Below are 144,179 nucleotides of genomic sequence, written 5' to 3' on the forward strand. Positions count from 1 at the left end.
ACAAATCAGAATGAGGGTTGAGTAAGGAGAAAGCACATAGTCCTCCTATTACCTCCATATGTAATTTCCCTTCATTTTAGGTGTTTAAAATTAGTTTAATGGTGCGACACAAGCGCTTGAGATATATATTTTTGGAAAGCTGAGGTCACATCCGGTGTTTGTTGGTTTTAGGATAAATAATATTCTGTATGATAACTTAATAATTTTCCAGGTAGTATAGCTGAATGAATATGTTTTTCTCAAGCATTTTCCTCGCGCCAAATTGCTACTTTGTTGTTTTACGCGTAATTAATCATCCCCGTAGAATGTTCATATATCATTTGGAGGTGGAAAAGTGGAAAATACAGGATGAAAATTCTCCATGGCATGCAGGGGTGTGGGAGGGCAGGAGAATGAAGAATTGAAGTGAGACTGATGGTGACACGCGTATCAGTGGCAGACACCGCTTAAGTAATTTTGAAGTCAGCTCTTTTAGATTTTCTCCCGTGCCATGGAGATATAAAACAGCGCACAAGCTCTCTTCCGATTTAATTAATGATTAAATTCCACTTTTTTTTTTCAACGCATTTCACATAAACCAAAATGCGATTTCACCATGAATGGATTTCTCCGCATGCTTAACATTTGAACTATTTGCAAATTGTATTTTCGATAAAATCCACATCAATTACGAGGAAAAAGTTTGTATATCTTGTCAGCTTTCTGTTCGGTGCTTTTTCGCAGACACTTGATAGTAACTTTTTTTGGTTATATATACTTAATTTCGATATAGCGCACCGGGGAGAATTACATTTCATGTGCCATCAAGTGTCACGAAGGGGAATCGACACAGAAATCTGGGGTAAATATCGAAGAAGAGAACTTTTCTTTATCACATAAAGTTTAACGAAATTCAGCTTTGATCAACTTTCTCATACCATCATCACTCCACCCCTCATGAACAGATGCTTCTCACCCCAAATACCAATTTAATTTTTCATCTTTCAATCGTCTGCCCCTCTATTTTGTAAAGATGGGTCGAAATTTACTTAGAATATCAAATTCTTTTGCAAGTAAATTATTTCTTTACGGCTTATGACTTAGAAGAAGCTTCGATACCCAAACACCCTATGTGTGGCGTACTAAAGAGGAAAGTAGACAGAGCAAATAAAAGTTGGTGCCCGTCTTGAAGACAAGTCTTCTACACTTTTTGTGCTTCATTTTCTGACGCGCGGGATCTGCACAGAAAATTTATTGCAAATAAGGAGTGTCTTGCAGTGGAGAAGAAAAAAAGAAGAAATATTTGCAGACAAGCTGGACATCTTCCAAGATAAAACGACAATCACGCGAGATGAAGAAGTAGAAAGAAATTAAGTTAATTAATACGTTGGACATTTAGACAAAATAAATGGATATGAGTTAAATATTTTCCGGACAATATTTGTTGATGATAAATGATGGAAGCCGCTAAACAATTAGCCCAACTCAGCAAAAAGCTCAAGGAAAAATCTTGGAGGAAAGTGATAAAAAAATTAAGGAGATAAATCATGGGCACAATTATCATTCTATTTAGACAGACTATATATTTATCTATCATATCTCATATTATAATCGAATTTTCCCCCCACACCAGCATGAGGACTAAACTTCTACAAAGACGGTGGGATGATCCCAAAATCTTGCTATCGCCATTAAACTTTTATGAGAAATCATCACATTCAGTGTGAACAATTTTGCCTGAAAATTATCCACAAAGGTTCGGGGTATTTGCATCTCATCAATCAAACCGAGCATCATAATTTTCATGTTTTTTGGGAATATTCCATATACAGAACATGGTGATATACAACGTAATTTAATTTGCATAAATCATTTAAAATATTCCCATCGAACAATGGATTTTGTCGTGTGCGTGGCCATTAATGATGTACCTTTAGTAGAAGTAACGTACAAGACCGATGATAAATTTTCTAACGTAATGAAGCATTTTAGATATTTTAATAGGATTCCCTTGGTTTATTGACCTTATTTTACGGGATTGTAAAGAAGTCTCTTTTTTATCGTTTTGTCAACCGTTAAATCACCAAATAAAATTTTATGCGCCACCGATAGTAAATGCTACAAAGACGTGGGAGTACTTAAGAAATGTCATTTAAAGAAAAGATGCGTTTTTTTTATGGGCCGTACCGATACTTCCGGGGTTAGTAGCTGAAAGCTGAGAATGTATATTGTGGTTTGACTTTTAATTTAAACATCTCATTTTGAGCGGAATTTCTCTTTTGATTTTTATTTAAGAGAAAAATTTCCTTTTATTATTATTAGATTTATTTTATTCAGGTACTTTTTTTACAATTTCGCACCGTATAATTTCAACAAAAAAACTAATTTACATTAAATTTCATTGATAATTTTAATTTCTGACAAAAATTCAAGAATTTTTCTAGACCCGACCTCAGAGAAGTCAAGTAGCTCAAGAGCTGATTTCTTTCCAAAAATTTTATTTCTTATATTATTTAGAACTTTACAATGTAGAATAATATGCTCAATGGTAAGAAATTCATTTTTCATATTGCAAAAGGTACAAATGGGACGAGGTGATTTAGTCATTTTATAGGATTGAGTGAGTCTAGAGTGACCTATACGTATGCGGGATATGATGGTACACTCTTTTCGGGAAAGAGAACTAGGAATTTTAGGTCGGGAAAGTGATGAACTAATTTTATTCATCAGACCAGGTACCTCAGTCTTAAACCAATTCAAATTTTTTGTTTTAAATTTATTTTTAATTATATTAAGAGTACTTTTGAGTGTGAGATCATTACAGGTAGGCATAGGTAATTCAAGAGCTTTCTTAGCTTCAAAATCTGCTTTTGTATTTCCAGGAATCCCTTTGTGTCCTGGGACCCAAAGAAGACATGCCGTACCTTTCAATTTAATCAAAATAGATCTTATGTTATTAATAATAGGAGAATCATTTTTAATATTTTTAACACCTTCGATAGTACTCAGACTATCAGAAGCTACAATCCATTTAATTAATTCAGAACTATTATTTCTTCTTGTATCTTGAATGAACTCAAGGGATTTTTTAATTGCCATTGCTTCAAGCTCAAAAACAGTAGTTTGGGAATGACATCTACAACTGAAAATAAGATTATCTTCAGTGGTTATAGCGAAACTTTTTAAATCGTCTTTGCCTGATCCATCACAATAGATCACACATGAATCAGTGTGAATGCTATTAACAATATTATCAAATATATTAATTATTTCAGGAGTTGTTCTTTCTTTATAATTAACTGTGGTCATATAAGTATTAATATAATCATCATTAAACAACCAAGAAGGTTGTAATGATGGAGAGCGTATTTCAATATTAATTTCTGAAATCATATTTTGAATTAGGTTGCCACTAAAGGAGTAGAAACTAGTTACATCTTTCCTATTTTCCCAACATCGCAAATTTTCAAAACCGGGGGCAGACGAGTTTGAAAGGAGTCGAACTGCAGACTTAGCACATTGAAATTCTATTGCTAGTTTCATGGAAGGAACTCCAGATTCAGCAAGAAGGCACTCAACACGGGATGTCCGGAAAGCCCCAGAGCTAAGCCGGTACCCTGCATTGTAAACACTGCTCAAAGTGTCTAACAAAGATTTATTAGCAGCTGGAAAATAAATTTCACTACAATAAAATAGTTTTGAAAGTACAAGAGCATGATGAATGGTTCTAAGTGAGTCTCTATGCGATCCCCAACTTAGACCAGATAGGCATTTAATAATATTTATTCTTTTGTTACAAGCAATTTTAAGATTCTTAATATGAGTGTTAAATTTTAGTTTAAAGTCAAGATGTACTCCCAAAAATTTATATTCTTTAACGTTTTCCAGTACTGTGCCATTAAGAGTGAATGTAAGTGGGGTACATCTTACATTTTTCCTACAAAAGTGAAGAGCTTTAGTTTTTTTTGAAGAAAATCGAAAACCATTAACAGCTGCCCATTTACTCAATTCATTAATGCAAGTCTGCAGTTCAATACATCTGACATCATCTTTAGGATTACTATTGTAAACTACAATATCATCTGCGTAAACAAGAATTTTATTAGGACCATCAACTGGAAATAGGGAAAAAATTTTATTTATTGATATAAGAAACAAAGTAACTGATAGGACACCCCCTTGGGGGACTCCATTTTCAAAAGTATTTTCATCTGATAGTTCATTATTAACCCGTACTCTTGATTTCCTGGGTTTTAAATAGAATTTGATAAATTCTAGAATATACCCAGTTAGACCCCACTCAATTAGTTGATTAATGATTACTGTGTAAATACGCACCTGGTGGAATATTCCAGAGACAATTAATAGATTGATCTCAAAGGAAGAAAGTATAAAAGCTGATCACACACCTGGTGGAATATCCAGAGTTAATTAATTAATAGATCTTCAACAGAATAAAAGGAAGTTGTGGCACACTGATCACACACCTGTGGATGGCAATAGCATTAATTTAAGAGCCTTGCGAGCCTTCCGGCTAGATCGGCCAAAAAATTTTCCTTTCTCGGTGGGTGTTGCACGTGGTGGTGATGAAGTTCCTCTTCTGTGTGATTTCTCCTTCAGGTGATGCTCCTTTTCCTTCGATAGCACACACAATTCAATTCCACACACTGATTTATATCAAAAATGCCCTTTAATGCACAAATTACTTTATTTTATTAATAAAAATTGAAGAGAAAAATTGGCATGACTAATGACTTTTTAATTGCCCGATTACAAGTGGATTTACGGGACTTTCTTCGCCCATTGCTTAATTGTTTAAGTGATAGGAAATATACAAAAATGTTTCAAGAATACACTGATAGAAACAGTGTGCGGAGTTCACTCCAAAATTTCATTGATTACATAAATTGCATAACTTTCAATTTAATGCTATTTTCTGAACAATTACTTCACTCCATACTCTGTCATAGGCCTTTTCAATATCAAAGAAAATCGCGGAGGTATGAGATCTCTTTTGGAAGGACTCAAAGACGTCCCCAGTAAGTTTAGCAACTGACATATAAGTAGACCTTCCTTTACGAAAACCTATTTGATTATTTGAAAGAAGATTGTTATAATCCAGAAACCAGACAAGTCGAGCATTAACCATTCGCTCGAAAATCTTAAGATCACAATTTGTAAGAGTTATGGGTCTATAATCTTGTGGTCCATTAGGGGTGTTTTTAGGAATAGGTACAATGATTGAATCTTTCCAATCTTCAGGAAAAATAGATTTTTCCCACATATCATTAAACAATTTTATCAAAAATAAATGGACTTCTTGAGGTAAATTTTTTAGCATAGAATAAGTAATTAAATTAGGGCCATATGACTTTCCTTTACTTTTTGAAAGAGAAACTTTAAGTTCTTGAAAAGAGAAAAAGTTATTAATTTCAGCAGAAAATGGCAGAGATATTGTAGTTTCAGGGCAATCATTCAGAAGTTTATTCTTAAAATCAACTTCACTATTACTTAGAGAGATATTAGAAGAAGGGAATGCAAATTTTTTACCCAAAATATTAGCAATTTCTTTTGAATCAGTAGAACTTCCTTGATCACAATTGACATATCTAATTTTTGGACTTGAAATTCCTCTAATTGCGTTAATTTTTCTCCACATTTCACTTGGTGGAGTGTTTGAATCAATGGTATTGGTAAAACTATTCCATGAATTAGTTTTTGCTTCATTAATTTTATCCCGAGTCCTTTGAACAATAGAAAGATATGCTTCCTTGTTCTCAGCTGTTGGATATTTTTTAAATTTTTTAAGACTTCTTTTTCTCTCTCTAATTAATAATTTTATCTCAGGTGTCCACCATGGAACTCTTCTGAATTGCTTGCCACCTTTAGTTTTTGGAATTGATGAATTAGCAGTAGAAATTATACTCTCCTTTACCTCATTGTACGAGATCAAAGGAAAATTACAATTATAAGCAAAACATCTTGGCATTAATTCTGAAAATTTATCCCAATCTGCCCCCGATTCAATCCACCTGCACTGAGATGAGACCTCTTTATATGAAAAAGAGATATCAGTGAGATAAATAGGAAAGTGATCACTACCTCTTAAATCATTATCAACAGTCCAAACAAACCGAGACGCGGTTTGAGGATCAGCTATTGTAAGATCAATAGCATTAAAAGTTCCGTGGGCAACAGACAAATTAGTGTTAGATCCATTATTCAGAATTATTAAATTTTCAGAATTAACAATTTTTTCAATTATTTTTCCACGACGATCAAGCTTGTTACTACCCCAATACGGATTGCTAGCATTGATATCTCCCATGATAATAAAAGGAGTAGGCAACTGTCTAATCAAATTAACTATTTCTAATTCTTCAACAGGAATTCCGGGATTAATATAAATAGAAACAATTGTAATGGGGAAGTGCCATTGCAGTCTAATAGCAATGGCTTCTAAATTTGTGTTCAAATCAATAGGATCAAAAGACCACCCATTTTGTATAAAAATTGAAACTCCGCCACTCATTGTGGGATTATCTGAAAGATTTTGATGAACAGCATTATACCCACTAATAGTTGGGCCATTAATATTTTTGTGATTAAATTTAATATGAGTTTCTTGAAGACAAAGAGCAACTGGTTGCTTTTCATTAATTAACAGTTCAATGTCTGGTTTTCTGGGCCAGAAGCCATGGCAATTCCACTGTACAAAAGAAGGATTTGTACATAAAAGATTATTATTTACATTATTTTGAAATTGAGGTGAAATAAAATTATCGTCAAAAGAATTTAAATCAATTTCATTGAGATTTTCTGAATTATAATTGTTAGACGTCATTATCGTCACTTAACATTTGGTCATCTTCATCAGAGAATCTTGAATTTTTGGGACGATCAGAACCTCCAGTGGAGGAACAAGGAGAGGGGGAATAGGAATGGAAGGATAGGGGAGGAGAGGGAGGAGGATCAGGGGGAGGGAAGGGAACAGGTTGATCTTCATCAACCTCAACAGACATAGCCTGCGATGAATCTTGGGTGAATTGGATTTTATTCTGACTAATTTCAGGAGAATTTTGACTAATTTCTTTGCATTGAGCATTGGTGGAATTTGGTGTGCGAATTTTTGAATAATTTGGGGAAGCAAGTACTGTGTATGAGACATTGGTGTCATCATGAACAGTATTATTAATTTGAGCAGCATTAATTGCCCTTCGGTATGATTTGTTTGTAACTTTAGATGCTTTAGGAGCTTTTAATAGTGAATTTGCAGCTCGTGACTGTACCTGAGATCGGTTTACATGAGGTGTTTTAGTTGCAGAATAAACTACTTTACTTACTTTACTTAATGAATCGGTGCTAACGGTGCTTGTACCTTCAGATTTTGATACTGTTTGAGCATAAGAGATGGATTTAGAAGGAACGGAATTGGGATAGGAATTTAGGATGGGGTTGGGAACTCCCTTCCTCCTCTTCAACTCCTCTCTCGCCAAATTGTATGGGATCCTTAGGGTGACGCGGATTGCATTCACTTCTCTCTCCTCGATGTATTTTGGGCAGGCTTTGCTGTGACTTGGGTGGGCACCAAGACAATTCACACATTTGGGCAGGTTGCATGGGTAGATGAAATCCGGCTCATGTGACTCTTGAGCACAAATTCCACACTTCGGACGATTCTTCTTTGAGTTGCATCTCTTCTTGGTGTGCCCCAGCTTCTGGCATATGACGCATCTGAATGGTGATGGAATGTAGATCTCGGTCTTCACAGTCAAATATCCAACATTTACTTCAGCAGGGCATGTTGGAGTGCTGAAGGTCAAAATGTGTGTTGCAGTGTTGATCCATTGTCCATTATCTTTCCGTTTAATCTTCTGTACTCCAATCACATTTTGCTCTCCCATCTGTGCAATAATTCTCTCCTCTTTAACACGCGTCAACTCTTTGCATCTGATGATTGCCTGGGACTGGTTCAATACACCGTTCTCCGATATAGAAACCGGTTTCTTCTCCTTTCCAAAAATTTTGGTGGCCTTGAGTGCGTTGATTTGGTGTATATCTTTCGTCTGTACTAGGATATCCCCACTTTGGAGTCGCATGGCTGTCTTAAATTTATCCTTTGAAATATCCTGTAGTCCTTGTTGGATATCAAAAATATCCATCTCCTTGAGACTTTCCCCACTGATAATGAAGTATTTTTCACTATCCGATGGATGAGTAAAGAATGCATTGCGAAGGGCCTTGTAATTGCGTTTTGTAGATTCTTCAAGTGTGGGCATCTGCCCACGATGCAAGGTGTTGTACAAATTAAAAGTTTCTGCAGGAGGGCCAGGCCCCCCTGAATGGGCACTCATCACTTCAACTCACTTATAAGAAATTCAATCAATAAGAAATTGGCGCAAAAAAAAATCAATACTCTCAATAAACTCTGAGAGAAAAAAAAACTGCTCTCGACAAAATGGAGCTCTATGCGCTATTCGTGTCTATTCACCAAGAGTGTCTAAACCGAACTGAATTTCCTTTTAAAATGTGTGAAAATCGTTGAAAGAAATTTTTATTGGGGAATGGTGAGAGAAAATTAGTCACATATAGACAAAAGGTTGAGATCAGTAATAGCAATAATCTTTATCTTATAAGAGAGAAGGGATGGAAATTTATAAGGAAAGAACGGACCATTATTGCTCCTTATACGAATGGATGATTAATAAAAGTATAAAGAATCAAAGGGGGTCTATCATATCAATATTAGAAGGTTCCGTGATTGTGAAAAATATAGCCAGGAAGGCACATTCAATAAACAGAGAAGCTGACAGAAAATACTACTCATAATTGTTCTTATAGGGACATGACAAGAATACATAATAGAAGGCTGTATGGAGAGGTAGGATAGCGCCTATATAAGTAGCCCAAAGGAAACGACTTGCAAACATTTCGTCACAAGTGAAGGATTACATATACGGAAAATCCAAAGTACAAGCTCAACTCGCATTACAAAGAACGCTACTCTACAGAAACGACAGAATACTGAGCTGATGGGCTATATTGTCTCGTTATTCCCAGCTAACACATAATAACTTTGACTTTACTTACTATTTATTAACGTTATAATAACGTTAGATTATCGTAAAAAATGGTCAGAATTTCGTCATTAGCTTACTAAATTCTAACGTCAGAATAACGTTATTATTTGGTAAGTAAAGTCAGTAAAAATTGAGGCATTTTTAGTCATTTTGCAGAAATCAAAGTTTTAGTCATTAAAACATTACAAATCTATTTGTAGATGATCAAAAAGCTATTAAAAGACGTTTTTGCTTTATTTACTTCATTTTTTTCGCATAAATTCAATTTTTTGTGTAAACGTTGGAATATCGTCAGAAATAAGTCATTAAAGGTCAGTAAGATGAAAAATCAATCATTTTTTCTATCATCAAAAACTAAATAAAATGGCATATAAATGCATTAAAATGATTGTTTAAAAGAGAGCAAATAGTTTTAGAAGCTATTTTGAGCAGAAGAATCTCATTTATTATATAAAAATATACTTTCAATTTCTTCCTTAACAACGTCAGTATACCGTAAGAAAGCACAAAATTTCTGACCCTCCATCAACTTTGGCTAAAATTCCTGCCGAAATCTCAACGTCAGAATACCGTAAGTATACTTACCCTCCACCAACCTTTGGTGTTGAGGGAGAGACAGAAAGAGAAAGACTGCGTGGGATATTTCTTTTTTGTATTTCTGCACTCTTCTTTTGACCTTTGACAGGCGTTTGTTTTGGTTTAGGTTTTTCACGATTTTCTCGAATAAATCAATAAAAATGAGCAAAATGATCAATGAAATCGTTAAAGGAGATCATAATGAGGGTGCGCCAGGTCTTGTTCATTAAGAAATACGTCATTTATTGCCACAATTTTAGTATTTCGCGCATGTCATATAACAATAGGGAAGAATGCTTATACGGATGACCAAAATTGTGCGTAGGTGTCTTGGAAGACCTTCTCTGAAATTCACTAAGGGAAAAAGAGCGTTCAAAAAGGGACATCCGAACGTAAGGAAATCCGCATAGAATTTCTTAAGATTCACATGTAAACCTATCGCGAGCACAAAATTAAGATTAATTAATCAGTCTTTTTTTCAATAAAAAAGATCAAAATAGATCATTTAATTGAAATGATTTTTATCAATTTCTTGCAATATTTTCCTACAGTTTATTTCAAGTTTTTTCCAGAATAAGAGAAAAAAATACATTAACGTACATATAATATGTATTGCATAAACTTTTATTGCCAAATATCACATTTTTCTTTTCAAAATAAATATTTAAGGTCCTTAAAAACCCTAAGTTATTCCCAGGTAGGCAATTTAATTGCCCTTGCTTTGCAGTTTACAAGGGTTGCTCTCCTTATCTCTTAAATGTTTATTGCAGGCTTGCAGGTCATAATCCGTATAAGACAAAATGTATTAGACTTAGTTTTCAATTTGGGTACATACTTTTAAAGAAATACTTCTGAGAAAAAGGGTTTAGGTAAATATTTGTTTTCCTTGAAGATTAAATAATATTTAATTTGATCGCACTTAATATGTTTTCGTTTTACATAAAATAATTTACTGATGCACACACTTTGATTTTTGATTTGATTCGATAATATACGAAATCTATTCAAAAATATAATAAAGTTTATTAAAAAAAAGCTCTTTTTCCTCTACATTATATATCATTTATCTGTTCATTTTAACGTTTCGGCCAAATACAATATATGTGACAAAAATTTTTAAGCTACGAGATATGGCGTAGATTTAAGTGTCCGGGAGTATCAATAATTTTTATAGCGAAATTCAGGATATTTAATTGCCTTTGAATCAAGCCGGGTCAGCATTTTAAGCAATAGGAAGGATGTCTAAGACATTTTAAATGAGTAGTAAAGACAGAGTCTATTTTACATCATCAGAAATATTCCAAAACTTTTTATAAAAAATAATTAATTTTTAATAATAAGTCCATTTTAGGTTCTTTTTGATTTATTTGTGACGGTAAAGTATTTCGGCATATAAATTTGAGATATAGAAAATTTCGAAAAAAAAATTATAAATATTCCTTGTAAAATACCATAAATATGGTATATTGGTAGGGAAATAGAGAAGACACCATTATCCTATGCTACCATGTATGCTAGAGAGAGAAATATGTTTGGGAAATTTTTTTTGGGATGCCATGTCAAAAATTTCCCCTTTTGGTCTCAAATTTTAAAGGTCAGTAGAACGTAAGAAAAAGGTCAGAAATTTCTTCCAATAACGTTATTCTGACGGTGTACTGACTTTCAACGTGGGTCTTTTTTATTCCCCATTATCACGTAAAATGACTTATTTTTGATGAATTATCAACGTTATTCTAACGATCATTTTCGGCACATTAGACTTTATAATGACCTTTTGTGCCAACTGGGTTATTAAGACAACATGAGAGAATTATCATAGATTATGTACAGAAAGGGTTTTCATAGGGGTCAACATTGATGAAATAATTTCTGCAGATTCTTTGCTCTTGGAAAGCGTTATATGACTTTCCTAGAACTAGAACTTTTTCTCTGTTTTAATCGACTGAGACCACTAAAATCTCTCCTTTGAGCTTTCCTCTTAATTATGTTTTAGTTAATTGAAAAAAAAGGAATCGTCAAATGAAATAACTTTCAAATACCTGTACAAAGTCTTCAATTTTCATTAAAAATTTATAAAATAAACAGAAAACGAATCATTGGAAACAACAATTTCAAGTGGCCAAGTACGTGATTTTCCCTGACTAACCACAACATCCAATTCTTTACGTCATCAAGGTTTTGTTATCGTGAATCAACAGAGAGTAAATCCGCACCATAGTGGAGATTAAATACAAGAACAAGCGATTGTAGCATTAATTTTCAATATATATTTCCTATATAAACTCTGGGTACTTTAGGTGCATTATTGCAATTGTTAAAGGACGAGGAGATTTAATGGTAAATGAAACTCTGACAAGTGGATTTAATTAAGTATGAATACATTAGTCACGTAAGATGAAGGTAAAATTAGTTTCATATTCACGGACGTAACGTTTTCTGGGTGAAAATTCTTAATGAGCACAGTTTGTTATCAAGTATAAAATATTTGCAAGCAAACGCACGCACGTGTGTTGAGCATAAGCGAGGAAATTGTAATTAATAATAACACCTCTAATATTGGGTGTGGGTAAGAGCTTTTAGTATTATTAGTTTCTATATTTATTTGCTAATACATACCTTTAATTTGCCTTCGCAACATACCTGTGTGACGTGCAAAATTCGTGGAAATGCTGCTAAAGCTGAAAAATCAACAGAGGATGGACAGGACAGTTGTTGGGGGACAATCTCATGCAATTTTTCACAATGACAATGGACAATAAAAAACATATTAAATTCTCAAATGGTTGTATGAAGATATGGCATGGGATGGAGCGAGAAATCACATGAATTGATGATTCTTTTGTTGTTCCCTGCTAACCGTTGTAACCCCAATCCTGGAGACAGCATGAATGGAGACCAATGCTATTCAGGGGCTCACAAAGTCATAAGTTATTACAATTCTCAATGCTTGTTTTCAAAATGGTACGACCAAAGGGGTTGCTTGGCGAAGGGTTTTTGCGATGCGCCATGAATTTTCAGGACAATTTATATTATTTGTCCCAGTTGCTCTTTCATTTACTCCCTCGCTCTTTTAGAACTTTATTTTCCATACCAAATGTACATATATATTGTATGCTATATACCATAACACGGCAATGTCCTATATTTGCACACACAAATTGACCTTCTTCAATTTCCCCTTTTTCAAACCCATCACACCCAAGATTTAATCAAACCCACAGAGCACATAAATTGAATGACTTTCCTATAATTTAATTGCAAGTGAATCAGACAATATAATATTTATTGTCTTCGCCACACTCATTTCGCAAACGAAAACATTTTCTTCCTTCGGTCTTTCCTTCATCATAAAAACTCCGTATATGATTTAACAATTCTCTGAGGGAGCATTTTGGCATAACTTTGTGGTGTACAAATTTCCCACAATATATAATTCACGCAGCTTTTTGGACAGACAAATTTCCCGTATTTTCGTAAATTCAATTTCCTCGAATATTTGGGTAAATTCCGAGTAAAGTACCGCCCTCATGGCATCTGCGGTGTATTTTTCATTGTTCCCCAATGTCGGATAAATTTTATCACTTAACGAGAAATCTTCCCTCGTACACCATCACGCAGCTTTTATTGTACACAGAGATGAAATTAATTTCTAAAGGAATTATGAGCTGGGATAACTGGGAATCTTTTGTCGCTGCAATTCTTTCCGCCATGGAAATATTATACATCGTAGCTATAAGTCGTAAAGATTTGTAATTCAATACCGGGAAGTTCCTCTAAAAACATTAAAGTTACTTTAAGGACTTCAGCTGATTCTGATATCTGTGGCATTTGTGTTTTAAAATAATATGTAAGAACTTTAAAGAAGATTTCAAAAAAAAATTATAAATATTAAAATTTTGACTCTTAGCAGTGATTCTTTTGAAGAAAATAATAGCAGAGATGTTTTAAAATACCTGTACCTATACAAAAAATGTAAAAAATATTGGTTTTGCATATAATAATCAATTCAGAGAATCCAAAGATCTAAGTTAGGCTAGGTTGGGATTAATAAACAAAAAACTCAGGAAACAGAAATAAGTTTATTCTTTCTGAGGCTCTTAAACAAAAAATAAAATACTAAAGGGAAAGATTACTGAAAAATAATTTTAAAATATTATGTACAAAATTTTCCAAATCAACTGTCACATTTGTTTTAACTGAATTGAAAAGTGTGGTCACAACTACTGCAACAAGTATTTCTAGAATAATTCTCGCCATTGTCACACGATCCGCGTTCTTTCAATTAAAACTCAATAATATGCTTAATGTTGATTTTCTTTGTTGTTTTATATTACAGGCTAACTTACCTGAAACCTAGAGGAAGTCATAATTTTTAGTCAGGCAGTTCATGAAAAAACACGTGGAGAACAATGATAAAAAAACCTTTTGGATATTTAGAACACAGGAATACATTATTTTCTCACTTTACATGATTACGAAGATTTATCATGCGGGTTTGTCAAAAAAAAAAATTCAAGGGACGTTTGCTTTGTTAAACTTTTAATTTTTTGTGTACATGATGAAAAGGAAATAAAGCTATCGAAACGTTGTGTGTGAAATTATTTTAAGACACTGCTGAGAATATACTCGACTACTACCGAGTACAAAAAAAGTTAGTTATAAAGGAGTCTGAGTAGATTTGAACGTGATATGACTACAAGGAAACGCTTTAGATGTGAAAATAAAAAAGCTGACCAAGCTTACGGGAGCTGTGTTTCTTTCAGTGTACCAATTTTGTGAGAGCAAACTAGAACGCGAATTAATTTAAATACGCGCAAAGTCGGGAAAAGTTGAAAAGTCATACCCTAAGAAATGTTTGGAAGGCCATATCTCGAGAACGGATCCATAGATTTTCATAAATTTTTTTTTGTTTGAAAGGTCTTGAAGTCAGCTATAACATATCGAAAAATGAAAAAAATTTATGTCGCCATTTTCGAAAAATTCGAGTTCGAAATTTTCGAAAACTTTGTTTTCGATTTTAGCGCCTCTTGCGGTCATTTCTCGAAGTTGCAATGTTCTAGACATTTGTAGGGTTTCACGAAACCTTTCATTTGCGCTTGAGTTGATCAAGATCGGACTTGCAGAACCCGAGATATGATATGCTTACTTTGGAAGGCTATATCTCGAGAACGGATCCATAGATTTTCTTCATTTTTGGCATGAAGCTAGATAATATGGTCAGCTACAACATATCAAAAAATGAAAAAAATTTATGTCGTCGTTTTCGAGATATTCATCGAAAACTCATCGAAAATTTTGTTTTTGATTTTTGGCCCCCTAGCGGTCACTTTTGAAACTTCGGATGTTCTAGAGAGTTGTAGGGTTTGTTAAGATCTTTCATTTGACCCCGGGTTGATCAAAATCGGTCAAGCCGTTTTCGAGTTATGGTCGATTTTCGATGAAAAATTGTGGCGGCCATATTGACTAAACGGCTTGACCGATTTTCGAAAATGAGGTATCGTTGGAAAGCTCTTGATGGGCCCTACAACATATCAAAATTTCAGACCTCTAGCTATAATAGCGGCTCAGATATAGCGAAAACAAAATTTTGAGGTTATTCAAAATGGCGGACGCGGTGGTGGGGGGGTGGATATGACCTCATAATCGGATGTCTTCCGGTCGATATTTAAACTTTGCCGTTTACCGCAAGTCTCTATCTATCACCGTTCTCTCGCAATTAGGCGATAGGTTCCGGTCGGACGGCCGGACGGACGGCCGGCCGGAAAAAAAAATTTTTTGGCGCATACGTTTTTTGGAATGTGGGGACCCTAATTCGTGCTCATCCCAAGTTTGAGCCCGATCTGACGACTTTCGATTTTGCTCGGTACACAAAAGCTGTGTCTGAAAGAAACACAGCTAACTGAAACTGACAATTCAGATAATTTATTGTCTGTAGTTTTGAAGTTTCGTTATGATAGTTTTTACATTTTGTAGCTATTAGCTTTCATCGTTTCTTCTATCCATGGGATGTAGAGAGCTACGTCTGTGTAGCCTCCAGGTAATGTGTTACATCCTAAAGCGCTTGAATATGAAACCAGACCAATTTGGATTCTTTTGCCAGTTTCGCCATTTTTCTCAAGGAAAACTGCACTACCGGAATCCCCTTCACAAGTAGAACTGTTTCCAAGGCCTTTGGCACAAAAAGATGTATCAGCTATTCCACCGTCTTCTTCGTTATGTGCTTGAGCTTGATCAGCGTACAAAGTTTTGCACAATTCAAAATCAATAACTTCAAGCTGTGTGTAGTACAATTCAGGTGATGAATGTTGATCATCAGGATGAGTGTATCCAAAACCGGAAGCAGTAACAATTTTGCCCACATAAGATGCTTTATCAGTGTTAGCAGCCACCAAGGCAATTGGTTGTACTAAAGGAGTATCAAAATTGAAGCCAATGTCTACTTTTAAGAGGCCGATGTCATTCTCTAAGGTATCTGGATTGTAGTCTGGATGGGGAAAAGCATTAGCTACAAGAACAACTTTTCGCTGCTGAGGTTGGTCTGCTATAACTGATCCAGCTTGAATTTCAAAGGCAAAAATTGTATCTAATAAGTCTGGAAATACGCAATGACCTGCTGTAAGAATCCAATTCTTTGCAATAATGCTTCCACCGCAAAGCTTCCTATTAGCAGCACAATCAAGAGTTCCATAGAATACAATCCTAACTTGATGTGGGAATTGACCATCAACGGCTAACTGTCCATTAACAATTCTCGAAACAATGTCAATGGAGTCATTTTGTTTCATTGCAGCATAAGCTTGATGAATACTTAAAACAGGCTGAGCTGGCTACAAAGAAAATATATATGTAGTTTAGAATTTATAATAAATCCTATATTCCTTACTAAAACTCACATTTGGTTCAACTGTACTGAAAAACGTGGTTACAAAAAATATTGTAACAAGTATTTCCAGAATGATTTTCATCATTGACACACGATCCGCACTCTACCAATTAAAACTCGATAATATGCTAAATATTGCTTTTCTTTGTGGTTTTATATTTTCAGACTGACTTTCCCGAAATCATGAGGAAGTCATAATTTTCAGTCAGGCAGTCAAAATTCAATGTTCACGGAAAAGTACTTTGACAGCAAGACAAAGCGTATGAAAATTTAGGGCACAGGAAGGCATTATTTTCCCGCTTTACATGACTATGAAGGTTTATTATGCGGGTTGAGATAAAAATATAGGGAATGCTAAACCTTTGTTTTCTAAATGAAATGTGAAGTTAAGGGAATAAGAGGTTTTATTGGCTGATAAGTTTAGGCAAAGTATTTATATTCGGTAATGCTTTTACTTATAGATCGGGATCTTGGTACAAGTTTAAATTTGAAGAAAAAGTATAGATTTAAATTTATAAATTTATTGTGAAATGTGGTGCCATATCCCAGAGGACACCACGGGAGTTGTAGACAACTCCCCCAGTAACCTCTGATCCTCATTCTCACGAGGTCGAGAGCGCATTTACCTGCCCTTGACAAAGGCTAAGTTAAGACTGATTTTTACTCAACTCTCACTACCGTTCTTGGCTACACTGTTGTATGTTCTCTTCGACTCTCTTTTATTCACTTTATGAGCAGGGTTACATTCGCTTGAGAGTGAGTCGGGTGCTATTTCCTATTCCCTATTCCCCATTTTCTTGAAACCTCAAAGCAATAAGTCACGTTTTTTAGTGCTCCAATTTCTCTGACATTTTTCTTATCATACTTTGGTCGTCAAAAGGTGTTTTTCACCAATATATCTGGTCTCATGTTGAAAGTTTCTACTTCATGTAAAATTATGACTTCCTGACGGGCTCATGAAAAACGAAGCCATATAAATGAATGAGAACGTGCAACTTGTGAGTTAGTTTGAATATCGCGTGGCTTTAGTTTGTGGTGCACAATGAAGGAATTTATCCAGGAGAAATCTGTGTTAGCTGTTGTAGTTCTTGTGGCTTTGATGATCAATTCTGTAGCATCAAAGGTCAGTCTCTTTGCTCAAAGTCTTATTTTAAAGAAAGAATTTTAAATTTTTTTCACGATTTAAAAAAAGCCTTCGGAAAATCTGGATTAAAAATCTCTTTTTAGAAAAGTAAACTATAAAAAGTATTTCATCCACAGTACTATACCCTGCCGAGTAACGCAATTGGTAAAAATGGAAAGATTCTTCTAGGAGATTATGCCAAAGACGGTCAATTTCCATACCAAGTTAGCTTACTAATCCAGGGAGCGAACAATTGTTCCCTTGTTGAGAGATCATGCGGTGGGAGTATTATTGCAACGAATTGGGTTCTAACATCGGCATTCTGTGTCACGCCAGGACCCCTATTTGACACAGTTTACTTTGTCTATCTCGGAGCTGGGTCTGTGTATTACAAAAAATCTCCCCAGAGGGATATTTTCAATACAACTGCAATCTATCCACATCCAGACTTCAATGGTGATACTCTGGAGAATGATATTGCCATGCTAAAGACGTGGGGTTTTGACTTTAGTACAAAATTAGTGCAGCCTATCCCTCTGGTAACATCAGGCACGGACATGGCTTCGTATTTGGGAAAGTATATCACAGTGTCTGGATTTGGGAAATTCTCCATCGATGGAATAGCATCAAAGAAATTGCTCTACACCCAACTCAAAGTGGTGGAATGTGGCGATGGGACTCCTGACACATCATTCTGTGCTGTGGATGAGGTAGGACCTGTATCGGCCATTTGTGATGGTGACGCAGGTGGTCCAGCTGTGTGCATTCTAGATGGCCAAGCAACTCTTATTGGTGTGATATCGTATTCAGACCAAAAGGGATGCGATGCAGGACCTCAAGGCTTTACAAACGTTGCCCAATACATTGATTGGATACAGGAAACAATGAGCAGCAACTAAAAGTATATTCTTAAAAAAATTAAAATGGCTTCCTGTACTGCAAAACTAATCCCAATAAATTAAATTGCGGAGTGAGGATTTTTATTTTATTCCTTTAAGGTCTTTAGACTTAGACTATGTAGCATAGCTGTTCCAGATTTAAGGTTTAAAGTACCGATTTAAGTCTCAAGATCTGAATAAGCCAAAATTATATCATATCTGATGCCACGTCTCTTCCTCATCGTTCCATTTTTTTTATCAAAATTGCTGAGGGCGTTGGGTTAAGATTGAGAGCAAGCTTTACGCTAATTTGCGTTACTATTGCTTTAGAAATTTCCATATTCTTGAATATGAATAGATATACAAATAAATATTTAACGCATTGACGGTTGATGAGGCTGAAATGCAGCCACATATCGTGTAATAATTTTTTATAGATCATAATAATGTGTATTTATAGTTGAAAATGAGCACAAATATCCTTATATAATGTTGTTTCTATATCCTTGAACATTGTAAAATAGAATATGCTTGAGACAGACAGACCAAGTTTTCAAACTGAAAATGCTCTCCATTAAGCATCACGTAAATTGCCCAACATGTCTTATTTGCTCTCTGTGTGCAAAAGTTATTGCATCTCTTCTGTCAAAATCGAATTCGCTCCAAGAACAATTTCGCTTTTATGAAAATTGCGGGATAATTTTTAATTTTGGCTCTTAAGGTTACAAATATTCATTTAAAAAAAAATCTTTAGGATTTGTAGTTAAGCTTTTAATCCATCTTTGCTACTTTCAACGACAAATATTTTTCTATTTTGTAATGATATCAAGAATTTATTGCCCACAAATTGCAATTTGCTTTTCACTAAGGAATGCTTATGTGGTTGCATTTACTGCAGGCAATGAATGAAGTTTGTGCAGTTTCTGTATCATCCTTAAGGGCTTTCTATCTTATACTGTCAACATACATAATCTGCTCATTGTTTTGCACCAATAATCTTGATTTCAGGAAGTATATATGTATGTTTGAGAATGGGACATTTTGGTTTTGGGCAAGAGTAGCGTAAATTGAAATGTTGTCCCATACAGAATATATATGCACACGAGGTAAATTGTCGCTTCGCTCCAATTTACCTCGCCCCGCTTCGCGGGGATTTGTTGCGCTTCGCGCAAATTTTAGAGGAAAAAAAATTGTGATGGTTTGATTGAGGCCACTTATAAATCCCGAAAAAAAAATTTGCAATGAGGAGAAATCATTTTCATACAACACTTTAGGCGCCAAATTCAAAAATTTGCAAAAACTGCATGAAATCTCTATGGGGGCTACCTGAAGGGGGGCTTTGGGGGGAAAATGAATACGGCCATCTGAAACCGCCTGTTATAAGGAGCATCTGTACCAAATTTCATCGCGATCGGACAAACGGTGTAGATTTGTATAGAAAAGTCGGAACGACGATTACCAACAAACAGGCCTTTCTTTATTAAATAGATGGGAAGCTCTCATCGAACGAAAAAGAAAAAATTTGCAAAGAGAAGAAATCAATTTTATACAATACTTTAGGCGCCAAATTCAAAAATTTGCAAAAACTGCATGAAATCTCTATGGGGGCTACCTGAAGGGGGGCTTTGGGGGGAAAATGAATACGGCAATCTGAAACCGCCTGTTATAAGGAGCTTCTGTACCAAATTTCATCGCGATCGGATAAACGGTGTGGATTTGTATAGAAAAGTCGGAACGACGATTACCAACAAACAGGCCTTTCTTTATTACATATATATAGATGGGAAGCTCTCATCGAACGAAAAAGAAAAAAATTGCAAAGAGAGAAATCAATTTCATACAACACTTTAGGCGCCAAATTCAAAAATTTGCAAAAACTGCATGAAATCTCTATGGGGGCTACCTGAAGGGGGGCTTTGGGGGGAAAATGAATACGGCCATCTGAAACCGCCTGTTATAAGGAGCCTCTGTACCAAATTTCATCGCGATCGGACAAACGGTGTGGATTTGTATAGAAAAGTCGGAACGACGTTCACCAACAAACAGGCCTTTCTTTATTATATAGATGGGAAGCTCATATCGAACGAAAAAGAAAAAAATTTGCAAAGAGAAGAAATCATTTTCATACAACACTTTAGGCGCCAAATTCAAAAATTTGCAAAAACTGCATGAAATCTCTATGGGGGCTACCTGAAGGGGGGCTTTGGGGGGAAAATGAATACGGCCATCTGAAACCGCCTGTTATAAGGAGCCTCTGTACCAAATTTCATCGCGATCGGTCAAACGGTGTGGATTTGTATAAAAAAGTCGGAACGACGATTACCAACAAACAGGCTGTTCACGGTGATCGTGAAGATGTTTATTTTCTCAATGAATTCCCGTTTAATTTACTCTCTTTTTCCCCTTTAATTTACTGTATTGAAAAATTCATGAAATATTGAACCCTAAATTTAAACTCAACGGACCGTTGGTTTGAATCGCGGCAAATCCGCAACGTCGCACACAATCACCGTGCAGTGTTTTTGGAGAGCTCTTAATGCTACTTCCGTGCTGATTGTGTGGTGCGCAAAAATCATTTTGTTAAAAATAAAAATTGAATTTAATTAAAATAAAAGTCATTAGTTGTGAAATAAATATTTTGAGTTAAGAAGAAAAAGTGGCGGTTTTTTCTGGTGCATTGTGGGTGGACGCAGAGAAATCCTGAGCAGGATTTCAGAGGATTGTCTTCAATTCACGTGGAACAACGTGACACATTCATTGGAATTGGGCACCACCTGAGAACATCTGGGACAATAGAAAAATTTTTAGTCCATTTCTCACCGAATATTAACACGCATAATTTGCACAGGTGACGATCATACCTATACTTGAAGCTATAGTTGAGGGAATTTATTCTAATCATAATCTACCTGCAATTCAAGGTGAGCGGAGTGATCTATGAGGGATAAAGGGCAGGAGTTCCATACAGTCTACTAACTTATTGCTCTACCACAATCTTTCAAGGTAAATCCACTACACAGGCCTTTCTTTATTATATATATGCACATAATAGAATTTGTGATTTATGGAGATGGATGGTGTGAGGGTATTTTCTTTATTAAGTTAGAGAGCAAAGGAGAAATAATAACTATGGAGCTTAACTGGAAAAAGCAATGAGATGAAGATGGAAAAGTCATTTAAGCTCATCTACATGATGACGACCAACCCGACCAACACTCTGTTTCAACGGAGAAAATCAATAAACAACTTATATACATCTTTGTCTCGTGTGCAAGTCATACCACAGAAGATCTAGGTATACCCTAGGATGACCTAAGAAAAATGTTGTTGTGATAGTTTAAAAAAGATTTGAGTTTCAACTACAGGAAAGATTTTCCGTGAAAACTCAAGTGCTTAAATTGGATCTTTCGTGTAAAGTAAATTTGGAAGATTTTCCTCTATCTCATGAAAAACATTACCAGGATGATTAAGAAAATGGTAAAGGGGTATAAGGAGAAGGTTATTATTTTATGAGATAAGAGAAACTGGAATTAAGTGGGTCACGCAAGACTCGTGAAAGCTATTAAGAGCGTGTTGTTCGCCGAAATAATGAAAAGTTGTTGTGAAAGAAGTTTTAGGGTAGAATTTTCATAGAAAAGTGTTCCTTTTATTATAAATAGTGACTAAAAAATTCTAAGCGAAGACTCACATCACCCCATTCTCCTCTAAACATAATAAATTTTCACACTTATCGGGATAAATTCACAACCATACGGGTTGATATTGATTGGAAATTAAACCTTTATTTGCCATGAGTAATTCAAAAGATGTAACCAAAGCCCTAAGGGCAAATGAATTTCTTTGATTGCTCGGAAGATGTGGTGGATAATCCATTAGAGTGGCAAAATGAAACATCCGGGTGTTTGAGGGTGGTTGGTGGTCAAATAATACATTTTCCATTGATTAGTGTATATTTTGAAATCCATTATATAAACATTTAGTTTAGATTTAGGATGTAACCATTGCAGATGTGCTCGTAGACTCATTTCTATAATGATGGCAGAATAAAGTGAGTTTGGAGTTATTATGGGTGGTGTAGGGGAGGTATGAAAAGGGAATCGTGTCCCAAAATAATTCTTTGAAGGAGCATTAATATTAAATTTATGAAAATGTATTTATAATCTCTTATCTAGCTGTTAGGTAGAAAATTTGGTCTTTTAGTTGAGTTTCTGTATGGAAAGTTTTCAACTTAAATCTTGCCTTCTGAAAGTAAGAACATTAAAATTTAACTTATTTCTCGATGTAAGAGGTTTTATTGTTGAGCAGCCTAATATACTTTTTTAAATCAGTTTCACCTCAATTCATGGAACAAAATTACACCGTAAAGGCTTCATAAAATATTACCCCCTTAAACAGAGGGATGACCTACCCTCTAATGCTCATAAATCAAGAAAGTATTGAATGAGTTGCAATATCTAGTTTTTCGTTCATCTTTCCATAAATATTCGTTGTTAGGAGTAGACGTCAGAGGGAATTTCTCATCCACCTACACGGACTGAAATAAGATATCCTCTTATGGTAATATTCTCCATACCCTGTTCAATGTGACAATATTATTGTGTACGGATTGTGATGCTGCCATGAGCTTGTATTACATACAAAATTCCCTCTGCAACACTATAAAACGATTTTATACCACCCCATTTCTCCATTTCCACACAAGTACTTATAGAGCATGAAGAAAATCCTCCAGCAAACCACAAGGGGTTCTATACATGCAATGTCAGGTCAATGATTTTTTATTCAATAAACGAGATGAAGAATGATGCGAAAATCCCCAAAGATAGAACGAGAACCGCAAATTGATAAATATTAAATGTGGAAAAATTGGACTTAATTGAAAGAAATGAAGATTTTTTTTCTTCACCCAAAAGCATCCTCAAATCGTGATGAATGTTCGAGACACAAAAAAAACACAAAAATATTATACTAAATGGAGTCATGAAAGAGCCAATGTCTTTTGAAAGGCATTCACAGTGAATTCATGAATACTAAAGAGGCACCCAGGAGCATAAAGTATTTTATTGGATAAATATGAGCCTAAAAGATGGAAACAATTTGCACCGAATGGTATTTTCACTCTATATAGGGGAGATTTGGGTGAAATTGTTAAAAAAAAGTATGAGAAAGAAATGAGTAATTTTGTTAACGTTGAATGTCGTAAATTGAGATGTAATATGAAATTCTTAGGTAGAGAACATCAATTTGATTAGTATTTTTGTGGAAAATCCTTTAGGTAGGTGCGATTATCCTGTGCTAGTGGGTAGTGCAATACACATGTGCTTAATTGAGACTGAAGACCAGAGAGTTCAAAATGTTGTGTGGATTTTACCTATTCAGTTTTCACCTCATAAAGAAACTTAATTACTTCACTCAAAGTTTTAGTTCTCCGTTTATAAATTTGAAACTTTAGCCATTTCTGACACTCCTCCTGACACCCTTGATACCACATGTAAACTGTTAGGGAGCCGGATGTAAGCATGCAGTACATTTACATACATACGTATACAGTGCAGTGGTGAGGATGTGAATAGAAGCAAAAGATTCTTTTACGAGAATACTTCATATTTCGCCTTAATTGTTTTTAATTAATCCGATTTTAGTCAGGATTCTATTAAAGTTTTTTTTGGAATGAGACATAAAAATTGACAGATTCCTTAAACAATTCCTTATTAATTCAAGTATAATAAAAAAAATCCGTTTGGTATGCAATCTAGATTAGACAGTAAGACCTGTCCAACAAAAAGCTCAGTTCTGTTTCTTAACTTTAAGCTTTTGAAAAGTTTTTGCTACTTACATGTCTATTTAGCCCCACACTTCTCTATAAAATTGCACTCTGAGTATTCTCCAAAGAGAAACTTCTCAATTTTCATTTGTTTTGTATGTACATAGGTACTTTCAGTAAGTATTTTGAGATATTTAATCCTCATTAAGGAAGAGTGAGAAAATTTTGATTTTCAAAGGAACAAAACTCTGCACAGTACATGTTTCCTGGAAATTTTAATGAAAAACGATACAGTATCTTGTAAAATTCCTGACTCACTAGGTTGCAATATCTAGATTGCATCTGAAAATCCTTTAAAGAACCCTTCATGTTGTACATATAGAAATATGTTTGAGAGGAATTCCTTCCGCATAAATTCTTTTGACATATTTGTTCCTCAAAAAAGATTGAATGTCTGTATGAGCGAATTGCTACCTATGTCATGACATCTATCCTATATAGCACTTCAATGTTGACGGAGTTGACCCATTTTAGCTTACAAGAAGTGTTATAAATTATATGTCCTCATTGGCATTAAATGGAGCGATCCTGACACATTAATCTTCTTATTTGCATTCATGTCTCATATAAAATGCAAGGAAGATTGGTTTGATTGGTTGGTGATTATCACTGAATCATTAAATTAATTAAACCCCCATTTGTGTGACAATTTTTTCGTGAATGAATTATTATACCCAAGAGAATGTCGAGGAAGCGTCTGATAATGTGAAAATATTTTCCGCATTGTAAGATTGGAGCGCAATATTGGGGAAAGTTGTAATGCCAAAAATTAGTTGGTGTTCCACTTCGTGGCCAACACCAAGTATTGTAATCGTCGGAAAAATCGACCACCTCAGATCGGGCTCAAACTTGGTATGAGCACGTTTTAGACATCCCACATTACGAAAATGGTGGTGGAAAATTTTTGATCCGGCCGGCCTGCCGGCCTGCCGGCCTGCCGGTGGTCCAAACTTTGCCTTATAGCTCGAGAACGGTAACAGATAGAGACTTCTGGTTTGAAGTTTTCTATAGAAATGTGGGTGTAAAATTTCATTTTTTCGCATTTTCAAAATTCAAGATGGCCGCCATCCGCCATTTTGAAATACTGTCAACCACTTCCCTTACAGCTAGAGGTCTGAAATTTTAGTATGTTGTAGAGCTCAGTGAGACGTTTTCATCGACAATTCATACTTGAAAATCGGTCAAGCGGTTTAGCAAATATGGCGGCCTAAAGCAAAAAGTGTTTTTTCAATATAACTCGAGAACGGCTTGACCGATTTTGATCATCTTGGTATCAAATGAAAGGTATTGAGAAGCCCTACAACTGTCTAGAACATTCCAAGTTCCAAAAACGTCCACAAGAGGCGCTAAAAACAAAAACAAAAATTGCCTAACTTTAAGGGGCAATATCTCCGAATCCCCATTAGGCAAATCTTTTAAATTTTGATATGTTGTAGCCTGACTCAATATCTTTCACCAGTCCGAAAATGAAGAAAATCTATGTCGCCGTTTAGAAGATATGGCCATTTGAAAAATTCTTGAATTTGAAAAGTTCTAAGAGCCATATCTCCTGAACTGCTTGTCCGATTTTGCTCAACTTGGTATCAAATTAAAGGTTTTGCAAAACTCTACAACTTTCTAGAACATCAGAAACCTCTAGAACTATTCCTTCATGATAAAAAATGCGAAAAACTGTTTTGGTAAAACAAAAAGCCGTCATTTTGTGTTCTGGAGGTGACCTTGAAAATCATTGAGATATATATCAAATTATAGCTTGTTTCAAGACCTTTCCAAAAATAGTCAACAAATTTCTGTAGATCTTATAGAACCAGAGATATGACCATTTTTATCCATCAAATTACTGAATTTCACAAAAAAATCACCTTTGCCTACTAATACTGCTCACAAATTAAATTACAACGCATTAACAAACTTCTACACGTTGTGGGACACCAACTCTTATAACTGGACGCGTTATGATTGACTTTAAATTCCCCCCAAAGCAAAAATGAGGAGAAAAATGTTTGGCACGTTTATTCTCTTTGAAATGGATATACAAGGCAGAGAGAGAGAAAAAAATCTCTTCTACCTTTCAGAGCACGTAGGTATTTGCAAAGATAAAAACACTTGAGGGCATTTGGTGATTTATGGTATTTTTATGTAATTTGACTTGGAGACATCACACCCTCATTCTACCATGTCTTCACGATGTGTTTTTGTGAAGCAAGTAGCCTGCAAGTTGCAAATTAATTAAGTAAATTGGGTTCCCTGCTGAATTTTTATTGATGTAATTTGAGGACTCTGGTGAGACCTATCCACTAATTGATGGGGCCGCCTGGTGATAATTTAGCCAAATTGAATCACAATCAATGGCACAATTTCAGTAAATGACCTTTCACTCCCGCACACATATCAAACATTGCCCGTATTTAATTGAGCATGGTATATGGGAGTTTTCCGGAGGCGGTGTTCAGGGGCTGAATTTTCCTTCTCATGAAAAATACAAGTCATAAGGGAACAACCCTGGTGATATGTTAATGACTTTTCCATCAACGGCATGACTCTCTTGTGCAAAATATATCGCATATTCACTTCAATTTCAGCCACTAAACGAAAAACTCTATGCTATATACTTTCAGTTTATACTACGAAGAAAAAAGTGGAAAAGTGTGGTTCTTCCTTATCCTGTGGTGAGGTGCGTTCCTTATAGAATTTTCATCTTTGGGCAGCGGGATAGAGTGCAATGAAACGCAATGTGGACGTATATGATGGCAGCGGCTCGTGGAGACCGAGCAATTTCCATGATCAACAACCGCCGAACCAATGAGAGCAACGATTACGATTTCAATTCCAGATACAGCTACAGGTAAGTCAACACAGCACATCATTGTCAGATTTGTCTCAGAGTTGAAAAGCACGCAGGACTTGTGGACACGAAGGTTGGAATGAAATATTGCTACCTAATTCCCAGAGGGTTGCACTTAATCAATTTAGGGTTCAAGGGAGCCCCTTCAGACTGTCCCTCTGTGGAATATCAAACCATTCCAATTTTATTTGACTGTTTCCCTCCCCCTAATACATGTAGCCAGAAGTTTCCTATCGTTATTTTTGAAGGTAAAACTTTAAATTAAATTAATGTCTTCTCACCATCCAAAAGATGGTTTGGATGACATGGTATTAAGTAAATGACGCAAGTTAAGTTCAAGAGAAGTTCATTTGGAAAATTGTAGCCTTGAGTTGGGGAAATTTAATACTAAACTCATACGAAAAAGTACAAGAGTTTAAGGCGATACGATATTTGAGATTTTATATCCCAGAAAGGTAGAAAAAAAATAAGGAAATTACCTGAGAAGCGTAAGGAATTTGATGGTTTAACGGCTTTGAATATCGCCTTTTCCATGTAAAAGTATGGTAATAGCATAGAAATTACATAGACGTTACCATATTTCTAGTCTGCTCCATTGATTTTCACCTAAATATATCCAAAGAGAAATATGATAAAACACCTAATTTAAATTCCTGATTTTTCCATGAAATAAGAGCTTTCGATTTTGCTTTCTATAATGTAAAATGTAATATTTGTATCAAGTTCTAATTTTGAGTAAAATTTATTAAAGTAGAGGGTGCAAGAAAAAATTGAAAGAAAATTACAAAAGATCCAATTATTATGGAGAAATGATGAGATATATGGAATAAAATCAAGGGATGTTTCATGCTATATACCAATTGAGTTTCAAGAATAAAATGAGATTACATTTTCATTTTGTCCCCATAGATTCTAACGATGAAAGGTTCCATAAATTCCACACCAAACAACATCGTGACACTCATTAAAAATATAACATGTCAGAAGCTATGATAAAATTTCAATTCTGTAAATTTTACGATGAGGCCTGAGAGGTGGTTCGTGATATATGAAATTAACAACCTGTTGCAATAACATTGCAGATACCCGAGTACGTTGTATCAGAATCCCCATAGACTACGTGCAAATGGACCTCTGTACAACACCACGTCATTTGCAGACATCCAGAGTAATTTTCACGGTGCCACAACAATATCCGCTGTTACCCCATCCCAATTCACAAATGCCACGCTCACAAGCTGCCCTAGGCGTTTTGAGTTGGCTGATGTTGTTGGACCAGAAGCCACACTCTCCATGCAGGACATCCGGGCTGGACTGGAGCTACCCAGTGAGGATGAGGTGCGAAGCAAGGTAAATCACATGACCAGGGTCGTGGGGGGCACGCGAATAGCAAAATACCCGCACCACGTGGATAATATTGATGCGTCAAATATTTACCCGCCAAGGGCTAGTACAAGTTGAAGGTTAAGTTCATTCCAATTTCGTGTGAGAGATCAAATTTATTGTCCAACTACTCAGCAGAAGTGAATGGCAATTAAGGGGTGGGCGTTGGGGGAAATCAATAAATATTCACGCAAGCAGACAAAGCTTCCCTTGCAAAACATCGGGGTATTCATTGAGAAAGGAGCTTTTATAATCTCCTTCATAAAAATATCACAAAGAGTTTTTTTTCAATTTTTTTAAGTCTTCCTTTTTTTTAAGAAGCTGTGAATTCGGTTTATAATTTTGTAATACATATTTTTTTTGTCTAAAGCACAAAAATGCACAAAAACAGGTCTTTTGATTTAAACTTCTGAGCTTTAAAAATTAATTATTTCTCAATCGTTTATGCAACATTGTTGTACCTACACGTGATGAAATAACTTCCGCATGGGAAAATAATTAGAGCATAGGTATTAGGTAGGTACTATTGTACATAATTTACGGTTAATTAACCATAATTAGTTTCCACGGTTTCCGCAAAGCCTCTAATAGCTTTGTATTAGTTTACTGTTGTTAAATATTCAAACTACAATACAAAATTATGTATGTATATCGCAAGTATAGGTAAAATTGATTACAGGTGGAAGATATTGTTCTATGTAAATACAATTTTCGCAGAAACTCCTGTTTTTTTTTCACCTCCTATGAGCGTTATAAATTCAATTTTCCAAATACACCATTTATTGGCAGAAGCGACGTATTAAACCAACACTTAGCTGAAACGTTGAGCGAGTATAGCGTTGAGTAATGTTGGTTGTGCAGGTTCAACAGCAATTGAGTGTGAGTAAAAACACTGGGCCATTGATTGTTGGTGCTTCTATATAATATTTGTTATTTACCATTCACGAGTCTCATCTGGTTCTATGTGAGGGGTTTGTTCCCACCTAACACCTGTTCGAGTCGCATGTGAAAACATCCCTCACGCCACCCTCGCATTTTGCGGCACGCACGAACGAATTTCACTTCCGCATTAACCCAGAGCTTGTGTATCGTCAACGCTTGACTTGTGCAGGGCGGAAATCGGCTGTGTTTCAACTCCAAAAGTCATCCTGGTGGAAAATGTCTGGGAAATTTTTGGTGGATCCGGGGGTGTGTGAGAATGGGAGGTGATGATGATGTGATGACATACAAAAAATTAAAACCACTGAGGGGTGAAAAGTCCCTGAAATTTCAATGATCAAATTACGCGCGCGGTTTTCCAGTGAAAATTATTTAATTACCTACTATGAATGAAAACAAGTTTAATTTTCATTCTGTATGAATTTATCATTATTTGGTTGAATAGTAATATTATATTTTGATTGATTCCTATAACCTGACTCTTAAATCGACACCAGAACATTAAATATAAATATACAACCACTCTCCTGCCAATCATACTAAAAATGAGCGAGGGTCATACTTCTCGAGGGTGGAAATTCAGTGTGAATTTTTCTCATTATTATTATTGAAACATTGTGCACGTGACCTCATCAATGGCACTTTGGATTAATTAATTAATCCTCACATTCTATCAGTTGAATTTTACAAATTAACTTTACACCCACAGCCACACATACCACATTGTTATAGTAAATTCTCATGGTTTATTAATCTACATAAACATAATTAATAATGTATATGTTGTATGTATTTATTTGTCTTTTAGTGGTTTGACAAATGGGGATAGTGACACAATTGCCACGGGCGATAATTAAAATTTTGCCAAAAACCATCAGATAAATCTTTTGTGTTGACATTTTGTTTAATCATCTCTTTCGCCTTTCAAATAATTTGTAGATATATACTGCAAATATTATAAATGACGTTATTATATTGTGGTTGATTGAGATAATACAATTATATGGAGCAGAGTTTGGTAGAAAAATTAATTTTTCCAAAAAATCTATAATTAAAAAATATCCTCTTCAGAAATAATTCAAAAGCTCATGAAAAAAATTTCAGGAATACTTATTTTATTGTTTTTCCATTCCACCCTGAAAGCCATATTTATTCTCTCTGAAAAGGAGTTTATCCGATTTTGTGTGGAAAATTCTCTCATTCGAAAAAATAATCAGAACACATATAATTTCAAAATTCTCATCAAGCTAAGGAAAACCGACAAAAATTGGCTCAAAATTTAAAAAATGACGTCATATAATTTTGATTTTTGTCTATTAAAACTATGAAAGCTAGACATACCTATTCTTATTAAGTTTAAAAGTTTGAGCTTTCTGCAAAAGCTTGGGTCATCGTGTGATTTGATATTACGAGAGAAAAAAGCAACGCAAAAGTCATAAATTAAATTAAACATTGGGAAGAAATTACAATTTATGTGACAAATAAAATTAAGCAATTTTCTACTGAATTGGAGCTAGATCTTTTGAAAGGAGTTTTCGTATAAATATAATTATGGAAAAAAGCTTATTAAACATAATTTTATGATGTTTATTCTGATTATTTTTGCTTATTCTCCTATTCTTTTCTCAAAAGTGCAAGTCATGCAAGTGAAAGACATTTTTTTTAATAAAATAATTTTTCTTTTACCAATCATATTTCAGTTTTTATTTCTTCATAAACGTACAAGAGCTTTTAAATTAAAATTCAATTCTTCAACAAAATGCAATTCAACGATAAATTTTAAATTCTCTCCATAAGTAGAGGTACCAAATGGGGGTAACATAAAATTGAAAAGAGCTTTGCGGGTAGAATAAATTTTCAACTCTCTTTAACACATTCACTACCAATGAAGAGATAACTTGTCACCACACAGCATTTTCTCACTCAGAGACTGACTTGCTTTTATCATGGCCGCAGAAGAAGTCTTCTGACTTTTTTCCCCGAGCATAAAGCTCTAGAATTGAATGTGTGGTCCTTTGGGGGAAAAAACTCTTGTGAACACTTCAGGTTCTTGCAGAACTTGCCAAATACATACATAGTTAGTGAGTAGGATGAGAAAGTTAGCTGATGTTTCACCAAATGTTATAGTATCTTTTTTTTGCAAGAATATAAACATTTTGTGGTAACTTTTGGTGAGATTGCGAAAGAAGAAAAAGAAATTATATTGTTATGAGAAGTTCGTGGTGCAGCTTTTTCTCTTTTTGAATTATTTCAGCAACAAATGATATATGCGCCACTTTACTTTTTTCCCCTTAATTGTTAGGGAGGAAATTGAAAGCATACACAAGTAGGTAGCTTGTGCAGTTTGCGAAGACTGAGAAAAAGTTCAATTTGTCGTGCTTTCGTGGAAAGGAATGAAATGACTCGACTGTCTGTAAAAAAGTTGCCTTAGTATTGATGCTTTTTGAGGCTTTATGTTCGATTGTGGGTGGATTGAGCGTGAGGTGGGGTTGCGCGGTGGGGGAGGGTTGACTGTTTGAGAAGAATGCCTCAATACATAGCGATTCGCTGTTAAACACAAAAGGTGAAACGCGGGAATGGGATTAGATATCAATTGTCGTGTCTTGAGCACTTCAGTCGTCTCCGTTTAGTTATCCGCTTAACATCAGCTTAACTCGCTGCATTAGTTTTCGTTTTCCTTTTTACCATTTCCACCGTGTTATTCCGGTAAATGCTGTGAATACATCCTCTTTCCCTTCACAATTAATCTTTTCGCAGAAAGCTCCAAGTGCGTGCGTTTATTTATTTAAAAGAAAATCATTTGAGGAATTTTTGTCTGTTCTCCCAACTTTATTTCTGTTGTGAATGATAAAAAAGTTCTCTACGGAAGATTTATGTTATTATTATCAAAAGTGAAATTTGATGCTTATATTCTATAGCAAAGTCTATTAACTTAGTTAATCTCATTGTGCATAATGCTATCACAAAGTTTTAGTTGAATCCCACAAAATTATAACTCTGTGAAACATGAAACTGAACATTTGATATTGTTGAGATATTGGAAACTTGTGCAATTTGCCAAAGTTATTTTCTCACGAGAGAGGATACCTATAGTGCAAGGGGGTTAATTATTTTTAACTTTCCGCACAGCCTGTGTGTTGCAATTTTCATGTGTTATTTGTATAAGAGGGAAGGCTATTAAAGAACTATTAAGACAATTTTCTATGACGATCTTGCTTTTATGTCGTAAGTCCGGGTGCTAAAATGTTTGGCATAAATGTAAGAAGAAAGTTAATTCAAACTTTTTGAATAAGAGTTTGTACAACAATTAGAAGTTTCTTGAGAAGATTATATCCAAAAAAAAATTATCTATTAAATTCTGAAATTATCTTTGATTTAAAATTATTAATATCATGTAAATTTTTCAAGATTATTTAATTTTACATTTTAATAACTTCATAGAATATTAAACAATTAATATTCATTTGTCTTGAAAACTTAAAATTCATATAATGTGCACTTCATTTCCACCCGTATATGTGGCCTCAAAATCACACAAAAGATGAGAAAAGGCTTGAAAAAAATCCATTGGATATTCATGGTGAAATAATATAGACTGATTTAATTGTCACAGTATTTTAGTAAAGGAGTCACGTACGCTACATACTTTTATTTGTTTGAATTTAACATTGTCATCGTATTAATGATTAATTAATTGAAATTTCATGAACAAGATGAACTTCAAAGTGCGTCACCCTCAATATCAAATCGTCAAACAAAACAAACGTGAAATTAATGCAGAAATAAAATGACAGTGAAAGGCTAAAGGGGAAACATATTTCATAATTATTCAGATTGTTTTTCCGCTCAATAAAAATATATTTTTTTAAGAACAAATAATAGGCAATATATAGATTTTTTAATAGTTGCCTTCCGCTGATTTTTTCACAATTTTATCGAAAAATAATACTTCCAATTAATCCTCTCAAACATGGCTATCAGTCAAAATTTTCAACATCACTTTGAATAATCCAGCTTTATCGCATTTGAATCTGCCGCGGAGTTTAATTACGTTCAATTTTGTTCATTGATTTGAAATAATTTTTCTTTTTTTTTTTTTCAAAAGAGTGTATCAATTTGCATAGACTCCATATTATGTACATTAAGCGGTGCAAAAATTCGAGCAAATGCTCTGAAGTGATTTGAAAGAGCATATAAAATGCAATTTCATTTGAATGTTGCTCTGCGAGTAATAAAAGCTCTCGCAAAATTTGCCGATAAATGTTTCCAGTTTGAAGCACCTGAAAGCATCCTGAAAATTAGGGAAATACCCGTAAATAGATCTCTCAAAATGCCTACTAAAATGTTTGGAAAATTAAATGAAAATTCTACCGGAAAATAGTGTATAACACATTAAAGTTGTGAATTAATCAAGACTCTTCACGAGGTAGTATTTATAATGATTTCAATTTATTTTTGATATTCTGTTTTAGAATTCTGCTATTTCTAGAATATGTTCGTTAATCAATTAATAATTTCATTAATTAAAATGCTTCATTACATTGTAAAGTTGAAAAAATGCAGAATAAACTTTTTATTGCTTTGCGTGTTTAAAAATGAACAAAGCATTGCATTGTAGAATCTCTAAAGGGAATAAAAATTAAATGAGTTCTTTTTTCTAAATCTCTGAAGAACATTGTTAGTTTAAGAAATGGATTAAAAAGTGCTTGAGTGGGTCGTTAATTTTCAAAACAATTTTTTCAAATTTTGCTTTATTATTGAAATAAATTTAATGAGAGCTTTCCGGAGCTTTCAACTATATGTATGTATGTATGTTTAATTGATTTCAATACGATAATCAGGATTTTTAAATGAAATTCTCATCCAATTTGGCATATAATTCTAAAATGATTTATTTCTCCTTGTTGTAGAATTTGTAGAGAACTTTTTTTTTACTCTAGTCTAGACCGAGAAAAAATTCTCATCATAAAAAATATTTTAAATAATTCTCATGCTTCTTAAATATATTCGGATCTAATTGAAAAAAATAACATTCAATTAATGATCTTATCGTACAACAATGCTATTAAAGAGAGAACAATGTTCTTGTAAGGTTTTGTCTTAATAAAGATGAGCCAAAGCATAATTGGGTTAAAATCGAGATATTATTAACAATAATTATTTTCTAAAAAAGCATTAAAAATACATAGATACTAATAGCAAGTCTTCAATAAAATGCGAATAAATAACATAGATATTCATTTAACCTATTCAACCAATTTCACATTGCTACTGAAAATGGGGTAATTGTGGGAAAATATGTAGAGAGGTACTACATATAACTAAATTAAATTCTAACGGAGAGGCAGCTCGTGAGCTCTGAAGCTATCGAGAAGCTTGCGGTAGGTTCAGTGATCACTAAGAGTACGGATTGATTGAAAGTGAGAGATCAGACAAAAGCTCCGAAAGCTCCCTACAACATTATAAAGGGAAAAAGAACAGAGTGTATAGTGCTGTGTTTAAGTGATACAATCTCAATTTACGTACTGATGCTATCTCTATAATTTTAGTATCATTTTACATAAGTGAACAAATGTTCGTGATTTTTCTTCATAGAGCAAAAAGTATGAGTGTTCGATGGAAATGCTGTGATAAAAGCTCTCAATTACCTTTTTAAATGAGTGGATGGCACCCCCCGTAGAGTGAAATAAATGATGTTATTGTCAATTACCTGTGAAATTGATGTGTTGGAAGTGAGAGTAGTTGATAACACATTGAGTGGACCACCGTCTATTGATTGTGTAGCCTTATAACCAAACCCCAACCCCCTCATTGCGTCCACCAAGAATGGTTCAGAAGATTGACATATCCGCAATTGGAGGTGAAAATAATCTGGTAAATTATTTTTGCAGTGAGAACATTGCAAAACAATCCGTATTTCCTGTATCATTTTGTTCTAGCTATTTAAACATCCATTTCAAATGCAATGCAATAAATGCCTATTTAGTATTTTTTACACGCGGCAAGAAAACAAATATTCATAGTTCTTAGAAAATGTAAGCTGTGTGTGGGAGTAATTTTTTCTCCATCTTCTGCCAATAATTGCCTTCAAATACAACTTCAATGTATTTTCTATTGAGCAGTAAGTGGGAGAGAGAGAGCATACACATTGATGAATTAATTGACGAGAACATCTTTTTTTGTTTCAATATCTTTTTATAAATTTAATTGTCTTTGGCTTTTTTTTGCGCCTATCCGCTAATGAAATAAAGAAAATTGTATCAATTTCAAGTGAGACTACATACTTAAATTGTTGCGTGTGGCTAAAGTGCTTTAGAGATTTTATTTTTAGTAAGTTCCCTCCGTAGTATCACCTTGAATTGAGCCTCTATTAATTATATATTTTTAATCAATTTAAATGCTTTCGTGATGTTTTCTCGAAATATTTTGTCCTAAATTGAATGGATTTATCCGCAATTTTAAAAGAATTTCGAATTTATATTTTTTTTATATGTTAAATATCAATTGGAAGCTATAAAGAAGCATAAAAATCATTCGAATGAAGTATAGCAATGTACAATTTGAATTGCTCTATAGCAGTACTATTTATTTCATGCAGGTATTCCATTACGTTACGAAACTTTAATTGATTTTGAAGAAGCTCAATTTAAAATAATACGATTTTCAATTTAATTTGTTTTTAAATACGAGTAAAGCCGGCAATACAGCTTCATTTTCCCTCGAATTTATTTCCCAAAACGTGCAAAATAATGTATGAAATATAAATCATTTCTGAATTTTTCTTTTCAATATATGTCAATCTTGAAGCTTTTTCTCATTAAAAATGAGCAATAAAAAACATTTTTAATATATTTCTCAAATATTTTCTAAAATGTTTAAGAATTTTCTTTTACGACTTTTCAAAACATCTATTAAATAGTTGAAAATCAATAATTTTTTTTCTAAAAAAAGTAGATAATACTTGAATTTAATGAAATACAAGTAAATTGCTATCATTACGGAGAATGCATTCAAGAATCTCGCAATATAAACTTTTCATGCAAAAAGTTTTCTTCCCACTCAATCTGGTGAAGCTTTAAAGTTCATCACACCCTCAGGAAGAATTTTCTCCGGATTCCGTTTTCCATTTGCTACTGTATTATGGCACAAGGAAAAATCCATCATCTTTGCATATTGAATTGTTGACAAAATAAATAAAATTGTCGAATCTGTTGGTACAACAGAGCTGCTTGTAGGAATGAGTTGAGCTTTTCCGCGGGAGACGAAGATAGACCAGAGAGACACGTTCTGGCACATTGCTTTACGGGCTTAAATGTGTCCTTTATGATCTCCGTAATTGCCCTGTAGTGTATTTTGGGAGGATTCTTCCCAAAACATGTCTTAATTAGTTGTTTAGCTATGCATATAAATTGTTGGACATATATATTTAGACAAACACTCATTATTATGCCATGAATAAAATCACAAAACTCACTATGAGTCGTTAAATGCAACTTTTCTCATTAACATTTTAGGACATTTTTGGGGGAGGGTTGATGGAATGTGTGGGAACTTAATTGTGCATTTAATGTGTCTGCGTAATTATAATTTTCATTTCCACTAACATGTATTTTCTTCTGCAGGAACCACCAGGGCAGTCAAAGTTAACAGCATTGCGTCGCTCCTTCAATGCACTGAGGTTTAGACTTTCCAAGAGGGGACGATCAAATACACAAGATTGGTTCCTTGATAAATTCTCAAATATACCAACTAGTTCCAAGAAGAACAATGGTGAACCATCTGAGCCAAACAACAGTGATAGTTTCTGCAATCGGTTGTCAGTAGATCCGTCCTTGCCTTCACACTACAGGGTGAGTTTTCTTTTTCTTCTAATTTTAAAAGACATAAAAATAGACCAAAAATAATCACAAAAGTTGAAAAACTGTTTGATTAAAATTAGACCAATATACGGTCCGCATGAAAGACTCTTAATTACTAATAAGAAAGATAAATAATCACTTATTGATATTTTATTATTCCCACACTTAACACATCCGGCGTTTACTGTGCATACATAATACAAATACAAAATACCTGGAAATAGGGAGGAAATTTACTTTTTTAATGAGTCATTAAGAACAATATTTCATTATTTATTCTTAAACAACTATATATACCCATGGAGTATGATGGGAACTCGGGCATTTTCTTCGCTTCTTTGACATTCTCACCCCGCCTCAGCATGGGTTTCAATCTCTTGTAATATATCTAATTTTTCCCTATGTACTTCCCATGGGAGTAAAACAAACCAAAAATACTTCCTTCCTTGAGGGTGAATTTTCCTCTGCTGCGTGTAGTGGAAAATACAACAAACACAAATTAATTTACTTCTCATTCCATAAATTTAATAATTTTGTTCACTGAATTATGGAGCCTATTACGGGTTGGCAGAGGGGAATGTCAGGCGGAACCAATAAGCCTTCCCATGAATATATTTCTTCCCAGACTGATTTTTCACTTGAATATTTATCAAAATTTAATATACATACACACAATAAACTCAGGGGTGGTTACTGAAGTGAGTACAGCCTCTGCGCGATTTTTGAGCACAGAAAAGATAAAATTCTTTAAAGGTTTGTCATATTTTAGCAGTCTTGTTTATTTATTTAAGAAAAAAGATAACATATAATATCATTAAATTGACGATTTATATATAACTATATATCAAAAGTATGTATTGAAATTAAATTAAAAGGGCTGTGGAATTTTTAAACCAATCAAGGAGCTTTTTCTGAAAATTCTATGCTTTGTTTTATCATTGACGAATTTGGAATTATCCGAATTTGTTAAATTTTTATATCCCCCAATGACGCGTGAGCAAATTTCTTTTTTTATGATATGGAAAACATGGAAAATATTCTTTGTTATGTTCTATACGAAATACATATGACATAGCAAAGTATACTTCCCACGTTCTTCATTTTAAAAAATAATAAATAATAAAACCAGAAACATGTTATACGACTGAAGTATAGGATTAAAAGTTAGGTACTAACTAAGAGCAATTATTAACTGGGATAATTGACGAACAATAAACTTTCGATCAAGTAGGATGAAATCTCTATCTACAGGTGCAAGAAATGATTTAAAATTATGCGTGGGTGTTGACAAATTAACTGACATGTTTGTTTGTTTGTTTGTGGCATATGAACTTTTCCGAAACGGCTTAGCCGATTATGATTAAATTCAGTATATGGAGGAAGAGGGGGTCAACACGAGTTGCAAGCGCTACGTGGGACTTCGCTCTCACTTCCCTTCATAGCGCCCCCACAAAAAAAATTATTTTTCCCTTTTTACCTGAAGCGTCAGATAACGGGTTTTAATCAAGTGCAATTTGCTTACACGTGATTGGGGGCTCGGATAAGCTAGTATGTACTGTAATATATTGAAAAATATAAATTGGTGTCCCATATAAAATAGATACGAATTACCAAATTATATTTTCCAATACTACTTGTTTTAAAAAAATTAAATAATTAAATCATAAATATGTTATACGACTGAAGAATATAGTTAAGTAACAAAGATAAAACTACTTATATGTAAGTATACACTGAGTATTGTTAACCGAAGTATATATAAGAATTAGAAAGAAAGTTAAAGTATGGGTGCACAAAATGTTGGTCAGACGAAGTATATGATCAAATTGTAATAAAGTTTTGAATATTCTTAAGGAGATGGGATTTGCTCTTACACGATTACTTTTCAAAAAATAAAATCCATTAAATTGTCCACTATAATTCCTTAAAGAATTTAATCATGATCGGTTTAGCCGTTGCGGAGACGTTTACTTGCAATAAACAAACAGACTTTCTCTCTTGGTTCTAACCCTATCGACCACCACTAAAATAATAGCAAAATTGTGCTTTATGTATTGAAATTGTTATAAATTGCATTGTGTAAATTTTTCAAAATTTAGGCTGGAAAAAGTATTCGCAATATATTAATTTTCTTTTTAATATTAGACACACAATTTTTCCCAATTTGATCATGAACCATAAAAACCAACAATATTTCACCAAAATACATATTCTATATAAATTCACTTTCTCCTTCCTATAATGTACAACAAAATTAAATATCTCATCCATCTCGGGCATTCTTCTGAGCCCTATGTCGTCCTATCGTTTTGATTTATGGACACAGTAATGGATTCAGCATACTGCATAAATGTCCTTTTGGGCGTTTTATGGGTTATCTTGCTCATAAAAAGAGCCAACCATCTTCATCTCAATTTGCACACTATGCAAGTTTAAAGTGATTTTGCACGCATTGCAAGCCCAGATGGGGATATAATTTATGAAAACTATCCCTGACAGTACTATCAATGGGATTTTATTTAAATTTTCATGTAGTTGTTGGTAAAATTGGATGCTGGGATGGGGAACTTTTGTGAACTGGGCGTGTACTGTACGTACATTCCTTAGCTGGAAGCTAAATTTTCATCCACTCTGTGTCTAATTGAGCGCTATAGAGAGAAAACCCCCTTCTGGGCATTTTGTTGTACTCTCCTGCAACTTCGTCAAACTCACTGTGAGAACAGAAAGCAATTAATCTGGTTAATGGTGCAAAATGTTCCCTTTTCACTTAAATCCTATCCATTTGTATTGTGTAAATAAAAATATCGATGGAACTTTCCATGTTGGGGGTACCATTCCATTAACATTCCTAGTGAGTAATGAGGAGAATTTTAATGTTGACAATTTTGAGCTTTGCCTGAATATGGTTTTGTGGACCTATGGCGAATATATTAAACTGTTTGAATTTTTTATTTACTGAAATTCTAATTTAGGATATTTTTAATTAAAAATTTTTTTATAAAATATTTCTAGAAAATCAATCATTTTTTTTTATTAGAGTCTGTGAGCTTTTCCTACATATGTGATAAAGTTTTCGTTTATCTTATTCACGTGTAGAAGTTAGTTGAATATTGAAGGTATTTTTCAACCCTTGAAAAAACATATTTCTGTGTAAAGTTTTTCCAAGAAAATCCTTTAAGTGAAAAATTATACAGAAAATATTACTTTTATTGAGCATTAAACTAAACTCGTGTTGCTTTTATTTACTTTTCTTTTAGTGGTTAGCCGTTGTGTCGGTCGCCGTTCTCTACAATGTCATTTTTGTGATAGGACGTGCTGTCTTCTGGGAGTTGAACAAAAAATCCCCCGCTCTGTGGTGGGTTCTAGATTACACGTGTGACTTTATCTACATCATCGATACACTTGTACACTGTCATGAAGGTAAGGAATGAAGAAGTTATAGATGGGGAAACCCATGTTATACCCACCCTCCATTGTCATCCTACGCAATCGTATATACCACACTGAGGGTAGGGGACGCACCCAAATGAGGCCTGTGGGGGATGTTCCACATGAAGGATAATGTCTCCAAAAAAAAGTTACATTCTAGGTGCTGCGAAAGAAATAACACGAAAAGCCACAACGTAAATTCTCTTCTCGTTTTTTTTTCACTCTACTCAATCCACACCAATAGGAAGGAGGACTTTCGCAGTGTGTACGAAGAAAAGGAAGAAAACAAATTTCCACTAGAGCTTTCGGTCGCACTGTGTGGTTTGTCTTGTGTTGAATTTGTCAAGTTTCCACCCAACATAGCATAACCGCAGAGCTTCAAGTACAAATTGCTGAAACTGCGCCCACATTGAGCAATTAACTTTATAGCTCTCGTACTCCGGATTATTCCCCGTCGCACTATGTGTCGGAGAATAATAGTGGAAACATGTGCTAGAGTAAATAAATTCAGCACCCCCCTCAACTGTATCTTTTTAATACACACACAAAACCAACCATTTAATGATTGAAGCTTTTCGGTTTTCACCAACAACACACTGTGGGGCTTTTCTCTCCTCTTGAACTTAATTGAAATTGTTGGAAAATTTATACAGCGAATTAAACTCGAATCTCAGAGGAATTTTATACACTTCTAAATGACTATCCAAGTACAATTGCTATATAATCAACACTTTCACGTTTAGATTCTATTAGATAAACTAAAATAAAAGAAGGGTTAGTATTTATTAAAAAGATATTTGTGGAGAAAGTTTAATAAATTAGAGTGTTTTCTATTGACGTCGAGTAAATTATCTAGCTTATTATTTTAATTAATTTAATGTATTAAATTGTGAAAAAAAATCAAAATAATTTTTGAGGACATTTCTGTAATATTTTACATTTATTTCAAGCATTTTTAGTGAGAAAAAAAACAGCCATTTAAGAACCCAAAATAGAGAATATTTTGATAAAAAAGATAAATGCATTATGGTGCTATGCAGGAATCTCATGTCAAGAGAAAATGATCATGACATTTTTTCCTGATATTTTTTGTCATTCCCTCTCACTCCCACTAATGTATTTCTGTATCTTTCGTCTTTCTCTGACGCATGCTTCCGACATTTTCATCATTCTTTTTTGTGCACTCAACATGTTTTTCATTTCGTATTATTTTCTCAGTATTTGGGGATATTTTTCCAAGAAAAAGTGAAAATGGGCTTTGCTGAAGTGTTCTCAGTGCCAGGAAAGCCGTGAAAAGTGGAAATTTATGGTCATTTAGCGGCCAAATATGTGAAAATGCGCGAAGTGAAAAATCAAAACACTCTTTCCCTTACCAATTTTTACGGGATATTTTTCTGTATTTTCACGACACAAATCACTTCCTGCAGGTTTTTTGGACTTTCCCACAGGTCATCTGCAACAAGGAAGGTCTGTGTGGGGGACAGGAAAATGCTTCCTGGGTGGTGGAATCCCACCTGAACGCGGAATAAATTGGCCCGGGAGTGAATGTTTTGCTGTAGAAACTGCACAGTTTTCACTTATTTGGCCAATAAATACCCATGATTTTCCACTTTTCACACCTTCACAGGCACTAAGAACATTTCCACAAGCCGCTTTTCACTTTTCCCGAGCTAAAATATCACAATTTACAGAGAAAATTGCAGAGAAAACTAACAAACACGTTGACTTCACAAGAGCTGGAAAAAGAATGTCAGAAAAAAACATCTTCCTGCGACATTCTTTTTCAAGCTCTTGCGAAGTCAACACGTTTCTTAGTTTTCGTCTATTTTCTCTGTAAATTGTGATATTTTAGCTCGGGAAAAGTGAAAAGGGACTTGTGGAAGTGTTCTAAGTGCCTGTGAAAATGTGAAAAGTGGAAAATCGTGGGTATTTATCGGCCAAATAAGTGAAAACTGTGCAGTTTCTACAACAAAACATTCACTCCCGGACCAGTTTTTCTGTGTTCAGGAGTTTTTTGTACGATCCAGGAAGCAATTCCCTGACCTCAGGCAGACTTTACATATGCAGATGACCTTTAGGAAGGTCCAAAAAACCTGCAGGAAGTGATTCGTGTCGTGAAAATACAGAAAAATATCCCGTAAAAATTGGTCAGGGAAAGAATGTTTTGATTTTTCACTTCGCGCATTTTCACATATTTGGCCGCTAAATGACCATAAATTTCCACTTTTCACGGCTTTCCTGGCACTGAGAACACTTCAGCAAAGCCCATTTTCACTTTTTCTTGGAAAAATATCCCCAAATACTGAGAAAATAATACGAAATGAAAAACATGTTGAGTGCACAAAAAAGAATGATGAAAATGTCGGAAGCATGCGTCAGAGAAAGACGAAAGATACAGAAATACATTAGTGGGAGTGAGAGGGAATGACAAAAAATGTCAGGAAAAAATGTCATGATCATTTTCTCTTGACATTCTTTTCCTGCATAGCACCATTAGTGATCAAAAGAAAAAGCTTAGCAAATACTCAACATAAGCAAATATTGTATACAATAGCAAATTCTATTTTTGCTATTTATGATATTTCATTTATTTGGTAACTGCGTCAGCTGGATTGTATGAAAGTTTATTAGCTTTCCCTCACCACAATTCCCTCTCTAGGGCTACGCAGCGTCCCTAAGCTTTTCTGCGAGTCAATTTTTCTGCTCAAATATAGGTTTTATGTGGATTAGTTTCTCAAGGAGCTGGCTTTTCATGGGGATTCTTCAAATATAATATAATACGTATGGAATGTAGAATATAGTGACCGGTTAGCTAGTCAATTTGACATTTTTATTTCCTGAAAATAAATTGAAAAAAAAAAATCTTCCTAACTATAGTAAGTTCCTAGGAATTTTCCAATTGATGCTATAAAATTTTCCTCTCGTGATTTAACCCAGAAGAGTAATTAATCGAATTTATAGGTTTTCAACTCAATTCATAAATTTGTGCTCATAACTCTTTCAAAAGCTTATTTCAAAAGCTCTCTTTGAAAATTATTCATAATATTATAGTACGCTGTCAGTGTTAAACGGCTTAAGTGAAAAATAGCTAGATATCAATATAAAAATTCAAATCAGAATTTCCCGACAGATATTATATTTATTTTAATAAAGCTGCATCATAAAATAAAATTTAATACCTGCTGATTGAGCTTTAAAATATGAGCAATTTATTACCTTTTCCATGTGCACATATAGATAGAAGTTTAGCAAGAATCGATTAACTTTTTGCTCTGCATCATTTTTTTTTGGATTTTCCTGTTTTCTCTCCAAATATAATGATTTTTCCATTTTCCACTGGGATAGATCCTTTATTGCTGATAGTTTCAGGAATTCCCGGAGGCTCAATCTCGTATCTATATAGATACTTCCGCTGTGAAATGGCGTGTACGAGAAAAATCTTCTATTAGCATCTTCAGCACTGCTTGTTTGAGTACATAGGTACATATATAATGTGGTTTGAATATAAGTGAGAGGATGTGAAGAAAATGGAGAAATCTTATAGAAAATTGCCTCGAAAACACAATAAATTGCAATATTGATTTCCTTTCCAATTGACATTGTGTTCAAAGCGTTCAAATAGTACTCAAGGTTGGCCTTCCAACAATGAAATGAAGCCAAATGTGATGAAAATAAGAATAAGAAGGGTATAGATTGAAATAAAAATTCATATTGTATCTACAATGGGGTTATATATAGTCTATATAGTTGATGTAATGTGCAATATTGTTATCAGTACACCCACACATTTTCTCAACATCTTTCAGGTTACCTGGAACAGGGGCTTCTGGTGCGAAATGCCGCCAAATTGCGACGGCACTACTTCTCCACGAAGGGCTGGCGTCTCGACTTACTATCAATTCTTCCTACCGATATTGCCTACTTATGGTGGCCACCCAGCTCCTGCAATGCCCGGGTGCCGTGTCCTGTTATCGTGCGAATCAATAGACTCCTACGGATGCCAAGGATGTGGGAATGGTTCGATAGGACAGAAACAGCCACCGGCTATCCCAATGTATTTCGAATATGCAAAGTGGGTATTTTATTTTCTCCCTTCTTTCTATATACGATCTGTTTTTTCTTTCTCACCATTTGAATGGGGGATTTCTTTTCCGGCCAAACATACCCTTCAAAGGTCCTCCTTTGCGATAAACTTCTCCACCCGCATACAGTGAAACCTCAAGTTACGTTTTCGGTCATCTTTTCACATGGAATACTATAAAATTTTATTTAAAACAATTTTTTGAATTTTGGTAAACTGGTTAAAGAAGAAACTTTTTTTTTATCAATATTTTGCCTAAAATCTTATAGGAGCTGATTTAGATTAGTCTGAGCGGATATTTTTTCTCCTAATATATTTTTTATAAGGGAATTAAAATTATTCGGATCTTCACAAATATTCGGATGATTTGCCAAAGAAATCAAAATATTGGCTTTTAGCTTCAAAATGGCTGAGATTGAGGAGCAAAAGCCTGAAAAGTATTTAATTCAACCCCCAAAAGAATTAAATTTAAACCGAATAGTAAATTCAACCCGAAACATGCTAAATTGAAGCCTAAAAAAGCCTAGATTCAAGCATAAAAATATTTTTTTAGTCCTAAAAAGGCAGAGTTTGAGGAACAAAAGCTAAATTCATGCATAGAGAAGACAAAATAGTAAATTCAAGCCGAAAAGTAGTAATTTCAACCCGAAACGTTTCATTCATAATTCATTTAAATAATTCATTTAAACCTAACAAAGTAGTAAATTCAATTCGAAATATGCATTATTCAAACCTCTAAATATTATTTGGTATTCAACCCAAAAATTTCAGTCCTAAAAAGCCTAAAGACTAAAAAGTAGTAAATTTAAGCCGAAAAGAGATAAGTTTTTTTCGATTTTTATTTGGTTTCTTATTATTCAGCTTCTATTAAGGGATGTTTATGGTAAATTAATGATTCGACATAATAACCAAAATATTCGTCAGACAAACACCCTTTGATTTTTTTTTATTATTTGTAGGTAATAAATACAATATTTGGATGCTATATATATCAGAGTATATCCCAACTCAACCCTGAAACAAATTTAATTTTTTCGTTAAAGAAAAAAAAGGAATGAACTTTTTCACTTCTCTCCCCCAATTCGAGGTCAAACTGTTGACTGGGTGCTAGAGGACGTTTGTGGAAATATCTAAAGTGTTCAGGAGGGATTCCCACACGATTGTGGGGGCAGGGCTAAATGAAATTTCTATTGAATTAGACTCCATCCCTTCTTTTTTTTCTCACGTACCCCCTCAGAAAAAAAGCTTTTATCTTCTCTTTGGATTCAAATCAATTTCAATGGGTATGTTTTCTCCCTTCGGCAGGTCGTCCTGGCTATTCTCGTACTCATCCACTGGAATGCGTGTCTCTACTTTGCAATTAGCTACGCTCTGGGTTTTGGTACAGACAATTGGGTGTACAACTTAAATGGACCGAAGAACTCGACGCTGTCACGACAGTACATTTACAGCTTCTACTGGTCCACACTCACCCTCACGACCATTGGGGAGACACCAACGCCAGAAAATGATGCTGAGTATCTCTTTGTCGTGGCCGACTTTCTGGCCGGTGTGCTGATCTTCGCCACCATTGTCGGTAAATATATTCATGGGGATGGCAAAAACATGGGTCTTTCTCACACATTCATGGTATGTTTTTTGGGACTTGGCCAGGGGCGGTGTGGGAGTGGTTGGGAAAAATTCCAAATAGCTCCGCTCGTAAATTTAAATTGGATTTGATTCGGTTTTTTGGCTTGGTTTTTCGTAGATAAGAAGGGTATTGAGTTTCTCTTTTCTCTTAAATTCAAGTAAATATGTTAGGGGATGAAAGAAAAATAGGTCAGTCACTTTTTGATCTACATTCACATAAATTTAGATAAATAGATGTAAAAAATTGTTCTATAATAAAGTATAAAGCGACGATGGAGTTCATTTGGGAATACTAAAAGAGGCAATGATAAATTCAAATCAAATTTCAGTGTCATGCGTGCACGTAAATTATACTTACGGAAATTCTCATTCGCGAAAATGCCTACGGAGGAAGATTTTGCGATAAGTCAATAAGATTATGTCGAGTTATACACGGTGAGAGAGCAATGCTCCCTTGTTTTAATAATTCAGACATTTCCCCCTAAAATCCACAGAAGATTACCGCAGAATGTTCACCTCCGTTTACCCTCAGCCGTCAATCTTCATAATCAAATTTTCATCTCATTACTAAATTAGCATTTTGTCCTAATTATAGAAAGATTGTTACTTTGTCATTTCTAATGCTCAGAATGTCTTTATTTCCAACACTAAATTTTCTTCTTCGATTTTTTATTGCGCTGTAAATCAATGTGCAAAAATTGTCCATAAGGTGTAGGAATCCATCCACCCACCCACCAATATTATATAGAGTCTTCTCGGAGAGAGAAGACATATTTTTGGTTTGGCGAGGGTTCAATGATTGATTGGTATTTTTTTTTCTCGTCCACTTTCCACCAAACACACAGGAAATATTGGCTCAATGATATCCAATATGAATGTAGCGAGGGTCGAATTCCAAAATCGAATGGATGGCGTGAAACAATATATGGCCTTCAGGAAGGTTGGTGGTGAACTGGAAGCCCGTGTGAGTACCCTCGTGGGGACCCTTAAGCCCCCATCCTATGCTAATTTTACCGCTATAAATACATCCGACTGACGGTGACATCGATGGAGGTGGAAATTTATGTGGAATCATGCAATTTTCAGGTGATTCGGTGGTTTGCCTACACATGGGCACAGAGTGGGGCACTCGACGAGGAGAGAGTTCTGGCAGCACTGCCGGACAAACTCAAGGCGGAAATTGCCATTCGGGTACATATGGATACGCTGAAGCAAGTGAGGATTTTTCAAGACTGCGAGCCCGGATTGCTCGAAGCGCTTGTCCTGAAATTAAAACTACAGGTGAGAGAAATTTCCTTTTCACTTTACTTTCATTCCCATTCCCTCCATCATGTAATCGCTTTCTCTCCCAGCACCTGGCTGTGTGGGATGCATTAAATTCTTTCTAAAGAACTTTCTCCTGCTGTGATTAATTTTCCGAACTATGCAGAAAATATTCATCTTACAGTCTTACTATAAACATTATGTTTTCTCTAAAAAGTTTTCAAGTTTGCTTCCTTACTCTTTCTATACTCTGCAGACGATGGTTTTGCACTATTCAACAATATTATTTTACATTTTCATACAGAAAATCTGAATAGAGAAAGCAATTTACTGGAATCATTATGAAAAGTCAGGGGTTTTCTCTTTCTATATACCATTTGAATCAACATAAAATTCAAATCACAAAATTCATAGCCCTTCGAAAGATCCGAAAGCTTCATTATTCACCTTCATTTGATATTTCAAAATCATTCAATGTGAAGTAAATTAATATCAGCCTAAAGGAAGCAAAGAGAATTTTCCATTATTTTTCTTTTAATAATTACATACATATTGCATAAGATTTTTTTCCCTCCAGTAAAAGTGTGCCCTTTGCGTAGAATGAAAAAAAATGAAAAGAAAAAACTCAAGAGTAGGGTACATACATCATTATTTTAATTATTGATTTTCTCGACAAAAAAATCTAAAAGGAAAGAAAACCACGGTGGGATTAAATATTGCATGGAAATATTGAAATGTACCTATCCTCATTTATATATTGAAGCTAGATATTTCCATAAAATTTAATATATTACGTGTTTAAAGTACTTAAAGGTATATTGTATGTTATGTATAGAAAAGTTGAGTGGGGGCTTTTAGTCAGACACGTTATACCTTTCTCACTTTATAGAGTAAAAGATAAATTTCCTACAATTCTTTATTCCCATGGAGAATGGATGTAATCCTCAGGAAATTGACTCAAATTTCTTTGATTATCCCTTCTTTCCTGAAGAAATCGAGAACATAAGTTCAAATTGGTGAAGAGAAAATATACAACGTGAATTTTATTAGGTTTTCTCCCATTGCGAATTTTCCAATTTATTTTCTAATAAAGTTATGTTTTTTTTCTATGTTTATTCAGGGAAAAAATAGTAGTATGGAAAACCTGACGAAGACTTATCCTTTCCATGCATGTTAGAATAAGGGGAAAGCTATGGTTCTTTAAAAGGAATTTATTCGTGAGAGCTTATTATTTTTGAGGGATGGAATAAAATTTTATTTCAACGGAAATAAATTCTTGAATGTTTTCTAAGAAGTCAATACAAAGGAAAGGGGTCGATTTTGTCGACTATCTTTAAACTATCTATCTAGAAAATTTTCTTTTAGGATTTTGATAATTATTTTTTTTAATTGCTCTGTTTTCGCTCAGTCAATAAAATAAAAAGCCAAAGGTTTAGGACCAAATTCAGCGTAAATTTTTTTTATTCTTGTGATAAAAGGTCATTTTGGTATTCAGCGTAAAAGATAAAAGAATTTTGTTTTTTTTTTTATTAATCCTAACCCTCACCCAGGTCTTTAGGTCATTTGAAAAAGAATTTTGGTATTCACCATAATAAACTAGTCTTCAAACTTTTATAGTCTTCAAAAATAAAAAATAAAATAGAATTATTAGTATTCGGGGTAAAGATTTTATCCATTTTTTTCTTTTATGATAACTGTGAGTTTCGGAGTTTCTAATTGATCTCATACTCAAATTATGAAGGCAAAATCATGTTTTTGTTTAGTTTTGCTGATTATTAACTTCATAATTTATTTATTAAAAATAAACAATTAATTAATAAAAAAAACAATTCTACCGACAATACATACGATAATTTCTTCACAAGTTTGTGGAAGAGCTTATCATGAATATTTCAAAGGTTTTTCGTAAAAATAATTTTACGATAAAAGTTCATAAAATAAAAGCAAAAGATTGTTTACGCTGAATATGGCCCTTAATTTAATTAGATTTCTGAGCCTAATTTTTTGCAAATCTGCCAAATCTGAGTTTTAAAAAAATCATTTTAATTTTATTTAATTATTTAAGGAAAATAGACATCCAGTTCAATGATCTGTGGTGTATAAATTTTACCTTTGTGAATACCCAGTTCCAGTTTTGCAAATCAATTGTGCAAATTGTATTGCAGGTTTGAACAATTAAAGGGCCCTTCCTAATTGTTATACATATATGTCTTCAACAGGTATTCAGTCCGGGTGATTATATCTGTCGCAAAGGCGACGTTGGCAAGGAGATGTACATTGTGAAGAGGGGTCGCCTGTCGGTAGTGGGTGACGATGGGGTGATGGTGTTGGCCACTCTGGGCGCTGGTTCTGTCTTCGGGGAGGTGTCCGTTCTTGAAATTGCTGGCAATCGAACTGGAAATCGTCGTACTGCGAATGTCAGATCAATAGGTGAGGATAGATTCAAAATGCACGACATTTCTCTCAATGCACTGCAAAAATAAAAGGGGTAAATTGGTTGAAATATTACATCTTAAAACCATCTTCTTCCAGGCTATTCGGATTTGTTCTGCCTGGCGAAACGTGACTTGTGGGAGACATTGGCAGATTATCCCGAAGCGAGAGCTTCCCTCACAGAACGGGGTTGTCAACTTCTCAGGAAAGACGGATTACTCGATGAAGAAGTTTTTGCCAGTGAGTTAAATTCTCTTCAAGTTTTTATGCTATATACTTTACGGCTATGCCATTGGCTTGGGCATTGAGGGAATTTTATAAGAGTTCACCTGAGGAATATTTTATTCACTAAAATTACGTAAACTTAAAAAATTTCTTAAGGATTTATTAAGAGAACATTTTTACTTCAACACCTACCAATTTAATCAAGTTTGAATAAATTTATATAGATAGGTTTACAAAAGCTCTTTAACAAGTACAAAATCTTGTTATCAGTATACAAGAGAATGTATAATTTTGAAAATATTATGTCCAAAAATATAATCAATTTCCTTTTGAAATTTTATCAATGGGAAATTCTCAAATTTTCAACCAATCACGTCCATCATTAATTTATTTAATACACATTCTCAATTTACTCAGATTCACAACGAGTTCAGGATTCTCTGGAGGGTGGTGTAGTGAAATTGGAGAGTGCTGTTGAGAATTTAAATTTGCGCCTTGCACGTCTTCTGGCGGAGTATTCGGCAAGTCAGGCTAAATTGAAGCAGAGAATTGCGAAATTGGAATTAAGGTGAGAGAAGAAGCACTTTTATCCACAATCATACTCCCAAATTGTACTAACATCACTCCCCCTTGTCAATCCCCTTCCCTTCTTTTTCTTACTTATTATATCGCTGGGAAAAAAAATTGTGTAGCAGCACATTGCCATGTGGGGATGAGCAGAGCAGAATTCAGAGATCGCGGATACATTCATCGCTCCAGCCACGGCGACGGAAATCACGCGCCTCATCAGCCTCATCGACCAACAAACAGAACACACTGTGAAGATTTATCCATTATTTCTTCCCTCATTTCTTTCATATTCTTAAAAGAAAAATGAAACATAAGTTTTCTGTCCTTTCTCTCGATATTATAATATTTAGATTTTAAAATTTAATGAAAAAAAAAGTCTCTTTTGAAATTCCATGGAGAATGTATATCTTTGTGCCTCGAGAAAGTAATTTTGGGTGGATGCTGTGAGATGAAATTTTATGGAGAAAAGTCTTATCAGTTACCATCCAGACTCATTTAACACGATCTATTTAAGCGTTTTTGTGCAGTTTTTTTTTCAGAGGGGGGTGGATGCCTCGAACAATGCGGTGTATAATAAATGTCTCAACTTTTGCCCACGTTCACTTTTGCTCCATTCCTTTGCGATAACCCACGATAACCATCTCAATAGAAGTCAATTAGTCTGTATCGTCGGTATGATTCTCCATAAAGGAAAAATTATGGAAAAAATATGATTGAAAAAATAATAAATTTTAGTTGTTTTCTCGCTCATTTCTTGACAATGTGAAGGAATTAATGGAAATTTATCAAAATTTATTGAAGTATTATTTAAGTCGGTAAATAAGTGGCTTAAGGAATGCTCTAATTTTTTTTCTAAAGCAAAAAAAAACTTTAAAATTTAATTATGCAGATATATTGGCTAAAATCGCCCCATAAATTAAGAAATCAAAATTAGGAGTCGAAGTTAAAGAAGTTTGAATTTTAGTCACCGTTATTACATTCGAATCAGTAGATTTTGACTCTTTATGCAATTCTAACATTTGTAGTTTTTTTTCTAACGTTTGAAATTAATATTTAAGGGTTTGAATTCTTTCCTAACGTTAGACATTCTTTACTAACGTTTCACATTTCTAATGCTCCACATCGTTTAAATTTAAACATTTCTTTTCTGCTGTTTGACAATTCTTCTCTAACGTTTGCCAATCCTTTTCTAACATTTGACACTTTTTTCTAACGTTAAAATGTTTTTTCTAAACGTTTCACATTTTTTCCTAACTCTAGATATTTTATTTCTAACTTTCAAAAATTCTTTTCTACCGACAATTCTTCTCTAACGTTTGTCAATTCTTTTCTAACATTTGACATTTCTTAGCTAACATCACCTGGATTTTTTTCTAACGTCTGAAATAGTAAAAATAAATATCTCTACTCTCAGGGTCTTTAGACGTCCTGTCTCGTTTTTTTTTCTCCCACAAAAGAATTGAAAACAAACAACTAATTAAAATAAAATGAATTCAAAAATATACTTTCCTTGACCCCAAAAACCTCTATTCTTAGCCTAAAACTCACACATTTCCAATCGTTTCAATCTTAATTGAACTATTTGAATTTAAAACATGCTGTAACCATTCCTAGATTATATTCTCTATCACTTGATAGAAAATATTAATATGTAGGTGTACAGCGTGTCATTCAAATGGATGAATTAATTTATAATGCTCTATGGTAATTGACGAAATTTAAGTCAAACCAGTAATAGAACTTCATACAATTAATATTCTCTCCTCCCGGCAAAGTGATTCTGTTTCCCCATCTCAGTATAATTTTCCCATTGTTTCAGCAATTTATATTTAATTACAATTGATTGCTTAATAGTTTTCAATTGTCTGGACTTGGATATAAATGGTTTTTTAATTTATATTCTTTTATTTATTTATGTAATTTATAATATGGAGCGAGGAAAAGAAAGAAATATGCATGTGGTTAATTTTTTTTTATTACCTACAATCGTGTTACTTTGAGGATGGATGGAGGGCATTTACTGCGTGTATTTTTCTTTAAGAATATCTTGAAAAAAAATTGTATATCTCATATGCTAAAGAAAAGGAATATCGTATTATGTAGAGAATGTTATTATATAGGTGAAAGAAAAAGAAAAAAAGGTCCATGAGATGTTTCTAATAAAAAAAGAAGAGAGTTAGCTATCGTTGGTGATGTTTAGCAATGTTGATGGCAAAGTTTTTGGTCAAAAGAGATATAATATAGTGTTATATTTTTTAATAAAGAACCAGAAAGAATATCATATTTGAAGTTTATATTAAAGTAGCGATACAAAAGAACAAAAAAATTGCATTTCTCCGTAATTTCATTTTATCCGTCTTTCATTGGGCAATCTTCTCTGCTGAACTTTTCAAAATTCCTCGTTGTCCCTTTTAGTGTGTTCTCTATGTGAAAAATTCTCAGGATTTCTCTAGCTGTCTGCCATTTAGTGGATGGGCAACGTCAACGAGCCATCAGCTGAGAAAAGAGGAACGTGGACACATTCACGGAGAAGGAAGAACTGGAAGAGGAGCACATTGTTGAGAAGACTATTTTCACGTTCTGTGCAGACGAAAGAAAAACCTCTTCCTCTGCAAGTTCTTGGCGAGCATCCCGCCTATCTCACGTGCATGCATTGCATCTCAGGAATTCGGACCACAATTGTTCACAAAGTTGCTTTATATTCATTTCTTTCATTTTTTTTTAAATTCAAAAGGAATTTTCTTGGTAAATTCTTTTCATTTTAGGGCACGCCATGCAAAAGAAAATACTGGAAAATCATTAAATTCTTTCATCTTGAGACGTGCATAAACTGTGACTGTCCAAACTTCCAAATTGGTGTCCACATTTGCCCAAATTGTGGAACCCAGCAAGGAATCACGGAGAAATTAAAGTATGTCGTTAGTAGACAAATAATTCAGTAAAGGCTCAAATTAATTCTCGTTCATATTCCCATTTTTCATTAGAAAATATGACTGAAAAATATTTTATTGTGGAAAAATCAGCAGCAAATTTCTGTAAAAAATTCTTCACACGCAAACCCGACATGACACTTGTGGCTCATGTCCATTCTGGGGATGATCTGAAAAATCCCATTGAAGAAATAAAATCACCGAAGGATTCAGGATCTCTGTCTGACTCTGAGAAACCCCCAATTGCGCATCAAGAAACACCCAAAGAATTCTTCTCAGGTCCTGAGATAAAGGAAGTGGCTAAAAATGAATTGAACGATGAAATTGTAATCGATCCAGGAAAAGATTTGAGGGATCCAGCAGTTCCAACACCTCCCTTTCCCGCAGAAAGAAGCAACCATCAGCCTTTTCCGTTCGATGTGAAGCATCAAATGAAAAACGGAACAAAATCCTTGCCAGAACCCGATACAATTTCCCATAAATCTGCGGATAAGCTGCAAGATGAGAAAGCTCCACTGATTGCCAAAGAAATCATCCCGAGGCGAAGAACTGCACTCCCGCAGAAAGTTATTCCAGAACCCAAGAGGAAATCCTATATAACTTCCGTGGATACCTGGCAGCCAGCCAGTGTGAAGATCATTTGCAACAAATGCGGCAAGAAGAGTCGCCCCCTTCTGAGAACTTATACGCGAAGAGTGAGAAAATTGCATAATATTAATTTTATCCTGTCAGCATATTTTTTGCTATATAAAATTTCCCACAACATTATTGTGCAGCTGGTAACGTCGCAAAGTGGAGCAGCTTGGATTTTAACTTGCTGGCCACTTTGTTTTCTACCCTGCCTCACAAAGAGCATCCAACAGCAGTTTCTCTACTGCAGCAAGTGCGATTACTGCTTGGGGGAGTTTCAGGAGAAAAAGAAATGAGATGAAAGAAGCTGACAGGAATGCTGAATTAATTAATTTTTTGCTTAAGATAATTGGTATGATTCTTATGGAGGAAAATTGGCAGTGTAGAAAATTGTCTGTGAAGAAAATTTTAGTATTTTTGGAAAATTAAAAAATGTTTTATTAAAAATTACAAAAGTATTAATAAGTTTACTTAAAAATGTCTTTATTTGAAATTTAGTTTCTTTTGTGAGCAAAAAGTGATGAAAGCGTGCAAATAGCAGAAAATTGATTTTACAGCAATTTATTCTAAATGATTTCTATTTTCCCAAGTGAATTTTCTTTTTTAGAATTATCAAATATGTAAATGAAAAAAAGCAAAAAATGTAATGATTTTTTTATTAAGATATTCATAACATTTTAACAGTGTATTCTCTAGCGAATGTACTCTAGCTATAGATTAGATTTACTCTAGAGCTAGAGTAGCAGCATAAGCATCGCCTGAAAGCAACAAGAGTTTTCACAGAAATTCAGGAGAATTTCAAAGATTTTTTTCTCATTCACATTGAATACGAAATGAAGAAAAACTTTTAATAAAATTTGCTTTAATTTAGGCTATTTAATTGAAAATCCGATGTCTACAAATAAACATTTTGACTTCAAATAAATCACAACACTGTGGCAGCTTTTTGCTACATTTTTTCGCTATAAGAAACATTTACTTGGTGAGTCATTTCGCATCTAACTCTGGTCGTGAGTGCTCGCAATTGCAGTGATATATAGAGCTATAAAAGAGTTTGCTCTCCTAACTATTTGGTAGATCAAGATTTTAAAGCTCACTGACGTCATTATTATCTCAAGAGTTCCGAGAAAGCCCCGAATTGATAGCGGGTGAGCGATATCGTTACACAAAAGCCACGCCGTGAGCGAAGGAGCTTCATTCGGTCGAAGAATTAGTTGGTGGAAAGAAGTGAAACGAAAAGTGAATCGTGGTGTTGATTGAACTGGAATTGTGGGATTAGAAATTATTTTTAGAACGTTAATTACTTCATTCCTTCCTAAGAACAATCCACTTGAAAAATGAATACACAGACGATTATTGTTTCATGTAAGTACCTATACCTACCTATGTATTTAAATGTAATTTCTTCAATTGTTTCTCATTAGGTAAAAGCATAAATTCAATGAAATTAGGTGTGGCATTGAAGTGAGTTTTTTTTTTACAATATATGGCGCCCTGTTGCTCTCTATCTTATCAACGTATTTTTATCACTATACATCACCGTGAACGGAATGAGTTAATTATTTACTTAGAGAGTAAAAAAAAATCCCATCGAGGTGCTCAAATACGCGACAATTTGATAACAATTCAGAGTGACTCTATGTGGGATATTTTCTCCCACTCGTGCAAAGTTGAGACGATATAGAGCAGAGACTATGAATCAGACAATTAAACTTGTGGATGTTTCGACTCAATTGATTGAGATCGCGCGATGCGAAAAGAGAATTCACCTTACAAGAAAACAGAGAGAATTACGAAGAAAATAATTTACGATGTTCAACTCTCAATTCTTCAAATGACGTACTTGTGGCGGTAATAATGGATATTTACTTATGAATATTATGCGAAGGCGGGTATCTTGGCAGGGTAGCATTTGCGGCATTTGCATTCAAGAAATGCGTCTTTGTACAAAACGTCTGGAATTTTAAATATAGACACAAAATTTACAAGCAAATAATATAAACTCTTAATTTAAATTAATCTTGCAAGAAAGCTTCTCCTTTGAATATAATTTCGGATAAAAATTTAAAGGAATGATTAAGTATTTTTGGAATCTCAGGAATTTGAAGATAACAATTTTCGAGTCAATTTTGAAACAAACGATTAGGGGACCGTGGCCTATTTCGAACCTCGAAAGGTCCGCGTAGAGTGAGGAAAAATAGTATAAAATAAAAGTAATATTCTTAAATTTGGTACCATTTTCAAGCCCATTTAATGCTCTTTTTACTCCGACAACTTTTTACATAAGTTTTATCAGTTTTATGTAATAGCGGATTAAAAAGGGCCTTAAGAGGTCCGAATTTACTGGGATTCTCATTAAATGGCCATATATTGATTAGAATTCAGTATTTTCAACTTTTAAAATAAATTTTTGTACTCAAAATATATATTAAATTCTCAAATTTAAGCCATCCTGTACGTTTCTTATTGTTCTCGTTATCTTAAAAGAATCGTCGATTGTATAAGGTCTTGTAAAGGTCATTATATACATAGTTAAATATGATTGCGCAACTAATACAGAAAAGTTAAATTTTATTTGGCTAAAATTTAATAGATTCCAAGAGGGAAATTCTTATCCTAATGCAGCGGTATTGGCAATTTTTAGGCGACAATTGGATGGGACTTTCCCGAGACGCCGGAAATAACGATTTTCGGTTTATCACGGGAGACCTATCGCTTTAAGCGCTTTAAGTTTCCTTTAAAATATAGAAAGAGTTCGGACCATATCCGGGCTGATCGTTTTGTAAAGGAACAAAAAATGAACTTAAATTCATTTTACTTACTTTCCTTGATTCCACATAATTATTTGTGTATGGATTTACCACACAATTTACTTCGTAAGATTTGCAAATAGTGTATATGAACAGCTAACACTATATTTTTATGATTAGATAAAATAATTTGTTTTGGGTTTTCCAACAAGAGAATATTTTTATGGCAAGCCTGTTTACTACATAATATTATGACATTTTTTATCGTAAATTTTTTAACAAAATTATATAAATTTTTATTAAAATTTACTGACAAAAAAATTAGTTTATTAAAAAATTGTAAAAACAAGTGCTCTGAATCATACTGAGCATAAATGATTTTATTATTTTGTCTCCATTTTTTATCAATTATTTTAATGATTAATAAAGAATTTAATTCATGGAATAGTCTGACATCGACTTCAGCAAGAATAAATTCCGGAATTGCTTTTATAGCATTTTTATAAAATTTATAAAACAAATCATTTTTAATTCAGCAGTTGACTAGTATGAATTTTGTCACGTTCATTTCTCTTTCAATAAACACAAAACGCGGCCGCCAAAGTCGGCTATTGGCACTCCATTTGCAAGCATGGCGAGGGGGTTTTTGAAGGCTTCAATAAAATTCTGAGAGAATCGAAAGAATAGAGAAAAAAGCGCGCGTGACTCATTGTTCTGATTCATTCTTTGTATTTAATTTTTTTTAGCACCGGCCGTGGGTCCCAACTCCACTAGCGTCATCTGCCCTTCCTGCCGTCATAGCATCATGACGAACGTGAGAACAGAATCTACTACCAGAACGCACGTGATTGCTATTCTTCTCTGTGTTTTCCTGTAAGTTTTTCCCCTCGATGATGCATTTTCACCGGAAAAAAATCCCCAAACTGATAAGAATGATTACAAATTAATCAATAATCTTTTGATTGTTTTGCAGATGCTGGCCATGTGTTTGCCTTCCATACTGTATGGATACGTGCAAGAATGCGAATCACTATTGCCCCAATTGCGGCTCATTTATCGGCACATACCAAAAATAGCGCTCTAACGACACATTGAATGAATATGTATTGAGTTAAGGCTATATCTTTCATACCAAATTTACTAATATTTTCACAGAAAAAATCAGTTTGTTTTACTTTGTATGCTCTTCAGCGCTGATTTGTAAGATTTTAAAGCTCTTCTTCGCGGTGAAGATTTTATACATATCAGTTATAGATATGTATATGTGAGTGGTAGGTAGTTGTAGCGTGGAAACCTTCGTAACATAAGCTTTTCTACGATTAATCTCACATTCCTGATATTAACTGATTACTTCATGGTTAATGAGAGTTAAGTTCATAAGGTCAGTTAACCTCTATTTAATCCAATTAAACTTTTACGTTAAAGACGAAATTAACGAAAGATCAAGATTTTGTAATTTTTCCCTCATTGATACCTTATTATAGCGTGTAAACTGAAAAATACAGTTTTCGGAAAATTAAATACACCAAAAAAAACACAAATTCACAAAAATACAATTTTTTGAACATTTTTACACCAATCATTTTGGCGCTCGGTGATGTGTTTTCGGAAATTCCGGAGCTCAGTGTTGACATTTTTGTTATTGTCATTTTTGTTGCCAAAGTTTACGCTCGTAAAATAAGTGATAAAATTGCGATATAAGGAAGAAAACTGCAAAAAAGAGTCCCATGTCTTCAGAAGACCTTTCCAGTGAAGAGGGCCAGGAGTGCCCTCCTGGAAAAAGGAGAAAATAGAAAAAAGGTGAAAAATAAAATTCTAGGTTAAGTTTAACATAAAAATTATTTTAACTATTTTCTTTTTTTTATAGATTGACCTGGAATTTCTTATTGAAGCCATGAAAAAGGAACCAATGCTGTGGAATACGTCTCTCAAAAATTTCCACATCCTGATGCCCCAGTGCGTCGCAAGTCTCGCAAAGGAAATGGGAGTAAAGCATAAGAAAAAAAATCATATTTCACTGATTTCTCTGAATTTCTAGTGGTGATAATACCAGAATTAAAAATTTCATTCAAATGTTATCACACAAACAATTCTTTCCACACCAAACTAAAGGACAGAATCAACATAATGATGGAGAGTGAGGTCGTTTATGCTGTGCCGTGCCAATGCCCCTTAATATACATAGGGAAAACGATTCAAAGGGTTTCTGACAGAATGAAACAACATAAAAGGGATGAAGCTCAACAACAAACAAACACCGATGCCTGCCAGGATTCCACCGCTTTAGTCACACATTCCAGAACCAAGGAGCATAGATTTCAATTTGACGAAGTGAGGATATATTGAACAAATGCAGCCAAGGCAAAAAAAACTCGAAACACTCGAAATGCTACACATACACACAACCAAACCACACAACGTCACAAGCGCACAGACACCATATACATCAGCACCATCTACTCCTCGCTGTTACAGCGAGTGGGACAAAGACGCACAAAAACCAGCTCGGAACGCTTCTACAGCTGTGATGAAGCGTCATCAACTGATGAATTTTAGTCTTTACAAATGCGCCCAATTGAGAGTTGGCTTCTCCACACCGTGCTAAGTCATAAAATTTATGTTGACAAAGTTTTCCCTGTAAGCCTGATGAAGAAGGAATAAAACCTTCGAAACGTTGCAGACAATATTGTTGTTTGAGAAACTGCTGAAGGTCGAAAACCGCGCTCTTCTTTTTCATGATTTTTAAATTTTGAAATAAATTATATAATAAAAACTTTTTTTTTAAAACTCTTTTGATATGTCGTAAACTTTTATGCGGAGACCAAATTGATGTGACAATAACAATAATCTCTTGCTTATCTATGAGTAGGTATACAATAGGGGAGACCGGGGTAAAAATAGTCAATTTGCATAAATCCTTATCTGCAGGATTCCCCAAGGACAAGAAAATTTCCTCGATAGGTCATTCTTATAGGAAATTTTCTTGCCTACAACTTTGTCTCAGACCACTTTTCTCTATCTCCACGGGAAATATGAGTTTTCGAGCTTTTCCCAAACCCTTCCGCTTCTGACTTTTTTTAAACGCGGCGGGTAAATATAGTCACCAGTTGGCTAAATAAAGTCGGTCGAATTTTCCGACATTTCCAAGGATTTTCCACCTGAGAGATTGATAGTAGTTGATAGCTAAACTTCTCACCTCTTGATCCGCGACAAGGAATTTCACTTTTATACGCACTAAAACAGAGAATTTTGCGATTTTCTCAAACACGCCATTTTGCAACAAATGAATAGAAAATATGCCAAAAATTTCGATCTCCCATATGATTTACATGGGATGACTAGATCTACCCCAAGGGGTATGTTTTGATTCAAAAAATTGTAGAGAAAAATCATTAAAAGTTATTGAAGAATACACCTTGGCAACGTTTTCTGTAGTAACCCAGCTAGTGAGAAAAATTATCAGATTGGAAAATTGCTGAAGGAAAACTTCGGAAAACTCGTTTTTCTCAATACGCAAAAGTTTGGGAAATGGACCAAAAATCTATTTTCATTTTTAACTCCTAAAGTACTGATCGGATAACCTCCAAATTACTGTCAAAAATTATAGGTTGGTAGGGCTTTGCACCCTAATTTTTTCCGATTTTTCCGATTTATATTTTGGGAGAAATTGGCATTTGAAAATTCGAAAATGACTATTTTTACCCCGGTCTCCCCTACGTCTATGTATATGTATTATGTTGTTTGAATGTATTTACTTCGAAAGCTTTCCAACTGTTTTGATCATGTTTTGGCGGGAAGTTTGAATTAAAAGAAAGCTTTTAAGCTTTACCTGCGCAGCTTTTAGAGGCTTACAAATGTTTTATTTTTATGCGCTCTAAGGAAAATTGTTCAAAATAATAAGAGAATTATTTTATCAGATTGTTATGAAAATTTTACAAATTTTTCGCATAAAATTATGCTGCAGGAGATTTCTTTGCTATTTTTGATGAATTAGTTTTTAAAGTCAATTCCAGACATAACTAAACTCAACTAAATAATTCTTGAAACTTCCATGCTTTATATCGAGAATTTTGCTGCAGAGAAGGTTAACCATTTAAGAACCAATGGACACCTTAAAAGAAAATATAAAATCTGAAAAGTACTTTTAGAATTTGCTAATTCACAGTCTTGAGGGAATTTAAAACTTTTCACCTCAGACATCAAAATTTCCACGTAATTAAAATGCAATTTATAGTATTTATTTATCTTTATTTTATTACTTTAAATAGTATTTAAGAAGAATTTAAATAATAAGTCCTTATTGCTAAAAAAAAACATTTTTGAAATTTAGGAAATACTTTTCATTTTTTTTTCACCATAAATCCTCAAAACTTCTTCGCATTGCAATTTGTTCTAAAATTGAAAGAAGTTCAAGGAGTGTCATCCAAAGTTTTTTTTTTGCATTTTCTTCCAAAGATTTTAAAGCAACTTAAAATCAATGTTGATACAAAATCTCCATAGAAGAGAGTATTGAGCTTATATATTTTTTTGAGTATTTTCTTGGATTCTTTTTTTTGTGTTTAAGCGTGTAAAAGTGTTTTCTTTCGATTTGTTTCTTTCGTGTTGTTGGTGTATTTATGGTCTAAATTGAGACAGAGAGGGTTGCGGCGTAGTACCTAAAACAAACACTCTAAACTTAGACTCCTTAAAATTAAAAAAAAATAATAAAAGAAGGGGGTAAGGAGACAGGGAAGAGAGTGGATGGAAAATTTCAATTAATTATTCTTTTTTGTGTTGAAATTTTACTTTCGATGTGGTGGCAAGTACGCTGGACCCTGCGTTATCACTTGTTGAGGATTATTTGGTTGTGAGTCGTAGTGGATGGTTTGGACAGTCTGAGTTGGTTGGGGCTGTGGAGAGCTCAGGGCCTGTCGCAGCCACTGAGTATCCACGCGGGCGAATGTGACGATCTGATTTGAGCTAGCACAGTCGGTTTCTGTGGAATAGATACCACGAAGGGCGTAGCTTCCTTTGCCGTTGGAGCACGCCAGGGCACTACCAACGTCTGTTTCGCATGAATCAGCTCGTGGGCGTGCACAGACGCTTGTCTGAGAGCTGAATCCGTATCCCGAGAGGGCTGCCTGGCAGTCACTATCGGGCAGAACTTGTACACCAACTGAGTGCATCAGAGCATTCTGGATGTTAACTGCAACACAGGATTGGTTAAAAAAATCAAATTAGAAGAGAGTTCTTGTAAAAGGACTTTTGTAGTAAAGAAAGACTTACTTCTAAGGACTTCCTTGCCCCATCCGGTTGTGACGCAGTCCGTAGTGGAGGCACTTGTCACGTACTCATCATCGATGCAAATTGGTCCGATGTGAGTGTCGTAGCGCAATTTCTCCTCCAGATGCAAGAGAGCAACGTCTGAATTGAGATTCGTGGGGTTGTAGGCAGGATGGAATGTGATGGCCTTTACGCGGACAATTTGGAATGTTTTGGGCTCCTCATCTACACCAAGACGCCATTCACCAGCCTTGATCATCACGGTGCGTGGTTGCAGTCTGGAAAAATTATTATTTTGATTAGAAAGGAAGCTAGGAATGCTATCTAGGCTAACGGAAAATATTTGAAAAAAAAATGTTTTTTAATAAAAATTAGGGAAATACTTTTTTTTTAAACAAATTAAAAAATTACCGAAACCTAAAAAATGTATTAAATCTCCAACATTATTTTAATTAAATGTGCGTAATAACTCTTTCCGGATAGTTATGTTGGTTATGCTTCAAATTAGTACCTTTCACATGTAGTTAAGCAAAAATTATAGAATCATTTAGCAAAACATTTTGTACAAACTAATAAATATTGAATGAGACATAATTTAACCAACATTGCGCACAAATTATCTCCAAAGAGCTCCTCACAAGTCTCACTTATTAAACCATACTGAATTAATATTTGTACAAGGGCTGATTGTTAGTTTAGAGATTTTTTTTGTGAAGAAAAAAACTCACCCAGAGACACAATGGGCCGCAGTCACAACAACATCGCGTTCAATGATGGCACCGCCACAGAGGAGGGAACGATTTGTCTCCAGGAGAACCATTGCTTGCCATGGGAATTCACCGAAGCCAGTATCCAGGGGTCCAGCGCCACGTGGCTGTGTATTCTGTGTAGATTTACAAGAAGAGAAAAAGTCAAATAAGTGAGAAAGTTGACGGCGCGATCGTGACTTTGGTGCACGAGATGATGCGCGCGCAAACTCACCAGGTGCCTCGTGCCGCAAACACCCGCTCCGACTGCAACTTTGTCGACGTAGACATTATTGCTGATCTGCTGTGTCTGCTGTGTCGTGAGCACCTGGCGATTGATATTGGATGCCCCAGACGCAATGGGACGGCTGAGTTGACTCTGGCCGCGGATCACTGTATTGACTGTCTGCTGGGTGCGATACTTCTCGGGCCGGTATGAGCCATCGTCGAAGGCGGCATTGAGAATTTGGGGATTGTACTGTCCAAGCTGACCTACGGGCCATGGGTCGACGTAGTTGGGATCACGGCAGCATTTGCCCTGGAAGCCCCTCTTGCGGTCCACACAGTCCGTCAGGGGAACACGGAAGAGTTCCTGATCTTTCGTGAGGATGACAGGGGTGGTGGAGATGACACCCTTTGTGTCGCAATATTGGTATTCTGTGCAGTTCATGGCAGCTGGGCAGGCACTTGGGACAATGGGTTCAGCCAGTTGATTCTCACCACGCTGTGGTGGTGGCCTGAAGGGTTGTCTGGTTGTTGGTGGGAGGATGTTGTTGGATTGTGGGTTGGATGGTTCACCCTCTCTGTCAATTGGAGGGATGTACTGGTCACCCTTGTATGGAGGAAGGTATGCAGGGGTGCTGGATGGGATCACGATGGGTCTCTGTGTTGTGCTAACAGCAACTGGTGGCACATAGGGCCTTGGTGTTGATGGCTGTGGTGGTGGCACGTATGGCCTTGGGGTTGATGGTGGTGGAGGAATGTAAGCTGGGGTTGTTGGGCTTGGAACTGGACGTCCCGTGGTTGTTGGATATGGGATCACAATAGGGTTCTGCGAATCTGGGGATGGTTCCCTCTGGGGCAGGTACTGATTCTCCGGTACCTTAATCACGTAGCCATCATCAGTGAGCACAGTTGAGTCGGAAATCTCATTTGGCAACTTGGGGAAGGGTGGCAGTGTAACGGATGGCCTTGTGACCGTCTCACTTGGCTCCTGTGCAAATCGGCAGCATACATCAGGTTGGTAGCATTCACGAACCTGCAATGATGACCAACAAAAAACATTAATTATTTTAAGTAAATCAACTCAAGCAATCAACTTGTGAACAACTTTCAATAAAATGTCCAACAGAGAGGACAGAGAGCTCCATTGAGTGCTTCACTATCTCTAAACACATCATCCCACTACATCTTTTCTAATGGACACAAGTCAATTTGGAGTGGCCAATAAACTGCCACAGTATTTGCAAATTGATAACCTTTATGGGGAGTGCTAAACGGAAGGTATAGCATAGATACATTGAGGTGTTTTAATGAAGCCAATGGCCCGCATTTGGCATCATTTGCAACTCATCTTAGCCATGGCAAAATTAATGGTTGCAGCCTTAATGACACTGATGGAAAACAAGTCGAAGATTCCTGTGGCAAATTTGGAATTATTCAAGTATTGTGCAATCATTTGCACACCATCTCTTTAAGCGTGCGAACATTTATAATCGCGTGCAGAATGCATCCACCAACACCTTCACTTCACAATGCACGAAGCACTATCTTTTCAATTCCTAATTTTGTGCTTAGTCATAAGAAGAATTTTTTAGCAAGTTTCCTACAAAAAGAGAAACAAAACAATGTAGGTAAAAAAAAAGAAGTGTCCAGGTGTTGAAAGAAATCACCATGAAGATCGCTTCAAGATCAACTAATCTGCGATCTTCAGTGAAAGATCTTCATCAATTCATTGGTAACGATGGAAGAAAAAATCTCCCTCAAGTACTTCCATTAATTTCACATAATCATCCATCGGCTATTATAGAGAATGAATACCATGGGGAAAAACAATGAGATGTGGTTGAGACTAAATTTTGCGAAAAATGCGGCAGTGATGATCACTTGTGATCAAATACGAAAATATTTGGTTTACCTGAAGAGGGCGGAAAAAACACATATCGAAAATGTCTATGCAAATAAACCAACAGCTACCTGAGTGTGTGAAGAATGTGCGATTTTCAAGTGGATCTAATCAATTATTAAATGGATTACGCAACCTGACAAAAGTCGCGTCTCTCTGCCTGTGAGACAAAAGGTATATGTATGTACAGATAATTCAGCTTCTTCCCCTGTCGATGAAAAGACTTTTTTTTCTCTTCATGCAAAAATGCATAGAGTTTGAAAGATCACACGACTCTTGAGAAGCTCATTCACTTTGATCTTCCTCCTCGAAAAATGTTTGGGATAATGTCAATGACAAAGATGATAAATAACCATTTGATTTCTATAAAATCAAAAAATAAATTTCGCAATATTTTCAACAAAAATAGCTATTCTATGAATAACTAACAAAAAAATTGATGACAGTGTCGAAGATTATAGGAACGAGAAACTTTCTTGATCATTTATTAAAACTTTTCATAAGCCACAAAATATCAAGAGGAAAAAAATAGTTTGCAAATATTTGTAAATTAAATTTTGAAACAAGGGATATATGCCGAATATTTTGACTAATTTGGCGAATAATCTAACAATATTTCCGAAGATCTGAATATTTTCATTTCCAGCTAGAATTTAGTACTTCTTCAGCTTGAATTTACTACTTTCTCAGATAGAATTTACTTTTTTTTAGTACTTTTTAGAATTATTAGTACATATTCGCCTTAAATTTAGTACTTTTTCGGCTTAAAACTAATACTTTTTCCTATTGAATTTAGAACTTTTACAGTAAGAATTCACTATATTTTAGGCTAGAATTTAGTATGTTTTCGATTATAATTTAGTACTTTTAATTATTGAATTTACTTCTTAAGATTGAATTTTCAAAAAATACTAAAATCTAGCCGAAGTAATTGTAAATTAAAGTTGAAAAAATTCTAACATTAATAAATAAAAGTACTAAATTTTATCCAAAAATAATCCAGCTGAAAAAGTATACTTCTGGATATAATAGGAAAATGTACTAAATTTAAGCCTATAAAGTGCTAAAATTTAATTTCACATCTTCGACTAGAATTTAGTATACCTACTTTTTAGGCTTTTACTCCTCAGTCTCTATCGATTTAAGACTAAAAAAAGAAATGTTCGTCTCTGAATATTTTGATTTCTTTGGGGAATCATCCAAATAATCGGAATATTTTCAGTTAGAAAAACACCCCTTGTTTTAAAGTCTGGTACAGACATTAGATTGTAGGCTCTATCGGTTTCCAGTGATTTTTAGTAGTTCGAATAACTAACTCAATTACAAAAAATCATGTACAAATTATAAAAAAAATGTTCCAATAATTTTCACAATGCTTTCTATTTCCCATTGATTGCATGAAAATCTTCTAAAACTGATTGGTTTTAAATTAAAAATATCTTCCTAAAGACTCAATCATCGCTCGGTAACAGTGAGGAAAAAAATGTCTTTCAGTTGGAAAAAAAAGTCGCTTGACAAATGACAAACGAAGCTTTTGGGAAAGAGCAGCAGTGAAGAAGAGAATGCAAATAGTAAATGCAAACAGAGACATGTATTTATAAATCTGAGCAGATGTATTGGATTATGTGAATTTTTTCGTGAAAAAAAAAAGAGTGAGAAGAAACGTAGTGCAAATATTATAAAATCCAGATCCGGGTTCGTAGGTCAGTATCACATCAGCAAAAAGAAGAGCCATACCATTGACACTGGCAGATCAATTTCCAAGTAAAGATTGCGGCAAAATTGCAAAACTTCATCTCACTTATGAAAATTTATTAACCTTTTCATTTTTTCACGTGTTTTAACACCAAATGATGGGCATAAATATCCAATGGAGTGCGTTGTTTATGATGCTGCCCCTTATGGGGATGTTATAAAATGATGAAAAGGGCATTCATTCACATATTAGACACCACATACTGATTACGATCGTCTTTGGGGCTACTTGATCGTGAATAAGAAATTACATTTCGTGATGATCGTCAGTGGAAAATAAATGTGTAATATGTTGGCATTGAGTGGAACTACAACGATCTCCTTTGGTCATATGGATTGGATCAGAACTCGCGCGATATTCCACCTTAATTAGCACATACTGAGACACTCTTGAAAATTAATTAGCAATTGACATCTAATTGATCTTGCGATGCTGTAAAACACTCAAAAACATTCCGGGGAAATCACAGCATGATCAATGGAATGTTATATGTATATGATAGAACAATTTGCGTGTGTAGAGCTTGTGCCATCACGATATTTTTCACGTCGAATTAGCACTAATTTGAATTAATTTGAAATTAAAGTTAAATAAATAATAATAAAAAAGCGAATATATGCGGATATTGACGCAATTTTGTGATATAAAAATGAGGATTCCGCTCGATCGTAAAAAAAGCATTTTAAATCTCAAGGTAGGATATTTGTCACTCATTCATGGAGTTTTTTTTTGCCCATATTTTGACATCATTAATTTTTTCTTGAAATTTAGATGCTTTGGATGCTAAAAAAGAGATATAAAACTTCCTACTTAATTAATAGTCAATAAATAAGCTTTTTTTCTAGCAATTCTTCATTTCCATCGTATATCAAGAACAGCAATTAGGAAGTAATTTTCGCAAAACGTGCTGCAAGTCGGGTGACAAAAAGTCTCCATGTGTTGCCAATAAAAGCACACGAAGAATCATCAATGCCCCTCAACGAAGAAGAATGAATTGAGATCGTTATGTGCTTCAAAAGTGATCATGTTTTGTTTGAGCATTGTAGCAATTGTGTGACATTTATGCTTAATTCTATGCTCAATATATTGAGAAATATACATACAAGCGTTGATTGATTTGCAGGTAAAAATTGCATTGCAATTAGGAGAATGTAGGGATTATGTTCCATGGAAATGCCGACTTTTTGTCGGCGAATCATTACTCAATTTTATTGTACTTCATTTGCACACAATTAAGGTGTTAACTAAAAGGTTACGATTGTTATGATTGCTAATGGAATCGCCATTTTCCACAAGAGAAATCATACTTGAGAATCTCGCACCAAATGTGGCTTGAGAATCTCTCACATATAAATTGATTCGTTTCGTTAAAATGTGAAAATCTCATTTGTTTCGTGAATTATTATTTCAGAAATGTTGAAAAATATTCAGGGGAATGCTGACATATAATTGACAGTATTCATTCCATAAAAAAAATATTTTCCAATTTTCAAAAGAAAAGAAGATTTTTTAATAAAAAAAAATCATTTTTCATTAAAAGAATCATCAGAATGTGAAAATTGTTCATTTATATGAAACCTCACTGTTAATGAGTTGCCAAGTTCCCAGCTTGTCTCGCTGTGAGATCTTTTTTTAGACGATATTCAAATATTTACCTCACAAACATAACACCTTATGTAAGACGTTCTTCTCTGTAGAACAAATGATAAATTTTTCAGCAGAACTTGCTTTTAGAATATTAAATTGGCATTCTTTTGTTGAATTAATTAAATAGAATTCAATTCAAAAGAAAAGAAATTCAAAGAAACTTTTCATGGCAATTAATGAAACATTAAAAGAAAATCTTCTCGCAGCATCTCATGTTTCCAAATATAGCCAGACAAGGTGTTTACACTCTGATGTTCCCCACGTGTTCATGATCTTCAAATTTTTCTCTTAAAGTTCACTATTGTTTGATGAGAGATAAAAACATCTTAAATTTCGGTTAAGGTTCTGTCTTTGCCCCCTATGGCGCGATGTAGTATTCGCGCCATACAATGATCAGATTAAATGCCGTGAAATTGGATTTAAATAACCCACGACCTTCGGAAAATCTCCATTGATCTATTGACATGTCCTATTTTATTGATGTGTAGCTGTAATGTTGGAAAACTTTGCAAATTATGAAATTATCTTCGCAAAGATCGGGATGATACATGTCAGAGTGGTTAAAGTTAAAAGTTTCTTAATTGATATTTTATGGAGTTGTCTGTTTAGTAATAATATAAAAGCTCGCGACTCCGCAACTAACTATATTTATGTGCGCCAACATATTCTCTGTTTATTTAAACAATTTTCCAAATGAATGGAAGAATTTTCTTGCGGGCGGTAGCATCATGGTCTCGTCGGGTTTTTCGTTGTGAATTATGCGACAATAAATTACGTACGATCGTCCGCTTGGCGGTTGCACATGGCAAATGCAATCTTATACATTATTACCTGAAGAGAGTGTGAAAAGCCGCGTGGGGAGATTGTTTGTGTGTTGCTTGGTGGCCAAAAAGATGAATTGCGTTTGTCAATAAGCCATGAATTTGTGTACAGATCGCGTTTTTTTCTTCACGCGCGCAATTTTGCATTTGGAAAATAAGTAAAGTCCCCGCCATAGAGTGCGGGTGAGAAATTTATGCGACATTTAAAACATATAATTGTGGCTTTTAATGATTATAAAATAAACAAATTTGTCATTTACGTTGCATTTATAACTAAGGCTATACCACTAAAAGGCGGGATGGATTGTTGCACAAGCAAAAGTAATGTCGGTGACACATTGGTATGTCTCTCTCACACCACAATCTTATGCCCAAGATTGATGAGCAGAAATTAATTTTCCTTGTTTGATGTAATGGCAATAGATGGAACTACGCAATAAAATTCTTTATATCTCATCGCATCTGTATACAAAACAAAATCTCATTCCTTGTCAATGATGAGGTCAGTGAAAATTCAATATTATGTTGAACATTGACTTGTTTCGGTGAATGCACATATTTAAAGTCTGGTGCAATATAATAAAATTTTATACATGAGAATTCATAATAAATGAAATTTCCAATAACATCCACTTCTTTCACAATTTCGCTGTCTGGATCGGCATGAAGCCTGTCTACGCGTAAAGCAGCTTGTTTCTTTGCAATCACCAACTAGGATTTTTTCTTCGCGTCATTTCAGCTGTCCAATAAGCACCCAAAGATACTTAAAAAAATAACATTTTCTTGGCGGCGCCATGAGAATATCGCGATAGGAATGCTTTTGAAAATTGCCAAGTATTTGCATTGAGAGGAAATTAAAAGCATTGACATTTATGCTTTATTAGTTTGTCTCGGAGATTTTTATTGTGCAGCAGCTTTTATCCGTCAATTTGTTATTGTTATATCTACATACATCTATACACAACTTACTTTTGCCAGCTGTTGAACTCCGCGAGAGTTCACAACGCGATTATTGCACAAGAAATGCTTCAAATATGATTACTTTTTGGCTCCATCCAAAAGATCTCTTTTGCGTCTTCTTTGATCTTCTTCCCCATTTCTAAGCTTTCAGCATGTCATTTCATTTTCGGATGTAATGAATGGCTCTCGAGACAGGAATAAATGGCATTCGCATTTCTCATCGATCTCTTTTATCCAGGCGCCACACAAAGGCCTTTCTCAGTCAAATTATTCAATCAATACCACGAACTGATCATTAAATGTATCGCATTTCTTTATCTAATGCCATTGAACAAAAGGCTACCCCGCAATCGTCATTGAGTGAGTGTGATGATCACTTTTCATTATTATGCAATAATGATCATTTGGAAACCGCGCGCGATGGGGATTGTTGAAAAATCAATAACTTGGCTCTTTTTGCCCATTGTGTCCTTTCTCGCATTGCAAAAATTTAATAGGATTTTTAGTAGTCAATCGTACGCAGAGAAAGTGTGTTGATGATCAAAGAGATGCTATGTAAATCAATTCAGCTGTATAATTTTATTGAGTGTGAAAAAAGTCCTATATTCCACACTTTGACCATACACACGAAAAAATTTATTCAGTTACTTTAAATTAAGAGTTTTTGAGCTTCTTGTGCGAAATTTCAAGAATTTTCATTAAGAATTAAATTTACAATTTTGAAAATAAATTTGGAACATTTAAAAAAAAAACCTAAAATGTGTCAGTTCATATTCAGAAGCAATTTAAATCGAGAAAAAATGAGAAAGCTCTAATTTTACCCTATATAGCGACGCTCGATGCTTCTTCAGACTTTTAGTTTCGAAAATTCTCTCAGAACTTTTCCAGAAAACAAATGAATTTTAAAACTACGTTTCGATTATTTTGCACAATCTTCTTGAAGCCAGGCTAAAAAATGATTTTTTCGATTTCATAATAAAATGGAACCGCATCATAAATTGAATTCCTCAGCTATTATTTTTTCGGAGTGCAAACTTTTATTGCATCGATAATTCCACGAAAGTTTATTGAATCCCCCATTCAATATGCAATGTTTTGTATGATTTTATAGCACCGAAAAAAGGTTCCTTTTTGCAAAATTATGCAACATAGGAGAAAAGAATGTGCCATTTATTTACCGCGCAGGAGCTTTGTTATTTCGCTGGTGTGATTTTGCTTAAATCTTCCATTTAGCTCCACTGAAAAAATGTACGATGATTGAGCAATAAAATCGTAGCGTGACATCATCGATCTTCGCCTTCTAACGCATTTTCACGGGTGGTGCATGACAATAATTTCTGCACAAACATCAAAAGAGTGTTAAATTTACTCCCATCATCATTCAGGCGTTTGGTGGCATTAATAGAGGTGTCTGGCAAAAATTGTGTTTTGCTTGAAAAGAGCTTTTCAGCACTCCTCTGACCTAGGCCTTGGTGTGGTGTCTTTTTACCCAATCGAGTCAAGTTGAAAAAGATATGGATGATGATGGAAAAAAACAACATTAAGCTAAACACATAGCATGTAGTGCTATACATTGTGTATACAACTTCAAATGCCAATGCTGAGAATTCGTGAAGCACTCCAAGGGAAAAGCTTCGTGGAAATTATTGCGAAAGAATGTGGCTTCTGTGGGAAAAATCAGGGCAAAAGTACTCACCGGTTGGAGTTGATTCATCTGCGAGACGATGACACCATTGCGACAGGCATGTGGAGCCACACAGAAGTAATTCTTCTCCAAGCACGGAATTGTTGGTGGTGGTGGCGGAAGTCGTGTTGTTGTGGGACGTGGTGTTGTGGTTGTTGGCACACGAATTGTGCAGCATACTTCAGTTTCAATGTTGCACTCCTTCATTGAGAATAAACAAGAATAAAAAGAAACAACATCATGAATAAAGGGCGGGGAAATTTTCTAAATTGCACAAAATTGCTTTTTCAACGAAAGATTTCAATGCCAAGACAGGAACCCCATCGGCTGTGTGTTCGATAAAAAAATAATGCGCGAAAACATTAACTGTATGGCAATTTCACCCAATGCGGGACCTTACATAAGATCGCGATCTGGTTGAATGTCAATTTAAATGAGGTTTTTATCAGTGCACGATGCTGCGCGCGAATCATTTTTTGGTGCGCGAGGTGCAAGTTGGTAAGACGAGGAAAAAAGCGCTCTGACGCAGTAAAAAAACATCAGGGGGAAGAAACTTAATTGAAATTTCCTCACCACCAAATAATTAAATGGTTGAAAAAAGACTCAGCCATATTGAGGTAGATTCGACGAGATTACATAATCACGGACAAAAACTGCAAGAGTTGCATAAAATAGCCAGTATTATGACGCGTTGGCGAGTTTTCATTTTGCGATCGCATCCCAGTCACAATTTATCATTTTATCTCTCTTTTCTTGCATTTTTATTTGCGGTTTAATGCTTTTTTTTCTTCTCTCCCTCACGGAGGCTCCTTTCGACAATTCATCATCTTATGTTTTTGCAAAGCTCAATGAACTTGCGCCAATATATTTATTTATTTATTTTTTAATCTTTATACTGTCAACTGGGGTAATATATTAGGCGAGAGAAAATTTGGAAGGAAATTCATAGCATTAGAACAAGAAAAAATAACTTCTCTTTATTGAAACTTTGAAAAAAAAAGAAGATTTTTGTAAAAGGAAAATTTTAAACGTTTTTCCAAAACGATAATTTAACAAAAATGCTGGTAAATTGCATGGTTAAACTCCCCCTATTGATCTGCTAAAAGAATTATAAATCGGCGGGAAAAACTGCAAAGTATTTTCCTTCTCTTTGTTGGAACAAATACAACAACAACGAAAAAAAAAACAATGAATTTTCTCTCCTACAACACATTTACATCCAAGGTCTAGATCCTAATTATAATATTACAAAACCATATGCAAGATATTTATGGGCAACACACGAGAGATTTCTTATTCAATTAGGTAACACCACTGGAATTTGCAATCGATGAAACAATCGGTACTTATGTTATTGTTGCTTTTTCCACAAAAGAAATTTTCGAATAAACCAAGATTTTTGCGAAGGAGTTCAATGGAAGACGCACCGCGTCGGTAGACTTCCTTGCAATTGTGTTACGCACCACATTGCGCATGTATCGATCAGTGTGATCTCACATGATCAACAAACCATCTCATCCAAGGAAAAAGAACCCAAAGATCCGTCTCCCCTTTGCATTCAAATTGTCTTATTTGTCTTATTTAAATTAAGCAGAAAATGGTTCAGTGGGAAGATTTAAATATGCCATAACACAATCTAAGAAATTTACCTCGAATCTTAATTGTTCTTTGTCTCCGCACGTGGATCTTCTAATTAATTACCACAAACACACGCCGTGTGTGGTAGATTGTGGAATATTAAGCAAAGATGAGTCGCAAAGAAATGGATTGAGTAAAATATGACAAAAATTCCCCCAAAAACTTCATTAAAAATTCATATTAGACATCATCGGTGATCACCGGTGATCGCATACACGCAGAAACCGAAAAAAATGCTCATAACTACGCGAAAAATATCGCGATCACACGAAAATGTAATTTAAAATTGCTTATATTTCCTTATTATCTCAAATATTTTTTCTCACAACTTCATCCATCATTTATGTACACACATTAAAGGTAAAAAAAAATGTGCTGCGTGATAATGAAAGTGATCAACAATTTTTGGAAGATATGTGGCCATGACATCACAGCCCAAAAAAAGACGCGAAAAGTGAGAAAAAAATCTCAACGATGATCTACCGAGCAAAATTTTCAATTCAAATGCCTCTTCATTGGCATTCAAAATTCAAGATGGTCCACTGTGTGGTAACACACCGAATTATGGAAATTGTGACCTGATGCCACAAAAATTCACAGACGTGCAGAATAAATCTTTTCCGAATCAAAGGGGTTTTTCCTTGTGGTTTGGTTAAGTCCTCTAGGGTTGATTGAATGATTTTATAATGAGCGAATTCTGTGAAAAGATTTCTTTCTTGGGTCAGTGTGCGCAAAACAATGTTTTTAACATTGAAACATGTCTTATTAGGAATTCTAATCATCATGTCTAAATTTAAATATTCTTTAATTTTTATCGACTTGTAGAATTAATAATTTAAATTAATCTCTGCCACCTAAAATTGTGAATATATTAATTCTTTTGGGGGGATTTTAATAAAGAGCTTTGTGAATTTTATTCCGTAAATGTTCGTAAATTGAATCTTCTCAATATAGGGTCAAATTTCGGATACAAAGTGATTTAATAAAAATTTAAACCTTCAACAGAAGTAAACAAACAACCAACGCAACATGTGCCTATTTTATTTTATAATTTTTATTAAAAAATTCCTCACCTGACTACGAGCAAGTCCAGCAACATCACCAGCAAGAATATATCCACTAGCACACGCATGACGCACAACACACACTTGTCCCTGTCCAAGGCAGGGCACAGTTGGCGGTGGCTGAGCTTTGGGTGGGAGGTAGCCATTGTGGGATCCAGAAGGACTTCCCGGGAAGATTGGATTAACAGCAAAGCCCGCTGGTGCCCCAATTCTGCCACTGAGGAAAGGATTGGCAGACAGGGTGAGTTCATTGGTGGTTGGAGCACACCCATTGGCACATCCGGCACTCTCACGCTTGAAGGGTGATCGACTGTTCATCCACCAGAATGGTGAATCGTCGGGCTGATCGGGTCTAATGTCTGCACCATCGTGGAGACCATTTATTCGCGTAATTACGTCATCAGCTCTAATCACAAGGGAACAGCTTAATATTAGCAGGCCAGCCAAGGCCGCGAAAGACGGATGCATCTGTGGAATCAAATCAAAATGACATTAGTCAACCGACTTTTTTTCATTCATTCATTCACCCAAACTTCATCGCCGATCGTTTTTTTTTCGTCATGAGAAGATCACCTGTGATCATCTGGGTAATTATATATGGAAAAAAATCAACCAAGAGTTACGTGAGATTTTATTGATGCAAATTAGCGTTATAGTTTTGTCTCATCCTTTCATCACCACATTGTGGATTTATTGGACGATATATTGGAAAAAATTCCAATGCTATTGCATCAAGAAGGGCAATCGCGCAGCAGCATAAATTTTGATCGTGAATTGATAAGATTTTATGGAACGTAATTGGAAAGTTAATACGACAACAAATTTTTTTTTTTCAAATTCTTTTAAGGCTTATTTTTTAGCACCATTGAATTGATTTAATTGAGTGATAATGTTGAAATTCCATTACCAAGAACGATTTTTTTGAAGTCGAGCTTTATAGTGAGTCAAGAGCTTTTGAGAAGAAGGAGAAAAGAAGCAGAAACTAATTATCTCAATATTAGCCTGAATCATCACACAATTTTAAACAATTTCTTGTACATATAAATTGTGATTTATTCTTTACTTTCAAGCAAAATTTTATTGCTAAACATACAAAAATTTACGACAAGACACCTTTTAGTTAAATTGCTTTCTTGGTAAGGAAAGAGCTTCTGTGTACTTTTCCTATGTTACATAATTTATTTCTTCAGTAGGTCTCCTCAGCAATTAAGACAAAAAGTTGACAATGTTCTCAAGAACAAGACGATTTTAATGGTTTTGCAGTGAACACTGTGTCATTTATAGATTTTCCGAATGATTTATTACTTTTATTTTTCAGGCTTTAGCATAAAACGGGTAATTATGAGGGTTTTACCGGTAGTTAACGGTTTTTTGCTTTAAGAGATCCCTTCAAAAGAGATAAAAGTTAATGCTGAGGACATAAACTATTGATTTATGGTGATTTTGTTGCACATTATTTGGTATTTTAAACACAAACAGTTATTATTTTAAGTCATGATTGTAAAATTACTTTATCGGCCCTCGTTTCAGAATTACCTCGTGTTGCTCAAAAAAAGTTGCAGGCTCAGAAATCTTGTCAGACACATACAATGTATTAAAAAATCTTCGAAAATCAACAGAAGTCTTCTGCAATTCTTTGTAAAATCAGCGTTTGTCCACCCTCTCATAAAATTATAATGTTTCAAAATCACAAATATGCAAAACTTCAACTAAAATTTTAATTCTCGCTTGGATTTCCATTTGCAAGAAAATGATGAGATCATTAACGATAAGATTTCAATTAATTGTTTTTTTCAGGATTTTCTTTCACAGGGAAAACTACTACCTGTAATTAACAATTAGTAATAAACTGCTTCGTAAAAAATGTAGTTAATCATGCCTATAAAATTGTTTTTACACACTTCCATAAAAGTACCAGAAGCAACTTAAAAACTACAAGTTCAAGTATGGCAGGAAAACTTTCAGACAAGGTCTCACGGTTTACCTAACAGATGGTTCATTTTTTTGTGCCAAAAACTGCTCGTATTATATGTTTTTTAAATTAAAAACAAGATATTGAAAGTTATTAAAGAAAAGCTTTCAGGTTATATATATTAAAAGCTTTCACAACTCCGAAATTTCATAAAATTTGAAAAAGAAACTGAACCAGAATGTGAAAATTAAGTTTTATGCATAATACAGATTGAAAGGTTTAAACTTTGCGTTCGTACTATGTAAAGTTTAAAAAAATCTTATCTAATTATTAGATTAAAATTTTGGAATTATGAGAAAAAATTTTTAATCTAAAATTGAAAAAAAAAACTTTTTTTATAATTGATTTTTTTAAAGTCTTCATGATCTTCTTTGGAATTCAAAATCATCTAAAATTTTCGAAATCATCCTTCGAACTTTTTCCAACAAAAATCAGAACGATAATCGAATTCCGCATTTTTATTTTTTCATTAATTTTTTAGCGAATTAATTTTAAAAGCTTAAATAACCATGAAGAATTAGATTCTAATCAGAATAATAAAATTTTTAAAATTTATAAAGGTTTTATCAAATTAAAAAAAATTCCATTCCCCACAATAATATGTAGCCACAAAAGCTTAAAATTTCATGAAAACTCGCAGCCTATTGATAGATTGATTCTTCCATCATGAGGTAGTTTAACTCAAATTTCATCCTCATTACGCTAATATGCAGAAATTAATTAGGAATTTGCATAGTCACGAAATCAGCTTCAAAATGAGCTTTTAAAGTTTCCTGGTTTAATGATTTCAATCTAAACCAATATCGAAATTATATACATACATATGTATATAGAGAGCATAAGAAGAGAGTAACTGTAATTTTTGGTGACGAAGCACCTTCGAATGGAGCTTATAGGTAATTTATTAGTCTCCCTTCCGATGAGAAGTGCAAGATAGCACGAGACATGTAAACAACGACATAAACCGCAACACGGCAACACCCGATCTGGGGCTGTTACTCAATGGATTGTGTATGAGTAATTTACTCTAACTTGACCCCATGTGAATGAAAGTGAAAATTTTAATTTCTTCACAGTGCGGAAAAAACCAGACCCATTGACCATTTCGAATTTATCCGCAATTTCTTCGTCTGCCCCATCAAATGTTTGAAATAATCGCATTGGGTGTGTAAATGTTGGCGGGAGATTCATGCACACTTTTTTCCTCTCCTCAAAATGTAATTCAATATTAATATTATTTAATGGTCATCAGCAGTTGAATGCCATTATTTTTCCTCGGCAGTGTGTCTCCGTGGCTGACGCCAAAATTGTTTCTCTCAATCATTCTTGCATCTCACGCTGCGTGTCAATTATGGCTTATTTCAGATGCAAATTACCAACACTTTAGACAATGTTCGTAGTAAAATAAATATTAGTGTCTCTTTTTCTTCGCGTGAGGATCACCTTTTTTTCGCCACGACCAATTGCAAAAGTATTCACGGTTTGAACACTCAAAATCTCATTTATATTGTTGCTAATACCAATTTCGCGCCACTTCAATTTTTTCCCCAACCGTGCGCCATACTCAGCTTCTTTTTTTCTTTACTAATTCAGTTATATTAAAAGTCTTTAACTTGAGATAACAATAACAATGGTTATAGAGATGTTATATGGACTCGCACTTTTTTAGCAAACTCTATAAGTTTTTTTTTAACCGCAACTCTTGGTGATTTTTTTCCACCTCGGGAATTTCTTATTCTTATATAACTCTTCAAGGAAGATTTTTGTATTTTGCATCCTTTTTTTAAAAGAATTGTATAATCACACAGCACAGACAAAAAAAATCCTTTAAGGATATGTTGTAGGTAAATCACAACAGGACGACTTCTTACTTTTAAATAAATTCCGTTTCCTGCGGACACACGAAGAATAATCCAAATAAGATGTATATGGGGTATCCTTAGCAGGTTAGCACACTTCACAACACACTGGCCAAGAGTCACAAAAAAACACCACTCGAGTCACGACAGTAAAATGTGAGGGAAGAATTATGCGATGAGAGATGCGAATACGACGAGCGATCACCAAACAATGTGAGAAGATCACCAAGTGATCACGTTTATATAGTGGACGAGAAGTTGGTGGTGAGGATCTTTCGGCTCTGAAGCTCTAAGCAGAGATTTTGGGTTTCAGTGAGTCTCTCCCCCATTCTCATGCGTCTGTGCCCATGCTTGTGCTGGTGATTTTTTTCTTCATTTCCACAATACAAGCAGTTTAGGTTTAAAATAAGCGAATTTATTCACAAAGTCGCGATCGGTGACGTTAGTTGCAATTTGCTATTCTATACGCTTGGTGCCTTCCACTGGAATATACATTTGCGAATGTATATGTATGTAGAAAAAATGGGGGATCTTCCAGTGAAGGAGAATGGAAGATGCGAGACCTAAATGAGCCAGAGGCACGCAATTTTTGACCAACAATTTCGCATAGAAATAAATAAGTTTTTCTTGAGACGCGCACACTTTTTTCCACCCGGTGAACAGTGGGAGATAAGATCGAGAGAATTGATCACGATAAACAGGTAGATTAATTGAAAGAAAAAAATTTGGACACCTTCTGAATGAAGAATAATTTTTCACGTCACCCCGATTGAATAACTCAATCAACAGCTATGTAGCTTCTAAAGGTTTCGTTTTTCTTCCTCTCTCTTGCTTAAAATTCAGGAAAACTCTGTTGCGTTTTTTTTCTCTCAAAGAAGTGCTCTAACGCCACGCAGGTACAGCACTGAGAATGCTGCTAAAAGATCAGGTGAATGGTTAGGAGAGACAAAAGCCATATACCTCCCCCGAAATGTAACGAAAATGAATAATTCATATGGGGAGAGAGAGAGATTTTTACGAGTCAAATCGCCTGCATTTAAAGAAATAACACGTGAGAATAGATTTATTTTTCAATTCCAAGTCCCTCTGCGCACTATGTCTGGCACGCGACAACAGACTCCACATTAAATCGCGCAGATTTTTCCTCAATCGCCACTATCGCATTTCAGCACTACGCTAGACATGTGAACTCTGCGGTGTAATTATGCATTATCCATTCTTACGCGATGTTGCCCGACCTTCGGCCTATCGCGCGTCTTTTAAATACCTTTTTCTCACTCATGTAATGTATCGCAATTAGATACAATTTAGATGATTACCATCAATTTTTCCCACACACCTCCCGCGTGGGGACCTCTTCACGGCGGTTCCTGGTGCGTTGGGATCTCCGTGTGAATTACCGTCAAGGATGACGTGTGACGAATAGGGATAATTATCGTGCAAGATGAATCCGTAGCAGAAACTGCATGACAATTGTGGTGTCTCTTTGGAATTTGCATGACTAGCGAGGTAAATCAATTTTCGGAATATAATTCTGTGTGAAGATTTTCCCAACAATGGTTTACAGTTTGTTTCATAAGTTTAAAAAAAAAAGAATAAGTTATTTTAATATGTGACAATTAGGGGAAGATCACCTGATATGGAAGTAGAAAAATGTATTAAAAGTATAAGCTAAGGAAAACTACAGAGAAAAGTCAATCATAACGCGTCCAGTTATAAGAGTTGGTATAACACAACGTGGAAGGGCAGTTTATGCGTTGTATTACTTTGATTGGTGTTGTATTAGAGGATATTATGCAAAAATCCAATATATCTGTCATACGATTCCTTGAGTAGTTGAATTTTTAAAATTAAAAAAAAATAATAATTAGAATTTTAGTGAGAAAACTAAATCACAAATAAAGAAAAAAAAACTTACCATCCTCGATCACTCCTTCCTTCCGCATCCTTTTCAGGTTGCGCAACATTTTTCCTTTAATGTTTCGGAGTAGGTTGATGTACTCCTGTTTCCTCTCCAGGAAAAGGTCGAATTTGGGAAGAATCCATCGTTACGTTTTGCTTTTCGAAGGTTGTAACGAATGAATTTTGAGTTTATATTGAGGTGTCACATAACGTACACTTTTTGTGTCACATTATGAGACATCTCAAGACAATCAAAATTCATTCTTCTGACAACCTTCGAAGGGAAAAGAACGATGGACGCTGGACAGATTTTCAGACAGATAAACATCCTGAACACAGAGATCGAGGAATTCCTCGAGCAAAAGCAAGTGTATATCAACTTGCTGCGCACCATAAGGGAAAAAATGACGCTGAACCTTCAGAGAATGAGGGATGAAGGTGTAAGCGAGGAGGGTAAGTTTTTGTATAATTTAATTTTGTCAATAAAATTCTTATTATTTTTTTTATTTCAGAAATTGACCTTCTGAAGGAGGCATATTAGAGGGACATGGGGTTCCTCAAGAACCTTAATTTTTTAAATTGGCCTTAGAGCCCGAATTTTTTTTATTGAAATAAAAAAATGAGGTAGTGTAAATTAAACTAATAGTTTTTTGTTTATACAAAAATGTCCTTCCGGCGCCCAATTTTCTCCTCTCAATGACCATATCCCATGGGATATGGTCATTGAGAGGAGATTTCATCGTGTTCAGCATTTCCGGTGCCCAAGTTATGCATCTTCCCCGCATGGTACCCTCCGTGGCCAAGGTAATTGGATTCCCATCAGCATCCGGGTGTCCTCTTTCCCAGAGTTTTTGTTTTTGATTTTAGCGCCTCTTGCGTCAATTTTTGGAACTTGAAATGTTCTAGACAGCTGTAGGGCTTCTTGAAACCTTTCATTTTATACCAATATGGTCAAAATCGGTCAAGCCGTTCTCAAGTTATATCGAAAAAACACTTTTTGCTTTAGGCAGCCATATTTGCTAAACCGTTTGACCGATTCTCAAGTATGAGTTATCGATGAAAACGTCTCACTGAGCACTACACAAAAATGAAAATTTACACCCACATTTCTATAGAATACTTCAAACCGGAAGTCTCTATCTTTTACCGTTCTCGAGCTATAAGGCAAAATGAAGACCAACGGCAGGTCGGCAGGCCGGCCGGCCGGATCAAAAATTTTCCACCACCATTTTCGTAATGTGGGATGTCTAAAACGTGCTCATACTAAGTATGAGGCCGATCTGAGGGGGTCGGTTTTTCCGACGATTACAATACTTGCCACGATTGTGGTATACAAACTAATTAATTATTATTATTTAATTTTATTATTTGTTATTTAATAATCGTTAATTATGCACTTGAAAATAATTCAAATATTTTTTGCCTGCAAATGTAAACTAAATTCTCATAGAAAATGCATTCAGAATTTAATAAAAATGATATAAAAACGTCCTTGGAGTTGCTCTACTAATTCTATTTTATAAGAACTCAAAAGGAAATTATTAAACAACGAATTAAGAAATAAATATACGATGCGAAGTAATATCATTGAATATAAAAAAATAAACGATGTTTCCTCTAAATTATTAATGAATTAGTGACATAAAAAATATTAAACGTAATCAGAAAATTTTATATGTCTCTTTGTATAAAAATCAAATATTTCTGATTTAATAAATTTATAATTTCTAACCTTTCTAAAAAAAAAACGACAATTTATAGACAAAAATTAAAATGATTGTTTAATCCACACATTTGTGTGTACTGACTGTATTTTACTGCATTGCAAATACTCTGCAAAAAAAAAGTCAGCATAAATTTTTCCCAAAACATTAAACCCGTCATTGTAAATTATTCCAAAAAGTAGCTAATTAATCTTGTGGCTTAAAAGTGAGGTGCCAAAATGACGCATTAAGATTCAAATCTACGCACCTCGAGATGTACATTTTTGGGAGGAATCAAATGACAAATTACCGTGAATAAAAATAGAGGCAAATTTTGCAATATATCCAACACATTTTGCACTTCCCCACACGCCGACCGGCTCGAAGCTATTTTTATAATAAAAAAAAATCCCAAAATTAGTGGAAAAAGACTGCAATATATTTTTTCAGACAGCTCTAGTCAGACTTCATGTGTCATTTTTCTCAATTTCTTCCATGGCATGGTCACCAAAAAGATGGCCTTCGTCTTTGCACGGTGGCTCCAGCAAAACATATTTATAAGCTTTCTCACCGCACTAAGAAGTTGCGATGCGAGAGAGGTATTTTTTTGATGCAACCTCATGTGAATATACCTTTTGATTACCTAATTTTCTCAAAATTATATTAAAATCCCCCAAAGAAAGATGAGTGTCTCCCCCATGAAAGAAAAAAATATCACCGTCCCAAGCGTCTTGTGATGCAGAATTTTGAAACATACCACACACCTAATAATGGATGGTGTGATGATGAAAATTGTAAGCTCCCCGAGAATGAAAAACAAAACGAAAGTTATTAAATTTGGCGTGTTTTGTATCTCTTTTTGATCAAATTTGTGCATTTATGCAAATGAGACACGTGTGGGTGTTTTATTAAATAAATAATTCACAAGTTCACAGGCATCGCCAAATGCCTCTTCTTACCAAACTCTACTATATGGGTGCGATTGGAAACATCACCAGCACCTAAATTTGTGCGTATGACTAACCAGAAACACCTCGTGCAGACAAATCGCGTAAGAATTAATAATCATTTTGCTCTTGACAGTTGATAGCCACACAATCTCAAGCATATAAAAATCCATACACCGAAAAATTCCCCAGACATTCTCCACACGTGTAAACAATTTTTTGCTCCAATTTTGCGGTGTCTAATTGAATGTTAATTGAATTTATCTTCGCATCATCAAGAAAAGTGAAAATCCCGCCCAAAAGAGAGCTCAACTTCTTCTCAAGAACAGGAACGTATCGCAAAAAAACATCATTAAATTGAAATTTTATTTGCAAATGTCTCAATCTTGGTTTTTATCTGTAATTATTCTTAGAATGACTCTATGTGGGCATATCCGGCATGATGTGCTTTGGGAAAAAGATTCCTCTTTTAGAGACATTAAAATTTATTCAATGGGTGCTTCACTGAGAATTAATTGCTTCATAAAATCTTCAAATTTATTGCTATGTATTTTTAACACTTTTGTAAATTCATTTTATGTAACTATATTTTATATTTTCTTAAACATTGTCACGGAAAATTTCTTTTTTTTTGTACTTTCTGTAGTTCCTTTAAGTTTTTCTTCAATTTATAGTTAAAATTTTAATTATAGACTTATTTAGAATGTTTAAAAAATAACAATTCTGATTGTAATTGGACCATGTAATCGGACCTTGGATTATTGAATTTTAGGATTCTATAAGCTTTCAAATTTTAACTAAGCTTTCGACGTAGATACTTAAGTAGTTTTGTAAAGTAGAGCTTTTAATAAGAACTAAAAGAAAGAACAAAACTTTTACAATATTTTCTAGCTTTGTTTATGAAAAATCTGAAAACTCTTCATAGCTTTTCTTTATTTTTATTTCGGCCTATTCAAAATTTTGTTATATGTTGTGTGTTAGTTGTTGCTGTCATGACAAAAACAAAAGCGAATAACTTACTTTGAGAAAATAAACAAACTTAAAAATCTAAAAGATTTCATTTGACATTTCAAAAGAAATATTTATTATTAATTCTTTTTGTATCTCAAAATATCTTCAGGAACTCAAATAACTACTGACTATGAATGAGCACAATCAATTACCCATAGAGCAATAACAATTAATTTATCATTTATTGAGTAGCACATAAATATTTTGAACTGAAAAGAATGCAAGGAAAAAAAAGCTCTAAAAGCTCTAATTGAAATTTAAAAGGTTAAATGAATTCTTTGAGTGTCTACTGTCGTTATTTATGTTCCAATACAGAATATAGGATTGAGGTATGAACGAACAAGGTCAGTATGCTTTTCTTCGAAAAGCACACAAAAAATTTTCAGTTCAAAAATTTGCACACACACGGTGGAAAATTTCAATGCAAAATTAATTTCATTTTATTACTCATGGCGTATTTGTCACTTGAGGTGGTAAACCTCCAAACTACACCTCGTGCAGTGTCATGAATCACGCGCAATTAACACGTTATTCACTCCTTTTTCCCCATTGTGGCGCATTTGGAGGTGCACATAATCTATCTACTGGGAGAATATATGGGGAGATAATACTTTTAAGACACCTCCACCCACCCACAATGCAACGAAAGAAAAATATATTAGTGACAACAATTTCTTTCTCTTTCGCAGATCTCAAATTGATTAATTAGAGGATTTTTTTGCATGCAGAAATGGATGCTGCCAACACTTTTAATCTGTGGCAAAATTATGCAAGAAGAATACTTTTGCGTCATCTCTCCATTTTTAATCGCTGCCGCCACTGCACTTACATCCGCCAATTTGGTGTGTGGAATGGACTCCTACCGCAAAAATCGTGACGATACTTTGCTAAAAACACACGTCCAGCAATAAATTTACCTTTTAAAGAATAATAACACGGAGAATGTGAGTCTGAAATTCCCAGATCCGGTTCACTGTTCTTCCACAATGTTCTTCTTTTTAACTCCACCCAAAAGATTTTTCACCAAATGCTCTGCGAAGGTATTTTTAGAACACATCGCAGATATTGCGAATCACTTCATTTTTTTTTGGTTTGTAATTTGAGTCAAAAAGTGAATGGTTGGTTTGGTTTTAAAAATTATTGATCTTAATTTTTTTTTAAATCATGAGCGATTTTCGATTTATTTATATGTAGGATATCGAGGGCTACATTGTAAAAACGGCTAATTCGGTTCGGAGCTCACACCGACTTAGCCGGTTTTACAATGCAGCCTTCGATTTTTTTTATCAAACCCTCCACCCCAACCCCAGCCATCTACCACCAAAACAATAATTATAATAAAAAAAATGACTAAACTCATCCCTCTTGTTGCTCAGCTCACTTTCTGTTGTGGGATGATTCTTTGCAGCCACCGACGGAATTTACTATCAAGCTAATGGCAGGTGTACCCGAAAAAACTACGGTGCCGGTCTGACCAAATATCGGCTGTTTGGTACACACGCATGGGACTTCCGCAAATTCTTCGACCTGTCTCTGATGCATCCTTTCAACAGTCGCCTTTGGTTGGTAACGTACCTGGATGTGGCAGATGAGGTAAATTCGGTATCAGTGGGAAGCAGAAGTCGTCAACAATGGATGCAATCGTACCTGGATGTGGCAGGTGAGGTAAAAGGATAAATTATGTCAATACTTCCCACCAGGATCCGGATCGAATGGATCAAAAAAATTTTTCGCCACGGAAAAAAGCGCGTAAAGCAAGAAATAAAGAGCAGTTCTGTCACCAAACAACAATTTATTTTTCAACGAGGTAAATTGTCGCTTCGCTCCAATTTACCTCGCCCCGCTTCGCGGGGATTTGTTGCGCTTCGCGCAAATTTCAGAGAGAAAATAAATTATGATGGTTTAAAGGCAGATTTGGGCCACTTATCGATCCCAAAAGAAAAAATTTGCAAAGAGAAGAAATCATTTTCATACACGTATCGGGCGCGAAATTCAAAAATTTGCAAAAAATGCATGACTTTTATATGGGGGCTACCTGAAGGGGGGCTTTGGGGGGAAAATGAATACGGCCATTCGAAAGCGCCTGATATAAGGAGTCTCTGTACCAAATTTCATCACGATCGGTCAAACGGTGTAGATTTGTATAGCTGTACAGACACGAAATCCTTTCTTTATTATATAGAAGATATATAGAAGAGAAGATGGAGAGCTCTCATCAAACCCAAAAGAAAAAAATTTGCAAAGAGAAGAAATCATTTTCATACAACATTTCAGGCGCCAAATTCAAAAATTCGCAAAAACTGCATGAGAGTTATATGGGGGCTACCTGAAGGGGGGCTTTGGGGGGAAAATGAATACGGCCATTCGAAAGCGCCTGATATAAGGAGTCTCTGTACCAAATTTCATCACGATCGGTCAAACGGTGTAGATTTGTATAGCTGTACAGTGTACAGACACGAAATCCTTTCTTTATTATATAGAAGACGAGGTAAATTGTCGCTTCGCTCCAATTTACCTCGCCCCGCTTCGCGGGGATTTGTTGCGCTTCGCGCAAATTTTAGAGAAAAAAATTATGATGGTTTATAAGTAGATTTGGGCCACTTATCAATCCCAAAAGAAAAATTCGCAAAGAGAAGAAATCATTTTCATACAACATTTCAGGCGCCGAATTCAAAAATTCGCAAAAAATGCATGACCTTTATATGGGGGCTACCTGAAGGGGGGCTTTGGGGGGAAAATGAATACGGCCACTCGAAACCGCCTCTGTACCTCTGTACCTGTACTCTGTACCAAATTTCATCGCGATCGGTCAAACGGTGTAGATTTGTATAGCTGTACAGACACGAAGATTACCAACAAACAGACCTTTCTTTATTATATAGAAGATGGAGAGCACCCATCAATTCCAAAAGAAAAAATTTTGCAAAGAGAAGAAATCATTTTCATACAACATTTCGGGCGCCAAATTCAAAAATTCGCGAAAAATGCATGACCTTTATATGGGGGCTACCTGAAGGGGGGCTTTGGGGGGAAAATGAATACGGCCACTCGAAACCGCCTCTGTACCTCTGTACCTGTACTCTGTACCAAATTTCATCGCGATCGGTCAAACGGTGTAGATTTGTATAGCTGTACAGACACGAAGATTACCAACAAACAGACCTTTCTTTATTATATAGATGGAGAGCACCCATCAATTCCAAAAGAAAAAATTTGCAAAGAGAAGAAATCATTTTCATACAACATTTCGGGCGCCAAATTCAAAAATTCGCGAAAAATGCATGAGAGTTATATGGGGGCTACCTGAAGGGGGGCTTTGGGGGGGAAATGGATACGGCCACTCGAAAGCGCCTGATATAAGGAGCCTCCGTACCAAATTTCATCGCGATCGGTCAAACGGTGTAGATTTGTATAGCTGTACAGACACGAAGATTACCAACAAACAGACCTTTCTTTATTATATAGATTATATAGATAGAGAGCACCCATCAATTCCAAAAGAAAAAATTTGCAAAGAGAAGAAATCATTTTCATACAACATTTCGGGCGCCAAATTCAAAAATTCGCGAAAAATGCATGAGAGTTATATGGGGGCTACCTGAAGGGGGGCTTTGGGGGGGAAATGGATACGGCCACTCGAAAGCGCCTGATATAAGGAGCCTCCGTACCAAATTTCATCGCGATCGGTCAAACGGTGTAGATTTGTATAGCTGTACAGACACGAAGATTACCAACAAACAGACCTTTCTTTATTATATAGATAAGATATTCACACTTTGTCTACAAAGAAAAAATCGCGAGGGATTTCATTTAAATGAAATATTTTTAATTTTTTCACGGAGAAAACTTTGCGCGTGGCGTTTTTGGTTTAAAGCAACCCGAAAAAAAACTTCCTTTACTTTCTGTCAGGGGGCATTGCATTGTTGGTCACGTTGACGCGCCAATGCGTCAACAGCCTTAACATCTTTCACGATCGTCGGCTTACTTTTCACTCGATGTTTCGTGTCAACAAAAAGAATGTGAAATTCTGGGAGTGAAATTTGCCTGAAGGATAAAGCGCCAGCTGCCATGAACGCAATAACACGTTGGTCGAAAGACGGAAGTATCCCATTGTCATCCAAACGTGTCTTCCTCTGCTTGGCCTCTAAATATTCAGCGCGCTCTGCAGAATGTTTTCGGCGCAAATGGGTAGTAAAGTTGGATGTGCGGTACCCAAGGATCCGTTGATTACGGCATTGTACATTTTGCAAATCGCTTGTACACCCGTAATGCTTTGCGGAACCGTAGTCACATTTTTGTAGGCCATTTGCAGAAGCAATTTCTGCTAAAAATTGTCGAATTCAGACATCAACTTCTCGGTTCTGGGGACTTTTTGCCTTGGAGTTTCAGGCGCAATTTCCGATGCATTGCTGCTTGATGCGATTGTCCTCTTCCTCGATGGGTCAGGTGTTGGTGTAGGATTCCTCGATGGTCCGAGTGTGGAAGGACTTTGGAAGGATTTTCGCAGGTTTGTGAATTTGACTCGTTTTTGTCTTCCCCCGCGTGCTCTGCAGAATGTTTTCGGCGCAAATGGGTGGTAAGGTTGGATGTGGTATCCTAGGATCCCTTGATTACGACATTGCACATTTTGCAAGTCGCTTGTACACCCGTATTGCTTTGCGGAACCATAGCCACATTTTTGTAGGCCAAAAAAGCAATTTCTGCTGAAAATTGTCGAAATAGGAAGCACCGATACTTTTGTAGTATACCCGTGAAGATTTCTTTCTTGCCCCCTTTTAGTTTAAATGATACTTTAATTATCGAGGGCTACATTGTAAAAACGGCTAAGTCGGTTCGAAGCCCATACAAAGTTAGTCGGCTTAGCCGTTTTTTAACAATGTAGCCCTCGTTATGTTACTGTTTGTACTGTACCGGTATAAAATGTATTAAAAAAGATGTATTAAATGTGGCAGTTTGTATATTTTTTTTAAAGTAATTCTTCCGATTTTGGTATTTTTTCGAAAGTTATTTTTAAGGCTCCAACAGATGGACGAAATTTCTCGTGCGGTGCGGTGCGGCGAGCTTTCGTGCCATAAAAAGTTTCTTTTCGTGCTTTTACTATAAAATGGTTGAAATTGATTTGACAATCAGCTGTGTTCTGAAAGAACAATTCTTGGGAGTGTCTAGTCCTTATCTTTGGGTTTCGTAAAATACTAAAATAAAATAAAAATCTTTGGATTTTAGTGTTTCGCGGATAGTGATTAAGGATGCGTTCTCTAGAGACAATAAAATGCGCCCTACGAGGATATGCCTCACAGAGAGAAAGAAAATTGTCCGAAGAAGCTGGATACGTGGCATTATTGCACGTAAACAAGAACGCGGACATTTTGAGCTGTTTTATAGAGACATGGTGGAGGAGGATAGTGAATGGTTTTTCGAGTACACACGCATGGAGCGTCGACAATTCTTTTGGCTTTTGAATAAACTTTCCCCCTTCATTCAAAAGAAGAATGTCGTCCGGAAGCCTCATCCACCTCAGCTACGGCTTCTTCTTACTTTGCGGTACTTTGCATTTCAGCTTGGAGTTTTTATAATCTCCACAACTTAATTGCCAAATGCATGGCTGTTCTCGAATTTTTATAATGATTTCTCCCAACTCTCTCTCGGAAAACTTCTTCATATTCCAAAAATGTCAAATTCAATTGCGAGTATACACAAAATTTTCCACTGACTGACGGGAAAAAATTTCCACGACGGCAAAGGTGAAGAATAGGACAAAATACCCGAAATTCACGTGTCCGAGCGAGAGGAAATGAAATGAAATGAGAAATGTTGATATTTTTTCAGGTTTTTAAACGCATGATACATAAGTACAGCTTCTTTGCACCATATAAAATGCAATTTACCTCTGAAAAACATAAATATGCAAAACAAAATAAAATTATTCCCTAAAATGTTATGCTTCAATAGGAAACCATTTTATAGTAAAAGCACGAAAAGAAACTTTTTATGGCACGAAAGCTCGCCGCACCGCACCGCACCGCACGAGAAATTTCTCGTCCATCTGTTGGAGCCTTTATCCTCTTTCACCATATTGTAATTCACAACACAATATTTTTTCACTTTTTTTTTTATTAATTTAATATTTTGTACCGTGGCCTTTGACAGTCCTCACAGTTTACATTCTGCGCGGTCCCTGTAGCGCCCCACAGGAATTTTAAGATTTTTGGCTCACTCCTTCTGCACGACCTCCCACAGGTGCCTCTTATTTTCATCTAATCTCGCGCCATCTCGATTTTTAACTCCTTCCATAGGTGTTCGATGGGGTTGAAGTCGTGGGATTGGGAAGGCCATTGCAAGACAACGACCTCATTATCTTCAAAGAACTTTTTGACTGTTCCCGAAGTGAGCTTGGGGACATTGTCCTGCTGAAAAATCCACCGCAGAGGCATGTACTCCTCCGCATGAAGCATGGTGTTTTCCACCATGCCTTGGTAAAGATATTGGTCCATTGTATTCTCGATGAGGTTGAAGGGCCCCAGGCCATTCCAGTAAGAATACCCCCAGGGCTTAATGTTACCGCCTCCATGCTTTACCGTTTTAGTCGTGTTTTTCTTCAAAGTTTGTTCATCCCCAAACTTTACAAAACTTTAATATTTAGCCAGATTCCAGCTCAATCATCCTTAGTTTCTGCCACTTTTAGACTAGTATCGGCTGGAAATTTTTTTCGGCACAAAACCTTCTGAAGATATCCAAACCATTCGACGCTCCCGAAGATTATGAGCCATACTCCTGTGTTAAAAGATAGGAATATGGTTCATAATCTTCGGGCACGTCGCATTGTAAAGTCGGAAGGGCAAAAATGAAGGTTTGAAAGCTGAAAAAACATTTAAGGAATCACTTTGTAAACTCACTCAAGTATTTGAGCATAAAGAATACTTAAGAATATCTAATTTTAGGCATTTGAAATCAATAGAAGCAACATCTTTTCTTCTCTCTAATTAATCTTTTCTTTTTCCCCCTTGATTTGAAGAGTCTAAAATCAACCTTGTGTTCATTTCCATTTGGAGACCATACACGTGATCTCTTAAACATCTCAAAGTAAGATCTCCAAAATTGCTAGGTATTTGCATCTTTTGCAAGGATTCCCCTTGCAAAGCCCATTGGTTTGTCTTTATTGCCATCCAGAGAGACCTTTGAGGCACCTGATTGAAATTTCAGAGAGGAAAAATCCATTGAAAAATATGTGATTAATCTAATTGTATATCTGATAAAAATGTTTTTTTTTTTTTTGATATTTTGTTTAGTCCACAACATTCTCTTGTGGTTGCTAATGTTTTGAAAAGGTCATCAAAATGGTCAAACAAACAACACCAAAACACAAAATAATTATAATCTCAAAAGATATGCGCCGAAGAATGGTAATCTCTTTCCAATGTTTAATCAATTTTCTGATATTTTACACAATTTTGAATGGATTTTCGTTGAGTCATTTTGGGGGTGAATGACGCAGCACTATCTTAAGTATATACGAAGCAGTAGCTCGCGGGAGACACTCAAAGAGGTATAAGAGTAGCAATTAATTGCGATCTCAGTGCTTTAGTGCTGCACGCATGATGGTGGTGAAAAGTTCGTGTAATTTTTCAACAATAAAATAGCACTTGTGTGTCATCTGCCCAATTATATTGCAATAAATGTCGACATTAAACCGATGATTTTTCTATGCTGCAAAAAAGTATCAATTTGAATGCCAATTACATCTTTCACATTTATCTCGGACATCGGACACCTAAACGATGTTTCACTTGGTTGTAATTTCTTTCGAAATTCTTGCACATGCCTTGCGCATTAAGAAGTCCAATTGGTTAGATATGGGAGACAGCAAAAAACCATTAAAGACTTTTACTGTTGTCAATCATCTCAATAGAAGCACACAAAGATGAATCCATCATCGTCATTAAATACATCGCGCGCGCGTTTTTTAGCCCCTCGAGGAGCTCCTCCAAGAGGAGTCAGAAGTTGGTGGTATATGTTGACTGATGAGGATGACAATAAAATAATATATATTTCATATTTTATTACCATCACAAACTATTAAAGATTATGATATTATTGGTGCTATATATTTTGGAATTGGTCTCATCAATTTTTTTTGATGGTAAATGACCGAAAGATTTCTTGAAAATTTTCCTTTTTATGCTAAATTTTTATCTATTCACCTGAAAAATTCATGTCAGGGTTGTGCTACCACCGCATTTATTGCACCTATATATTTCATGTGTCACATGGAAAAACAACCACATCATCTGAACCAGAAGTAAAAACTTGGTACAAAAAAAATATCTTTTGCAACATTTCCTCCCAGAGGTCAGTCTTCCACAAAAATCTCACGTTTCTGCAAAATTTGCAGTGTATACAGAAGTGATTTCTCTTGACAGCTCATGGATCATAATGAGAAGACATGAAGGTGTTCTCTGTGTAAAAGTTCCGAATTAATTAAGAAATCGCGCAGAAGAATTAAATTCCCAAAAATGTAGCACAAGCGGATCCAGAACGTGATTTAATTTGGGAATTTCTGCTCGTTTTAAATTCTAAATGCCTGTGACGACAGGAGGAGAGTTCTCATGAGAAACACCCATAAAATAGCTGAAGGTAGGGTTTTTGCTTCTTACCTTTTTGTGATTTTTATGTTAACTCTATCTGCCATTCTTATATAAGAATTTTTATGTAAAGAAAATCAAATTACGCACAAAAGTAAATTTTGTAATTATATTTTCGCATGTCTCACACTATTTTACCATTAGATTTATGGGCAAAAAGGCGGAAGAGAGGGTAGCGGAAAAAATTTGCTATATAGCCTAATGAAATAAACTAATATTTAAAATTCCAATAAATGGTAAATAAAAGTGCGATAGAGAAGCTTGGTGAGTTTTTGGGATAAATTAACTAATTAATTCAAATGATATTCCAAAAAATGATGTAATGAGCTTTTCACTTGAAAAAATATTCTGGTATTTGCTACCGTCTGGAGTCATCGTAAATGAAGATTGGTATAAATGGGAATTTTCTCAATGGGAGTTTAATAAAATGTTCTTTTTTATTATTCATGCAAACATGCACCGATAAAAGATGATGATGGTATTCTTTTTTTGGGTGTACAAAGAATCCGGAGGCGGAGAAGGAAGGAGAATTAATATATTTTTTGATATTATGTAAATGTTGTGGGGCACAATTGGCCATCTCTCATAAGAATCCGGCGAGAACCCGGATCTCTCACAAACTCTAACCCACTTGATTCTGCTGTATAGTCGCACATCTTCAGCTGTGCCAAAAATACAGAGAAACACGCATACTTGCGTCGTTCGCGTGATGCCGGTGTATGATAACGAATATATCAGGAGGTATTATGCCCAAAAAGTCAGCTGAAGAGACGCGCGATGTGGAGAATAAGGAAGAGACATAAAGAGAAACAAGAATGAATCTCGAGATCCCCACAGCATTATGCTAACTAATCAATAAATTTGGCTTTTTGCCCCATTCGTGGAAGACATCTCAGTCTCGCGATAATTGCTGAAATTATCTGAATTTTTTGCATTCTGCCGGAGATAAAAATAAAAGATATTTACCATTTGATCGCCATTGACGTTTGAATCACAAAGCCCGTGAATTCTCACCCATTAAATTAGAATAATTTTGATAAACCTCCTGTTTGGGTTGTGTGTTGCTATATACATTCATTAGTCATCATCGTGTACACATAGCGCTGAACCCGGTTTTTTCGGACAAAAATATTATAGACAATGACGCAAGATTTGGAGAATTTCTTTTTTTATATCCATCCAAATTCAACAATTAACGCGTTATAATTTTAGAAAACACCTTTACTGCTCGATGAGTTATATAAAAATGTTTAAGTTTTTTTCCCCATTTTACATTTTTATCCACCCAAAACCGCATCTTCTTCTCATTTAGTTTCAAACTCCCCCACATCTCCACCTGCGCGAAATAGAAGCCATAAGCATTGGCGGAATAATTGTCAATAATCGAATTGTTTAATTAAACATCGTCACGCATAGGGTAAATAGAGATTTTCCTCATTATACCATTCTCATCTTCCATATCTCCTTCTTTTGCCTCTCCTTCCGCGCTATCTCTCTACCAATTCAACAAAAAAGTCCCCTGCAAACAAAGTTTTTTTTTTAAGAAAAAAAATAGCAACACGTCCATTGTATTCAAGAGACCCACAAGCAAAAACAATACAAAAGCATAATAAGATATTGATTTGCAATTGCCGACAGGTGGAGAAAAAAAAATCACGCAAAGTGAATGAAATAAAAACATAATTGTGTGTTAATGGATTATGAATGGATTCCTGGGTGTATAATTTTTTTTAACATTAATTAAATTTGGCGCCACGCAAAAAAATTCACCACCCAATCCGTGTTCTTTGTCCAAGAAAAATTCCATACTCCTCAATTTGCAGCTAACTGTACAATGAAAATTCCCCAATCATTGATGAAAAACATGTTTGATTAAGGTAGCTGACAATTAACATATTTTTAGGTATAATTTTGATAGTGAGAAATGTTGCTTTTTGTGCCAAGAAGGAAGCTCATGTTGCAAAATTATACAGAGAGGTAATTGAGCCTAGAATTTTTTTTAAAGTAATTTATCCAAAAATAGAAATTCCATGAAATCATAACTTGCAAAAAACTGAAGGAATCATTTATTGGATTTTGGGGAAATAAACGTTGAATCAGAAGATATGCAAACAGTAAATCATAACTTGATGACAAATGAAATTTCATACAAAATACATATTATGAGGAAATCCCTAAAAGGAGTCTATTCATATTAGTTAGTGTTATGACTTAATTGTTAAATAAAATCTTGTTGAGGGTTAGTAAAAAATATTAAAGAAAGATGACAAGATTTTATTTTTTTAGAGAAATCAGGTGAAAAAAATGATAAATATTTGCTAAAGAAACACTCAAGCCACGCCTCCATTTAATCATTGTGACTGTGTATATGAAGCATATGCTCTAGTGCTCAAATGGTTTTAATAAGAATGAGCTTTAGTCGTTTTAGTGTCACTGATAGTTAAACTTGAGAAAAAAATATATATAAATAAATTCTTCGAAAGAATCACAGCTAAAATGGAAACATTAAAGCATATATAGGAGAGAGCGGGGCTAATAAAGTCACTTAAGGGTTTGAAAAAAGCCTAAAATATCATATTTCCTAGCTAGACAGAACAAAATGATCTGAGAAAGAGTTATGGGGCAGTAAATCTCCTAAAGAAATGAGCTATACATTACGCTTTATCTATTTGGGAAATATGATATTCTGAGCTTTTTCTAAACCCTTAAGTGACTTTTTTAACCCCGGTCTCGCCTACTTTGAACGAAAATCTAGCATTTTTGAGAAATTGTAATTATCTTTTTTTTAAATAAGACTTTTCTAAGTTTTTGCCAAGAAAGTATTTCATCTTTTTATTGGATCATAGCTTCTGAATATGTTTTCAAGTCTTTTGAGCAAATTTGTAATAGACCTATCTGGGTTATAGGGTGGGATTTAAAAAAAAAAAGCTTTGTAGGGGAACGTGGTCAAATTCGGACCTCTTAAAGCAGGAGGACTTTAAAGTGGTACCAAAAAGAACATTTCTTTTTTATTTTTATACCATTTTTCTCATTCTGCACGGAGCTTTGGAGATTTGAATTGGGTCATGTTTCCCTACGGGTTTCTTCCTGATTTCGATGAAGATGGGATTCCTCTTTGGCGACTTCTTAATCATTTCCATACAAGAACAGGTAGATTCCTTAATTTTATTCTTCCGAACTGCCATTCCTCATCTATCCATCATGACAAATTTTTATATTTCTGTGTACTCGGTAGATTTGCGTAATCAAACTTTGTTGAAAAAACTTCCTCTATATAGCAACAGAAATGCTGGAAGATTTATTTTTTCACACGTCAGAAATTATTCTATGAGAGGCAATCTTCTGTATTTGCTCAAGTCGCATTTCTTTGAAAATATTCGTGCAAATAAAATGTCCATCTTGACATTTAATCCATATGGATTGATGAACCAACTAAAATGTGTCAATGTTGGCATTATAGAGTGCGTCAAATTGGAAGATTTCAGCCTCAAAATGGACACTAAACATTTCATCTTTGCTCCAGATTTATCGATAAAATGAGCATGAAATGCGAAGAGCAGCACATTAATCTTTTTACGATCGTGCGTCGCGATTTTTTAGGTTGTTTTTGGGGCTACCATTGTGACGCCAATCATTATATACCCGAAAGGGGGTAATTAAGGTCTATATGGAGATCCTAGAGTTATGTATCAGTTATTTCCAAAAGAAAAAAAATCAAAAAATTTGAATTAATTAAATTTTTGACACGTGTGTGGCGTTTATGGGATTGTTTTGTTAGTTTTGTTAGCACTCGGAATTTTGCCGTGAATGATGCTGTGAGGCATTCATTAGAAATTTAGATTGCATGTCAAAAAATCAGAAAAGTGTGACTGAAGATCCAAGAAGTATACGGAGAAGGTCGTATGGAATATAAAAGGTATAGAGAATATAAAAGGCAATAGAAGTCACTAAATCCGCGAGAAGTTTAATGAGTCTTCTTGACCTTTTGATTTTCTGATCTCTTGTGTCTGGTTTGGTCAGCAAGATGGGAATTTTCACATATATTTTTTCTCTTAGAAAATATTGTATGGTATTAAAGCTATTTTGTCACCATGTCCAAAATATTCTGGATGTTGGTTTGTAAAAAAAAAATCTTTAGCAATCTTGCCAGAAGGTGTGCCATCTCAACATGGGAGACCACTTGGCGTATCATGCGCCAAAATGTGATCGGGCGTGTGCAAGAGCTTTGCCGATCAGAACATCTTCTATGCCAGGCGGCGAAGATAACAGGATGAAAATTTTTAAAAGTATTTCGAAAGCATATTTTGGCTAAAATGATGAAGAAAAAATGTACGGGTAAGCTGACCAAGCTTACGAGAGCTGTGTTTCTTTCAGTGTACCAATTTTGTGAGAGCAAACTAGAACGCGAATTTGTTTAAATACATGCAAAATCGGGAAAAGTTGAAAAGTCATCCCCCAAGAAATCTTTAAAATGCCATATCTCGGGAACGGCTCCATAGATTTTCGAGTTTGAGCTATCGTTGGAAAGGTCTTAATCTCAACTATAATATATTAAAATATGAAGTAAATCGATAATGGCATTTTCGAAATATTCGAGTTCGAAATTTTCAAAAATTTTGATTTTGACTTTAGCGCCTCTCGCGGTCATTTCTCGAACTTGCAATGTTCTAGACATTTGTAGGGCTTCACGAAACCTTTCATTTGCGCTTGAGTTGATCAAAATCGGACTTGTAGCACCCGAGATATGACATGCCAACTTTGGAAGGCTATATCTCAAGAACGGAGACATAGATTTTCTTCATTTTTGGTATGGAGCTAGATAATATGGTCAGCTATAACATATCAAAAAATGAAGCAAATCGATAATGGCAACAACAAACAACAAAACACCTTGCCATCTATCCCTATGTGGAGGGGTTGGCACTCCTTGTAAAATATCTCCAGGACCTACGGTCCTGGATCGTCTCATCTTGAAGGTTTCTTGCCTTCATGTCTCGTTTAATGGTTGACAGCCATGTGGTGGGTGGTCGGCCCGGTCCTCTTTTTCTTTGGGACTCTTTTAAGACTCTTCTTGTCAAATGATCTTCAGGACGCCTCATAACATGACCGTACCACCTGAGACGCGCCTCCGATAGCTTGTCGGCAATATTGTCGACGCGCAGGCTTCCCCTTATATACTCATTTCGTATTCGATCCCTAAGTGTGACTCCTGATGACCATCTCAACATCCGCATTTCTGCAACATGAAGTTTATGATCATGGGTTTTGTTGGCTGGTCTACACTCAGAACCATAGAGCATGCAAGGGCGCACCACAGTTTGGTACAGTTTTCCTTTCAGTTTCGGTGGCATTTTTCGGTCACAGAACACTCCGGTGAACTGGCGCCACTTCATCCATCCAGTAGAGATTCTATGACCAAGATCAGCGTCTACAGAGGCATCGTTAGCCAAAACACTACCCAGGTATTTGAACTTGTCTACTCTGGGTAAGACTTGGTCTCCCAAAACCAGGGATCCACCATCATCGGTATTCTCCGCGAGATTTACATACATATACTCGGTCTTAGTGCGGCTAATACGCAGACCACCACTCTCCAATTCATCTAGCCACTGATTCAGCCTATTCTGCAATAGATTTTTATCTGTGTCTATTAACACCACGTCGTCTGCGTAAAGAAGAGTCCATGGTGCTTCTGTTTGGATATCAGACGTTAGATAATCCATAACTGTGTTGAAGAGCAATGGGCTCAATGCCGAACCCTGATGCACGCCTACGCGTACCTCGAATTTCTCGCCAACTCCGTCCTGGTTTCGTACTTGTGTGGTGCTGCCATCATACATATCCTTGATGACATTAATATAGGGCTCAGGAACTCTTCTACCCCGAAGTGCTTCCCAAATGAGTTCCCTAGGTATGCGATCAAATGCCTTTTCTAGGTCTATGAACACCATATGTAGATCTAACTTTTCTAATTTGCAATTCTCCATCAGAATTCTAATGGCGTGAATTGCATCTGTTGTGGATTTTCCTTTGACAAATCCGCACTGATTTTCAGTTAGATCTATGATGTTCTGGAGTCTTGAAACCATCACCCTTTCAAAGATTTTTAGAGTATGCGACGTGAGCTTAATGCCACGATAATTGGAGCATACTCTTGCACTGCCTTTATTTTTATAGAAAGGTATCAGATGACTGGCTCTCCACTCATTTGGCATTCCTGTATTGAACATTATATCATTGAATAGGGATGCTAACCATTCACATCCAGTTTTTCCAGTTTCCTTCCATACCTCTGCTGGTATACCATCTGGGCCCACCGCTTTACCATTTTTCATGGCTTTTAAAGCAGTAGTTACCTCTTGGATGTCAACTGGAGGGACTGGACCAAATATAGGAATTTCTCTCGTAGCGCGAGCATGAGGAAACTCCTCATTCAATAGCTCCTCATAGTAAGCTTTCCATCTTTGCTTGATTTTCTCCCTATCAGTTATTAAATGCCCATCAATGTCATCTATGTATTTGGCACCATGGCAATCTAAAGTACTACGGCTCCTCTGCTTGGCCAACCTATAGATGCGTTCTGCTCCTTCCACGGTGTGTAACTTTTCGTAGAGATCCTCAGAAGCCTCGGATTTTGCTATTGCAACTATACGTTTTGTATTTTTCTTTGCACATTTATATTCAATTAAATCTTGCTCGGTTTTTGACCTTTGCCAGATTTTGAACTTATTCTTCTTATCCGCGGCTGCTTTCTTTACTTCCTCGTTCCACCACCATCGATAATGGCGTTTTCGAGATATTCATCGAAAACTCATCGAAAATTTTGTTTTTGATTTTTGGCCCCCTAGCGGTCACTTTTGAAACTTCGGATGTTCTAAAGAGTTGTAGGGCTTGTTGAGAGCTTTCATTTGAGCCTGGGTTGATCAAAATCGGTCAAGCCGTTTTCGAGTTATGGTCGATTTTCGATGAAAAATTGTGGCGGCCATATTGACTAAACGGCTTGACCGATTTTCGAAAATGAGGCATCGTTGGAAAGCTCTTGATGGCCCCTACAACATATCAAAATTTTTTTCCGGACGGCCGGACGGCCGGACGGACGGACGGCCGGAAAAAAAATTTTTTGGCGCATACGTTTTTTGGAATGTGGGGACCCTAATTCGTGCTCATCCCAAGTTTGAGCCCGATCTGACGACTTTCGATTTTGCTCGGTACACAAAAGCTGTGTCTGAAAGAAACACAGCTAAAATCTTGAGGTGTTCATAAATTTCCATAAAATTTACTTAAATTTTTATCAAAATGAAAAGAGACATGGCATGAGGACACAAAAAATTCGACACTTCATGACATCTCATGGCTCTTTTCGTCTCTCACCGCATGTCTTTTGATTTTTTTTCGATTCTCTTTGAGTCAATTCGAAATAGTGGGAGGACTCATCATCGAAACGATTAGTTTTTTTTTTCTAAATGGGAAAATTTCGAATGCCAGAGGCTAACATAAAAATATTTAACCACGTAAATCACAGAGCAAATGGTCCATGAGACGTCTGTGTCAAATGTTTATTTTGTTATTCTTTTAAAATTTTATTAACAATTTATTTTAATTCTTGCAATTTTATTTTACATTTAAAATGAGTTTAGACCTATTGCATCAACCATTGAGCTACTGAAGGCCAATTTTTGACTATTTCCCCATATTAAAGAAGGCAAACCATCTATGCGGCAAAAGTCTCGGCGCGCGCATAAACATTTGTCTCAACACCTTCTCCCGCATTTATGCTGAAGAAAAAACGATAACAACCTCAATCAAATAGGCAAAGGGCATGTGAAATTGAATATTCAATTTGACACGCTCCAAATTGCCATAAAATTCAATTTTATTGTGTGTTATTTCAACAAGTAAAATGTGAAGATGAAACATTTTAATTTAGCCACAAATGCTGCTACACGATGAGAAATCCCCATAAGCGGACGGACTTACCATCATTGGTGAAAAGAAATTAATAGTTGAATTTAATATCAAGAGTCCGAGAAAATGAAGATGAAGAAGAAAACTGTGACAATGATGACATAAAAAAGTTGCATAATACCAGATGCTTAAAATCTTTATTTTTATCTCTCATCTCTCTGTAGATTTTATATAGACACATTTTTCCATAAACATTTAAGAGCCTTTTATGTGTTTATCAGGTAACACGAAAATTTATTCGATCGTACATCTTCTTCCTTCTTCGCAACGAAATCACAAATCGGCACATTTATTTTTTTCTCTCTTACTGACTAACTTCTCAGGTGAACCACAAGAGACGATTAATTGCTGCGTTGAAAAAAAAAAGTCGCGGTGACCTCATCTCATATACGCAAATGCATAATGAGTGGCATTATGAAAATCTTTGCCGTATATACTAAAAACATCTCCCCATTGCAACATTATTTTACGTTAATTCTTGCATTTCTTCGATAGCGGGAGGTTTTCTTTGATGATAAAATATGTATTTAAAGCAATACATTGAGGTGTTTTCTTTTTGTTAATTTACATCTAAAGGTCTTGGACTTTGCGAAATGCTCAACAAATACAACTTTTTGCAAGGATTAAAACTTTATCTTAATAATATTTTTTGCGTGTTCTTTTGCAGGGTCTCACAATTTCTAATTAATTATTTTATATAATCAATATTTTGCTAAAACATGTCGAAACATTAGATTAAAATCCATCTTAGCAGAGGCGTAGTCAGAAATGTATTCAAGAAGGATTAATAAAAAGAACTAAAAAAAAATTGAGGTTTATGAACATTAGAATTAGTTAACCATATAAATAGCTTTTTAACAATTTATTCGTGAACACAGAAAAAAATTTAGCAGTGTATCAAAAAATACTTGGTGTTGGCCACGAAGTAGAACACCAACTAAATGCTGTTTGGACTTTAAAATGTCTAAAAATTCTGATTCAATAACGAAAATTGAAGATTATTGTGAAAAGTATTATGAAAATCTTTTGTTTCAAAAATAAAAAAAGATAACAACAAAAACTTAGCAATTTAAAAACTACTACGCAAAAATTGTTGATATAAATAGTAATATCTACAACGTTGCATTTCGAGGGCGAAACAAGAAAAAGTCGTAGGTCCCTTAGGCCGCTGAATGGACTTAGGTACGACTTTTTCTTGTTTCGCCTTCGATTTTTGATTATATTTGTTAACGTTCAATTTGAAATTTTCCCACTCTGAAAGAATTTTAACTTTTCAAGTAACTAAATTCGACATTTTAGTGCTTATATTGTACTTCGATAAGCACTAAAATTCTTCTTCTTCCTTTTTTTGATTTTTGAAATAATATCGATATCGATATTCAATATCGATATAGAATCTTCTTCTTTTTTTTTTCTTTTCTCATGAAAATTGAGGAAAATCATCTCAACCCCTGAAGAAGCATAAAATGAAGTTCCTAATCCCCAGGAAGAGCCGAATTTCCATAATGAGCCCAATAGTTAGGAAGTGCTGAACGTCTAGAATGAGCCGAATAGTCAGGAAGAGCCCATTATCCATGAAAAAATTCTTCATTCTCCGACAAACACCGTTCAAAAGACCGTACAAAATTTCATTCTTCGCATTCTCACAACCACTTCTTTGAGGATATTTGTGCTTTTTCAACTTAATTAGTACTTAGAAAAGCAGTAAAACCGACAGTCGAAGCAGAAACTGTTTTTTCAGTGCCGTTGTGGAAAAGATTTTTTTTTTAATTAATTCAAAAGTTCGCCGATAGATGCTCCACGTTGTCACTGTCAATTCAGATGACGTGCAAGAAACTTGTTTATTTAAATTTATTAAGAAGTGGAAGATTAAAGCTAATTAATTCCGGTTTTTTTGGGCTTAGATTTTGAGGCAATTAAAGATTTTAGTGTATAGGTTGGTCAAGATAACATGGATCGCTTTTAAAGGTTTAGCCCATAAGAACGGTCCATCTTATCTTGACCATCCTGTATGTGACGTTAATAGTGCTGGTGGAATCATTCTACGTACATACAATAATAGTGAAAAATCCAACAAACGAGCCGGTTCAGCGGACTCCAGCAGAATCGTTTTTCCCCTCTCACCTAGAAGTTGTTCTGATCAAATCATATAGAGGAAAGGTCCTTTATTGGCACACAAGAGGACCACTTTTTTGAACTCGACTGCACAAAAGGTCCTTGTATTTTGTATTAAAGAGTGTCTCCTTGACAAACGCAAGACATCGCAAGAAAGCAATCAATTCCGGAACTGGCGGAATTCTTCTCCAAAAAGATTATTGAATGCTTTCCATGTTCTATGATCCAAAATTTATTTAATAGAGCACAAGAGTGCATTGAAAGAGTTGGAAGACACTTGGAAAATGAAATTTTTCATAATTAAAAACACTTTTTTTTCCAAGAAATTAGCATTTTCACTTCGACGTTCCCGAAGATTATGAACCATATTTCTATCTTCTAATACAGAAGTATGGTTCATAATCTTCGGGTGCGTCGATTTGGATCAAATAGCCAAATCTTTTATAATAAAAAAATATGAATGGATAAGATTATTGTAACAAAAATATGAAGCTATACAATATGCATTTTAGGCGCGTTTTCAAAAGCTAACAGTAGAATCTGGAAATAGTATTAATTACTACGTGCTTTTTTTGACGTTGAAAGGTTTATCATTCTAACGTTTGCCTTTTTATTCAAAAATTTTTTTTTTTTGTTGAGGCTGCTTTATTACAATCTGTATCAAGATACAATAGGTAATTTCTTTGACTCTAGGAGATATAAAAAATGACACGAGAGGATCATGCCCAGTGACACGACCTCATAAGCAAAATCTGGACCTTACATAGTTACATATAAAATCACACTTCTAAGTCCCCAAAATCAATCACTCTCTGTCTCTTCAGTCGCCTTCTACCCCTAACTATCAATAGATTAGAGGCCAAAGAATTTGGATGCGTAAGAAGTCTCTGACGATGACTGGCTGCGAATCTAAGTAATTCCTCCCTCACTGTTGGCATATCTAGGTCTTTTCTAATTACACAGTTCGGGACATACCATGGGGCATTGAGGATCATCCGCAGAACCTTGCTCTCAAATCGTTGTATGATGTCAATAGTTGACGGTGCCGCGGAACCCCACAGCTGTATTCCATACACCCACTTAGGTTTAAGAATCGACTTGTAGAGCATGAGCTTGCTTTCCACTGTGAGTTGTGACTTACGGCCCATAAGCCAATACATTTTCCTCAGAACCTCACCGAGGTGGACACGCTTACTCAATAGATGCTTCTGCCATGTTAACCTTTTATCCAAGTGGAAACCCAGATATTTTGCAGTATCCGATGTCGGGACAATCTCCCCACCAATGGAGACAGCTGGACAATTTCCATTTTTGGTTGTAAAAGTCACTTGCACCGACTTTAAGGCGTTGATTTTGATTTTCCAGTTCCGCATCCAATTCTCCACGGCTGTGGCACATACTTGTAGCTTATCTGAGGCTACCTGCGGAGATGGATCAGACACAAGAAGAACTGTGTCATCTGCATACGTGGCCACCATTGCATCACCTCCAGCCGGGAGATCTGCCGCAAAGATCGAAAACAGAATTGGTCCGATCACACTGCCTTGCGGCACACCAGAGCGGATCGGTCTCAACTCAGTCATGCTGTCCTGGAACTTTACAAAGAAGAACCTATCCTCCAAATAGGATCTCAGAATCATATAGAGTTGGTGCGGAAAGGCATTTTTCAGCTTATATAGCAGACCCAGGTGCCACACCCGGTCAAATGCCTGGCTCACATCCATGAAGAGCGCTGTGCAGTAGTTTTTGGCCTCCAGGTCCTGAGAGATTCTACTCACAACCCTGTGAACCTGTTGTACTGTGGAGTGTCGGCCCCGGAAGCCGAACTGGTGATCGGGAATGATGCCTGAACTCTCAATCAGTGGGGACAGCCTGGAGAGGAGAAGTTTTTCAAAAATCTTCGAGAGAGTGGGCAACAAACTGATCGGCCGATATGAAGTGTATTCCTCTGGTTTTTTTCCCGGCTTGACGCACATGACAACCTGAGCCACCTTCCACTGACAGGGAACATACTGCAGGCGCAACACCGCATTGAGCAATATCCTCAGAAGCACAATACCCCTCTCCGGAAGTTCCCTCAGCAATGCCCCAGTGATTAAGTCGAATCCTGGGGCTTTGGATGGATGGGTGTCCTTAATGACCTTACGAATCTCAGATGTACGAAAACTTCTGACGGGAAGTTCCATTTGAAATGGTGTGCCGAGTGACTCCTCCAGAGAGGCAACAAACTCATCATCCTGTGGCATCTCCCAGGGATTGAATGTCTCCAACAGATGTCTGCTAAAAACCTCGGCCTTCTCCTCACTGCTTCTAGCCCAACCTCCACTCTGATTTCTTATAGGAGGAACATTTTGCTGTGGGCGCTTCAGTCCCTTTGTGGCTTTCCAGAGGTTATAGTTAGTGTCCTTCCAAGGAGACAACGAAGAGAGATAATCTTGAAAAGACTCATTCCGGACACTCTTGAGCAACTCCGTGAGTTCTCTCGAGCATCTGTTTAAGGCATGTTTGTCCTCTGGAAATTTTGTCCTGCGCCAGCGCTCTCTGAGCCTTCGTCTTTGCCTGATTTTCTCACGCACGCTTACAGGCAGCGCATCGTTGGGCCTTTTTTCTGCGCTCATAGGAGTAGCAGACCATGCCGACTCCTGCAAATCCCAAGTGAACCTCTCCACAGCCTTTTCCACATCCTCTCGGCTCCTTAATGGGATGTTGAGTGATATTTTCGCCTCCATAGACTCCTTGAACTTGTCCCATCTCGTGCGTGCACCACATAGCCTGGGAGGCCTCGCAATCATCCGCACAGAAGAATGAATCATCAAAAAGACCGGAGAATGATCCGAAGACATGTCCAAGGATGAGACAACCTTACATCGTTTACCATCAATGCCCTTGGCCACAAAGAAATCCAATAGATCAGGCACCTTTGCCACATCAGTGGGCCAGTACGTTGGTTCGCCAGTCGAGTGAGTCTCCAAATTCATTGAATTTATGGCATTGAGCAACTCACGGCCCTTTGGTGTAATGATCCTGGAACCCCAGTGAGTGTGTTTTGAGTTGAAATCACCCCCGCATACAAATCTAGGCCCCAGCGTAGCAAAGAAATCAGAGAAGTGCTTCTTCTTGTTATTATGCCTAGGTGGGCAGTAAATGGCCGAGACCAACATTCTCCCCGTGTAATCATCTATAGCAACGGTGGTAGCTTGAATATTTTCTTTGTCATACCTCTCCACTTCAAAATGCCTAATAGAACTTCTGATGAGTACAGCCGTTCCTCCATGAGCAGCCCCACTTGGATGATTAGTGATATATAAGGAGTAATTCCGAATTTTTAAATGGCTTCTAGTTGTAAAATGTGTCTCCGAAACAAGCAGAACATCAACATCATGCAGGGTGAGAAAAGCTATGACCTCTTGTGCGTGCTTCAACAAGCCATTGGCATTCCATGTGGCAATCTTTAATGTTTCAGTCATTATTTCCCACGGGCCACGACAGTTGTTAAAAGATTTAACATAGTTGACATTTGTTCCATCAATCTCTCCATCATCTTATTCATCCTTTCAAAGGCAGACGACATCAGACTCGCGAGACCCGCCTCATCAACTCCACCAGAAGCATCATGGCCTTCGGTTTGTCCTTCTCCTCTCACCGTATCCGAGTAAGTCCTTTCTGTTCTCCGAGGAGAATGCTCCCCATTGTCTGGTGGAAGATTTACAGTTTCCTGTCGTCGGGGTCTGGGGCTGGGATACAGCTTTCTTTGGAGTTCCTTATACACCTCACATCCTCTGTAGTTGGCTGGATGATTCCGACCACAGTTGACGCATTTCACATCTTCACTTCGCTCCTTACGATCGCAATCCTTAGTGAGGTGCGATCCCAAGCATTTCACACACCTGGGAGATCTTTGGCAGAAACTCTTTGTGTGCATGAAGCTCTGGCATCTGGTGCACTGAGGGATCTCTTTTTTAGCATTGGGAGGCTCAAATTTTACAACATGATTCATCAGCCTGGTTATGTTGTAAATTTCCTTGTTATTTTCTTTTGGGGCAAGATTCACATAGTACATAGGGAGAGGTCTCTTTGTGGTTCTGTGTTTAATATTGTAAATGTTCACAGCATTATGCCCTTGCTCAAGGAGAGCTTTTTTCAGTTCGTCATGATTAACCGAGTGGTGGAGATTTTTCAGGACTATTCTAAAGGTCCTTTCCTTCTTCATCTGGTATGAGTGGAGCTCAGTGCCTCGTTCTTGGAGAGCTTTCATAATTGTTCTATAAATTTCGACCGTTTGAAGCTGCAATTTTACTTGCGAATTTCCAAGCACTTTTACAGTGTATAAATTTGGCGCCAACTCGTTCAAAAGTTTTGTCAACGGCTCAATTTGCTCAACTTTATATATAAATATGGGTGGTGGTCTCGGCTCGCGTTTGGGACATTCCGCACTCGTCGATTGTTCCCCATTGGTATTGTTGTCAGAGGTATTCTCTTCGTCCAGTTCATTAAATCTATTGGCCGTGGAAACACCACCCAACCAATTGATAATTTTTGGCTGCTTCAGTGGGGGCCTCCTGTTTGAAGGACTTGGTCCTTTCCTCTTACCGGTCGCCACTTGCCATTGTGCACCAGTGTCGTCATCATCCTCATCCATTGGCGATCCTCCAAGTGGAGGGTTGTCAGTTGCTGTCAGTGAGGAGGTGGGTGTTGTCATCACAGAGGATTGCATTTTGGGACGCAAGGAGGTCACGTAGAAGAGGTTCAACAAGCCTAAAAGGATGCTGTGAACCTCTTGCGTCCTGTAAGAATTGCCAAATTTGGCTCAGACAAAAATGTGTGAGAAAATTCTTAAAAATCTCTGGAGCACCAAGAAAGTGACAAGCGCTTACCAAAGCAGGGCTGGCGAACCTTTCAAAAATTTGACATGTTTTTCTTGAGGTGAAAGAAAAGCTCCTTTTGAAAATTTCTACATGAAATTTTTAGTTTGGAAATAATCATCAAAAACAGTTTAAACCATTAGCGTATGAGGCGTATGAACAAAATTGCTTAAAATTTTAGAGTGTTTAGGCCACCAAATACTCTGGGTACGCCTCTGCAATAAGGTATACCTATAATTAGTTTTTTTTTTTTTTATTATTTTGCTAATACTTTCTATACTGATGAACCTTACAGAGAAAACACAGCGAGATCGTGACCCAAAATTGGGTGACGCAGATAAGACAGCAATTATGGACATTTTTCTTGATTCTGCAAATTAAATTTTCACATAATATCCCACCTACATTAAACCATCTCGAAAATTTCCAAACAATATTGTCAAATAGCCATATGAGGGGGCTTTTTGGATGTGCTTTTGCGTGAAACAGAAGGCAAAAAAAGTGAGTCAGATTGACGCTAATTTCCAATCCATGTTGTCTTGCTCATCTGCATAATTATGGCGAGAGGACGTTCCTTCACCTGTTTCGCTACGTACTACCACCTTTTCACGCAATACCACATTTCTCGCATGTGCGACAGAGAAGGTAAAAATACAGTGCGGAATCATAAAAATCTCCCAAGAGTATGGATTTAGCAAAAGTGAAGTGAAGTGAAGAGAAAAAAAAAAGTGAAGCTGTGAATTCATCTGAATTTTTAGTTATCACGCGGATTTGAGTCGATTATTGTCCTTGAAGACACCATCGAATCACCATCTTCTCCACTTTTCCCCCTTGTTTGATCTCACACACAAAATATTTTGCTAAAAGGTCAGCTATTTAATTAAAATGGACTAATTGATATCAAGCGGTGAAACTTGACCCCAGGGTTAAATTGTTTCTACCACTGCATACCATTTTTTTTTCATCGCAAGATTGTCTATGAGGTGGCTCATCCACCTCGAAGATTATGCGAAGAGATGAATAAAAAATTTTTGATTATTTCATCACACTCATGATTGACAATTTCCTTCGAATTTTGTGGTGTTCATTTTTACGCGTTTTTATGAATTTGGTGAAAAAAAAAAAGATTAAGAATAGTCCTAAACAACTTCTTTTTCTCACTCTCAATAAGAAAGAAGTTTTTGCCCTGAAGTCATTCCCAAAATTGGTTGAAAGAAGAAAAAAACCAACTGACTAATGAAGATCGTGAGCGTGTGGTGATGAAAAATTGGCGGGAAAATATTTTGCAGGTTCAGTGAAATAAATAATAACAGTGTGAAGTGTGAGAACTGGAACTGAAATGTACAATTTCACTTGCTTTTTTTTTGAGGACGCGTCTTCAATTAGCCATTATGTATGTGAGAAGTGCAGATATTGTTGACTGTTATGCAAGGTTTTTCCATTTATTCCGTAGACGACCTTGATAAATTTCACCTGATGCTGCACTCTCGTCTTCATACCGTGCTTACAAATAATAAAAATTGAACCTGACGGTCGTCATCTTCGTCTGTTTACCCATTTCATTATCTCACCACTTTCCACAATTAAATTCCACTTATCTCCTCGTCTTCGCTCTTTCTTTCGTTGATCTCCCAATGCGATTGTGCGCGCCTTTATCTTCAAGCCATCGCAAGCAGCTAAAAGATAAAATATTTACCACAACATAAGATTATCTCACAATTGACATTCAACGCAACGATTGATGAGGATACGGTGGAGTTAGGTTTCAATTCAAAGTACATACTAATTAACTTGTTAGTTTTACTATTACTAAATACCTCTTAAGATATATCAAATGTTAAGTACCTAACTAATCACATGAGCAAAGATATTCGTAATTATCTATTGATAAATTATGGTTATTTCAAATATCTAGGAGGTAATTACACGGAACTTGGAAATGAATTAACTTTTATTAGAAGTATTTAAACAAAATAAAATTGTAATTTATTGCATTTAATTTATCAGATAGTAGTTGAAGAACATCAAGTGCGGTAGGTGGTTGCTTGGCCCGTTTGTCCTCAACTATGGGGGATACATTAAATTCAAAGAAAATATATTTTCCTTTCTTTATTGCTTTTGAAAGCTAAAAGTATTTTTCTGAATGATAAATATCTGATTCTCCAAATAAAAAAAAAACAATTTTTCAAAAATTTGCTCAAAATTGTCAACTTTTCGAAAATATCTGCCAATATAATAAAATACATTAAAATCCATTATAATTTTTCGTCTGATCAACCAATTTTGATGAACAACAAGAATCTCTGTTCTCTTCGAAAACATTCGAGGGGATCAAAATCGATTAAGAGGCTGATTTTTGGTAGACGATCCTGTAGCCCCTCTACAAAACGTCTAGTTTTCTCTTTGATCTTTTATTTTAATGAAAATTAACGAAAAATAATTTCTTCATAAATGTTTCATACATTGAAATAACCAAGAATCGTTACCTACTAAAATAGTCTTCTTCGCGTCATAAATTAAAATTAAATATTTAATCTTCATTCTTACAGTAAGTTCATAGAATTACTCTCCCCGTGAGACTACATTGTCACAAAATAAGCAAACGGATGCGCAATTTTAAAATATGTAAACAAATTAATCATGAATTGTGCACGAATATGAAAATTTTAACGATCAAAAGGTATTTTTCCGCAGAATTCCCTTCCTCCAGGTTTTCCATTTCAAAAGACAGACCCACGAACTACAAATAAATCAATTATAATTGAATAATTTACTCCCATAAACAATTCCAAGAAGAATGAATGAACATTTTGAGTCATATTATTTTCAATGAATATTAGTATTTGATAAGGTAGTAGGTGTTTTGGAATTCAAAATGAAGAAGGTCGAGTTCTTGGCTTTGACTCAATATACGCGAAACATCTCGTCATTTACATATTATAAACCAACCTCACCGTGAAACCTTCAAAGTGAACATGAAATGAAATTAGCTTAGTTTTTTTTAAACAAATATTAAAATTAATTGGTCATAAAAGTTGTGTAATGTATATTTTAACGCGTATCACTCAGGTCATATCAATGTGATAGATATAAAATAGAAAACATCTTCCCATCCTTGATCGTAGATCCTTTTTCCGGGTTTCCATTTCGTTAAGGTTGGTAATTCAAATTGATAATAAAGTCTAATATTCTGCATTCTGGGGTTCCGTTTGGCTTTGAACGGAGTATCGCATTTCCTTCGCAGCAGCAAATGTCTAAATTACGCGCAGTCTTTCGTGTGCATAGCTTGATGTTTTGTATGGATAATTAATTTATTTATTGGTGTTTAATTTCAATATACCAATCGTAAATAAGGTTGAGATCGTATTTAATGAATATTGTGGCTTTTACTCAACCGTCTTCATTTAGCTAAACACATTAATGTGATTGATTTATCTGAAATATTCACATGAGCTGAAATTGAAATTTAGCATAGGGTTATGCAAAATAATTGCAGAATTGTATTATCTATATAATAAAGAAAGGTCTGTTTGTTGGTAATCTTCGTGTCTAGCTATACAAATCTACACCGTTTGACCGATCGCGATGAAATTTGGCGCTTTCGAGTGGCCGTATTCATTTTCCCCCCAAAGCCCCCCTTCAGGTAGCCCCATATAAAATTCATGCAGTTTTTGCGATTTTTGAATTTGTCGCCTAAAGTGTTGTATGAAATTGATTTCTTCTCTTTGAAAATTTTTCTCCGGGATTGATAAGTGGCCCTAATCTACCTTTAAACCATCACAATTTATTTTCCCTCTAAAATTTGAGGAATTAAAAAGACACTGACCTTTTTTCCTGCTCCGGTGGGGAAATTGATGAATGAGATGAAGAGTAATTCCGGGAAGAATATCCCGACCAAATGCACTAATTGAGACTCTCCTGGTCTCACAGTGAATCCCGTGGGAAACTCCTGTCCCGATGGCTTAGTGAGGAGATAATTGGTGTGAAGAAAGAAGGGAATTCCTTCGTGAAGAATAATTTTCACCAAATAATTTAAGAGAAAAGATTCACAAAACCACGAGTTAAAAAAAAAAGGATCTATTCCATTTTCAATCAGATAACTGCAAAGATCCGAGGAGTTCATTTTATGTGTGTTGGTTTAAAGTCAAATGTGTGGTACTCACCGTTTTCCTGTATATCTCTGTCTTCCAATTCGTCCGGTATATTGTCTATCTCTTCACTCAGCCGCTCCTCATTCATTCCGTCGTCTACTCTCGCTCGCGTCCTCTTCACTACTGCCACCTTACTCGTCCGTCCTCTCTTCACTCGCACTACCACAAAATGACAATTTCTTTAAGAAAAAAAATGAAAAGTAAGGTAAGAAGCAATATTTCGAGGGCTGCATTGTAAAACCGGCTAAGTCGGTTCGGAGCTCACACCGACTTAGCCGGTTTTACAATGTAGCCTTCGATTTTTTTTTATCAAACCCCCCACCCCAACCCCAACCATCTAAATAATAATAAAAATAAATAAATAAATCTATAATAATAAAAAAATGACTAAACACACCTGCTCACATTCTGTTGTGGAATGGTTCTTTGCAGCCACCGACGGAATTTAGAGAACAAAATTTCTTCTCAATAGTTTTGCATTCGGGGAAATCATCTTCCAGATGAAACCCGAGACAATAAAAAAAAATAGTTTTGCTTATCAAAAATTAAAAATTTGATTCATTTGACCTTTGTAAGAGAATAAAATTTCTTCTCAATAGTTTTGTTTTGCTTTATCAAAAATTAAAAATTTGATTCATTTGACTTTTGTAAGAGAACTAAAAAATTCTTGAGCGGAAATTTGGTTCATTCATTTTTAGAAAAAAGAAAGTTAATTTTATTTACCGAATCTTGCTTCTTGTTCAGGAGTCTCTTGCGCTTCTGCAAGTATTTTTTGCGGATGTTTTTCAAAATCTCTTGCTGTCCGCAGAATCATGCCTTTGTATCCCAACGGAAGCTCAGGGAACTGTTCAGTTTTATAGACATCCCTCCATGTCTTTTCCAATGCGGAAATGTTTTTCTCCGTTATTGTTGAAATTGCCGATATTGATTGCAGTACCCTAAAACACTAGTCTGTAAAGGGTGAAATAAATTATTATTATTATTGATTGCAGTTTGTGGCGTTCGAACAGTCCCCGAATTTCCTTAGGAAGTCGGGACATCCCCATCAGCTCACTAGCTAATTTAAAAGTCACCTAGAAAAGAATGTGAGAATTTTGGTAATTAGGTTTCTGGAGCAATTACATATGAAATAATTTGTAGAATTTACATAAGATACTAATACTGAAAATATATATTACAATAGTAATGCCAGGCTAATTGAGAAGTAATCAAAAAACATTAAATTTTGAGCCACTTTTTTACTTTCTTTACACTTCCGGGAAAATTCCATTGAAAAGAGAATGGGAAAATCTCTGAGTGCTTTAGCGTATTCAACTCAATTTGATCAGGAAATTATTGAGAAATAATTTTTGAATTCATTCATTCATTTCACGATGCATCCTTTCAACAGTCGCCTTAACATCTTTCACGATCGTCGGCTTACTTTTCACTCGATGTTTCGTGTCAACAAAAAGAATGTGAAATTCTAGGAGTGAAACTTGCCTGAAGCAATGAAGATTGTGAAATTCTGGGAGTGAAATTTGCCTGAAGGATAAAGCGCCAGCTGCCATGAATGCAATAACACGTTGGTTGAAAGACGGAAGTATCCCATTGTCATCCAAACGTGTCTTCCTCTGCTTGGCCTCTAAATATTCAGCGTGCTCTGCAGAATGTTTTCGGCGCAAATGGGTAGTAAAGTTGGATGTACGGTACCCAAGGATCCCTTGATTACGACATTGCACATTTTGCAAGTCGCTTGTACACCCGTATTGCTTTGCGGAACCATCGCCACATTTTTGTAGGCCATTTGCAGAAGAAGTTTCTGTTGAAAATTCTCGAATTCCGACATTAACCTCTCGGTTCTTGGGATTTTTTGCCTTGGAGCTTCAGGCGCAATTTCCGTTGCATTACTGCATGATGCGATTGTCCTCTTCCTCGTTGGGCCAGGTGTTGGTGTAGGATTCCTCGAAGGTCCGGGTGTGGAAGGACTTTGGAAGGATTTTCGCAGGTTTATGAATTTGACTCGTTTTTGTCTTGTCCCGTCTTCCTCAATAGACTCATTGGAGCTCAAACCCAAAACGGCATCGTCCTTAGAGGACACAAGTATATTAGGTGACTGAATGGGTTGATAATTTGAGTCACGAATGCTGTCATCTGAGTCAAAATCCTCAAAGTCGGAACGTTCTCTAATTAAATTCCCTTGATTTTCCATACTAGGCTGAGATGTTCTAGGTTTGAAAAAATCTTGAGGATCTTGTGTCAGGAGACATTCTAGGTCCGCAAATTGAACTTAATTAACCTTTTGCTGTATTCTCTGAAGGTATATGTCACAGACAGCCTGAGTAGTTGATATGTAAGGTCTTTAATCGTCAATAAGGTTTATGTGATCAATAACAATATCACGGCGAGGCATGATAGATCGGGCAAGGATCTATACTTTCCTTCCGAGCAGTTTTCTTAAATGATTATTCTCAGGAAGAGATTGGTGTTAGGCGTAGTTCAAGTTATAATATAGGTGAATTAAATCTTGGTTTTCCTCAATTCATCTCCATTATTCGTAGCCCTTAATTTTATGAAGGCTTCACTTTTTACTTTATTTACATCGTGCTTATCTAACGTCCCAAAGTCTTGAAAAAAAATAAGAAGCCTAAAAATATAAGTAAGTTCTACAATGTTGCTGAATAGCCCTGTGTTTAACGATCTTTCCACACTCATTTATCTTTTGTACCCAATATATAGGACAAACAGTGATTACGTGACGACTCTAATCCTTTGACAATAATCATAAATTAGTGATCAATCACATGATCGACAGCAAACCTTTATGTGGAGCCTCACAATATTATTTGGTGTGAGTGTGTGTCGAAGACATTTTGTCAAGATCATTGGAATCTCTTTTGTATTATGTTCATTTCAGCGTATTTGTTTTTTTTTGAATGTTATTCAAAAAATTTTTAAATGACATGAAAATATTGGGAAATTCTCATTTTTGTGTGGAATCTCCATGTTAACCCTAATTCGCTCAATATTGCGTAAAATTTTTCCTCTCCAACATCAAACACAACGCGACAGTGCAATGAAACATTTTAATGCACAAAAGTCATCGCTTTTATCATTTTTACATGACGATTTGTAAGCTTAATGTCTTTATTTATGATACATTAATCATTAATTTTACTCAATGCTGAAATATGGGAGAGAAAGAAATTCATCAGCGCAACCCGCGCGAAGTGCAATGCAAATTTAGACCAACGACTTTTTCACGTCGCTTATTTTGCATCTTGCTGAACTTTTGCCTCCTTTTAATAGCCTCGCGCGCGTCTTGTTACTTCTTTTTCCTCGTCTTGTTTATTTCTTCCCAATAAATTGAATTCCGATGCCCAGGTTATCAAAAAAAAAAAAAAAACTTCGAAAGAAAGTTCAAGCTGTGCAACAGCCAACAAGGAGAAAATTATGTAAGTACGGAGCAAAATATAAAAGGTATAAAACAGAAATTTACATAAATTCCAATCATGATCTATTGGATGAAGAAAAAATTGCACGAAATCCTCAAGATGCTTGGCCGCACGTAGGACCAGAAGCTCGCACTCAGCTAATCTATGTCATCGTGTAGTGTTGATGATCTCTCAACCTCCAATGCAGTCCACACATAGACATATAATAGATGTTGATGATGGAAAAAAACCCGCCAATTAAAACGAAATCACACATTTCGGCGAAATATGGCAAATTAGCATGATCTGCGACTACCAACGAGAAAAAATGATAATTTTGCCGAAGAGTCATTTATGTGAAGAAAAATTCCTAGAGGATGGATATTTTTTCTACATAAACATAACCTACATTGTAAGATTTGAATATCATAGAGATTATCATTGTGAGTAATTTAAATAATTTTGTCTGATACATCGCACAGTGAAATCTCTCGCGCAATTATTGCCCAATTTGGCTCCAACGAGTCGCTCGTTGGAATTGTCTTTGGTGCAAGGACTTCCCCTCAACATTTTGTTAATTATACGATCACACAAAATCAGCTAAAAAATTATTCATCAACAAAAACTTTGTTGTCATCTATTGACTCAATTTTGGCTATGCTTCCTTCTTTTGTCCTTCATTTTGGGCATTCGTTTTATAGTGAAATGCGCTCATGGCATTCTCAATAAATTGTCTTACATAACAAGTATTTTCTATGGATTTTTTCTTGCATTCCTCATGCACGTTACGAGACAAATAAAATTATTATTGGGGTGGTGACTTCTCTCACGTAATAAATTAACAATAAAAATAATCATTAAATTGTCACGTCATTCCCTCAAATGAGTCTCCCGAAAGCCCTGTTCACATTGTGATCACTGCAGTTTACACCATCTTAAATGCCTTTTTACCTTCTCTTTGAAAGAAGTTTTTGGATTTTACTCGATAAGAAAATTTGTAGCTTTTAAAAAAAATAATATGTAATCGGGGTGGTAATGTTGAAATTCCAATTCACGTGGATTGAAGCTTTACCTCTTTCGCGTCCAATGTGAAACATAAAAACATTGAAACATGGGCTTTTTATCATGATATTTGTTCTATGACTGCCCTCGAGAACATTTTTCAGGCAAAACATCTTTTTTGAATTCTTCTGGATGAATTTCATGTGTTTCCAACAAGGAAAAACCATTGAATTGATAGAATTCATAAAAAATTGAGAAAATAAAATGTTTTCATGTTTGGGTCTACGTATGACGCAGAAAACGTTTAACTTAACGGTTAACTTGCAAAATTCAGACTAATTTTAATTCCTTAATTTCCTCTATTTTCATGTTTCATCCAGATTTCCATTAATTTTTCTCATTTTCCTCTTTCCTTATGATTTTATTAAAATCTCTTTTAATTCAATTCGATTTTATTTCTTGCTTTATTTGTACAATTCCCGTTTCTAACGATTGACGTTTATTTTGACATCTAATGTTTCTTTGGATATTCCAGTTCGAACGTTTAACGAGGGTTCGCGTCCACCTGAAACATTGAAACATCAGCTTTACTGTTTTAGATGCTTTCAGAGGACTTTCCTCAGTCAGAACGTCTTCTATGGCCTCTTTTGCGTAAATTTGATGCATTTGTAACTTGGAAAAACAATTAAATTCATAAATAATTGGAAAAATAAAATGTTTCACGTTTGGGTCAGCATATGACCCAAAAAAAAACGCGAAATGTTTAACGTTCTTTTCCTATCATTTGATGTGTTCTATATTACAGTTACCGCCGATTTTGAAGTACTCACTCCATGAGCAGATTAACATTCGCTACACAGTGAGTCAAGGCCGCCCCACAGGACATTAGGATGTCAAGGCCATGTAAAAAAAGAGTCAAACTTCTCACATTTTGCGAAAACGGACGCATTCAAAAGGAAAAACGTGCTCACTTTTTTAGAGCACACATAATAAATGAGTTTGCTTCGTAAAGCTCTTCTGTGATCTTCCAATTTGGTTGTAAATTAATGTCTTTAAACTTTTTTTATCCGCTAATTGGGTTTTGAGGAAACAAATTTGTGTGTTCTAAGCAGCTGTCTGTGGAACTGGGTTACCTTGCAATTTAATTATAGCTCATCCGTAAAGGTGTCTCTTCGCACAAAACGTATATAGAGACAATGATAGAGCGCCCATAATGAAAAGCGGGTTTTCGAATTCTATATGGCATGGGGCTCATCTTGGAGCTTCAATGCAAATTGCCTCGCGAGAGAGGATTTTTCAGAAGCTCCGGGAATTGACAAATACCATGTCAATACGGGGTCAGAAGCAATATCTCTTGTTTGACATGCATGAAAGCCTCAATGGGATACGCACAAAGATGATCTTGTTGAGTGTGCGATCAGCGCGCGTCTTTTATTGGCGCCAGAATTGCGTGGATTTGTCGTTGAAAATTGTGTTCAATTACCAAATCCTCACCAGAGTGTGAGACATGCGATGGGCTTCTTTTTGTTATATAATCATCGTGTTATTTCACAAAAATACAATTTTGTCTCTTTCATACCTGCTAAAGGAGGCTACCTGAAGTATGAATGTTTCTCCAATAATATTGCGCGAGTGTGGAATGCCGAAGAAATTGAAAGATATTTCACCAACGGAGACCACGAGAGATGCGTCTCGTGATGGGGGATCTTTCTACAGGTCGTATGGAAGATCCTGAATGTCTATTTCAACTGTCTCGCCGTCAAGCCCGTTCAACACGGCGGTGTCTTGTGATTTCTTCATAGTTCCTCGTTTTGTATGTAATCCCACGAGGTGCGCTCAAATGCAATTTGCACATCATCGCGCAATTGACTGAGGAAAGTTTCAATGATCAAGACGAAAAAACTAATCCCATTAATATTTAGGCCAATCGTCTAAAGCAAAAATTAATTAGAAAATTAAAAGACTCCTAAAATCAATAAAAAATCGTTTGAATTGGTTTTTTGGAATTTTATGCTATATTTCCTAATAAATTATTTGGAAAACTAAAATTCGAATTATAAATTTTGGCATCTAGACCGGATGACTTTTAGCAATTTCCAAATATCAGTTTGTATCTCATACTGTGATGATTATATTGAATATTTTATGCCACTAGTTTTTTTTTATTTGAGAAAATTGGCCGTGATGCCTTTTAGAAACAAATCTTGCCGTAACATCCAACAAATGACAATATTTTCTAAATATTAATCTCCAATACAAAATGGTCATAAATAACAGCTTTGGGGGCGGATAGACACACCATACTATATAACTATTTACAGACGCCAGAAGAATAGAGAGAAAGGAATTCTGGGAGCTTGCATGTTTAGGTGTTTTTAGCGTCAATTAACCCCGCGACATTCGGATTATTTCGAGATGATTTGCAAGGAAAAAAGTCTCCCCTTTGACACCAAATCATTTCACAAGTTTTTATTTTGTCTAGTTCTCTGAACTCATCTCCATGGTGGATTTGCTTTAAGTATGTTTTTAGTTTCTGCAAAATGATTGATTTGTTGAATTTCCCAATCATGTCTCACCCGGAATATCAATGAGCTCAATTTATCCATCCACAAGAAATTCCTCAACAATAAATCCTCACATCGTAAATGTGAATGGACGTAAAAACTCGCACCAGTGTAATGGTCAATTGAAATTGCCTCTCTTTTTGTTGCTTTGTAAAATATTTCCAAATTAGCATTATTATTCAATTCTTCGGTAAATGTTTCCAAATTCATAAGGTAGATTTGTGTGCAAAAAATGAAAATTTTGAGGTCTATGTAAAATCTCAATACATCAACAATGCATTTCCTTAACGCATTTTTTTGTTTCGTTAAATTCTGTTGTTGGAATGTTCCTTTTACTATAATTCATTGTTTTTTTCTTAATAATGTTACAAAATTGTATAAAAAATATTTAAAGGTAGATTGGGAATAAATTATATTTTATTAACATATTCCGGTGAACGCAAAGACACTTCTTGGATGCATGACACTATTTCTTGGATGCATGACACTATTTCTTGGATGCATGACACTATTTATTGGATGCATGACACTATTTCTTAGATAAATGATACTATTTCTTGGATGCATGACACCATTTCATGTATGCCTGACACTATTTCTTGGATGCATGACATTATTTCTTGGCAGGGGAATCATCAGCAATGATGGCACCCACTTTATTAAATAAATAAATAATAATAATAACTATTTCTTGGATGTATGACACTATTTCTTGGATGCCTGACACTATTTCTTGGATGCATGACACTATTTCTTGGATGCATGACACTATTTCTTGGATGCATGACACTATTTCTTGGATGAATTACACTATTTTTTGGATGCATGACATTGGTTTTCCATGCATGACATTAGTTTTTCGATGAATGACATTTTTTTGGGTGCATAACATGATTTAAAAATTGACCAGAAAATCCTGCAAATTGTGGAAATGGATAAATATTATTATGAAACTACATACCCTTCTCAACTGGGCGACAAAGCTTATACTTTATGATATAAAATAAAGACGTTAAAATCCTCCTGCTGTAAACAAGAAATTGAATAACAGGCATAACAGACAATCAATTTATCAAGAATTACGAAAAGAAATGAAATTTGATCTTGAGTTTTCCATCTACAAAAGCAAAACACAAATCAAGATGTTTTCGGTGAAACGAGATTTTCTAGCAACATTATCATTTATAACGATCGTGTGGATTAATTTTCATCTCTGAGAACTTGCAAAATCGTAAATTTTATAACCATACGATCACCTGCGGTAGATGTCACTCAATTGAAAATTTGCTATAGAAGAGATTCACGGGGAAATGTGATCGATTGCGGAATTATGAAATTGAAATGCATAGCTTTGATATTTTCACCAAAGTGTTTATGAATCACGCCTCATTCGTCTTCAACATAATGTCACGTGCGTATGGCAATAATTATTATTTAATCATTTGATAAGTTGCTCTTTAATTTTATTAGGTCTTCACGTGTGCTACTGTGGAAGGAAAAGCACACTGTGGTGCGATTGCACTGCAACAAATTTAATATTTTATTAAAAGAATTGAAGAGGGGATCATGTAGAATTTTTAAATTATTATGATGATCATTTAAATGAAAATCTACCACATAAAAGGATTATGCTAATTAGATTAAAATAGTTTTTAGAGCTCTCAAAAAATATGCAAAAATCCAAAAATTTTCTAAGAAAGTAAATTCCGGTTTTATCGTTTCAAATGAATAATACTTGGTGTTGGCCACAAATTGGAACACTAACTAATTTACTTGTCAATTCTACAAGATAAAAGCGACTTTTGCAAACTGAAGATTAATTAAAACTAAAAATTAGGTTAAAACTAATAGGAAAAGTAACGGAATTAAATTCTACGCCAAAAATTGACACAGATTTTTGCTAAAATCGAAAAGAATCTAGAGTAGAAATTGAGTTTTTATTGAAGCAATTAATTTTGTTCTCTGGGGCTCGTGTGAACCACAAAAATTCAATAGGTGACTTTTTACAAGATGTGCGCACGCGAGTGGGAAATGATCGCAAGAAGATGCTAAGAAATGGAATTTCCAGAAATGCTAAATGAGCTCTTTTGTATGAAATTGAGAAGCAAAAAGCTGGTTTTTGCGAAAGATATTTAGCGAGAAAGAAGTCAAGATTTATCTGTGATCATTATTGGGTAGCCAGCTGGAGGCTAAGTGAATATCAATATAAAAGCCTGCGAATGGCCTGCAATAAGTCAGGAGAAAGAGCTTGGATCTGACCATTAGCATGTGATAATTGCTCGTTCTGTCGCCGCATTTTGATTAGCTCGTGTTTTCCAAAGAAAAAAAATTAGTTTACCAGCACAGCAGCCCATCTTGGGCAATTTCTCGCAGCTCTATCGCCAAAAATCTCGCCTTTACGATCATGTTTGATTATGTTAATCGTATTTTAATAATGCGCGCGCTGAAACATGATCATCCGCCAGGGATGGAAAAATGGCGGAGAAAGAGGCACACAACACACAAATTATCTAATAATTGAGGCACAAAATGCTGTGTGAAATGCCCACCTTGCGACATTATTTATTGGAAAACATTTTGATTTAATGCATTGCTCCGCTGTCAAGCAGAATAATTTACAACGCTGCCCATCTTGCCACTGCAATTGCCACCTTTTTTCTGGCCAATATAAAGAATATTTTATCGCGATATTTGATATGTTTTCTCTTTGCATATTTTGCATTTCTCTTGCAAAATTCACACCAATAAATTTTTCCTCCCTGCTGTTTTTATCGCATGTTTTTTGTTGAAAGATGTTACAAAGAGAAAGATTATGTTTGTAAATTAGATAAATATCACGATATTTTGTCATCATAAATTAATTATTCCTGTATTTATGCCATTTTTTGGCAAAAATGCAAAAATAAAAAAATAATCAGACGTTAGAGCGTTCATATTTGCACAAGAAGTTTGAATTTTTATGTTAGTTCAGTGATCAATATCAGAGGGCGTCAAGTACATGCGATCGTACGAGATCTTCTCATCCCATCAGACTTATCCGAGGAATATCCTACGAGGGAAGATCATTGTAAAATCAGATTTAATCGGGAAAAATCTTTGAAGCGAATAGCATTAATTGCTGAATTTTTATTCTGTTTAGATGAAAATTTACAAGATATAATAAGATCAAAAGGATCAGTAACAGATAATTGGGAAAATCTTTAGAACGATCATTGGACTTTTCCACGGAATAAATCCAGAATTTCGGGAGTTTCAAGCAACGAATAAAATTCAAATATTCAAGTTGTGAAATGTTGCATGAAACTTTCTAGCCAAGTTCACCAATATTTTCTGTCTAATAACTCCTTAACACTTAGAGGATTTATGTGGACACCGTGTCCATTTCGAGTTTTTAAATCGTCATAGATTAAAATGTATTGAACCTATCGTGATAAATACCACGTCTATGTGTAGGGAATTTCAATTACTTTAAGTTAGGCTAAAGAAAATCCGGAAAATATTTTGCTTTTTAAAAGATAATTAAGATCAAAGTCGAAAATATACGCGGAGGATGAAAATGGTCACCGTGACCAACGGTTTTTTTTCGAAAAAAATCGACGCGCCCGAAGATTATGAACCATACTCCTGTGTTAAAAGATAGGAATATGGTTCATAATCTTCGGGCATGTCGAATTGCACAATTGTCAAAGTGTTGTTTACTTTTTTTTTTACATAAAAACTCCGGAAAATTCAATACTTAAAATAAGCAAATACAAGGATTAACTAAAAAAAACCCTTCAGGTAGCCTCCATAAATTGTTTTCTTTTGAGATTGATAGGTGGTTTCAGCGCACCCATAAAAACCAATATTTCAGATTGTCTATCGAATTCAATCTTCCATTATAATATTTTTTTATCCAAAATTTGCGCGAAGCGCAATAAATCCCCCCATTAATTGAATAAAATATGCACGCATAGTTATTTTGCAAATGCAATCTTCCATATTTCCTTGAAATATTTGAAAAAAAAACCGTTGGTCATTCTGTCCAATTTCATCCTCCGCGTAAGTGAAAATTGCCCGGTCCTCCGAGTGTTAATTTTCTAACATATGAGCACGAATTTCTTTTAATGTTTGAGAATTATTTATTTACTTTATTTATGTTTATCTTTCCTTTTTCCCCTTTTTCACAAGAAAAGAAAATGAAAAAATATTGACACAAGACAATCGCTCAAATTCATCGAGAAATGTTTCATGTTTCATCGATGTGTCGGAATGAAAGTGAAACCATGGACGTCATTTTGTGTCAAATTTTTTTTTGCCCCAACATCAAAGTTGAAAAAAGTCAACATTGAATATTTTCTCTCGAAATTCCTCAACTTCAATGAGAGCAATAAGTGAAAAGTACTGACAAAACAATCCCTTTGGCACGTAGCCTACAGAATAATTGTACAATAATTGGACTAAAGTTTATTGTGTGTGCTGAAAATAAAGCAAGAAAATTAACCGAGCGCTTAGGAACTCGATGTTGATTCGTTTTCACGCCTGGAAGCGAATTACAAATCTTCTAAATATCTTTTGGACGAAATTCTACCCTTCTAACGCCATCGAGGTGAGTGTGGGCAGCCGCGGAGGGTGCATTCCGTGCCACAGCATGCTAATGAGGCCAGCGAGAAGGGAGAGTAATCAATGTTTTCTCCACCGTGAAGCTAACCAATATGGCCGCCGAGATTCCGGGGACATGCAAGCATTTTTCCCATCTTGCCTTTCCCTTGAATTGATTGGCATGGGGAGGACTGCCACGGGGCAGGTGTATTTGGGGCTATTTTTAATGTTTTTGGGTTGTTCATTGTAGATGCCCCGTACGGACAGACGGCGTCAACATTCGAGGTCACGGTCGCGTTCTTCCGGAGGATACCGCGAGAAGCGACGCCGCATTGAGATTGAAGACAATGGGGCTCCCAGGGAAAGGAGTATCGACAGCAGGTGAGTCCGACTTATTTTCATGCTCTCCATTTGCCTTCAATTTGGAGGAAAATCTCAGAATTTCTGGCTGTTTATGCAAAAATTCTTGAAGCTTTGCTGTTATTTCGAGGATTTCTTCCTTCCTCATGACAATAGCAAGACACTCTGCAGCTCTAGGGCTCTATGGGAAGGCAAATTCAATCACAAAGTGGTTGGGATTGCTAAAAATAATTTACTTTTCATTAAAATTTATGAATCACCTTGAAGGTAGCAACTGCGTAGAACGAATACCCCCCATTCCGATAGATTGGATGGAGTCTCACATTTTGATCAGGTTGTGAAATGCCCCACCAAAAATACTCAATAGCCCCCTGCTCTGTTTGTGATCTCTGTTTATTGTATTTTTATGTAATTTTCATTTTCATTCTACATTGGAAGATACGTCTTGTGGAGGAATGCTTGATAAGAGAGGCGCATCAAGTCGTACAGGGCGATCCACAAAAACGTTTCAAAGTGTGTGACTTCCAAAAATAACTCCAATCACTGGACGAACAACTTTTCATCACATTTCGTCATGCGATGATTCTTCAATTCCCCCTTCTGGAGAATTTAATTAAAAGAAGGGATATTTTTTTGAGACACTGCCCTTAATGAGAAGGGATTCTGGAGGAATTTTAATTAATTCCCATTCTTCATTTAACCAATGTGGGCTATTTAAAGCAAAAGAGGAATGAAAAGAATCATTTTAAAGGAGATTTAAAGCTCATTTGATTCATATTATTGATTGCTTAGCCAGTATTGGCACTTGCCCAAAAACTTTTCGTCCTTTGGAAGTTGGCAATCAGTCCTGCTTTCAGTTAAAATTGATCTGAATGGATTCAATAAAAAATTCATTAAGCTGGAAGCCTTTTCGGGGTTACTGTGAAATTATGCGACCTATAGTAATTCTAAAGTTTGCACAAATTCTTATTTAAGGACCTCAACGGTGCTCAAAGGATACTTGAAACCTTTTTTTATGTGGAATGTTTGACATTTTGGGCCCTATTCAGCGACCAAGAAATCCTTGAAATCTTTGAAATTTGTACTGAAATTTAATTACATCTTTTTTTTGACTTTTCTTAGCTCCGGAATGGAAATTCAAAATTCTTTACGTTCTGTACTACTAAAGTCTGTATATTGGTATTTCCTCATTTACTTGCTTTTTACCTGATCAAAATCCATCCAGTGGATCCTAAGAAAAAGGAATTTGAATTTAACGGAAGCTGTCTTAAACGGAATAACAGATGGACGAGATATTTCACATCCATTGCTTCGGATTATCCGAAAAAATTGTCGTGCGATATGGTGAGGATGTACGTACACGTCATCTCTCGCTTTCAATTGGCCGAAAACCTCGCCGCAACGCTCTGCTCGAGAAATTTCTCGCTCATATGTTATAGTTTTTATCCTTATTTTGTAATATTTTGTTGTTTCTTTTATAATTTTTGTGTTTGTGATAACGTCCCACATGTTTGACGCTTCTCTTTTGACGTTTCACATGTTTTTTAGCGTCAAAATCTTCTTTTATGACGTTTGACGTTTCAAAATTTTAATGTTGACTTTTCAACGTTTCACCATTGTTTTATACCTTTTATGTTTCTTTTGAATATTTGTCGTTTTTCTAACGTTTGAAAATTCTCTTTCTAAATTTTTAATGTCTTTTTTTTATGAAAATAATTTGTTTTTATCTCTAATGATGAAAAAAATCTGAACAACCTAAACTTTTGAGATGTGTTTAGAAGCCCTTTTGATTTACCAAAGGCCTTTAGCCTATGACTAGGCCCTCTGGTGGTGGAATTTACGCGGATTTCTTTGTTAGTAATAGATTTTAGTTCTTTGTAGGACGTAGTACAGGATAAAAATATTCAGAGCACTTTTCGGTTTTAGGTCGATCTATTTTTTCGCTAATAAAATTAATTACAACATCAACGAATAAATGTCCATTACATCCTAATAAATTGAATAATTTTTCTTCCCTGTGGTCATCTTAATACTTATTTAATTGTTTATATATCTGTAACGAGACACGGTAAATTAATTTCTTCCATATGTTCAACTTTGCAGTGCAAATGTTTACCTCGATGCAGTTAATTGCTCTATTAGAAAATATGTAATATCTCATTGATTTTTTATTGGACTAGAGGTATTAAATCATAGCAAAAATCTTATATGTGCAGACGACAAAAATTAGAATAGCTTTATATTTCCTACAATAGAATTCAATTACCTTGCTAAAACTATTAAAATTTTATATATTAGTGCAAAATGCGCTTTGGAATCTAAAATAACATAAAATGAAATTACAAAGAAATATTTTTCTGGCACTAGAGGGCAATACGTACTATAGTGACATCTTGTGCCAAAAAATGCTTCCAATTGCCAAGACTTAATCCGTTAGCAAATTAACAGATAAAAAATTCATTTGTCACTGCAAAAGCGTTAATTTATTGCAAATTAATTAATTGGCTGCAATTAATTGCATACAAATGTCATAATTGAACATAATTATGGCATAATTAAATCTAAATCATTTTCCAATGTGTTTACTCCTGCAATTACTGTCCACGAGCTGTTTTGTACAACGACAAGAGATCACATGCAGTTTACTTTTTTTTTTTTTAAATCTTTTACGTCTTTTAAGCTATTAAATGCGTGATGATAAGATTGGGGGAAATATTGCCAGGCAAATGGGCATATAGTGGGATAGGTTGGAAATTGATAGTGAAAGACGATGTGAGTATGTACTGAACTGACTGTGTGAGATGGGAGACTCGAAGAGGTGTTAAAAGTGTAATAATTCACAAAAATATGTAACCGTTCGCGGCCTTGGAGTGTCCATTTTCGAGCACTCTTGCAATCCACTTGAAGTAATTCATCTTTAGCACCTTCTTGTGGAGTGATTGGAAGTCACACAGCCTGCAGGCAAAAGTGGTGGATGGAACGAAGAAAAAATGAAGAAAAATGTTCAAAGAAAAGATTCTCGAGGATGATCATTGATGCATCTGCACGTGGTGCGAATGAGAGGTGCATCTTGAATTTCTCACCACAAGATCTCTCTCCCCCGGGTATCGTATCGTGGGCGGATAGACGTTCAATAAACCATTGGTGCATTGACACATGGTGCAGTTTGTGGCCCCCAACATGACTGAATATCGCGCATCGTCTCTGAATCACATGAGGTGGCAAAAAATTGTGCGTGCCTTCTCTATGGGCTTCTTGTCGCGCAAATTGCAAAATAAAACGTAAAGTAATACATAAAAGTAAAAAGAAAAATCACAGACTGGGTATTTACAAGGAAAAATTTGTTGGTAGTTGTGATGATTTTTACTCTCCTCAAGAGAGCAGTTTGTCTTCCTTGGTGGTGTAACTTATTGCCTATATAATGTCAGAATATAAAAGCGTGTTGTGTACACGTAATAAAAAAATCCCATCTTTCTGCTAGAAGACAAAATGAATTTCAATTTCTACTCAATAAATTTCTCATGGCATCTCTACTGCTGCGAAATTCTTTTCCACCTCCTCCAAACAGAGTTCTTTTACCTCAAAATGTGCATTTCCCAATGATGAATCCTCCTCATTTGAGTGTTTCGAAATATAAAAGGCTTTTGCACCTTTGTCGTGGATTAGTGGAAGGAGATCCCCCATTGATGAGTTGTCTGCTCCTGGACAAAAATAGCTATTTTTATTGCACGTTGCGATAAAAATTATCTTTCTGTGACGAGTTTTTCTTGATCTTTGTCTTTGCTACGGTGATTCCGTCGTACAGGTTGGTACGAATTATAATTCAACTTAATTGGATTGTTGGAAAAAATTCCTTTAAGGCGTGAAACATTTTGAAGATTGAAAAAATCGGCGATTCTGTTTCAGATTCATGAAATAATTCACGATTTTTGTTGAAGTTTTGTAGATTTTTAAGTGATTAAAAGAATTTAAAAATATCGACAATTTTAATCGTTATAAATTCAATTTCACGCTAGGTGGCGTCAGAAGCGTATGGCCATCTGGTGAGATTTCCTTTAATTCTCTCTATTCTATTGTTTTTGATCTCTAGTATTTTAGAGAAGAATTTTTCATTAAATTCGGAATACAAGGTTTATTCTTCAGTTTTTCTGAATTAATTAATCAATAGATGTCGCCTTGTTCATTCTGTAGGCCCTCTGTTGGCAAATTAAACATTGATATAATTAATATAACATATTCCATCGAATCGTATTTATCGATTTAACATTTGAGATGTGTCATTATTTTCTGCACACACCTGTTTCTCGTCTATTATGCTTTTTTGTCACCTCATTTCCTATCGTTTTGATAACAAGATCACCTGCTTCGGGTTCTACAACATTTCAACGTGACAATTTAATAAAAATAATACATATCGTGACAATTCTTTAAATGTAATTCTGCTTAGTTTTTTGTCTTATCGCACAGCTGAAAGACATTGATTGCTAAAGATATACCCATAATACTTTATTAATGCATTTTTAATCACTCATTTTTCTTTATCCTCATATTCTTTAGTCTTCATTCTTATAGTATAAGTTCTCATGAACATTTCTTTGTGTCCCAAATGGTCGCAGGAGAAATAAAATCACACGCAATTTAGAGGGAGATATCTCGTTCCAATAAATTTATCTATTTTTTCCATGCCTTTTTAGTAGTTCGCATAAGATATTTTAAAGTGATTTTAAATGCATTTAATCGTGAAAAAGAATGAAAATCCAAATTTATTACTCGACTTCTATAAATAAAACTTGAAGCGCGGCGTAACACTTTATACATATACGACGTTTTGTTTTTTTTTGTTCTTGGTTAAGTATGTTCTTTTTTATCGCAATGATTTTTTGCTCTATGAGATTTGCCTTAGTCACACTTTGACCCATATATTTTCCATAAAGATATATCCAAAAAAATTCTTTCTAATGAGATTCTATCTTAATCCATTAATAATGGGCGCGCGAAATTCAACGAAAAATTTTAATTTGATATTCTAAGCACTTCCTAATTTGTAATTCCTTTGTGAATGTGGGGGGAGAGATGTGCTGCAAAGGAGGAATTTACAATTTATAAAAGAAACATAGATCGACCTATAAATGATGGATGAGAAATTGTGTTAAAATATTTTTTTGGTTTGGAGAAGTTTACAAACCATGTTGTTCTTTTTTTGTGAAAGAAATTTCTTATTGTTTTCACGCAAATGTTTAATCATTGTGGAGATGTCTAAATGCAAAAAAGACACCCACAGTGGCGGTTGAAAGAAATTTTTTAAGCTACAAAATATGTCGATGATTTGAAAAAAAAATGTGTTACTGTAGATCTTTTTTGTTGCAAAAGTCCCGACTTCTCTTTCAAAATCCATCCACATTACCACTCCATTACATATTCAGGTAAATCAAAACACAATTGGAATACCAATTAAATTAATAATAATAATGTACCGTTCGGCAGGAGGTGGGATAAAAAGAGAAGTCGTCGCATATTTTTGTGAGGTGGAAAAGCCAAAGCATAAAAAGAGAGACGCGCAATGTGTTTTGGCGCGATGACGAATTCTATGGCGCGTGAAAACGGGAAAGAATAATAGAATGGAACTCACACAGAATCATCATAATCACTGCTTCAGGTGGAAGAATTTTTCATCATCTTTTGTTTTGTCTTCCAATTTGGACAATTTTTTCCACTTACACCATTTAGTTGCGGCGGTAAACGTTTAGGAATGTGGAATTGAATTTTTAATTGGATCAAAAGAATGAATTTTTGAAGAGCTTTTTAATATTGTTCTATTTGAATTTTTGATTCTATTTTTGGATTTTCTTAAATTGCTAAATTGTTGAGAGAATTTTTCTTAATCAATAAGTTTTAGTGAAGTGTTTTTCCATTCACTTTAGTGAAGACACAAAACAAACAGATCATTTAATAATTAGATTTCACAAAAGTTCTTTAATTCAAGACTAATTTAAGGACCTGGGCATGAATTTTCTAAGAGGATCAAGCTCACGTGAAGTTTTCCTCTTTTTTTCCCTGCAAAAAGTCTTCGGGAGTTTATCACGAGAGTTTTTCACTCTAATAGAATAGAGTCCCTGGTTTGTCGAAAAAAGAAAACTGGAAATGTACGTAGGGCCACAGCCGTATGGACACAATACCATAACTCTTTCAGAAGAGGGAAGTGTGTCTCGGATAATTTTGTAAAACTGACTGAGTTATGGGTTCGGATTTCCTCTAATAATTTTTTTTAAGAATTAATTTTATTCATCTTTTTTTCCTAATAATCTGGGCAAGATTCTGTAGAATTAAAATCATAAAAATGAAACGGTTGGGTCAAGCTTTAGAAGAGCAAAATATTGATGAAAATTTTTCTCTAATAGTCCAAAATGTGTCTCAGCTTTAAAGTCTAAAACTTGCTTTAAAACGTTTAAAATTTCTTTAATTTTAAGAATTTATTTGTGACAGAACTTATCTCAAAGTTAAGATATTTTATTAATGACTAAAAAGTCACCCAATTTATGTAAAGTCATGTAATTTTTTTACATGGACCCCCACAACTATTCATGCTCTCTTTACAATTTGAATGCTCTGTCGCCTGGTGGCGGCTTTTTGTTGCTGCGATGTTGAACTTGCAAATTAACATCAATTCGAATGATTTGTGATTTATTTCATTAGCACATGTAGTACGTGTGTGAGAATGAGAACTAAAAGAAGGAGGATCCATGATGGACAAAAAATTAAATCCAAATTATTGATTTTCGGTCACCTTTTTTTGTACACTCCTCCTCTCCACTGTTGTGCTTCTTTCATCGTTCATCTTGTTGAAGAATTCTGAAGAGGAAAATGCCGTTTTTTCTATATAGAGTTTTTTTTGAAATCATACTTGACAACTTCCTGAATCCTCCTTCTTTTGAGATGTCAAACCATTTTTGCATATTTGGGGAACGAATGGTTATATTGAGGTTAAACAGAGTGTGGATGTTGAAGATGTTTAAGAAAGAAAAAAAGGAGACCATTGTATATAATAAATTTGATTGCAATGTATTGCGAAATTTCTACAAAAGACCTCATCTTTTATTGTCCTCCTTGCGTGACTTCCTTGTGCATCTCTTTCGGAACAAAAACGTGCGTCACAGAGATTCCGGGAATTGAATGCGCGGTGTCCAAAGTTGAGATACAGCTGGCCGAGTTGTGAGGGTCACACTAATCTCTTTGTTCCTGATGCGTGTGAATTTTTTTCTTTATCCTCGCCTGAATGGCCCACAAATGTGAACAATAAATCGGTGATATTACAAAGATATGTATAGGAGCTTAAAAGCTTATTTGCAAAGTTTCCTGATTTATCGGAAGTATATATTTTGCGTGGGTCGAGGTGTGGCGAGAAAGAGAGTAAAGAACCCAAATTAGGGTAAAGTTATCCGCCACACATTTATTGGTGATTGATCAAGAAATTCAAAAAGCAACAGAGTGGAGCATTATTAAGAAATTAAGGTCAGACCCTTAATTCTTTGGTAATAAAAGTGGTTGATTTTTGGGGGTGGCTTTATGAGGGTAGTCATTTATTAGATATACGATAGTTTCGCAGAGCAAGGTTCAATGGCCATCGATAAATTATTTTGCAATTTTTGGTCTACCTCCTTTTGAACTTTAAAACGATTTTTTAAATTCTTGGAGTGTTAGATTTACCGACATTTATTTCTTTTTAATTTAATTTTAATGATTCTAATTTTTTTAGAGGTTTTTTAAATGGTTAATAAGAATAAATATTCTTAACCCAGAATTGTCCTGAAATTTTTTGGAATCGTCAAAAACAATTCTTGAAATTTGAAAATTGTTTTTGAGCACTTAAACTTTAGAAAGAAAATTTTCCAGAACAGATTCTTTTGGATTAAATTATCAGTAGAAGTAGTGCTAAAAAAAAAAAAGAAATTTCAGAAGTTAATTTAAATAAATATACATATAACTCATCAATAGAATAATTCTAAGGTCGTCTTTGAAATTCATAAAGTGAATAAATTTTCCTTGTAGTGGCTTTATTGTGTGGCTGACCGGCAAATAAAGACAAATCGGGAGTGCATTAAATAAATATAAAATATCGTGATTTCAATATTGTAACAAAAAAAAAACAAGATGCAGAAAGGAAAAAACAAGACAATTTAGAAGGAATTTCCTTATTCTTTTGTCCCGCCACGTTTTGTTGTGATTTTCCCAACAATGACATTTCATAGCCAATTTTGGGGTGAAGAATAAATCGATATTCATTTTCAATTTAATTCATATATTATGTGTTTTTTGCGTGCAATTGATTTTGCATATGGGTATGCTTATGTGACTCTAATGATCACAAAAATATCCACGGAAGTCATGGACAATGACTGCAAGGACAATAAATTCATTCCTCTTATAAATTGAGCGTGAATACACGTGAAGGTTAAGAAATTGTGTGGTGTGTTTTCTCATATTTTTCTTCACCACTATAAATTCTTCTTGGCGTTTAACACAGAACCTTTTTTTCAAGTATTAATTCCTTGGGTAGTTTATATGAGATTGCAATCTCGCACTGAAGGTATACATGAGAGGGGTGGTGAAAAAAAAGGTAACACGACGAATAAATTCCTTGTGTGCTTCTTCGTGCGATTTTTCCTTAAAGTATTTATTTTCACTTTCATTTAAGGAAATTGCTTGTTTCACTATAAATATGATAATTGGCCACAAAGAGGAGTCTTCTTTTTTTTTGTACTAAATTGTGCGCACATTCATTGATTTTTAATGCAACATTTATGCATTTAAATCTCAATCACTTTTTGATGGTGTTGCACATAAAAACCGGTAATTTATGGATAAAACAAGAAAATGAATAATTTTTACTTTTAAAAAAAATCAATGTACGCACAAGATGAAGCTGGTTTAATTGGAGTGACTCATTTGGTTAAATGCAACTTTTTAAAAAATATTTGAGCTTCTTCCCGAGACATTTGGTTATTTAATATTTATTCTCAGTGAATGTTAAATAAAAAAAAAAATTCGAGTAGTTTATTCTTCAATGGAGCGAGCGAGTCAATTTGATGATTCTTTTTTTTTGCTTCTCCATCGAATCTCGAGATCTTTAAAACAACTTGTGTGGTTCGAATGTTTTCCCAATTATCGCTGTTTTTTTTGCCACGATGTGAATTTGCACCAGCGATCTTTATGGTCGCTGACGATTGATGATTAATACTGCAAATTAGTATAAAATAATGACTTTGTGTATTTAGGAAAAAGTGAGATTTTCTACTATAGAGATCTTCCACAAATCTCCGACAAAACTCCATTAGCATGGTTAATGGGAATGAAAGAGTGAATTTGACATAGATTTTATATTTTCAACTACATAATCTAAATGGTAAACAGAAATTTCAATACATAAACATTCATTTTATTTATGAATAATTTTTTTTTAAATTGTTAATCAGAAAATAATACATTTTTTTTATTTCCTGAAAATATTTATTAAGATGTTTCGATAGCTTGAATTATTTTTTCTCTTTTACGCCTAAAAGTGTATTTTATAAATGAAAAAAAATATTAGAACTAGAAATTTATTATCAATTGTAGGCCTGAGGAAGAGGAAAATTTAAGCCTTCGAAACTTCAAAAAAAAATCTTCAAGGAACGAAAACAAATAGATAATAATTTATTTATTTATATTAAAATAGATCCATTTTGAAAGTTTTTAAAAAAAAAATTTTGTATAAATATTCTGTAATCAGTTTAAAGTTCATGATCAAAGATGTTCTTGTTACGTGCATCTTTTCCATTTAATAAAAAAAATTTAAAGCTGGTAAGATAGTAGTTAATAAAACTTCAGTACTCTTATGAACTTAATGAACTTCCTCTTCAGAGAAAATTAAAGAAAAAAACATGATATTTTTTGGAATTATTTTTATTAAATTAAAAAAATCACCAAAACAGATCATTTTCTTCTTTATTATTTTTTTTCTTGAGTAAAAATTGGCCATTTCGCATTTAATGACCCAATAATTTGTATTTACTGACAGCGATATTATCATATTTTTCAAAAAAAAGCGATAAGACTCGTATTTTAATGCCAATGTGAATAAACTTGAAACTTACGTCACTAATTGAAATAAATAATTTAAAAATAAGTTTTATAGACCAAATTGGAAGATGCATGGGAAGGAAGTTTATCTAAAAGCACCTAAAATTGCAATATAAACATTTTGCCCAAAAATAGTGTTGCAAATGCCAAAGATTCTTGAGCTTTTTTTTTGTAAATAACAAACTTTGCCTATGTACGTATACATAGTTCTGTAAAACATTTTATTCAAGGCCTGTGCTGTTAGTTTACCATAAAAGCATCTAAGGCTTGGTTTTTTTCCATGCAGAAATTGCTTCTGGTTAGTTTCAGAAGCTATTGAAGATCAAAATTTAAAATTGGTTTACATTATCTGAGAATAAAAGTTTTTTGTTGGTCACGTTCAAAAGATTTTCGATAAAGTGGCAATTATTGTGAAGAAGACGCCACAAATCCTTCCTGAAACATACAACTTAATTAGGTGGTGGAATATCGTTTTATAAGCAAATATTTTTTCTCACTTTGCAGACTGAAGAGTATCTTTCAATGTCATTGACTGTGTGTTATGTATATTTATTTATTCTTCGGCATTTCTTTTTTTTACGAGACGGTCAAAATATTTTCGAGAACATTTTTGTATCGTCTCTCACTGTAATTGATCGTCTGCTGAAACGTATTGTTGACTTTGAATTTCCTGAAACGTTTTTTTTTTTATTTTTTAAGAATAAAAAGTCTCCCCAAGAGTAGCTAAAATCTACCTAATTACTTCCATTCATTGATTTCATCAATCTTTTGTATGATTATTTTGTAAATTGTATACTTGAATTTTGAAGAATTGTGTACAACCTGTTGATGGATGTTTTTTTGGGCAAAATATTTTAATTGTAATATTCTCCAGAAAATTTTCGTGAATACGAAATGATGAAGAGTGAAAGATGATTGAAGCGGAATGGGATGTGACGAGAAGACGGTTCATACTGAGATTTCCACTTCAATCCGCAATTTTTCATATTCAACAACACATTTTGTTTCATTGTTGATAAAACATGACTGGTAAACGTGCACAGAGTACAAGTGTTTTGAGATGAAAGACATACAGACGGAAGGTTTAAGAATGAAAAGTAACCAAAGAACAAGGTGGTGTGACAATATACATTTATTGTGGACTTATAAATAAAATCTTTTCATCCAATCTTCCGTTTTTGTTACAAAATAAACGGCCTTATAGCAAAAATTGGAGCAAAGATCTGTAATAACGCATTTTATCTTAGCGCCATCTGTTGCTAATTATATATTTGCTTAGCGCCATCTATCGGAAGTTTTTAATCAAATTATTAGTTCTTCACGAAAATCATACAGTATCTTTCAGTTATTTTAAATTATTTTTGATTATTTCAAGATCAACCTCAGAAATATTCAAGTAAAAGAAAACTAAAGTTAAGAAAGAAAATATAAAGGAGTTAAACACAGTCTCAATTCTTTGGCAAACAATTCTTTGTTGTATATGGTTTGAGTACTTTGCTTTATACATAAAGTCTGTCGATGCAAAAAGACAGCTTATTCATAAAATGTATTAGTGATTAGCATAAAAATTTGCTGCGGCTTGGAGGTAATTTTTGCATTCCAAGTGTGAAAAGAAAAGTTCAGAGTGTAAAGAGATGCGAAAGATCCTATGAATTGATTAGCATTAACTCTTTTTTTCTCCTTTCCTTATACTCAAGTTTCTGCTATGGGTAATTTTCTGGGGTCTTTAAACTCCAATCTACTCACTATAAGAGTGCAGAGTATCTTTTGAAGAAAAAAAAAGATGTTTACTCGTATTTTTTTTGGCTTCAGAAAACACTGTGGATATTGTCATGCAAATTTATTTTTTGATTTACTATTTAACATTTAAATAAGTGTGGAAGAAAAGCCCTCATACCGTATGATATCTTATGGAAAAGTCAATAACGAAGCGTGATTTTATATATCTTTTTTATTTTTTATATGTGTAAATTTACCAATTTAAACAATTGTTTGTATTGATATTGAATTCCATACGACACGAGGTGAGTTATGGGAGGAAAAATGTCATAAAAATGCGGAAGTAGCTTGAGGGGGAAACTCTTTAAAAAAAATAATATACCGAACCACTTGTCTGTCTCAGTATTTATGCATACATTTTGCTTGAGCTTTTGAGGGGAAGTTGAAGCTTTTTTATGTGATTTTTTTTTTACATTTGTGCATAATTTCAAGATTAGCTCTACAAATGTGTGTGGTTTGTGTTTGATCAATTCCACGTGACTCACACGAATAAGATTGAGAGAAAATGTTTCACACAAAAACATGGCAAATGTGATAAAAATGTGTCATTTGCATTGAAATGGTTTGTTGAACATTGAAATTAAAGTGCATTTTTCGATATTATTACGATATTTGAGATTTAATAAACATCCTTATTGTCGTTTTCTTATTATAAACTCTCTGCTCCTTGATCTTTTTCATTTTTCTGTGATCGTAAATGCCGATTTTTCTTCAAGTCAATTTAATTGCACATTTTGCAATAACAATTCATGATTTATCGATAGGGGAACGTGGCCCAAATCGGACCGCCGCCCAATTGCGACCGCCCCTTTTTCTCGTAAATGACGAAATATTATAAAATTAGTTTCACTACATTATGAAGATATTATAGTAAGGTAATGTTAGCGCCTAAAATAAATTAATTTGGTACACAACAGGACGAATTAAAAATCAAAATTCATTTTCAGCACTTGGCCGACATTTTCTGATTTTAGAAACTAAGTTGATATGAGTTTTTTCCCACTATTATGTCTCATATTATGCCGCGTTTCTGTAGCTTAGAGGGTCTAGTTTATTACTTGATTTACAATTTTTTGAAAGATTTTAGGTATTTTAAGTAATTAAGTGAAAATGTAATACATGCAGAATGGTCTAATTGCGACCCCCAAAATGTTTCAATTCGGACCGTCTATTTCCACCATTCACCACGGTAAAGCAGTCGCGCATGCGTGTAGTGGTGTGGAAGTGTCTCTCTCACACAGACCGCGCTGTGTTTTGATTTCGGGAAAATCAATATTTTTTTACGTTTCTTGAAAGTTTTTTCGCAGTGAAAATGTTCCTACAACCAAAGGGGAGTGCAGTTAGTGTAATTTACGCATTCCTCAGAAGAATTTTCGTGGATTTTCTGGGAATTACGTCAGTGAGTGCGCAATTGTCGGTGTGTGTGAAAGTGTGTGTAGTCACCTCAAGGGCGAAATGTCAAAACAAATGTGGGGAAGAATGAAAATAAATTCTTGATTTTCCGGCTTTTCCGGGTAATTCATGGCAGTTTCCCTATTTATAGTAGTGATAAATGTGATCTACTAGTGAAAAACCCACAAATTACGGCAAAAAAAGGGGGTCGCATTTAGAACACTCGGGGGGTCGCAATTAGAACACCGTGGTGAAAAAGTGCAATTTTAGCAACTTTTTTTAATTCCATTATTACTCAGAACAGGTAAGAGATAGAAGGTTTGCATCTATAGAACAAAGTTAGCCTATTAAATGACCTTTCCAATGGTACCAAACTTGGGAAGATTTAATTCATTTTAATATGACTTTTTTCAATCCTTCTGAAACAGAATTTAGGGGGTCGCAATTGGGCCACGTTCCCCTAAATTGACAACTTTGAGCACTAACAAGATTTTTATTTCATAATTATTGCATTTATTGGTTAGTGGAAGAGTCCTTGTGCACTTGCTCTTGTTAAAGCCTTAAGGGGAAATTCGAGGAAATTCTTTGCAATTTTATTGATGTTAAAATGCGTTTATATACGTTTGCCTGTATTTAGCAAAAACTTCTGGATCAAAGAGTTGTGATCAAGTCAGTTGTAGGTACCTTTGCTCTCTTAGAAATAACTTTACAAGTTCAGATTTTGTTTAACATGTCAATAAAAAGATATTTTCAGGTCTGAACTCCTGAACTACTTTTTTAATGTAATGTGAAAAATCAATCATTAGAGCATGCGATGAACGTTAGATAAGAAACGTCAAACGTTAGGAAAGAACTGTTAAAGAATAGAAAAGATATGTAAGATGTAAGAAAAATATGTCAACTGTTTGAAAACAAACGTCAAACATTGGAAAAGAAACCTTACAAATTTAGAAAAGAAATGACATACGTCAGAAAAGAAATGTCAAATGTTAGAATGAACGTTAAACGTAAAAATAGAAATCTCAAACATTGAAATTACGAACATCGAATCGTCCAAAGCAGCGAATTTGAATGCCACAGCTTTTAATGTAGCTCTAACTTCAATCTTCATACATTTTGACTCCTTCATTCATATTTTTATTGTCTTTTAAATTGAATTTAAGAAAATTAATTAAAACTCTGTTGCATCATTGTGGCTTATACTGAATTTTTTCAACCATCTGTTAAAGCCGCAGGCAAGCATCAAGCTGTGAGCAAAGTCCTTCTTATTTTCATCACAATATTTCTTGTCCTTTCTTTAATTGCAAACCTGTCATCCGAGACTTAATTGATATGATTGTGGTAAAATGAAATTAAAATATAAAAAAAGAAACAAGAAAGTGTGAAGATTGACTGAAAAAGACAAAGAAAGATTTCAAGGCGTTTGGGTATATGGGATTTTACAACAAGAAGGCAACTCTCTGTGCACCTTCTTATGGAAATAATGTCCAATCTCAGTTGAAAAGTTGGTGACACTCTTGTAAAACCCACAATTTTACTGAAGCACAAAATAATTGACAATTATTTAATCAGTTTCTGCAGCAATGTGTGAAATGAAATGTAAAAGAAGCTGTCGCGATGAAAATAAAAAAAGACATTGTAGAAAGGAAAACAAGAGAATTAAAAACGTTGTAAAAAAATAATGTTCAATGTAAAGTCGTCGGAAAGTGTCACAATGTGTGCAAAATGTTAATTGTGCAATTGATTGATTGATTTCTCTCAAATGGTGGCACATTGAAGACAGATATTGAGAAAATTATTCACACTCAATGGGTGTTTGCAAATTAAAAAATTTCATCAAGTGACCATTAAGAGTTGGATTGGAAAGATATGGTGTAATATATATTTGAGAAAAATTACTCACAAAAAAGCATTAAAGAGATTATCCAAATACAGCAAAATGTTGATGTGTAGCACCAGGTGAGATAAGAAAAGAAATTGGGTTATGATACACATTTTAAGGTTAATCCTTCACAATTTACAGTAACAATTGTGAAGAAGTCTTTAGGCTATACACACAAAACACATTCAAAATAAAGTGTCTTGTAGGCGAAGTTTTTCATCGAATTCATCAAAGTGAAGACGCGCGTTGGGGAAAAAATGTTGACGAAGAAATGTTACAAATAAAAACGGAAACACGGATTTACCTCAATAACTTTTTTTTTTCTCTTGTGCAATTGAATAATATGTGAGTCATGAAAATATCGTGAGCTTCTTTTTTTTTCTTTCTTTGGGGCAATTTTGAATATATAAATAAATATTAGAGACCTTCTCATATGTTTGAGCATCAGCTCTGCAAAGGCTATGAGAGTGCTTGAAAAAAAATTTTTTTTTATAAAAAAATATCGTGAAATTTTTGCTCTGATTTTTTTTCTGTTAAATTACTATTTGAAAGTGATTAATTAATTTATAGGAGTCAACTTATGTGCAATGAATTAAAAATTAATCAGTATTTTTCTTCAGGGGTTTTTTTTTGCATTAATAATTTATAAAGCACCTCCGACGAGGGGATAAATTTTAATAAATTATTTAACTTTTAAGACAACCGCGCACCAACAAACGGAGATAATGATCAGTGATAGTGATAAAAAAAAAGCAGTACAGAAGGAAAAAAATAATTAATTTCTGCAATTTATACTTGATTTTGCTTACTTAGCAAGTTTTTTGTTTGTTTTACTCTTTAAATTTAATTAAAATTCCCTTTTTTTATGCTTACGCATGGGATTTTTCTTGGTTTTAATTACAGATCAGACCGTGGAATAATAAAATGTATTTAGATCGTTATTATTCAAAAAAAATTAGTCCTGCTTTAAACTCAATTTTTCTCAAGTAAATCTTTCACATTAAGCCATATCTATTTCTAGGCTGACAATTGTTGCTATATTTAGTTTATAAGACGCATTTAAAATTGAGAAATACTTTACAAGATGCGTCTCATCATTTATATTTCTCAAGATAATTGTTATTATTTTCTTTTTCTGCACATTGCGCATCCTTTTCGCAGTGAGGATTGTGCGAAAACGCAAAAATGCAAGAAGAGACAAGAATAAAATTAAAAAAAAAAAGTTAGTGTTTATGAAAACTTGTTTAATTTTCTCGTCTTGACTCCGTATATGGTGGGTTGTTGCTTCTTGGGATGTTACCACCTGAATGAAAAAGACCAAGATGCTGTATTTTGCACGATGAGGAGAACGTCTCAGCCTCCCACCCCGATACTGTCTGTGAACAAAAAAAATCTTGCATATTTGCTTTATTATGTTTCTCATAGTCTCAAATGTCTGCAATTTTTTCCCACATCAGTGGAGAATAAAATAAAATATATATTTTTGCAATAAATGAAATCCTAAATAAAATACCACACAATTATAGCTTTGAAAAAAAAAGCAACAACCAATTGTAACTGAAGACATGTGCGATTGTTTAAGAAATTGCATTTTCCTCTTATTAGGCAACTTTGAAGAAAAAAAGAAACAATAATGTATCGGAAACTTTTTTTTTTTAAACAAAATCTTTGTGATTTCCAAAAAAAATCTCACGTCCCTGAATCTGTAGACTTTATTGTGATCTTCATGATCTTTTGTCATTATACACCACATCTCTCTTTACGGGCTCGTTGATCGGTTTATTTGGTCTTCCGATCAATTATGCACAATGAAGTGCAATGGTCAATTCAACCTGACTCCAAATTGCAATTTTATGAAGTCATACGTCTACTAAACAAAATTTATCTTCACTTTATTGTTGTTGGAAATTGCTACTTGAAGAACATAAAATAAGATCAATGCAGAGATGCACAAAAAACGCTATTCTCTGTGAGTTTTCAAGGAAAACTCGGGCAATTTTTTTCTTCTTCGACGTGGTCATTGCTCAAAAAAGGATGTGGGGTTATTAATATATTAAGGGGGGTCTCTTTTGAGAGCTGGTGAAATTAAATATTTTAACTTTTCTTGGGGTTTTTCTTAAACTCGGTTTACAAGTGTTGGTGACATTTAAAGACTTATCATTAAAGAGTAAGAAAATCACTTTCCGCCATCTTAGATGCGACGCCATCTTGAGATTTTCCTCAAAACACAAAGGTAGGTTTTTCTCAGGATCTACTGGATGGATTTTGATGGGGTAAAAAGCAAATGAAAGAGGACATACCCGTGCAGATTTTGATGTACCAGAATTTTGAATTTCTACTCTGGGGCTGAGAGAAGTGGAAAAATGTGACTTTTTTCAGATATTTTTGACGTTTTTCCACTTTTCTCAGCCCCAGAATGGAAATTCAAAATTCTGGTACATCAAAATCTGCACGGGTATGTCCTCTTTCATTTGCTTTTTACCCCATCAAAATCCATCCAGTAGATCCTGAGAAAAACCTACCTTTGTGTTTTAGGGCAGTTCTGCGGAAAAGTCGGAAAACCACAAGATGGCGTCGCACCTAAAATGGCGAAAAGTGATTTTCTTACACTTCAATAACTAGGCTACAAATGTAACCATGATCGGATATCCAAGTTTAAGAAAAACCCCAAGAAAATGACAACATTAAAAATGTGTAAATTCTAACAGATATCCCAAGAGACCCCCCTTAAGAAAAAAACCATCGCATCGAGGTAATGTTCTTTGAAATTATAATAAATCTTCATTGGCACTTGTATGGGAATAAATTAAGATGGGAATATTGAAACAGTTTTTTTGTACCAAAGAAGTCTATAATGAATAGGGGAGACCGGGGTAAAAATAGTCATTTTGGAATTTTCAAATGCCAATTTCTCCCAAAATAGAAATCGGAAAAATCGGAAAAAATTAGGGTGCAAAGCCCTACCAACCTATAATTTTTGACAGTAATTTGGAGGTTATCCGATCAGTACTTTAGGAGTTAAAAATGAAAATAGATTTTTGGCCCATTTCCCAAACTTTTGCGTATTGAGAAAAACGCGTTTTCCGAAGTTTTCCTTCAGCAATTTTCTAATCTGATAATTTTTCTCACTAGCTGGGTTACTTCAGAAAACGTTGCCAAGGTGTATTTTTCATTAACTTTTAATGATTTTTCTCTACAATTTTTTGAATCAAAACATACCCCTTGGGGTAGATCTAGTCATCCCATGTAAATCATATGGGAGATCGAAATTTTTGGCATATTTTCTATTCATTTGTTGCAAAATGGCGTGTTTGAGAAAATCGCAAAATTCTCTGTTTTAGTGTGTATAAAAGTGAAATTCCTTGTCGTGAATCAAAAGGTGAGAAGTTTAGCTATCAACTACTATCAATCTCTCAGGTGGAAAATCATTGGAAATGTCGGAAAATTCGACCGACTTTATTTAGCCAACTGGTGACTATATTTACCCGCCGCGTCTAAAAAAAGTCAGAAGCGGAAGGGTTTAGGAAAAGCTCGAAAACTCATATTTCCCGTGGAGATAGAGAAAAGTGGTCTGAGACAAAGTTGTAGGCCAGGAAATTTCCTATAAGAATGACCTATCGAGGACATTTTCTTGCCCTTGGGGAATCCTGCAGATAAGGATTTACGCAAATTGACTATTTTTACCCCGGTCTCCCCTATCTTACACTTTAATTTTTTGCACAAATATTCGGACTAAAACTTAATGAAAGACACAGTTCTAATAACATTTGTGAATAACAAGAAATTTAGATTAACTAAACTGAAAGGTTTTGAGGTCGCGTTATCTCCAATTTACAAAAATATTGAAAAACATTTTTAATTTATTGGTTTTTTCTATTTATTGGTCGCTTTTATACCACTACGGCCAGTAAAACCTTTTACGGAAGCAGTGTTGGCAAAACCATGCATAAAACTCATTCGGGAAAAAGCCGAAGGTACAGCGCGGAGGACGTTTTATACTCCTACTTAATCAGTCGATCAGTTTAAACTAAACTGAAAAAGTCTCACAATTTTGTTGTACATTGCAGCTAACATAGAGTCCGGGTGCTGACAGCTGTACTCTGTTGTATCTACTATACAAACCGTAGGAGACACGGAGATCTATATAAGAAGCATTTCGATTTTACCTGAAAGATTCTTTAGATTATTTTTATAAAGAAGAAATAATAAAATATGTAATTGCAGAAGGGAAATTCCCCGTGATAGTTAGCAGTTCTTCTCAATAATCTTTCAAACAATGTTGATCTACGGCTGTTTGCAGCTCAGACACTCTCCATACGAGAGAGTGTCTTTAGATCCTTCATTTTTAGAACTTTGTTTGAAAGATGATTGAGAAGGGCTGCTAACTTTCACGGGGAATTTCCCTTCTGCAATGTATTCACAACAAAAGGATCGCAGCTAAACTGAACTTTATTTCAAGAAGTTCTCTTTACGAACCCTCGCACAACTTCAAGACATCATAATCCGTCCTTGGTCCCTAAATAAAATTTAATTTCCTCCTGATCCTGGAGCTTCTGAGGGGCATCGGCGTACCAGAACGCTATGCAGTCTCCTCATACGATCGTTCTCCGACGGTAGGAATGCCGGTAATCTTTTATATTTCTCTTCATGGTGACTGTGCCGCAGGTGTCTCATGCACAGTCTTACTTTCTGGATCCTCGCCTTGAAGTGGTCTCTGTATGCCTTCTTTATCTTGCCTTCTATTTCCACGAAATACAGCAGTGCACTGAGCTGTTTCTTCTTCTTGTTTTTGGCTTTGATCAAGATTTTGCATAGGTGTCTCCAACCTTGAATACTTACCCTTATAAACGGCTTCTTACAATTTTAGTCAGAGCTTTCGACGCTGCTGGTGTTCTTCTGCAAATAAAAACATCGAAAGCTCTGACTAAAATTGTAAGGCTTCATTAAGACTG

The 144,179-nt window shown here is 35.0% G+C and overlaps 6 protein-coding genes across 10 annotated transcripts; 3 read left to right on the forward strand and 3 right to left on the reverse strand.

Moving 5' to 3' along the window:
- Positions 1 to 6,812: 6,812 nt before the first annotated feature.
- On the reverse strand, positions 6,813 to 8,258 carry LOC129797845 (uncharacterized). Its single transcript, XM_055820448.1, has 2 exons — positions 7,328 to 8,258; positions 6,813 to 7,132 (listed from the first exon to the last, which is right to left on the reverse strand). The coding sequence occupies exons 1-2, from the start codon at positions 8,256 to 8,258 to the stop codon at positions 6,813 to 6,815; spliced, it is 1,251 nt and encodes a 416-aa protein (XP_055676423.1).
- A 7,147-nt stretch (positions 8,259 to 15,405) lies between these two features.
- LOC129797672 (chymotrypsinogen A-like) lies at positions 15,406 to 16,640 on the reverse strand. Its single transcript, XM_055840460.1, has 2 exons — positions 16,529 to 16,640; positions 15,406 to 16,462 (listed from the first exon to the last, which is right to left on the reverse strand). The coding sequence occupies exons 1-2, from the start codon at positions 16,601 to 16,603 to the stop codon at positions 15,596 to 15,598; spliced, it is 942 nt and encodes a 313-aa protein (XP_055696435.1). The 5' UTR covers positions 16,604 to 16,640; the 3' UTR covers positions 15,406 to 15,595.
- An 805-nt stretch (positions 16,641 to 17,445) lies between these two features.
- Positions 17,446 to 18,616, forward strand: LOC129797688 (collagenase-like). The gene is made up of 2 exons (XM_055840496.1): positions 17,446 to 17,641; positions 17,779 to 18,616. Exons 1-2 carry the CDS (start codon positions 17,561 to 17,563, stop codon positions 18,538 to 18,540), a joined length of 843 nt encoding a protein of 280 aa, XP_055696471.1. The 5' UTR covers positions 17,446 to 17,560; the 3' UTR covers positions 18,541 to 18,616.
- An 8,334-nt stretch (positions 18,617 to 26,950) lies between these two features.
- On the forward strand, positions 26,951 to 53,121 carry LOC129797481 (cyclic nucleotide-gated cation channel subunit A). Of its 5 annotated transcripts, none has more exons than XM_055840108.1 (12): positions 26,951 to 27,188; positions 28,271 to 28,538; positions 37,133 to 37,360; positions 40,627 to 40,789; positions 44,605 to 44,870; positions 46,185 to 46,455; positions 47,354 to 47,472; positions 47,595 to 47,789; positions 49,991 to 50,201; positions 50,304 to 50,444; positions 50,847 to 50,997; positions 51,122 to 53,121. In XM_055840108.1, exons 1-12 carry the CDS (start codon positions 27,076 to 27,078, stop codon positions 51,249 to 51,251), a joined length of 2,256 nt encoding a protein of 751 aa, XP_055696083.1. In that variant the 5' UTR covers positions 26,951 to 27,075; the 3' UTR covers positions 51,252 to 53,121. The 5 variants fall into 5 exon arrangements, with proteins under 5 accessions (XP_055696083.1, XP_055696086.1, XP_055696087.1 ...); XM_055840111.1 differs by lacking the exons at positions 26,951 to 27,188; positions 28,271 to 28,538 and adding exons at positions 32,129 to 32,216; positions 35,060 to 35,384; XM_055840112.1 differs by lacking the exons at positions 26,951 to 27,188; positions 28,271 to 28,538 and adding exons at positions 32,131 to 32,216; positions 35,106 to 35,384.
- A 2,465-nt stretch (positions 53,122 to 55,586) lies between these two features.
- LOC129797795 (lipopolysaccharide-induced tumor necrosis factor-alpha factor homolog) lies at positions 55,587 to 58,458 on the forward strand. The gene is made up of 3 exons (XM_055840640.1): positions 55,587 to 55,924; positions 58,056 to 58,182; positions 58,283 to 58,458. The coding sequence occupies exons 1-3, from the start codon at positions 55,897 to 55,899 to the stop codon at positions 58,383 to 58,385; spliced, it is 258 nt and encodes an 85-aa protein (XP_055696615.1). The 5' UTR covers positions 55,587 to 55,896; the 3' UTR covers positions 58,386 to 58,458.
- Positions 58,459 to 61,536: 3,078 nt separating this feature from the next.
- LOC129797465 (inactive serine protease scarface) lies at positions 61,537 to 79,060 on the reverse strand. The gene is made up of 7 exons (XM_055840070.1): positions 78,856 to 79,060; positions 75,022 to 75,480; positions 72,323 to 72,511; positions 63,553 to 64,575; positions 63,300 to 63,454; positions 62,575 to 62,849; positions 61,537 to 62,494 (listed from the first exon to the last, which is right to left on the reverse strand). The coding sequence occupies exons 2-7, from the start codon at positions 75,478 to 75,480 to the stop codon at positions 62,091 to 62,093; spliced, it is 2,505 nt and encodes an 834-aa protein (XP_055696045.1). The 5' UTR covers positions 78,856 to 79,060; the 3' UTR covers positions 61,537 to 62,090.
- Between the last annotated feature and the right edge of the window lie 65,119 nt (positions 79,061 to 144,179).

The sequence above is a fragment of the Lutzomyia longipalpis genome, chromosome 1 (assembly GCF_024334085.1).
Source record: "Lutzomyia longipalpis isolate SR_M1_2022 chromosome 1, ASM2433408v1".
Classification (NCBI taxonomy): Eukaryota; Metazoa; Arthropoda; class Insecta; order Diptera; family Psychodidae; genus Lutzomyia; species Lutzomyia longipalpis.

Coding starts and splice junctions, on each gene's coding strand:
- LOC129797845 (XM_055820448.1), bottom strand. CDS start 8,258: ATGCCCACACTTGAAGAATCTACAAAACGCAATTACAAGGCCCTTCGC. Junction 7,133..7,327: donor CGTTAGCACCGATTCATTAA/GTAAAGTAAGTA, acceptor TCTCATACACAG/TACTTGCTTCCCCAAATTAT.
- LOC129797672 (XM_055840460.1), bottom strand. CDS start 16,603: ATGATGAAAATCATTCTGGAAATACTTGTTACAATATTTTTTGTAACC. Junction 16,463..16,528: donor TCAGTACAGTTGAACCAAAT/GTGAGTTTTAGT, acceptor TTTTCTTTGTAG/CCAGCTCAGCCTGTTTTAAG.
- LOC129797688 (XM_055840496.1), top strand. CDS start 17,561: ATGAAGGAATTTATCCAGGAGAAATCTGTGTTAGCTGTTGTAGTTCTT. Junction 17,642..17,778: donor TCAATTCTGTAGCATCAAAG/GTCAGTCTCTTT, acceptor TTTCATCCACAG/TACTATACCCTGCCGAGTAA.
- LOC129797481 (XM_055840108.1), top strand. CDS start 27,076: ATGTGGACGTATATGATGGCAGCGGCTCGTGGAGACCGAGCAATTTCC. Junction 50,202..50,303: donor TGCGAATGTCAGATCAATAG/GTGAGGATAGAT, acceptor ATCTTCTTCCAG/GCTATTCGGATTTGTTCTGC. Junction 50,445..50,846: donor CGATGAAGAAGTTTTTGCCA/GTGAGTTAAATT, acceptor CAATTTACTCAG/ATTCACAACGAGTTCAGGAT.
- LOC129797795 (XM_055840640.1), top strand. CDS start 55,897: ATGAATACACAGACGATTATTGTTTCAT. Junction 55,925..58,055: donor ACAGACGATTATTGTTTCAT/GTAAGTACCTAT, acceptor AATTTTTTTTAG/CACCGGCCGTGGGTCCCAAC. Junction 58,183..58,282: donor ATTCTTCTCTGTGTTTTCCT/GTAAGTTTTTCC, acceptor ATTGTTTTGCAG/ATGCTGGCCATGTGTTTGCC.
- LOC129797465 (XM_055840070.1), bottom strand. CDS start 75,480: ATGCATCCGTCTTTCGCGGCCTTGGCTGGCCTGCTAATATTAAGCTGT. Junction 64,576..72,322: donor AGATGAATCAACTCCAACCG/GTGAGTACTTTT, acceptor TCATCATTGCAG/GTTCGTGAATGCTACCAACC. Junction 62,495..62,574: donor GGGCAAGGAAGTCCTTAGAA/GTAAGTCTTTCT, acceptor CCTGTGTTGCAG/TTAACATCCAGAATGCTCTG.